Source organism: Euprymna scolopes, chromosome 1 (genome assembly GCF_053919585.1).
Source record: "Euprymna scolopes isolate OS-2025 chromosome 1, ASM5391958v1, whole genome shotgun sequence".
Classification (NCBI taxonomy): domain Eukaryota; kingdom Metazoa; phylum Mollusca; class Cephalopoda; order Sepiida; family Sepiolidae; genus Euprymna; species Euprymna scolopes.
In genome coordinates, this window is record NC_136482.1 from 32,502,593 (window position 1) to 32,633,279 (window position 130,687).

At 35.5% G+C, this 130,687-nt stretch overlaps 2 protein-coding genes across 3 annotated transcripts in view; both read left to right on the forward strand.

The window, feature by feature from the left end:
• LOC145292241 (putative aminopeptidase PLBD2) overlaps nt 1-7,034 on the forward strand; it is a 351,318-nt gene extending 344,284 nt beyond the window's left edge. The window contains exon 11 of the mRNA XM_080138585.1: nt 6,730-7,034. Coding sequence (XP_079994711.1) covers nt 6,730-6,915 — 186 coding nt within the window. The 3' untranslated portion in view covers nt 6,916-7,034. The remainder of the gene's footprint in view (nt 1-6,729) is intronic.
• A 45,847-nt stretch (nt 7,035-52,881) lies between these two features.
• Nucleotides 52,882-113,496, forward strand: LOC145291178 (uncharacterized). Of its 2 annotated transcripts, none has more exons than XM_080136778.1 (15): nt 52,882-53,065; nt 56,904-57,307; nt 64,882-64,987; nt 68,475-68,597; nt 71,811-72,004; nt 74,001-74,246; nt 77,800-77,950; nt 82,209-82,345; nt 82,922-83,034; nt 92,622-92,679; nt 95,935-96,216; nt 106,334-106,421; nt 107,501-107,612; nt 112,029-112,337; nt 113,240-113,496. In XM_080136778.1, exons 2-15 carry the CDS (start codon nt 56,930-56,932, stop codon nt 113,412-113,414), a joined length of 2,472 nt encoding a protein of 823 aa, XP_079992904.1. In that variant the 5' UTR covers nt 52,882-53,065; nt 56,904-56,929; the 3' UTR covers nt 113,415-113,496. The 2 variants fall into 2 exon arrangements, with proteins under 2 accessions (XP_079992904.1, XP_079992980.1); XM_080136854.1 differs by having other exon boundaries at nt 107,504-107,612.
• Nucleotides 113,497-130,687: the final 17,191 nt, after the last annotated feature.

Below are 130,687 nucleotides of genomic sequence, written 5' to 3' on the forward strand. Positions count from 1 at the left end.
TAAAGTTATACTTATAATCAAGTACAAGAATCCTGTTATGCTTAACAATGTTTGCTTGAATATATATGTGTGTGTGTGTGTGCGTGTGTATAAAAATCTTTTAATATATGTGTTTGTTGTGTACCTAAAAAGTTAAGTTTTTTCTCGCTCTGACATTGATATTAAAAACCCACTATTTAAAAATTAATATTACTAGCAAAAGTATCCGTCGTTGACTGGGTTCAAAAACAGCCTACAGAAAATGAACTCTGATTTATTAAAGTATTAGCGAGGAATACCCGGCGTTGCCCAGGTGTTTGTAGGTGTGTGTGAAAAAAGACAGGTGCTTGTGAAAAAAAAAAACGACGCGCAGTTGGAAAATAGTAAAGTGTGAAAAAAAAAAACAGGTGCGCGTACGGCGATAGCTATTCAGCAGTTACGATTTTGTGCGGGACAGTTTTTAAATAAATAAATAAATAAATCGGTTTGTTTGTTTTTAACTAAGTTCGGGGAAAACCAGCTCCCTGTTTATTAGGGGGAGTGTCTCATCCCGAAATGAAAGCTACCATCTGATATGACGAAGTCGACATTGAACAAACGTTACTTAGCTCTCTAGAGACCACTGGCTCTGGGCCGGTGTTTATTTATTTGCTTCCCCACTGAGCAAATTAGGCAGGAGGCCGTTTTTTAATGTGGAGATAGGGGGAAGGGGGAGGGAAAGGGGGATCCAGCTCCCGAGAGGAGGGAAGTGGGAGCTGGATTAGAAACTGTTGGTATGAAGGGTTGCCCCTTCAGTGACCAAGGTCAGATATGTGGGGTTACCCCCACATATGGTCTTTGCTAGTCATAGCTGGTCTGTGCTAGTCATAGCTTTGCAGCATCTGTTCTTGTCGCCTGGACCCCCGAGGGGGTTTGGGGCTGGGCCGGTGTTTATTTATTTGCTTCCCCACTGAGCAAATTAGGCAGGAGGCCGTTTTTTGATGTGGAGATAGGGGGAAGGGGGAGGGAAAGGGGGATCCAGCTCCCGAGAGGAGGAAAGTGGGAGCTGGATTAGAAACTGTTGGTATGAAGGGTTGCCCCTTCAGTGACCAAGGTCAGATATGTGGGGTTACCCCCACATATGGTCTTTGCTAGTCATAGCTGGTCTGTGCTAGTCATAGCTTTGCAGCATCTGTCGGAACAGATACTACACTTTGATCTTGTCGCCCGGACCCCCGAGGGGGTTTGGAGCTGGGCCGGTGATTAGAGTCGAGTTTCGCTTTTTGTTTATACTGAAAACCGAATGTAACGCGTGCCGATGCGGGAAATGTGGAATAATTAACGTTTGAAAGTCAATAAAATTAAATAGACAGGCGAGCTCCGTGGTTAAGTGTGAGATATTACAATTTATAGGTGATATAAAAAGTTTTAAGAAGTTGCGAGCGAGCGCTTCTCTGAAAGAAGCCTTTTGTGGACATCGAGGAGAAGCATACATAGATACATTTTCACTTTTATATATAGAGATGATAGGTTATGAAAAGGAAGGGTTGTAAAGAGATAGCTTCGAATTTGGGGGTATCAAAACCAAAGCAAAATATGATGAAAGTAAAAATAAAATAGATAAACCCCATAATTTATTATACCATACCTGTTCACGCTGAAACACTTATCACAATATTCTGTGGATCTATATTAAAAAACCTTGTTAAACTTTGTGACATATTTCCATTCTATGAAGGTCAGGCACGAACGAACACCCAATAATTTTATTATACCATATTTCTTCAAACTGAAACGTAATTGTCAAAGTATACTTACGCAGATAGATATGAAAAGTCTTTATTAAAGTTTGTGCCTATTTCCATTCTATGGAGGCCAGGGGCGAACGCAGACCCCACAATTTTATTATACCATCCCTATTTAAGTTAAAACATACTTATCAAAATATTATTATGTACATCTATATCAAAAACAGTTGTAAACGTTTTTTTTTAATTTTTTTATTTCCATACTTTGTGGACCAGGCGAGAATGCAGACCCCACAATTTTAATAAACCACCATTCTGCCAGATCAAACATACCCATTCCTGTGTCCTGATACATCTATCATTATATGCAATCACTTTTTTTAAAATAGTCAACCATATAGGAGCCTATTCGTGACCAGGCACACACACACACAGCTTTATATTATAGATTAAAAGCCCACTATTTAAAATTATTAAAACAAACTTTAATATACTCAGTTATGGATATGTAAACGACTACATGAAAGTTAACTAAATTGCATATTTCTTTGAAAATCGAACTTTAATTAATTATTTATTCATTTTTTTATGGTTTCTTATTAGATGATTGGTTTCATTTCACTATTACATTGAATTCTATTTATGCATAGTTTCTACATTTTGCATAATTGTGTAGAATTTAAGGTGAAAATGTTCTCGCACATGGATATATTCTTACATATATATAGTGTTCTTGTCGGTGTGTGTCTGAAAAGTCTCTACAAAACTCCTATCTGAATATTTAGTCTACAAAGTTAAAATTTGATATTTGGGTATTTGGACCTGTAGCACACTTTCAGTTTGGATTTTAGCCGGCAAAAATTGCTGCTAAGGGGTTAAAATTGAAAACAAAATAGTTTAGCATGGTAAGGTAAGTCGAATAAAACATACCTGCTATTTCTTTTGTACATGCTCAAAATTAAACATTAATAGCTCAAAGTCACTTGATTTTTACCTTTCATAGCAATCTGCCCGTAGCTCAGATAATAACAATGCTGGAGAGATTAATGATGACTAAGCCTGGAGCTTAATTTATTTATTGCGGACTATTATCTTCATCTTTATTAGTTGGTAGTAAAGGTCAGTAGTACTTTGGTGAACAGTAGTCTGAGATGTCAGAAATTTTTCTGTCTCTATGTCTGTCCTTGTGGCCATGTCACTAGTAAGGGTGCTGGAGGTAAACGTTTTGTCTGGGCTGACATTATCCGCCTGATAGTCAGGGACCCGAACCTTGGATTAACCACTAAGGAGGCTGTCCTATCAGCAGGCGCAAAGTATTGCCATTTGGTGAGTGGATCTGGACCATGCAGTAGTCTCTGGTGCGGCCTCTCGATGCCATACTAGTGGGTAATTGTTACGGCTTTACCTTTTCGTGTGCTACAAAAAAGATGGCTTCCCGTGTGGCAGGGATATCTCTAGAGAAGATCCTAACTTACCCTATATGTGTTTCCGGGTTGCACTTGCTAACACCACTGCATTTATATTTGCCCTCTATCGGCCCCACAACAGCAGAGTTACTATCTTTAAGAGCATAGCTGAGAAAATAGACCACATCTTGTCTTGTCTGCACATCCCTCGGCTAATATCCACATCTGTGGTGACTTCAACATCCATAACGTGGAATGGCTGACCCATTCAAATAAGACAGACGATGAGGGGAGGTTTTGTCATGATTTTGCCATTGCTTATGACCTCACTCAGATTGTTTGCAAACCCACCCATGTGCCCGATACACCCGGTCAATATGCAAGCCTTCTAGACCTTTATCTCTCAACTTCCCATGAGCTATGTTCATGTTGCATTCATTCTCCTCTAGGATCCTCTGACCACTCCGTCGTATCAGTTAAGATAAAAACGAAATGTAATAAGTCCCCCAGACGTACCCCTTCACCATACTGTATACCGATACTCTATGGCTGACTGGGATAGCTTCCGTACATTCATATCTGATCTACCTCTGCACTCCATGTTTAAAAAGGAAGTGTCCTCTATAGTATCAGATCTGACCAAATGGTTAATTGTAGGCATAGACCAATTCATACCATCTAAAAAATTCCAACAAAAACCTAACAGCCAGCCATGGTTCTCCCCAGAATGTGCTGCTGCTATCGTGCACAGAAATCACTTTTTTCCATAGCTACCAACGTAATAGATGCACTGAGACTAAAGCTGCTTTCAGGACTGCCAGCAACCACTGTAAAAGAGTAATAAAAAATGCAAGAGAGCTATATGCCCAATCTGTTAAATCCAAGGTAGCTGATCAGCGGCTTGGTTCCCACCAATTTTGGCAAATAGCAAATAGGATCCTGAACAGAAGTGTGCGTTCTATCCCAACCATTATTAATGGACCAGAGGTCATCTCGTCAGCATCAGACAAGACCAAACTATTTGCAAAGAACTTTGCAGCTAATTCTACCCTATGCGACGAAGTCCATCAACTCCCCATATTTCCTCTTATAACACAGAACACGCTAGGTAACATACAAATATACGTGCATGAGGTCGCCAAGCTGATAAGAACCTTGATTCCAGTAAAGCAACTGGCCCTGACGGCATCCCAATTATAGTGTTAAAAAAGCTTCAACCAGAACTTGCTCCCATACTTACGAAACTGTTTAAGCGCTGCCTTAAGGAGAAGTGCTTTCCGGCTCCCTGGGAGACCTCATCAGTTTGCCCTGTATTTAAGAATTCAGGTGATAAGCCATCTCCCTCTCAGTACAGACCAATAAGTCTCCTGTGTGTTATGAGTAAGTTACTGGAATCAATATTAAATAGAGAAATAGTCAACCACCTCAGCAGAAACAACTTTCTTAGTGACACACAATATGGTTTCCGCTCTGCAAGATCTACCGCAGATGTGCTGACGGTTATATCTCACAGGATTAGTGAATCTCTTGACAAAGGCTTCCTTTCTAGGGCAATTGCTCTTGACATATCAAAGACCTTCGACAAGGTATGGCATAAGGGTCTACTTCACAAGATTTCCAGCTACGGTATAACTGGAAATGTTTTCTCAATCATTAAATCATTTCTCTCCGATAGGCTCATAAGAGTAGTTGTCGATGGACAAAAATCAGAGGCCTGCAGTATTAATGCTGGAGTCCCTCAAGGGTCAATCCTGGGCCCAACTCTCTTCCTGATCTACATCAATGACCTCCCTAAACACATACTTAAATCATTCGTTGACATCTATGCTGATGACACGACCATCTACGGCAACACATCAAAGGCTGTAAATGACAAAGTTCTCTCTGATTTTCTCTCCTCTGATCTCGAGCGTGTGGTTCAGTGGGGGAAGATGTGGCTGGTTACTTTTAATGCATCTAAAACCAAACTTCTATCCTTACATCATCAACGCTCTGATCCCCATCTGGCATCAATTGGGATGGATAGCTCTCATCTGGAGTGTTTTGACACGCTTCTGGGTTTGACTTTTACTCATGATCTGAAATGGAACGCGTACATCAAGTCTGTTGCCAAGGTCGCTGGAAAGATGGTGGGATCCTTCTACCGCTCCAGAAGATATCTCACTACTGATGCAATTCTCTATTTATATAAAAGCCAAGTACGTCCAAGGATGGAATACTGCTGCCATATCTGGGCAGGAGCTGCTAAAAACAGCCTATCCTGCCTTGACAGAGTACAAAATAGACTTCGTGGCTTAGTGGGGGATGCCCTTTTCTCTACCCTGCAACCTCTCTCCCACAGAAGAGACGTTGCGAACCTATCCTTGTTTTATCGTTATTTCCATGGCAGGTGCTCGTCTGACCTCCAATCTCTGGTCCCCCCTCACCAATCTTTTGCGAAAAACACCAGTCTAGCCGAATTCACTGTGAAAAATTTCCCCCACTCTTTATCTGTGCCTAAATCAAAACGTGGATTCTATGAACAAAGCTTCTTTCTTAGAACTGCATGCCTATGGAACTCTGCTCCGTCTGCCTGCTTCCCACCTGACTACAACTTGGATGTGTTCAAGTCCAACGTTAACAAATTCCTAATGAACCGCCCCCCCCCTTAAGTAAACACTTCATCAAATCTCCACACTAACGTAATGTACTTGCAATAACCCTTATCCCCGAGTGGCTTCCGGGCCTTGATAAGTTGTGACCACTGTGTAAAAAAAAAAAAAAAAAAAAAAAAAGTTGTTGTTTCACAACGTTTCAACTATTCCTTTGGCCTTCGTCAGGTGGTAACTGTGACGGGATAGGAACTCTGAATCTCCTAACTGCATTCTCAGCAATTACTGCCACCCATAGTTGTTGTCATCTCATCACGATTTAGCCAAGTAAACCTCTGGCCAGCTTTGGGTAGAATTGAAACCGCTATCTTCAGACAATTCTCACCTGGACCCGTAGAGATTCAACCTCTCTATCCACCGCATCACGGGCCCCAAACGGCAATCAAGGTTGAATTTTTTGATCTTATAAATCCACGTTTATTTATTATCTGATCTTCCATGGTCGGGTCTGTACCGAATGGGATATATATTATTTTAATTGGAATTCATTCTTGAGATGAGTATTATTTATTAATTTATTTATTACGGACTATTATCCTCATCTTTCTTAGTTGTTGTTTCACAACGTTTCGGGGCCCGTGGCACAGTGGATAGAGACGTTGAATCTCTGTGGTTCCAGGTGAGAATTGTCTGAAGACATGCGCAGTCCGGAAACATTTGACACAGATAAAAATCCGCTGACCCCCCCCCCCCATCCCGAAGTACCAATTTTTCAATTTTGACTCAGAATAGCCCTTTTTTTCTGGATGAAAACTAATTAAAAAGTTTTCCACATGTCTGAATAGCCTATACACCAAACTTCAAGTTTGTAGATTAAAAATTTGTTGAGTATATAGGTTGAGAGGTGTTGTCACGCAGAGTCTCACTTTATATATATATAGATATATATTATCAATCCATTGATTTGAAGTTATTTCCTTTTTAAACAAATTTTAATTTAAATTTTTTTCTTTTCTTTTATTTCAGTTGACCAACAGTTCTCTTGCGCGTGATCTACAATTTGTCGCGATTGCAGGTCCGACTTACGACCAAGTGACACCCTTCCAGTGGAGCAAATCAGACTTCAAGAACACAGTCTCACACATTGGCCACCCGGATATCTTCAAGTTTGAGCCGTATATTTTTGGCGATGATGTCATGAAATTTGAATGAGTGAAAGAAAGAGAAAGAAAAAAAAGAATAAAGTAAGAAAAAGCGAGAGAGAAAATTTGTTAAAGACGTTGTATATTGTTTTTTATTATAAAAAGAAAAAAAGGAAAAAAATTATTTCATCATATCTTCATTGTTTTTTTTTTTAATGAACTTGACGTTTTGTGATCCAACATTTCTCAACATGTGAAAAACATTTAAAAAAAAAAAAAAAAGATTTCATATTTATGATAATGAAGGTGTACCATATTTGGTTGTTTGTGTTAATTTAGTAAAATGTATGTATTAAACCGAAAAGTGCTCAATACTCTGAAAAATAATATTTTGGTTCTTGACCAGAATTATCCTCATATTAAAAATAACAAAATCAAAACAAGTTTGTATGATGTGTGTAGCCTTGACAAAACGATGCCATACTCCAAAAATCACATAAATTGAACATGTAGTTCATTTTTAAATAAGAAAATCAAATTTTATGAAAAACAGAAGAGTAACTGTCATGTCTGCCATTTTGGAAACAATCTAAAAATATACAAAGAGAGAAAAATCAATAATTCAAATTCGTGAGATTTTTGTAATGCCCACGAATTCCCATTAATCACTTAAAAATGATTTTCTGTATAAAAATAAAACTACTTGATCAATTTATTTAAAATATGATATTTTCGTTTTGTCATGGGAGATACAGATTTTGCTACATTTTTGTTTTTTAATATCAGAGGAATTCTGGACTAGGACTAATACTTTACATATCTTATATTGACACTGCCAAGTTTTCAACCTAATGTTCCTCAATCTTAACTCTCTATATATAGAGTTAGGTGCGTGTATATGTTTATATATTTGTATGCAGCAGTTCAAATAAGGGTGGTCATCTGAATCAATTGAAATATCTTGGTTGTGCTTTAGAGACGTGTTTGTGTTCTTATTTTTACTACTCTGTTTAAATGCTTATCTACTATGCATGCACTAATATTACACATATGAAATAATTGTTAATACTTCTAAACTAACTGACCGATCATTATAAATTTGGAATCACAACTTTTATGCATATGAAATCATGATATGGTTTTAGTTTTAATTTATATTTTAAAAGTCAGTAAAAAGGAATGGAAGCCCTTCATAAGTTTTGATAACTCCGAGTTTAATGAAATTGTAACCATAGGTATTAGACATCAATTAATAAATATTTCTCAAATTTCACTTTATTTGGTGTATTTTAAAGATGTTTCAGGTGGCATAATATTGACACCATCTCTCATTTGAAACATTTGAATTTTCAAACGAGAGGAATTGCCCATTTGATATTCCACTTTTAACTCTTATTGCATAAAACTAAATCTAGTTAAATTAAATATAGCCCACATTACTACCCCTTATGTATAGCATATCTATATATATAAAAGCGAAAATGTATGTTCGTTTTTTGTGTATGTCCAAGAAAGGGTTTTTTCAGAGAAGCGGTCGGTCGCCTAACAACTTTTTAAAACTTTTTATATCACATATAAATCGTAATATCTCAGAGTTAACAACGGAGCTCGCCTGTCTATTTAATTTTCTTGACTTCGGGAAGATAAATATTTAACAATTTTCGCTCGCTGCATGTGGGTTAGGCCTTTTTCTATAATAAAAGCGACACTGATTGTCTAGGTATTTTTCTGGTCTCGATCGCCGGAAATGTCCAAAAGCAATGAGCTTTACTCAATGTGGAAATATTATCTCCTTAATTTGGACAAGTGGAGCTGTTTCCCCTACCCCCAACATCTTGGAAAAAAAAAAAGCGTTCCGCACTAAATGATACCCCGCAGTCAAAAGTTGACCTCATTAAGTCATTAAAACGTGCACCTGCTAATTTAAGTAATTAAATAAATTCAAACATGTTTCCGTTAGCATATCGCGGTGGCCCAATGGTTAATGTGGCACTCTTTTTTTTTTCACACTTTAATTTCCAACTTTGCCTCAAGGGTTTGGGTTCGATCCTCATACTTACCTACCAAAATATGTTGTTTTTTTATTTTAACCCCCCCCCCCTCCAAAGTTTTGATTTACCCAAAACCACACACACCTCCAAACACCCGGGCAACGCCGGGTACCCCTCGCTAGTATGTTATAAAATTCATCATAATTGGTTAATCAGTATAGGAATAAGTTGTGTACATACAAATATATGAACATATAAACATATACACATACCTAGCTTACATTAGTCATCCATAGTTTTGCTGCATGACAGCTAATCAGTGCTGCTAGACCAGCAACTGCTTTAAGCTGGATTGAAACTCAACCACAAGACAATTGATGTACTGAGTTGAAGTTTTTAATTACAGGTTCAATCTGAATTAAAAATTCGACTTATTATCAAACTAAATGGAGTTTTTATATACTGCTTAATTCACGTTGACACACTGGTTCCCGTTAGATCACCCAAGTTAAGCAACGTTGAACCATGGTCTTTTAATGCCCGCAATTTCACACAGTTCTCGCGTGGTCACCATTTAGGAATTCCAAGTGCTGTACGTGCTCTCCGCTTATCTCTGCATTGTTTCCAGTCATCTAGCATTTGCCATTGTATTCAAGCAGTGCTGATTGAAGACAGATGTGGCGGGGGATAGCACAAACCTTGCCTCCCAATTACATGCATAACTATCCTTACAGGGGGTATCCATTGTCTCTTGAGATCAAACCGTGGCATCAGCATGGAGCTTTTAATACATAAAGAATAACAAAAAAACTTCACACATACCAGACAATAACTTACTGTAACTTTAGCGAGCATCTTTCATGCCTAAAAATCAATTTATTTCGATTTTAACAAGACACTTTCTGAAAAAAAAATTAAAAAAAACAATAATAGTTGAAATATGTTATTGTCTGTCTGTCTGTTCACAAGTCTCCTAAGGTTTTTGGAAATAGACTTCTACAACCAAATATTTTCAGAAATTATGTTATCAAGAGGATCTGGATTGGATAAGTAGATTTGTAACCAATAGTTCTTGTTGTGAAATTATGACTGGTGGTTACAAGAAAGTCCTAGTGGTTATGACGCATCTTCAACTGTACGGTTACACACACAAAAACAGTTACCTGATCGGACTCCATATCGTTTGGTTAGGAAAAGTAGAAGACGCTCCTGTGCCAAGTAACATCGTTGTCAAAATAAAATTTGTTGTCAATCACAGCAAGAGAAAGAGGAAGAAAACAAAGCAACAGAAGTCTCACTCACTGTTATAGCAATGAAAGCAAATAAATGACACACACCGCCGTGTTGACAGTTCAATGGATATATTTCAAGACAATTTTAGTCAATAATCCAAATAAGAGTATAATTCAAACAAAGAAAATGTGAAAGTAAGAAAAAATAGTAGACAAAAAAAAAAAAAATGTGTACCAACGTTATCGTCAACAAACTTCCATGACAGACGCCCTCGTTTTTTTTTCTTTTTCTATCTAGAACACTCTTTCTTGATTTCGTTTATCATTAATCAAAATGACATTTAACAATAATTTTTTTTTAATTCTTTCATTCTAATCTCAAAGCAACTAACCTCATGGCTTAATATCTCATCACTGTGGTCAAATGTTCAACTCATTTCGAGTTGACATTTCTTTTTGCTCTCAATTGAAATGACACCCCCCCCCTTTTTGCACATAGACAAATCTTTAATGATAATTTAAAAAATGATATCCAACCAAAATAACCGATTATCAAAGGCATGCTATTACTCAGCAGCCAAATCATAAACGAACTGGCCTTCAACTCTTTTTTGCGCAGAATTAAATCTTTAAACCAAACAAAATATTTATTTCTCATTTCCGACTGTCGTTTAGTTCAATTCCATTATGTAAACCCCAAATTACACATCAATCGAATTCCCAAAGCGAATCAACACCTCCTTTCCCTGACCGGAAATATCTTTAAGCAACAATTAGTTTTTTTTAATTTTCACATGGATATTACATAATTTTAACATCCGACCAAACACACACTGGCCCATATAATTACTAGTTGATGTACTTAGTAATGTTAATCAGGGCTCATAGGTATTATGGCAATTAGCTTTGCCTGGGGGTTGAATTTCTTGTGACTAGCCACATTGAGGGGGCAATGCTTGTCCATTTTCGTCTTTTTACCTCATAAAAATACACCCTTCGACCTTCCCTTTAACATTATTACACACACACACAAAAAATGATTGTTTACTTCCCTCATTTCTATTTTACTATAATTACAAGCAAACTATGGTTTAACAGCAGCTGAAAAATGAAAAAAATGAACTTGCAAAGAATATAAAAAAAAATTTTGGTTTGTTTTTGTGTTTCAGAATAGTCTTTCTTGTATTAGACGGTTTCTAATCTCCGCTGTTAATTCTCCTCTAGATCTTTGAATGATCTAGTGATATTGTCACTACTACCTCAGAAATACTGAGTGCATTCCTGTTCATCTGTTGGGCCTCTATCACGTTGCCCCTTCCAGTCAATAAGACCACAACCTGCTATACTGGTCACCAGAATGACATGGATTATTAGATCATCAATGATTATATCACCTTCAACTGATTTAAGACAAAGTTAGACTCTTATCCGAGAGACATTTCTCTTTCCATCTCAACAGATTAGTCTATTGACTAAATTTTTATCCTTTCCTGTAGTGACAGCCTTGTTTATGGTCCAAACTCAGTTTCCCTTGAACGTCAACTGACAACTCCAATTTCAGCCATCTCCAATCCTCAGTGCATCGATAAAGCAGTTTCCAGTAAAGGTTCTCCTCATCATTCATGAGGGAACAAAGTAGAAACCTCTTCTACTTAACTGCCACGCAGATGTTTGAAATAAGATAACTGGATGCAGGATAAAGGTATTCTGGTGATTGCAATGATTTCTGCTACAGATGGCGTTATCAAGGCACAGTTCACACTTCCCATCGCAAACTGATCCGGTTATATACAACCCAAATTCCCTTTCAATAGCATTGTTCACAAGTTACAACAAGCTAGCATATCATCGTTAATGGCTACAACAGAGTACTCTCTCATGAGGATATCCGTATGTGAACTTGCAATATCCAACATTCCGTTATAGATTCTGCCTCATCATTTACACCAATCACTGAGGTACGTGGGTAATATCTAGACACACATACTGGCCGTTATAATAACTAATTAGCATATTTGGTAATGTTGGTTGGTTGTTTTTGTTTTACGGCATATCAACCCTTTTCGGGTTATTTAATGCCGAATCCAAAGATTTTGAAAAAAATTTTTTAATAGAATATATTTGTTGTTTTCAAGTTGGTTTCTATTTAACCCATAGTTGGGACCCTAACAGGTAATACCACTCCAGGTTAGAGTGGACATGGGAGCAATGGTAATTAAAGGGTGGTTCCACACTCCCGAAAGCCCGCAAGCTGGGGCCTCACCACTGGATATAGTTTAAGGTCATATCCAGGACCTTGGTAATGTTAATCAGGGCGCATAGATATTATGGTCATTAGCTTGATATTGTGTGGTCTGTGTTTGTGACAGACATCTATAGAAGGATAGCAGAATTTGTTAATTTATTTTATATTTATAACTTTGAAATTATAGAAATCAAAACATAAGAATAGAAATGGTATTAGAGCAAAGAGTATATGCTGTGCCTCAAGAATGATTTAAATAAAATGTTACAAAAGTTATGAGGGGATGTAGTCTGTTAAGAAAACTTTTGCCATTACTAACACTGTCAACCAAGGTTAGAGTCTATCAGGCATGTGTACACATGTGGAAAATTATTTCCACTATTTTATTTTGTCCTTCTTTTCCCTTTTTTCTTCTTCTTCCTGCCTCCTCTTTATGTTTCGTTCTCCCCCCCCCCTTCTACATCATGTGGGTCCATTCTGCTTACTGGTTGGGCTAGCCTCTCTTTACACATCAAAATCTTAGTCGGGGGGGGCATTATTTAAAAGAAAATATCAGTTGCTGACATGTCGTCTTGGCGTTAACATCAATTAAATATCTCCAAGTTACCGGACATATTTTTTTGAGGTCTCTGGCAAGGAAAGGAGACCAAAAAGGCTCATGAACAGTTTCTCTATCTTAACTAGACATTAAAATAGTTGGAATATGCAGTAAATTCAAACGCATTAATTATCCCAGGATGAAAAGGAAAACATAGGATTCGTCACAGTACTTTCTGGTAACCTGAAACCTTGTTTCAGACTTCAACTCTGAAATGTGAACTTTATATTGTCTTTCCTCTATGAGGGGAAGATTACAAAAGATAACTCGTCTTATGGTCGGCATTACTTGGCCAGGATGATTTGGAAATGTTGTGGTCGCATGCATGAAAATGCTACTTACAAAAAAATTGACTAAAGAAGCTAACGCAGTATAATGGAAGAATGGACATCACTTAAAACAAGGAGATGGCGATGATTGTTTCTAGAAAGGACTGAATAAAAAAAAAAGGAACTAATGTACTTTCTAAAAAGGATTTTTACAAAATTTGAATTGCCTTCAGTAAGTGAACCCCAACCTCTCTCTCTCTCTTTCCTTCTCAAAAATGTTACAATACAAGGATTTCGCTTGTAAGCCAAATGGTTAACTCTTGGCAGCCAACAGATTACAGACTTTTTCCTATCAGGACTTTCACTTTTATAAAAATCATTTCTTTCAACTTTTTTTTTTCAGGTTCTTTTCTCCTTTGAATGTTTCTTTCTCTTTATCTCCGTTGAAGACATCAAGCTAAGAATTACTTTCTTTACACAGTGTGATGGATCTATTGAATGAAACTTGGCCAATGAGAGTTGAGGACCTGCTTTGCATGGATAGACATGATATGATGGATGTATAACAGTCTTGAAGACAAACTTAAGTCTGATGTCTTCAAAAGAAGATTAAATCTGGATATGATGCATGTGAAACAGGAGACTTTGATGGTATGACCATGTTGAAAGAATAAGAGTTCTTGGGTTAGATGTGCAGCAGTTCAGATAGCAGATTCAGTTCAGAGAAAACCACAAAAAGCATGGGAGGAATTGATAAGAATGAACTTGAGAGAAATAGGGATAATAAATACCTGGCCAGAGATAGGTTATTTTGGAAGTCAATTTCTTAGAGCTATCCAAGAAATGCCAGCATGTAAAATCGATGTTAAACATTATGATGTCATTGTACATAAACCCCTTTAACCTAGTTTAATACTAAACATATTCTTGAGCACTACAACGTAAAAATTGAATTTTTAAAATGTAAAATATAAGAATCAAATTAATATTGCGGTATGGGTTGGTAGCAAAATGACATTTTTTCTATCAATCCTGAGTAATGTCGGATTATTCTACTAGTGTGTGTAATATATAATGTATGCATATATTAGCAGGCTGTCCGGCATTACCCAGTCATAAAAAAACACATGGTTTCTCATTTAATCTTGAGTAATGCCAGATTTTTCTGCTAGTGTGTGTGTGTGTATATATATATATATATATATATTTTATGATATAGACAAATTTACATGGTCGCAACACTGGACATGCTAATATTTCGGACAAATGGTCAGTTAAGATCACAAGTCATCATCAGGTGACGTAATAAAGTTATATATATATATATATATATATATATATATATATATATATATATATATATCGTTCTCCCTTTAGTCAGGACTATAGCCTAATCGATCGTCTCTGATAGTATAGACACAGCACTCTCCTTAGATAGTAATGCCTAAATAAATGTGTTTGGTGACTTTAATGTTCATCAGTAAAATAGGTTTGGTTTCTCTGGTTGTACAGATGCAGCTGGACACTCTACTTATAGCTTCTCTATAGCCCATTTCTTCACACAGACAATCAAGTTCCCAACCCACCTTCCAGATTGTGAACACCAGCAGGCTTCACTTCTAGACCTATTTCTCATCACAGTACCCGAGTATTGTGTGACTAATGCCCACAGTCCACTTGAAAATGCAGACCACCTAGTGGTATTAGTGGACATCACACTTAAATCCCAACCCCAAGGTGAGGAGCCATTGATCAAATCAACAAGGTACTCCAAAAGGGCTGACTGGAAAGTCATCAGAAAATACATCAAAGATTCCCCATGAACCAATATCTCTCTTCCTGCTAAACAGTGTGCTAATGTGACAACTGAATGGTGCAAAGCGGGCATCGAAGCATGTTTCCACATGGAAGTATTATAGCAAACCCCATTCACCCTTGTGGTTGACTACAGATTGTGCAGCTGCCATTGCACAAAGACAGTATGTATTGCACATACGCCATGCATTATAAGTCAAATACAAATAGGCAAAAGTCCGTAGATGCTAGAAATCATTTAAAGAGAGAAATAGCCACAGCCAAAAGAAAGCATGCTGAATTAACCAGGGACTGCATAGAAGTGTAAACAATAGGAACTTGTGATTTCTGGAAAATCTATAATAGTGTAGTAAATAAAGGGAAATTAGTAATTCCTCCACTATCCAACAACCAGAAGGTCGCATGTACGGCAACTGAGAAGGCAAAACTGCTTGCCTAGCAATTCGCCTACAACTCCACCGTAGAGCTAACAAACAACTCCCTCCTAAATTTCCCGATGTGGACTGAAGGCACACTAGATGATATGAAAATCACTCCACAATATAAAAAAACTCCAAAGCATATAAGCCTGCTATACTAATTAAGAAGAGCTCAGCTGAGCTAGCCCCCATACTTTCCAAGGTCTCCGAAGTAGCTCCAGTTCTCTCCAAACTCTACAACAAATGCCTTAATGAATCTTGCTTTCCGGGCTGTTGGAAAACTGCTTCTGTGGTACCAGTATTCAAGAATTCTGGCGAAAGAACTGACCGATTAAATTATCGCCCTATTAGCCTCCTCCCACTTTTTGCCAAAATATTTGAGACCTTAATTAAGCATGCTCTAGTCCAGCACCTTACAGATGCTAAACTTCTAACCGACCAACAATATGGATTTAGACAAGCCCGTTCCACGGCAGACATCCTCACTGTAATCTCTGAACGCATATACCATTCACTGGACAAAGCGGGAGAGTGCAGAGCGGTAGCTCTAGATATATCTAAGGCTTTTGACAGGGTATGGCATGAGGGTCTCCTCAGGAAGATTAGATCATATGGTATCACTGGTAGAATACTTAACATAATTAAATCCTTCTTAGATAAGAGAAAAATCCAGGTTGTCCTCGACGGTCGTACATCTAAACAATATGATATAAATGCGGAAGTGCCCCAGGGATCTATCCTTGGACCTCTGCTGTTCCTGATATTCATAAATGACCTCCCCGACAAAATTGCCTCTGAGATGGGTATATATGCTGATGACACCACACTCTATAGCAGGCACGACAGGAAAACAAATGAACATATATCTAAAGTAATGGCAGAAACACTAGAGGATGACCTCCAATCAGTAGTGGAATGGGGACAGAAATGGATGGTCACGTTCAATGCCGCCAAGACAAAACTGGTTTCATTCAATAATTACAAGAAACCTTCTCTACCACCTATAGCAATGGCCAACGACTCTTTATCTGAGAGTACGTCTCTCAAGCTCCTTGGCCTAACGTTCACAGGAAACATGAGTTGGAACAATTATATCGAGGGCATTGCCAGGGCCGCTGCGAGGAAGGTGGGCTCTCTCTACCGTGCTAGAAAACTTCTAACACCCGAAGGTATCCTGTACCTCTATAAGGCCACTATTCGCCCATGTATGGAGTATTGCTGTCATATTTGGGCTGGTGCATCGGCTACTAGTCTCTCGTGCCTTGACAGGGTTCAAAAGAGAGTCGCAGATCTGATAGGCCCTAAACTGGCATCTAAGCTTCAGCCTCTGTCCCATCATCGAAACGTTGCATCCCTCTGCCTGTTCTACAAGTATTATAATGGTGAATGCTCTGATGAACTGCAAGCACTTGTGCCCCCACGACGTGAACATCCTCGACAGACCCGACAAGCTGCAAAATCCCACCCCCACACTGTAGAGATCCCTAGATGTAAAAGATCTTTCTACTCCAGTAGTTTCTTCCCCAGAACTGCTAGACTTTGGAATTCCATTCCAGGTCACTGCTTCCCCAACTGTACTGACATGCATAAGTTCAAGTGCAACGTGAACCAACATCTCACTGCCCTAATCCCTACATAGTACCCCAATAGATGTTTCCCCTGATAGTAGCCCCCTACACGAAAGTGGCAATGTGCCTTGTTTGGGGTGAAAATATAATAAAAAAAAAATAAAATAAAAAAATTTTAAAAAATGATAAATTCTTTGCTGAATCTTACTTTCCTAATAGCTGGAAAATTGCTTCTGTGGTACCAGTCTACAAGAATTCTGGTGAAAGGATTGACCCTCTCAGTTATCATCCTATCAGCCTCCTTCTCGTCTTCACTAAAGTCTTTGAGAACTTAATCAAGCACTAGTCCACCTCCTCGCAAACGCTAATCTTTTCTCTGAGAAACAGTATGGATTAAGGAAATGTCGTTCTACTACAGATATTTTAACAGTCATCTCTGAACGCATATACCATGCATTGGATATAATAAATGTAATTAGATCCTTTTTAAACAATAGGGCCATCCTGGTTGTCATTGAACGTACATCCTAGCAGCATAAAATTAATGTGGGAGTGGCTTAAGGGTTGATCTCTGGACCACTTATATTCTTGTCGGTGCCTGGTCATAAGATATGCTTAAATATGGTATTTTACTTTATGCAGATTTCGTATTTATTATTATAGAGCCAATACTCTATTAATTATACCCAATATATTGTGACCCCCCCCACCCTGGCATGGCCTGGTCATAAAATATGCTTATGATATTTTACTTCATGCAGATTTTCTATTTATTATTGTAACACTGAAGAGAGGTCACATCAGACCTGTAGGGTTGATGTGACGTTTCTTTTGGTTAAAAGTAGTTTTTTGTTCCCGGACGATGATCGGGTTTTGAAGGAATAAAAATTATTATTAATTTTTTTTTGTCAATAAATTCTGAGCTAAGTCTGTTGTTGAGATGGCGGCGGCAAAAGTGCCGTTGTAGCGAAAAGTTAAATCACATTCTAAACTTCAAAAGCGAAAAAGAATGCATAAAATATTTTAGCCAAAATACACAGGCGTTTGATCTGAAATAGCCGAAATCATAATTGTACAATAACACCCGCAATTGGCAAAACTATGAGCCAAGTTTGATCTGTGAGTTTGACAGTTGAAAAAGTCGGGTTGTTTTTGATCTGAGAGAAACACACGCAGTGACTCGGCATTGCGTTTTAGAACAAAGAATAGGAAAAAATGAATTGTCTGAAATTTCAAAACAATAATACATATTTTTATGACGTATCAAGAATTGTCATTTGGTGAATCAGGTCGAATGAAAATTGAAGTTATGAAATATTTTTGCTCGGATGGGAAAATGTGTTGTCCGATAAGTTCAAAGCGACAAATGCATTCTTGGTCTTTTGACGTAATCAAAATGTCTGATATAATGGAATGGCGGACAACTAGAACTTAATTCAAAGATAAACTAAAATTCCTTTGAATTATCAAAGCGAAAAATGAGATCAATAGATAATTTTAAAACAAATAAAATCGCGTGATTTACTTTAAGTCAAAGGAAAAATAATTTTCCTGGATATGGAAAAATTCCATTAGTAAGCCAGGGAGGAGTTAAATAACGTGTAAGTTGGGCGTTAATTAAAGGAGGAGTCAATCCAATTTTGGAAATGGACCAATGAAAAAGGGCCCTGTCGAAGTATAATCAACCAATGAGAAAAGGCCTCGTCGAATTATAATCAAGCAATTTGATTGGTCGATGACGAACATGGGTGTCGTCATCATTCCATAATTGTATTATAAAAGAAATGAAAAATCAGAGATTAAGTCAGAGAGTCCGGGTCTGAGATTGGGAATCAGAGTCAAAGAGAGCTAAGTCGAGTTGTTCCGTCTCGGCAGAATCACCTCTCCTCTCTCTCCCCCTCGCTTGTTGCCTGATAACTCAACGCTTATAACGTGTCGATCACTTAACGAGAATTACGCAAAGTCCGCGATACCGACCAGGTATTTCAACAACAGAAGCTCAGTTGTAGAACTAACTGCTTGCTTGAATTAATTGTCAACTATATGTATATGCTGTAAATTCTTCTTTTATGAATTTCCGAAATATATATTATATTAACCAACCTCCGGAGTTTTGTTGCTGATGTGCGTTGATCCCTATATGTGTATATTTCTTTATTTGCCATTTGTGACACCGTATCTGTCAATGAACACCCAGAATAACTAGACGATCCACGGAGAACAGGCCTTGAGGACCGAGCATCTGAGAAGAATCCCCAACGCCTTAACGAAGAACTCACTGGGTGACGCGACGTACTAACGGTTGGCAGACCTGGTTGCCCAGTCGACATATCATAACTGTACCGACCAGGGTGCAGATCATAACTGGGCCGCGATCAGAGGTTCAAGGTCGTGTAAGACCACGTACAAGGTCACATTATTATAGAGCCAATACTCTATTGGTTATTATATTCTACCCAATATGTAGTAGTGATTTCAAATGTTTTTACAAAAATATGACATGGGTAACATCAGCTAGAATTAAACCAATATTGCTCTGCAGCCCTATTCATTACCATTTGACTTAAATTCATATGCACACAAAAACTTTGAAAAAGTAATGTTGTTAAAGATATAAATGTATATTTGTGTATGTGTAGAAATAACACATTTACTTAACTTATGCCTGCCAAGTTTCTGTTTTTCTTTTTTTCAATTTTGACCTCTTAGCCACTAGTTTTACTGGAATTGTTCCATACATTCAAATCCCCTTTATATCAAGTTTCAAGCCAAAAAATGACAGAGCAGTTTGGTAGAGACCATTGCTCACACAGCCAGAGAAGGTAATATATATATATATATATATATATATATATATGCTATTCTTATGAGTCGTAGACGATGAAACACATGTCAGTGGATAATTATATTTTAAAAATAATACATTAATGCATATAAATTTAATCATCCATTCAATAAGGAAATTACCTCATACGGGATAAGGGATATTAATGCTCTTTCTCTTAAATTTATATGCAATAGTATATATATATTTTTGTATTGTTGATTTTTTTTCTTTTTCTCCTTTTATATCTAAGCTCCACTTTATATGTTGAGCTTTTTATTATCCTAATTAATAAGTCTATATTTAAACAAGTCTTCCAATTTTTCTTGATTCCTCCCCCCCATATATATATATATATATATACTGTGGCCCTAGGATACTTTTTTCAAGTTACGATGTAGAATACAATGTTTATTCGGCCTCTGCTTACGGTATTTGCCCCGCCTTACAGTGTTATTTATAATATTATTTATATACATGTGTATTAAATGCTGTACTGTATTTTGCTACTAATTTTTAATGCCATATCCCGGGGTTTTACTGTATATAATTTGTTCTTCGGTCCTCGTTTAGAATGAGTGATCTTTCTGACAAAGGGAGAAGAAAAAGCTGTAGTCTAGGTCGGCAGTATTTTTGCGTGAATAGTCGCCTGAGATGTTGGAAATTTTCTATTTCTATTCTTGTAGCCATGTCACTAATAAGGGTGCTGGAAGTAAACGTTTTATTGGGCTAATGTTATCTTCCTGATAGTCAGGGACCCAAACCTTGGATTAACCATTAAGGAGGCTGTCCTATCAGCAGGTGCAAAGTATTCGGGCTGCTGTATTGCCATTTGGTGAATGGATTCTGGACCACGCAGTAGCTTCTGGTGGGGCTTCTCGATGCCATATTAGTGGGTAACTATTACGGCTTTACCTTATCATGGTCTATAAAAAATATTTCTTCGCTTCTTTTTCTCCCTTACTTTCCCTCTTTGCCCTGCTATAACCATGTCTGTCAACCTCTTTCACAAATCCCAAAACTCCATCATGAAAAGTCTCCAGAAAGAATACAAGATTAAACCTAGGATTTCAACTTCCAATGTAGACCCTAACTACCATGTCCCTTCTCCAAAATCAGGAATCTACATTCCAACCTTCCAAAGGTTGAAACCTAATTACAAGGGACCAAAGCAGACCTATTATTTCTAAGCAAAACTGGCATTGGACCAATTATTTCTTTACATGAGTTTGTGATTAAAGGATATTCTAGCATCAAAATCTGACTCCCAAGATCGCCATAGGCATGGAATATGTGCCTACATTAGACATGGTTTTCCATGTAGTAGGAACATTCCCAGAGAAGACCCTAACTTGCCCCTATATGTGCTTCTGGGTGTACTTGCTCACACCACTGCGTTTAGATTTGCCCTCTATCGCCTCCACAACAGTGGACTTACTTTCTTTAAGAGCATATCTGAGAAAATTGACCACATCCTGTCTGCCCATCTTTCAGCTAACATTCATATCTTTGGAGACTTCAATGTTCACAATGTGGAAAGGTTAATCCACTCAAACAATACAGATGATAAGTGATGGTTCTGCCATGATTTCTTCATTGCTTATGACCTCAGATTGTTCACGAACTCACCCGTGTGCCTGACATGGTGGTCAGTATTTCTCACAACTTGCTATGTTTCTTCCTTTCTGTCTCCACTGGGATCTTCCGACCACTCATTAAGATAAAAACAAAATCTAATAAGTTCTCTGACGTACCATTTCATCATACTGTAGATCGATACTCAATAGCTGACTGGGATAGCTTCTGTACATTTATGTCAGATCTACCTCTGCATTTCATGTTTAAAAAGACATGTCCTCCATAGTATCAGACCAAATGGGATGGTTAATTGTAGGTATAGACCGTTTCATAACCTCCAAAACATTCCAGCAAAGACCTAACAGCCAGCCATGGTTCTCTCCAGAATATGCTGCTGCCAGTGTACACAGAAATCACCTTTTCAATTGCTTCCAACGTAATAGATGTACTGAGACTAAAGCTGCCCTCAGTCTCAGGACTTCCAGCAACCACGGTAAAAGAGTAATAAAGAACATGAGAGAGTTGTATGCTCAGTCTGTCAAGTTCTAAATAGCTGAGCAGCGGTTTGATTTCCACCAGTTTTGGCAAATAAAAAACAAGGTCCTGAATAGAAGTGTGTGCTCTATCCCAACCATCGTCAAGGGACTTGAGGTAATCTCGTCAGCATCGAACAGAGACAAACTCTTTGCCAAGAATTTTGCAGCTAATTCTATCCTATGCAATCAGGGCTGCTTACCTTATTTCCTCTTGTGTCTGAAAACATACTATGCGACATACAAATATCTGTGCAGGATGTTGCCAAGCTAATCAAAAATCTTGATTCCCATAAAGCAGCTGGCCCTAACGGCATTCCAATTATAGTGCTGAAAAAGCACAACCAGAACTTGCAAAGCTGTTTAAGTGTTGTCTTAAGGAGAATTGCTTCCCAACACCCTGGAAAACCTTATCAGTATGCCTTGTATTTAAGAATTCAGGTGATCAGTCATCTTCCTCTCAGTACAGACCAATTGGTCTCTTGTGCGTCATGAGTAAGTTGCTGGAATCTGTGTTAAATAAAGAAGTAGTCAACCACCTCAGCAAAAATAATATCCTAAGTGACGTGCAATATAGTTTCCATTCAACTAGATCTACAGTAGATGTGCTAACGGTTATATCTCATAGGATTAGCAAATCTCTCGACGGAGGTTATCTTTCTAGGGTAATTGCTCTGAACATATCAAAAGCCTTTGATAGGGTATGGCATAAAGGTTTACTCAACAAAATCTTCAACTACAGTATAGCTGGAAATGTTTTTTCAATTATTAAATCATTTCTCTCTGATAGGTTCATAAGAGTGGAGGTTGATGGGCAGAATTCAGAAGCTCACAGTATTAATGCTGGAGCCCCTCAATGGGCCATCTTGGGCCCAACTCTCTTCCTGATCTACATCAATGATCTCCCAAATCACATTCTAAGATCATTCATAGACATTTATGTTGACAACATTACCATTTATGAAAACACTTGAAAGGCCATAAATGACCAAGATCTCTGATTCTCTCTCCTCTGATCTTGAGCATGTGGTGCAATGGAGAAAGAGGTGGCTGGTTTATTTTAATGCATCTTAAACCAAGCTTCTATCTTTACATCATCAACACTCTGATCCCCGTCTGCCATCAATTGAAATGAATAGCTCTCGTCTGGGGGAGGCTTTATGTTTTTACAAGCTTCTAAGTTTGACCTTTATTCCTGATCTGGAATGGAAACATCAAATTCATTGACAAGTCTGCTGAAAAAATGGTGGCATCCTTCTACTGCTCCAGTAGATATCTCACTGCTGATGCAATTCTCTACCTGTATAGGAGTCAAGTATATCGAACGATGGAGTACTGTTGCCAGATCTGAGCAGGAGCTGCTAGATGCCCAATATCCTTCCTTGACAGAGTTCAAAATAGACTTTGTAGCCTAGTGGAGGGTGCCCTTTTCTCTTCCCTGCAACTTCTTTCCCTCGAAAGAGATGTTGCGAGCCTGTCTCTGCTTTATCATTGTTTTCATGGCAAGTGCTCATCTGAGCTCAAATCTATGCCCCCCCCTCGCCTTGCCTAACTTTCACAAAAAACACTCGTCTAGCTGAAATCACTATCAAAAACATATTTATATATATAAAAAAGTTTACAAGGTCGCGACATTTAATAAAAATATTTCTTGCTCCTCTTTTATCAAGCACTCTTAATAACCTCATTAAATTAATTAGTTATCACTTTCGAATACCTATACCCTGGTATATATATATATATATATATATATATATATATATATATATATACATACTAGTAAGCCGCTCAGTGTTGTCCGATCGTTAAATATGCATAAATAATAAATAATGCAGAATTCTGATTTACTTTAAACAGAAATACCGTAGGCACTAAATTCAATGTTAAATTCCTTTATATATATATATAGATAAAGGAGGGGTTGAATACAGGCTGCAGAATCAAGGAGTGGGTTCAAATCCTTCGACCAGCAGTGATCATCATTTCCTACACTGATTGCATAAGCATGAAACAGTGTCTCTAGGTAAAATTATTTAATACTAGCATGGGTGCCCGGCATTGCCCGGATGTTTGGAGGTGTGTGTTGAGCAAAAAAAAAAAAAAAAAAGTAGTAGTAGTAGGAAGGCAGGCTCAAACCCGTACCGTGAAGGAGGAAAAGAATGTGAAAAAAACGCGACATCTTTGCTGTTGCGTCCATCACCGAACCGAAAGTGACGTAAGTTTAAATTAAGGCTTGACAATCAAAAAGAGGGGATGACTTTCGAAAATATCGGCAAAAAAGCGACCTATCTCTGTAGAAAAGTGCTCAGTTGAGGGTGAAGAAATTACTGTTTTTAGAAAATTTTTCAGTATTTATCGTCTGAAGGGTTGAGATTCTAAATGATACTGATCTTGTGAAAATCCGTCACCTCTGTCGAAATTTTTAGGCAGACATGCAAACATACATACATAGATTTATATATTTACTAGTGGGGGGCTACCCGGCGTTGCCCGAGTGTTTGGAGGTGTGTGTGCTCGGGTGCGGGTAGGGGAGTGGGGGGGGGGGGTGTTAATCAAAACATAAGAATAAGCGAAGTAAAAAAAAACAAAAAAGAAAAGAGAAAAACGAACGTTAAAACTTCTTTAAAAAATCTGAAAAATAAAGCGGGGGATACCCGGGCGGTGAGGGGGGAGGGGTAATCAAAACATAAGAATAAGCCAAGTAAATATTTTTAAATATTAAATAAAAATTAAAAAATCGAAAAAAAAAAACACAAAAAAAACTAACGTAAGGCAAGTGAACGATGGTAAATGTAAAAATCGGAAAAACAAAAACAAAAAAGAAAACAGAAAAACGAACGTTAAAACTTCTTTTAAAAAATCTGAAAAATAACCCTAAACCCTCCCCAAAAAAACACGTGAAAAATGGCTTAAATAAGCCTGTTTCAATATTAAAATTTAAAAAATCGGTGGGTACCCAGCGTTGCCCGGGTGTTTTTGGGTGTGTGTGGTCGGGTGGGGGTGTTAATGAAAACCTCAGTAAAAAAAACGTTAAAAAATCTGAAAACATGTGAAAAATGGCTTAAATAACCCTGCTTCAGTATTAAAATTTAAAAAATCGAAAAAACAAAAAACCAAAAAAAAAGAAATCTTATATCACGATTCGAACCCAAAACGTTTAGATAATGACCCAATGCTCTAACCAACTGAGCTAAGATGACGTACACGAAATTGTGACAGTTCTTCAAATATTCAAACTAAATCAGGTTACGACGTCGTCTGATGCATGTGTAGAACCGATCTCGTCATGAGAGGACGGTTTTTGCTGACCCCCCCCCCCCGTAGAAAAGTGCTGATTTCAGGTTGAAAAAAATCAATGTTTTTGGCCAATTTTTCGATATTTGTCGGGGGAAGGATGGGGCTTTCATAGGAGACCAAATTTGTGAATTTTTATTCTGTTTGTTGAAAGTTTTTAGCAGACACACAAACATACATACTTACATACATTTTTGCTTTTATATATATACTAGCGAGGGGTACCCGGCGTTGCCTGGGTGTTGGTGAAGGGTGGGTAGATTAAGATAACCCTGTTAAAAAAAAAAAAAAAATATTGTTTGGGGATGTAAAAGAAAAAAAATAGTTTTAGTAGAAAGGTAGGCTTGAACCCCAAACCTTTGATGCGGAAGTGAAAAGGAAATGGAAAAAAAAACCTGCGACCTAACCATCTCGACCACAGGAACAGATGAATTGGTAAGCGTGTTAAGTTGACGTTTATAAACCGAAATTAGCAGGTGCGACAACGTCAAGTTGCATGATGTTTGACCTAGTTTTGCGCTGGAAGCCAGTTTCTGTTTTCCCTGCTACGCGGCGATCAAAAAATATCTCGAAAATAGCTTGTAAAAGTCGGGTAAATTAAAGCAAAGTAAAAAAAAAACACAAAAAAAACTAACGTAAGGCAAACGAATGATGTTAAATGTAAAAATCGAAAAAACAAACAAGAAAACAGAAAAACGAACGTTAAAACTAAAAACAAAAAAAAAACATGTGAAAAATGGCTTAAATAAGCCTGTTTCGATATTAAAATTTAAAAAATCGGTGGGTACATGATGTTTTTGGGTGTGTGTTTTATACGGTTGGGGTGGGGGTGTTAATGAAAACCTAAGAATACGCCAAGTAAAAAAAAAAAAACAGAAAAACGAACGTTACATGAAAAATGGCTTCAATAACACTGGTTCAATATTTAAATTTAAAAATATCGAAAAAAAAAAAGACATCTCACACCACGATTCGAACCCAAAACGTTTAGATAATTATCCAACGCGCTAACCAACTGAGCTAACACGACATACATAAAATTTAGTCAGTTCTTCAACTATTTAAACTAAATCAGGTCATGATGTCATCTGACGCATGCGTAGAACCGGTCGTTGTCACGAGAGGACGGTTTTTGTTGACCCCCCCCCCCGTCGAAAATTGTTGATTTTGAGGTAAAAAAATTAACGTTTTTGGCCAATTTTTCGATATTTTTCGGGCGAAGGATGGAGCTTCAATATGATACCAAGTTTGTGAATTTTTGTTCTGTCTGTCGAAAGTTTTTAGCGGACACACATACATACAGACAAACATTCACACATTTTTGCTTTTATATATATACAGTTGTGCGCAAAAATATTCAACCCGTCTAAATTTTCTTGTTTTGTTGAATCTATACTTCAAAAATCTTCATAACGCCTTTTAACGGCTAATTATGAATAAATTGTATATTTTTCAACAATAAATGAGGAAAAGTAATTCGAGATTAATAATATATATCAATTTATTTACAAAAAATATAAATATGGATGTTGCAAAAATATTCGACCCCTTTAATTTAAAGTTTAAATAAAAGCGTCATTAAGTTTATTATTTTAGTCTGACCTTGTATTTATTTCCTATAAATAATATTTATGACTCTACTGAATCTAAAATCAGTTCAAATTGAACTTCAATGCCATATTGAATGATTGAATAATTGTTTCAAGTAAAAAAAAAAATTTTTTTCAACGTCAACAAATCTGCAACTATGACAAAGAACAAAGAGTACTCTGAAGACATTAAAAAGAAAGTAATCGATGCCTACCAGTCTGGAGAAGGTTATAAAAAAAAATCCAAACGTTTTTCTATACCACGGTCGACTATTATGTCCATTATCAAAAAATGGAAAGTAAAAGGGATTGTACCAAGTCTTCCAAGATCAGGTCGTCCAAGAAAAATTACGACACGTGGGGCTAGGAAAATTGTTAAACAAGTTTCAATAGACTCTAAATCTAACCTAAAGGACGTGCAGAACGATTTGAAGAATGCTGGCTCAGATGTACACTTGTCAACTATTCGTAGGGCATTAAATTGTGCCGGGTTGCATGGACGTATTGCCAGAAGGAAGCCCTTACTTTCCAAAGCTCATCAAAAGGCTCGATTAAATTTTGCAAAAAAGTTCCTAGAAATGCCTATTGATTACTGGAATAATATAATTTGGTCAGACGAAACGAAAGTGGAACTATTTGGACGCAACCAGCAACGCTATGTTTGGTGAAAAGAAAATACTGCTTATAATGTGAAGAATACCGTTCCAACCGTTAAACATGGAGGTGGATCAATCATGGTGTGGGGCTGTTTCAGTATAAATGGAACTGGAAGATTAACCATAATCGATGGAAGAATGGATTCAGTAAAATATCAGTCCATACTGAAAGAAAATCTTGTTCCGTCTGCGAACCAGTTGGGGCATGGAAGGAGGTATACCTTTCAACAGGACAACGATCCTAAACACACTTCAAAGAGCACTATGGCATGGTTAAAGAATAATAAGGTGAAAGTTCTAGAATGGCCTTCCCAGTCTCCAGACCTAAATCCGATTGAGCACTTATGGCATGATTTTAAAATTGCGGTACATAAAAGAAAACCATCTAATTTGATTGAATTGAAACAGTACTGTCAAGAAGAGTGGCTTAAAATTCCAGTGGACAGATGTAGAAGTCCCGTTAGATGTTATAGGAAACGTTTACTTGCAGTAATCAAGGTCAAAGGAGCTTCAACCAAGTATTAATGAAAAGGGGTCGAATACTTTTGCAACATCCATATTTTTATTTTTGTAAATAAATTTATTTATATTATCAAGCACTAATTACTTTTTATTATTTTTTGTTGAAAACTATACAGTTTATTCGAACTTAGTCGTTAAAGAAGGTTTTAAAGATTATTGAAGTATCCATTCAAAGAAATAAGACAATTTTGGTAGGGGTCGAATACTTTTGTGCACAACTGTAGATAGATAACTCAAATTTACGACTCAAACTGATTAAAAAGCTTGCCCTATCTCTGAATACACTTTATGTAAAATTTCAAATGTTTAAACCAGAAATTGTATGAGTAATTTGGTAGAGACCGCAGAGGTCAAATTTTTTTTTAACTTTGACTCCTATTATGACCCCTTAACATTTATTGTTTTGGGCTCAAATCAAGTTATTATGTCCAAGGAACCTATATCTAAAATTTCAAGGGTTTAGACCCAAAATTGTCGAAGGAGTTTGGTAGAGTTCTCAAAGGTCAAATCGTTGAACTTTGACCCCTTAACAGCCAAATTTTTGGCCGAAAACGGATTACAAAGATTTTCCCAAATCTCAATACCTTTGTATATCAAATTTCGAATACAATGTCTTTTGGGGGTAGTTTCGTATAATTTTATTTTTGTAAATGTTCACTTGGAAAAAAATCACCCCCCCCCTCCTCAAAATTAACAGTCTTTCATTTGAGGCTGAAATTAAGACGATTGGAATCATCGCTTATATTTTGTTTGAAAAAATTTGCCTACCAAACTTCTAGAGTTTTTGGTCTGCAGACATGAAACTTCATATATAAGATATTTGAACCCATGCAAAACTTTATACTTGATACAAAAATTTGTACAAAAGTATAAAAATAAATTTAAAAGTTTTCCATGTGAAGATTGAACGTCGGCATTGCGAATACGCATGCATAACGTAGCTATTCATTCATGTTTTAATTTTTAGCAGAAGCAAAAATAAATCGTAAGCAAAAGGTTTTGGTTTTGATTCTCGGTGGTGGCGCACAAGTCATTTTTTTTTTACTTTCTAAATCGTTACTATATATTGGGTCCAATATAATATAACAACACGAAATCTGCATTAATCAAAATATCATATTTAAGCATATTTTAAGACCGGGCAACGCTGGACACCCTACTAGTATATCTATAAAAGTGAAATGTCTGTGTGTGCGTGTGTGTGTGTGTGCATCTGTCTGTCTGTGTACATTTGCCTACCAAATAACTGTCAATTTTCGGTCTACAGACTCGAAATTTGACATACGGGGGTATTGAGATTGTGGAAAATCTTTTTAATATGGTTTCGGACAAAAATTTTGCTGTTAAGGGGTCAAAGTTCAACGATTTGACCTTTGAAAACTCTACCAAACTCAAACAATTTTGTGTCTAAACACTTGAAATTTTAGACCCTTATGCTATACCTTGTCGAAAGCCTTTGATATGTCAAGAGCAATTGCCCTAGAAAGGAAGCCTTTGTCAAGAGATTCACTAATCCTGTGGGATATAACCGTCAGCACATCTGCGGTAGATCTTGGAGAGCGGAAACCATATTGTGTGTCACTAAGAAGGTTATTCCTGCTGAGGTGATTGACTATTTCTCTACTACTCTACTGCAAGATCTACCGCAGATGTGCTGACGGTTATATTCCACAGGATTAGTGAATCTCTTGACAAAGGCTTCCTTTCTAGGACAATTGCTCTTGACATATCAAAGGCCTTCGACAAGGTATGGCATAAGGGTCTACTTCACAAGATTTCCAGCTACGGTATAACTGGAAATGTTTTCTCAATAATTAAATCATTTCTCTCCAATAGGCTCATAAGAGTAGTGGTAGATGGACAAAAATCGGAGGCCTGCAATATAAATGCTGGAGTCCCTCAGGGGTCAATCCTGGGCCCAACTCTCTTCCTGATCTACATCAATGACCTCCCTAAACACATACTCAAATCATTCGTTGACATCTATGCTGATGACACGACCATCTACGGCAACACATCAAAGGCTGTAAATGACAAAGTTCTCTCTGATTCTCTCTCCTCTGATCTCGAGCGCGTGGTTCAATGGGGGAAGACGTGGCTGCTTACCTTTAATGCATCCAAAACCAAACTCCTATCCTTACATCATCAACACTCTGATCCCCATCTGGCATCAATTGTGATTGATGGCTCTCGTCTGGGTGAGGCCCCGTGTTTTGACAAGCTTCTGGGTTTGACCTTTACTCCTGATCTGAAATGGAACACGTACATCAAGTCTGTTGCCAAGGTCGCTGGAAAGATGGTGGGATCCTTCTACTGCTCCAGAAGATATCTCACTACTGATGCAATTCTCTATCTATATAAAAGCCAAGTACGTCAAAGGATGGAATACTGTTGCCATATCTGGGCAGGAGCTGCTAAAAACAGCCTATCCTGCCTTGACAGAGTACAAAATAGACTTCGTGGCTTAATGGGGGATGCCCTTTTCTCTACCCTGCAACCTCTCTCCCACAGAAGAGATGTTGCGAGCCTATCCTTGTTTTATCGTTATTTCCATGGCAGGTGCTCGTCTGAACTCCAATCTCTGGTCCCCCCTTGTCAATCTTTCACGAAAAACACCCGTCTAGCTGAATCCACTGTGAAAAATTTCCCCCACTCTATATCTGTGCCTAAATCAAAACGCGGATTCCATGAACAAAGCTTCTTTCTTAGAACTGCACGCCTGTGGAACTCTGTTCCGTCTGCCTGCTTCCCTCCGGGCTACAACTTGGATGTCTTCAAGTCCAATGTTAAAAAATTCCTAATGAACCGCCCCCTTAATAAAACACTTCATCAAATCTCCACACTAACGTAATGTACTTGCAATAACCCTTATCCCTGAGTGGCTTCCGAGCCTTGATAAGTGGTGATCACTGTGTAAAAAAAAAAGATATAGGTTCCTTGGATATGGATCTTACTTTATAATTTGATCTGAGCACAAAACAATGAATAGTAAAGGGTCATAATCGGAGTCAAAGTTTAAAAAAATTTACCTCTGCAGTCTATACCAAATTACTCAGCCAATTTTGTATCGTTTTTTTGGCCGAAAGGTTGGCTGCCAAGGGGTCAAAGTTAAAAAAATGTTACCTATGCGGCCTCTAGCAAACTATTCAGCCAAATTTGGGTCTAAACATTTGAAATTTTACATAAAGGGTATTCAGACATACAGCAAGCTTTTTAATCAGTTTTTGGACGAAAATCTGGCTGCCAAGAGGTCAAAGTTGAAAAAGTTGACCTTTGCAGACTCTACCAAACTCCTCCACCAATTTTGGGTCTAAACACTTGAAATTTTAGATGTTGGCTACCTGGACACAAGTCAAACTTTTTAATATATATATATATATATATATATATATATATATATATTACACATATATGCACATAAAGTAATGAACAGTATATGCGCCCGAGCAAAGCCGGGCTGAACTGCTAGTATATAATGTTAAATATCAACTTACAATAAAGAAATAAGACCAAAGAGATCAGAATTATTTTCTTTTAAGAAGAGCAGAGTCTGTCATGACAGTTTGAGAGGTAAACAAGAATATGTCTTATATCACAGTCATCACGCTTCCAGTCGCTTCCATTTAACTTGTAAGTTAATACATAACTGATAAAGGTTATACTTCATCCATTGATCAGCTTTGAGTGGTTATTATCATCAGACATAGCACACGTACACACACACACACACACACACACATGCATATATTTTTATTACATTTCCACCCCAAATAAAGTACATTGCCACTTTGATGTAGGGGGCTACTATCAGGGACATAATTTGCAGGGATACTATGTAGGAAGTTGAGCAGCAAAATGTCTATTCACATTACACTTGAACTTCTGCATGTCAGTACAGTTAAGGAAGCATGAACCTGGAAGGGAATTCCAAGGTCTAGCAGTTCTTGGGAAGAAACTATTAGAATAGAAGGTGTTCTTACACCTCAGGATCTCTACTGTGTAGGGGTGGGACTTTGCTGCTTGTTGGGTTTGTTGAGGGTATTTACGTCAAGGGGGGAACAAGGGCTTGTAGTTCGTTGGAGCATTCACCATTGGTGGTTTGGAAAGTTTCTTGTAATTATTAAAGGAAAACAAGCTTAGTCTTGGCAGTGTTGAACGTTACCAAGTTGAAGACTGTAGGAAGAGGCAGAGGAATCTAAGCATGACTTTGATTGGTTATCAAAAGCCATATGATAGTGTGCCTCACACATGGATAATGCAATACTAAGATCCATCCCATAATCAAGAAAACCATGACTATACGCATAAAAATGTCTCAAACAACCATGACAGTTAAACCACAGTAATGGAGGAATAATAATTCCTGACATGAAAATCCGGAGAGGAATTTTCCAAGGGGATAGTTTATCTCTTTTGCTTGGCGATAGATCCACTAAGTAAACTACTTGATAAAAGTTGATGTGCCTACAACCTGAGCCAGGGCTGCCAACAAAACCCAAACAAAAAAAGTCAACCAGCTGCTTTTAATGACCTCAAGCTGTATGCTAGTTCGAAAATTGACTTAAGTTGATTCTTACAGATTGTGTATAACTTATAAAAAATATATTAGAATGCAGTTTTGTCTGGACAAATGTGCCGAGTGGTCCATCAGAGCTGGGAAAAAGGTCAAAATGGAAAACATACAGATTGATGAGTGTACAGACTAGTGTTGGGACGATTCCTGATTTTTATACCGTTCCGATTCCAGGAAAATATTGATTAACGATTCCGATACGAAGTACGATTCCGAGGGAATTATTGTTTTGAAATATACCAGGTAGTTTTATACTTATGGTCGGGTAGTTCCCAAATATGTTCCCTGACTTTGGAAGAGATATTTTATCTCTACACCATCGTGTTTTGGTTTAAATAAAATTATTATATAGTACACTAAATGGAAAAATCAGCAAAATTTATTTTAGAGAAAATTTATTTTACTTAATTGGAATACAGAAAAAAAAAACAAAGAAAATAGAATTTATCCTTCAGAGCAAAAACAAATAAAATAGAATTTATATAACAGAACAAAAACAAGAAAATTAGAGAATAAATTAACACGATTCATTATTTTGGTCCTCATAATTAACAGATTTAATGAATTAAATAAAAAAAATATAGCGGAAGAGAAAGAAAATATATACTAATTAAATATAAAAAAGATAAATATTTAATTTAATAATTTATAAATGAACGTGCGTAATGAAAAAAAAAACAATATACCACGTGACATGGCGCTGTAGATACAAAATAACCCTTCCAAAGTTAACGACCATATTTGAGAAATACCATTAATCGAAAGTTTTTGTGTTTTATACCAAAAGGTAGGTATAGCGAAAAGTTACAATTAAAGGAATTTCAAAAACGATTTTTTGTTTGGCTATTGATAGTTGTATTTGTGACGGCAGTCACCTGGGGCTGACCGCCCCCCCCCTAGCTACGCTAGTGGGTATGAGCCCCTGAACCCTCAGACTATTTTCGGCCATTTTACAGCTTTCGTTAAGGTACGCTCGAGTGCACACTAAGGCTATTCGTGTGCCATATGTGCACCCACACTCGTATTAAAGTGACATAAGCGTAGTAATCTTTCGCGGACAATTTAAAATTAGATGGAAATTAATTTTTAAAAATTGCGGATAATTTTGGAAAGGCAATTGTTTTTTTTTTTTGTAAATGTCGATAATACACTACCACAGCACTTGTCTTTAAAATCTTAATTTTCATACAATTTCGGGTGTGTTATAAACAAATATTGCATTCAAAATTGGGGCCGGCAAATAGTTTTTAAAATATGGAAGGAAGCAGCTAACACGTGTTTTTGTTTGTTTATAAAGTTCATGGTGTTTCTTTTTGGAGTGGGGGGGGGGGGGTAAAAAAAACATAGGCCCCATGTCTTTTTTAGAATAAGTTTTTTTATTTTTTCGGGATAAAAAGAAAATTCGAAATAGGTATTTTATAAAGAGTTACTCGAGAATGGGGTGGCGTTTTCAGCACACCTAAATCTACTTTAAAAAATATATTTTTCTATACGAACGTGAGACGAGCCCTAAAGTAAAATAATACCAAAAATGTTATCTAATCTAAATTAAAACCAATATTTTATTTTATTTTTTCTTGGGGGGAGGGGGGATCTGCAAAGAAGTTCCAAAAAATATATCTAATTGCTTCATGAGCTGAATATTTTAATAGAATGTAAATTTTAAAAAAAAAAATATTTGAAAATTGACTTACCCAGTAGTAGCTTAAATTAAATTTAAAGCTGTATTTAAGAGATAGCAAAATAATTGTTTTTGTTTTTTCATTTTCTGAAGACCTTAACCGCAAACCACCACTTAGCATGTGTAGTTCTAATGTTATTCCAATGATATTCTTTTTGAAACTTCAAAAGAAGCCGACTACTGTCAAAATTTTGCGAAATAATACGTGATCAATTTCATTTTAGAGATATTTCTTTCAAAAGCCTTCTTTTAAAAAAAGAAAAAAAAAGTGTATTGTTCTATTAAACATTTTACTGTTTAATAATTTGACTTTGCTTGTTTTATTTTAAGAAAATATAAGTTGAAAAAGCATTTTCATTCACTATTAGAAGATTTGTCAGTAAAAAAAACAGTCACCAAAAAGATAAGCGTTTTTTTTAAATTTTTACTCGCACTGTAGATCCCTGCATACTTCTTTTCAAGTTAACTCTTTTGTAGTTTTGATTACAATAGATCTGAATGAATGAACCTTGTAAGGGAGGGGGCACTAAGCATTGCCCTGTTAATAATGAATTTCTTTGGTTTCTTTTTATAACATGCTACATTTCTCTCTTGCGGTTAGAAATATCAGGAATCTTTTTCTTTTTTTCAACATCAGACTAAAAGAATCGTAATGGAGGAATCGGAAAATTAAGATATTTTTTAACGATGCGATTCTGATACCTCCCAAAATACACGATTCTTACGATTAACGATTCCGATTAATCGTCCCACCACTAGTACAGACATCAAAGACCTAGAACAGAAACAATATTAATACCTTGGTATAGAAGAATTGACGCAATCCAATATGGCAGTATGAGAGACAAAAATAAGGCAGAGAATATACCATGTAAGAAAAATTTGCAAAACAGCTAAAAAAAAAAAATAGTAAGTGCTATTAACCAGCTTGTCATTCCAGTTGTCGCATGCACTTTGGCATTATTGACTGGCAAAGACACTAAAACAAAAACAAAAATGCTAACACTACACAGAGTAATGTACAGAAATTAATGTCTATCAAGGCTGTGTCTGCCTAGAGGAGCAAATGGTATGGATCTCTCAAAAATTGACCAACACCAACGAGCCATGATTGTGAGAACTTGTAATATCTGATGAATTCCCAAAATTCAAACCTTAAGATGGTGTATGAACACCAAAAGACAAGAGCAAGTAGAACAACCTCCATCACAAAACTGGTGAAACATTTTGGACAAGACTGTCTTACAAATGAGACAAACACAGAAAACAAGCCTGCAACAGACATAGCTAAGAAGAATTGGCAAAAATATGCTAACACCTTCCATTGCAGAAAACTGGAAGAATGGGCCAACATGCCAAGTATTTCCTGGATGAATTATCACAATAATATATTGACAAGGAAGGCTCTGTAGATGGCTGAAAAGAGGATCGCTTCACTATGAACAGGAGAGAATGGTAATGGCTGTCCAAAATAAAGGTTTAATGACCAATGCTTTTAAAAAGATGAGCGGTTTCAGCAAAACAAGTGCAGGTTCACCTCACAGAATTAGAGAGTGTGAGCCACCTAACATCTAGTTGTAAAGTTATGTTTGAAGGTGGCTATTATGCAGCACAACACAATGGAAATCTGTAAAAAACTTAAATATCCAGTGAAGCAGCAAGTCTTGGGTACATATACCAAAACGATCAGTTGGAAATAAGTCGTAGATTTTGTAATATATGTTATTAAGGCCCGTGAGCTGAGGTCATAGCAAGCAAGATCTGTTGAACAGTCAGATTGTTGATAATGAATCAAATATTTTTACAAAAAAGCATAAGAAAACCTTAAAATTGCATTAAAAAAGAGAAAAATAAGGAACATGATGATTTGCACTGAAACTCATTCAATATTAACAATAAAAAAGAAAAGAATTCAACACGGAAAAGTTTTGTGTTTATGCGTTAAAAGTAATTAAACATTTTGTTTGTTTCATGGATTAAAAGACATTCAATTTTCAATTCAGGATATTATTGCTATACATCTTATGAGGTAACTGACCAATTTTTATACTTTCAGGTTCAAGTGAACAACTATAGCAGAAATTGGAATACACCCTACTAAAGCCTGATTGTCACAGCTGGTGAATTTAAAAAATGCAATCTGGACGTGAGGATACTTTAGAAAAAAAATTCTAATTTAAACATATGGAATGCTTTAAACCGCTTTTGGACCACCTTGCATGAATCTAGCATCAGTTTTTTGTGGTATAAAAGATTAAAGAAAAGCAGCAAGTCTGTGAGGGATGATGAGATGGCTGAAAGGAGTAAGAAAGTCAGGACGCCAAAGTTGATTGATCAAATAAAGAATTTCATGGATAAGGACCGTCGTGTGTCTATAGAGACAGTAAGTGCACAGTCTGATGTCAGTGTGGAAACTGAAGATGCGTAAGATTTGCATGTAGTTTGTCCCAAGGGTGCTCAGTGAAGATCAGAAAGACATTGTCATGACAGCAAGGAGATGGACGAGTTGATCAAGACAGATCCCGCAGTTCTTGATGCTCTAGTGACCTACGTTGTAAGCTGGAGCTATTGCTATGACCCAGAGAGAGTTCCCAATGGAAACATACTGGCTCTTCGAAACCCAAGAAGGCCAGACAAAACAAATCCACCCAGAAACTTATAATGATCCTTTTTGGTTTTTTTTTTTCTGATAGCACTTGCATGATCGACATGCATTGGGTTCCGACTGGACAAACAGTCAACAAGGAATTGTTGAGGTTTTAAGTAATTTCAGGAAGAGATTCCGCCAGAAGAGGCCTGCACTCTTCAAATTGGGTCAGTGGCATTTCCACCAGGACAATACACCAGTCCACAACTCTATCATTATCACAGACTATTTGACCAAGATGGACATCAAAACAGTTATTCATTAATTACCATAATTAATTAATTAAAAGTAAGGTAAATAACAGAATGTTGTATTAAGCATTTAACGATAACTGATGACATTTAGAATTTAAAGTCTGAACATATAAAAATATCAAATTAGATTACGATAATAGTAACTATAATAAAGAAGGACGCTACAGAAACAAAAGATAATAAGAATAGTATTAATGGGTACTTGTACAGTTTAATCAAGAGATTAAAAAATAAAAATATTGAAAAAAGTTATATTGTATGTACCCGTTATGGAATGAAGTTCTCCAGAAAAAAAACATTCACTTAATTTGATCACATAGTTTGTTTTTTTTCCAGAAGAAAATCAAATTTTATTGAGATCAATCGTATCCCGGCCATCTTGTTTATTTCATGCACAAGGAGAGTGTGCGCCAAGGGAGATAATTCCATCACCGCCTAAAGTTTGTCAAAATTTGACAAAATTAATTTGAAACATGGTAGAAAAATACCTTAAAAAATATTTTAGTTTTTTTTCGCTTATTTTACAAAGTTTCTGCGACCTTTTAAATCCCTTTTTAAGTTTGTCCTTAGTTAATCACTTTTTCGTTTAAAGGCACACCCTCCTCGTCCACGAAATAGGCAAGATGACCGCGATGAGATCGATCTCATTAAAAACAACTACTTCATCAAATTAAGTGAAATTTTTTTTTTTTGAGAACTTCAATCCCTAACAGATACGTACAATATAACTTTTTTCAATATTTTCATTTTTAATGTCTTGATTGAACCGTATAAGTACCTAATAATGGATATTTAAAAAAATAGGTGGATTCTGTTAGATACTATTCCCCCTCGCCCATCATCAAACGTATTGCACACATGCAATATTCATGAAAAATGTTAGTCATCTTTGTAACTATTTTTTTGTTTTGCTTTTACTAATTATTACTAATAAAGGGAGACAACTAGAAAACATTCCGGCGCTTATCGCAAGATATTTGGATCTAAGGGAGATAATCAGTATAGACATAGCAAAAATAAGCATTTGGGACGCTTATTATTTAACGTACACAAAACAAAAACCTGTTACCATAAAATGATGGTAATTAATCAAAAACAAAAATGAAATAAACTTGTTAATTAATGTAAATAAACTATTTAAAACTAAGAAATTTGTTTTTTCTTAATTTTAGTTAATCAGTCAACGTTAGGATGATTAAATCTTTTTTGAAGGAGATTTGAAAATATTTAAACTGTCAATTTCTGGCAATGATTAAAGTTTATTTATTTATTTACTATTCTATAGTTTTTCACCTAGCAATTTAATAAACAAAATATACCGTAAAAATTGAATTTAGTATTATAAAAACTGGCACCGTCCGGAGTACCTGTATTGTCAAAATTCTTATCCAAAAATAAATAAATAATAAAAATTGTCCATAAAACCTTAAAATATACGGTACTCCTTGGGCGTTGAGTTCCATGGCGAACAGTATAAAAAACACGCGTCGCTCCCTTCCTGACGCAAGCGCACGTAACATTTTTTGGGGGTTTGTATTAGACTGTACACATAGATTCGAAAAAGTTGTCAAAAAACAAATATATAACAAATAAATGTTATCAAAGGCAAGATAAGTTACTTTTCTACCTAACTGGATATATTTTTCGTGTTTTTATTCAATGTAACATGCTTATTCAGCTCGAAAAGCATACAGTGTTTACCGATGTATTGGAAAATTCAAAATGGCGCCCGACACTGTCTTAAACACGGTAAGTTCAGGAAAAGATGTTATAATAATAAACTAGACAAAATACTGTTAGAAATTCGCTCATTATATGTTACCGTGACATAAGTTGATATATATTCGGTGTTTTTTTAATAGTATTTTGTCTAGTTTATTATTTATAAGACCTTTTCCCAAACTTACCATGTTAAAGAGAGTGTCGGGCGCCATTTTGAATTTTCTAATACATCGGTAAACACTGCATGTTTTTCGAGCTGAATAAACATGTTACATTGAATAAAAACAAAAAAAAATACATCCTGTTTGGTAGAAAAGTAACTTATCTTGCCTTTGATAATATTTATTTGTTATATATCTGTTTTTTGACAACTTTTTCGAATCTATGTGTACAGTAATACAAACCTTTTTTTATTTACTGGCGTTGTCGTAGTAACTAAACGATTATTTATCACATTTATTTTGAAAAAAAGTTGGTACAAGTCTATAAATGGTCCACAAGTAATCTTTTTTACTATAAAAATCTGAAAAAAAAATCTTTATAATGTACGTACTTGTCACTGCATGAAAATGTCATATTCCAAAAATCACGTAAATCGATCAAGTAGTTTTTTTTATTTAAAAAAATCAAATATTATGAGACATTTTATCGAAGAAAGACTTCACGCCACCTTGTTTTGATACACTGCTAGCAACACCAATTGGGAATGTTGGGAATATAAGACCAGAAAGGGGCAAACAATCGACTTTCCACACTATAGAAAAAAAAAACTTGGAAAATTAAGACATTTATAAGTTTTTGAGGATGTTGAAAACGAAAATAACGTTTAAAATTCCAGTAAACGAGTAGTTTACAAGATATGAAGAAATGTTAGTTTAAAGAAAGTGGGTATCAGTTTTCTATAATAATTTAACGTATAATGATCACCCACTTTATGGCCACCACTAGTGTAAAACTTGAATTTACGCCGCTGAAATACGCATTTGCCGAATTTTTGTTGGAGGGGCGTCAACGCGTGGGTGCTCAATTTACGTAAAATTCTTCCTTCCCTTAATAAAACAGTATATTCTGCCGGGGACCACGGTCGATCAGACTGTTGGAAGGCATACAAGAAAGTTGGGCCGTTGGGCCTGGGTTATTGCCATTTTACGGTGAACAACCACAGCCTTCATTTTGCAGATCCCGAAACAAAGTCTACGACGAATCATGTGGAGCGAATGTGGAAGGAAGCGAAACAACGCAACAAAGTTGAATGCAGAACCAACCGGGAACTTTTGGACACATATCCCCTAGAGTTTATGTGGAGGCAAAGATTTGGTAATGCTCCGTTTGTCTCCATATTAGCTCAAATCGCCGAAAGTTACCCGGTTGATGACAAGCTGAGCTGCTCCCTTGCACATCCTCTGCGTCCACTTTGTCATCATGTGATGCCGTCCAACAGTCTGAGGAAACAAAAAAATACCCACCCTAAAAAAGAACAAATGTTTCACTTTTCACGTTTTTCTATATATAAAAAAACAAAAACAAACAAAAAAAAACAGTTTTGTTTCTATTTTTCTTGTAACAAAAAAAGAAAAAAAAATCTTTGAAAGTATTGTTTTGGACTTACCAGTGAACTTTTTATTGAACTAACAAATGTTTAAAATTATTTTTTCATAAATTACCATTTTCCTTTATCGCTAATAAAACTTTAAAGTTCCAAGATAAGTTTTCCTTTTCTTTTTCTTGTAATGCTATGCGATGCGACGCTCGGCTTAATTTCCTCGGTGACGTTTGGCTTACTCTGGCTGTTGACGTCAGTGTTCCGGTGACAGCCGAGCAGTCGCTGAGTTACGTCCGGATCACTCTCTGCAATAGTACCTTTTTTTTTTTTTTTTTTTTTTTTTTTAAACGAAAATAAAACATTAAAAAATAAGAAATTTTTTTATTTTTATTTTAGGTAATCAGTCAGTGTCAGGATTATTAAAACTTTTTTGAAGGAGATTTTAAAGTATTTAAACCGTCAATTTCTGCCTATGATTAAAGTTTAATTTATTATTTTTTTTATTTTTCTTACTATTATTTTTTTAATTTTTTTTTACTATTCTGTAGTTTCATTTTGCAAGGTATAATTTGGGGCGCATAATAATTAACGTACACAAAACAACGAAAATAGAAAACTTTTTTTTCATTTAACATTCTTTGATTGTTCTACTGATTATTTCAACGTACCGACTTATTGCAAAATATGTTTCTTTTTGCTATGTCTATACTGGTTATCTCCCATAGATTTAATGATCCATTGACATAAGCGCCAATAATGGCACAATAATTATACGAGGGAATCTTTCTTCCTTTTCCCTTTTCAGCCAAAGAAACTCCATGAGATGAAGATGGAACATGTCCGTTCTCATCCCCACCAATTTTTGAGACCAGAAACCCTTAGTTAAAAATAAGAAATTTGTTTGTTTTTTATTTTAGTAAATCGTAAAAACTAATGAAAAGTGTAATGTGCATCCAGGAGACAAGCGCCCGCGTGTTTGTGTGTTGTGTGGGTGCGTAAGAGAGACGGACGAAAAGGAAAGACTTACCTCGGGACCGGCTCGGCGTCGCCGACCGAAAATAGATAAAGAAAGATCAAGATGGCGGCCGCCGTCTTTTGTAAAGGATGATATCTCGCAAAGTCACACGAATTCTCGCAATATGCAAATTTAGCCGGCCTACAACGGCGATAAAAGCAGGGGATTGAAAGACGTTGGGGGAGCGATGATTGACTTGGTCGGGAATCGTGTTGCTATTGCTTCTCGTGCCATGTGAGGATATCTTACCGTTGTTGGGTCCGGTCTGAGTAACCGTTCGCGTCCGTCTAGGCACCTTGCTAGTTGGATTCCGTGCAGAACCGGTGTTTACTGGTTATTTAATTGCTTTACGTTACTGCAACATTATACATCTACAGAGGGCGCAGTACTTTTAAGTGACTTTCCTCACACATTTTTATATTTAAAAGCTATTTTGGCTATTTGGCCTCTAGGACTATGACCGAGTCGAAATTCGACTTAAAGCTCATACCCGAGTTTGACGGGTCCACGTCCATTGTCGACTAGGTTGAAAGGGTCGAGCTGACGTGCGACCTTTGTGAGGTAAAAAGGGTACACACTGTGATTCCCCTGAGATTGACTGGGAGTGCCTTGAGCGTATATCAGCAACTCAGTGCTGCCGAAAAGGGAGATGTCACCGCAATTAAAGCTGCGCTGTACAAGGCATTCGCCATGGATCCTTGTACGGCCTATGAAAAATTTGCTTCCCGAAAACTTCTACCGGAGGAAAGCGTGGACGTTTTCTTCGCGGAGTTAAAGAAACTCGCAGTCCTATTCGGTGGAGCGGTGTCGGAGCGGACGCTCGCGTACGCGTTTGTGTCGGGCCTTCCCACTCGGGTGAAGCAGCTGCTGAGAGCCTCAACCAGCGTTTCAACAACGACCATGGAACACTTGATGGAACATGCTCGAGCCATCATCAAAGATGAGGAGGACCTGGGGGAACCAGTTGTGATGGCGACACAGACAGGCCAGATTGGCGCTCGGGAGATTCTGAATCAGAACCCTACAAGCAATGGGGAATGTTTTCGCTGCGGCCGACGTGGACATTTTGCAAGGATTTGCACCAACAGGGGGCGTGTGCGCTGTTTTAATTGTGGCGGTTTGGGGCATCTAGCCCAAAACTGTGCGGGAAATGTATCAGGGGAGAGGACGTCAGCGCCGCCCTGCTCCCCGAGCAAAATTTGAACAAGGCGCAACCAGTGATGACCGTCTACGTAAACAGGATACCCTGCTCAGCACTTCTCGACTCAGGCTGTTCGCATACTATAGTGAGCGCCAGGCTGTGTCCAAGTTGGACTAAGAGAAAGATCAAAGTCACCACGATAGGAGGCGAGACCCAGACATGCTGTGGAGCTGGAACTGTCGAGATCTACACGGACACCGGTGCAGCCACTAAGATCAATGTGCTCATGACCCAAGGAAATCTCCTGGGGTTTGAACTGTTGCTCGGATACGATGCCATCAAGGCGTTGGGGGGAGTCGCAATTCATCGGGATGGAAAAGTGCACTTCTTGGAGGCCCCAGTGTGTGCAGCGCTCCACATCGATCGGCCGGACTTTACAGTGGACTACGACTCTCGCAAGAGGGCCTGGATTGTATCTTGGAAGTGGACCGAGGGAATGGCACTGACTAAACTCAAGAATGGGGTTGCAGAGTACCCAGTGAGGCCCGAGCAGAATACGAAAGGGAACTAAAGGCGTGGATCCAAGATGGCTCGTTAATCCCCTACCCTGAGGACAAGCTTGGGCCTCCCAAGGGTCTAATACCCTTGATGGCAGTAGTCCAGCATAACAAGTCGAAAGTACGGCTGGTGCTGGACTATAGGGAGCTTAACAAGCATATTGAAGCCTACACTGCCGATGCTGACGTATGCGCCAGCAAGTTGAGGGAATGGCGTCACAAAGGCACTAATGTCTCGATATTGGATTTGCGAAAAGCCTATTTACAGGTGCGAGTTGATGAGACGTTGTGGCCGTTCCAGACAGTTTGGTTCCAGGGGCAGAGGTACTGCCTTACACACCTCGGCTTTGGCCTAAATGTGGCACCACAGATCATGAAGACTATTGTCAACACAGTATTGTCCCAAGAAAAGCCCATGAGGGACTCAACGTCAGCTTACATTGATGACGTATACGTCAATGAAGATGTACAGTCTGCGTCGTATGTCAAAGAAAAGTTGGCTCAGTTTGGTCTGGAATGCAAGAATCCCGAACGTTTGCGGGAAGGAGCACGTGTATTGGGATTGGATGTTTATGAAGAAGATGGCACCCTACAATGGAGGCGTGGCAGTGAAATTCCAAGCATCCCCAACATCGTTACAAGGCGGACCGTTTTTTCTTGGTGTGGAAAACTTGTTGGTCACTTACCGGTCTGTGGCTGGCTCCGCGCAGCTGTTGGTGTAATTAAACACAGAGCAAATTTAACAACCACGGGTTGGGATGACATATCCGATGATGTCCTACTAACTCTGATGATTAAAGAGACACTGGAGAGAGTGAACAAGAAGGACCCTGCCTGTGGGCGGTGGTGTGTTGACGGAGACAATGTAGGTGTGTGGGTTGATGCCAGTTCTTTGGCGTTGGGAGTATCGTTGGAGCAAGGAGGAAACGTGTTCGAGGATGCATGTTGGCTGCGGCCCGTAACAGATTCTCAGCATATCAACCTGGCAGAGCTGGACGCTGTTGTAAAGGGGATAAATCTGGCCCTGCAGTGGCAGTCTAAGAAGTTGACCTTGTACACAGATTCTCTCTGTGTCTACCACTGGGTGTCTGACACACTTTCAGGATGGACACGAATCCGTACCAAGGCAGCAAGCGAAATGTTAATACGGAGAAGGCTAGACACGCTAAAAAACCTGGTATCTGAGTATGGGCTATCACTGAGCATCACTCTGGTGCCATCACATTGTAATCGTGCTGACCAACTGACCCGAGTACCTCACAAATGGTATGAAGCCACGAAGATGGGAATGGAGATTACTACTCGATCTTGTGCAGTTGCAATCGACCCATGTCAAATACAAAAAATCCATGCACAGAGCGGACATCCGGGTATTAAGAGGACCCTTTATTTTGTGAGGCATGTATACCCAGCAGTGACCAAGATGGATGTCAGACAGATCATCAGATATTGTGAGGCTTGCCAGTCTATTGATCCTGCACCAGAGCGATGGCAGAAGGGTCGATTGGAAGTTGAGAGTGTGTGGCAGCGGCTGGCCATGAATATTACCCATTACAGTGGCAACCCCTTTCTAGCTCTCATTGATTGCGGGCCTACGAGATTTGTGGTGTGGTGGCAGATGACCAGACAGGATTCAGCAAATGTTGTTCGCCACCTATCATCCATTTTTTCTGAGCGAGGTGCGCCGGAAGAGCTCCTGACTGACAATGATGCAGCGTTTTGTAGCCAGCAAGTCCGGCAGTTGTTAGATGAGTGGGGCATCCAACTACGGTTGCGATGTGCGCATGTGCCGTCAGGAAATGGCATTGCTGAAAGAAGCCATCGCAGCATCAAGAGAATTGCTGCCAGGAAGCGATGTACTATTATGGAAGCCACATATTGGTACAACATTACGCCAAAGGACGGGACGTCTTCTTCAACCGCACCTGCGAATGCTATTTACACGTACCGAGTCGGAGTGAAGGGAATCAACACTACGCAGCCAGCCGACAAGGGAACATGTAACAGATATGAAGTGGGAGATCCAGTGTGGGTGCGGCCCCCAGAAAATCGGTGCACCGACAAGTTCCAGCGAGGACAAATATCTGGAGTGATTAGCCAGCAGTCTGTTTTGGTCGATGGAACCCCACGACATGTGCGAGATCTTCGCCCAGCTACCGAGGTGCGTCACACAACTACAGAAGAAAGCAGTGAAGCGTCTAGTGATGAGCTGCCGATGCACGGATTCAGTGAGCCCCCTCCAGAGACTGATAGCGATACTTCATCTGATGAGGCGGAACCAGATCCAGAGCCCGAATCTGAAACAGTGAATGTACCTCTTCGCAGAAGCACACGCACTAAAAGGCCACCCCCACAGTGCTCTCTATGTGATCATCAGATCAGGGGGGAGTGTAATGTGCATCCAGGAGACAAGCGCCCGTGTGTTTGTGTGTTGTGTGGGTGCGTAAGAGAGACGGACGAAAAGGAAAGACTTACCTCGGGACTGGCTCGGGGTCGCCGACCGAAAATAGATAAAGAAAGATCAAGATGGCGGCGGCCGTTTTTTGTAAAGGATGATATCTCGCAAAGTCACATGAATTCTCGCAATATGCAAATTTAGCCGGCCTACAACGGCGATAAAAGCGGGGGATTGAAAGACATTGGGGGAGCGATGATTGACTTGGTCGGGAATCGTGTTGCTATTGCTTCTCGTGCCGTGTGAGGATATCTTACCGTTGTTGGGTCCGGTCTGAGTAACCGTTCGCGTCCGTCTAGGCACCTAGTTGGATTCCGTGCAGAACCGGTGTTTACTGGTTATTGAATTGCTTTACGTTGGTGCAACATTATACATCTACAGAGGGCGCAGTACTTTTAAGGGACTTTCCTCACACATTTTTTTTATTTACAAAAAGCGTATAAATTTCAATGCTAATTATTTTTAACGTATCTTCTTTAATAATTAAAAGCAGAAATTTAAATATTAATTTTCAATGAAAAGTCAATGCTCTCTTATCAAGAAAAGCACAGTATTCTATATTCCAAACAATAATTTCCATTGATTATAATAACCAACAACGGGGATTGGGGGAAGGAGACATAGCTAAGTTGTAAGTATCTTTAATTTAGTTTTCTTCTTAATATCTCAATTATCGACACTTTGTCCTCTCCACTCCCACATCTGCTTTTTTTTTTCTACTTCAAACCATAAATTTACTAAAAAGTACTCAGTTATCATGCATTATACTTAGCAGCCGAGAAATCGAAAACAGACAAAATGCACACCAAAAAACTTTTACAAAGTTGTTAGAGAATGGATCGAGAGAGAGAGAGAGAGAGAGAGAGAGAGAGGGAGGTGTGTAAATTATATAATAGACACGTTGACCGGATGTGCGTGTGAGTCACGTGATCGTTAGCTGGATCGAGGAGATTTGGTTAGGACTTGGAAGGCGCCGGACGGCTTAACAGTCGTCTCCTCCCCTTCACTGGGGGGGGGGGGTGACGCTGACGTGTGTAAAAATGAGACCAAGAGTAAACCACGCAAGCCACAGATTCACTTTTCATCCTTCTGCGAGACATCTGGAAAAGTGAATAAAAACTATAAAACCAATTCCTTATCTTGAAGTGAAATGAATCTTCGTCCAAAACAGGTATCTGTCTCCCCTCCAAGACACGAGATGATTCCATATAAACCAACATCCACGACGCAGAAGGTTATGTCCAAAAAAAATACATGGACCACACACACACACACACACAACAGCATATGAACATATCATTTAATAGAAAGAACAACTAGACGATCACACACGATCCCCTTTATGATTCAACAATACAACAAATTTATTTTCTACCGACTTGTATTATTTTAATGCTGTGAAACTGTTTTTAGAGTTTTTTTTTTAATTTCAATATATTTTGGTTATAGTAAATTCGATACTTGTACAGATTAATCAAGACATTAAAAAATGAAAATATAAAAAAGGTTATATTGCGCGTATCCATTATGGAACAAAGTTCTCTGAAAAAAAAATCACTTAATTTCATCAAGTATTTTTTTTTTACAGTGAAAAAACAATTTATGATACCGAGCAAAAAATTGTGATTTTGCTGTGAAGGTTGGTTAGTATAAAAGAGTTCAAGGTTTAAAGCTGACGTATATCAAACTCTATAGTTGAGGTTGACGATAGCACCTGAAATAGATCATTTGGGTTTGTGTGAAAGAGAATGTGGAATGAAAGAAAGAGGGAGAGCATGAGAGAAAGAGAAGAAGATATCTTTTCTCTCACATGCAAGCCGTCTGGTTTCCAATTCTGGTTGGTACACGCACGTCAAGATCATGTGTCAGAAAAAGAAACACAAAAAAGCTTGAGTCAACAATGCAAGAGGTCCCCCAGTTCACTTGTAGACAGAATAAAGTGATCTATGCAAGAAAATCAGCATCGTGCTTTTGTCTTAGATGCTCTTTACAGCTCATCAATCAGTGATGAGAAGAATCGATTGCAGAAGACCAAGATAACAGAAAAAAAGGTGAACTTTATCGCGTATGTATATGTGCACACACTAGATGTATCACAATTACATACAAAGAGATAAAGAGACACACGTAATGAGATATACAAGCAACAGACGAAATCCTCCTCCCTCGACATTACATATATACATCTGTATAAATCAACACGTATATATTATCAGGTTTGGATTTTTTTAAATATGAGGAATTTTAGTGTATATTTGCAAATATGTTAAGAAATGGACTTTGGAGAGAGGTCAAAAATACTTCAGTTGGGGAAATGCATTAAATACAGAATCAGGGCAGTTAATAAGAGTATATTTTTAATTTATGGATTATTTTTTTGTTAAACATTTAAATTGAATTATGGAAATTAATTTGTGTAAATATCTGACTATTATATAGCTATTGAAGGTTTAATTTGATTTGAACACTATTTTAGGACCAATTCTGATTCAACATAGAGTGATTTTTAAAAATAGCTGTTAGGGGTGATTAGCAGTTTAGAAATTTTAGTTATGCCTAGAAAGGAGTAAGCAGATTTTGTGCAAAATAGTATGCTTTAGAAAATTATTATACACAAATTAAAGAAAGGTCAGATAAAAGCAAAGTATTAGGAGTATGTAAGTATGTTTTAAGAAAGTATAAATTCTATAAAACTGGGTAGTATTATATTGCGTCAATAAGTAAAAAGGCAGGAGTTTGGCAAAATTCGATAATTGGAATTATTTAGTGAATGTTAAAGGGGAATGCATGCGAATACAAAGTAAAAGTCAAATCAAACATCCTTTAACACTTGTTCTTGTTAGTTTGTCTCCGTGCACACTAGGTGACGTCATTACTTTGGAATGTCATCCATTAAAACAGAGATGAGGATAACTGTGAATAGTGGATGCCTGCACAAATTATGACTGTCCCTTAAATCAAAGAGAGCGAGTAGGAGGGATCTTTTATGACATTTTATGTAAGTGTGTTGCGGTCGTTTATGAGACAAAACGCTTAAACGTTTTAGGGTTTATTATTTAACTAAAATTCTGTAGATCTTGTCATTTTGTTAACTATTTATCTTATTATGTCGCTCTCTTGTCATCAAGCACACTTCATGATTATTAGCAAGAAAGAAATGTATGATGCTGGTGCATTTGATCAATACCAAATTCCTGCACTGTAAAACTTGAAACCATGTGATATTATTTTAGACAAAGACAAGCCAAAATGTACCCTCATCTGAAATTATTATAAACATATAAGTTGAGTTACTTACTGTGCACTTCACTGCAGCATCTTAACCTAGGGCAATTGCTCTTGACATATCAAGGCCTTCGATAAGGTTTGGCATAAGAGCCTACTTCACAAGATTTCCAGCTACGGTATAACTGGAATCTCAATAATTAAATCATTTCTCTCTAATAGGCTCATAAGAGTAGTGGTTGATGGGCAGAAATCAGAGGCCCACAGTATTACTGCTGGAGTCCCTCAGGGGTCCATCCTGGGCCCAACTCTTTTCCTGATCTACATCAATGATCTCCCAAAACACATACTAAAATCATTCATTGACATCTATGCTGATGACATGACCATCTACGGCAACACATCAAAGGCTGTAAATGACAAAGCTCTCTCTGATTCTCTCTCCTCTGATCTTGAGCGCGTGGTTCGATGGGGGAAGACGTGGCTGGTTACCTTTAATGCATCCAAAACCAAACTCCTATCCTTACATCATCACAACACTCTGATCCCCATCTGGCATCAATTGTGATTGATGGCTCTTGTCTGGGTGAGGCCCCATGTTTTGACAAGTTTCTGGGTTTGACCTTTACTCCTGATTTGAAATGGAACACATATATAAAGTCTGTTGCCCGGGCCGCTGGGAAAATGGTGGGATCCTTCTACAGCTCCAGAAGATATCTCACTGCTGATGCAATTCTCTATCTCTATAAAAGCCAAGTACTACAACTTGGATGTCTTCAAGTCCAACATAAACAAATTCCTGATTAATCGCCCCCTTAAGTAAGATGCTTTATCAAATCTCCAATACCAACTATTACTACGATATTATCCGATTGATTATTGTACACAAAATAACCCTTATCCCCGAGTGGCTTCCTGGCCTTGATAAGCGGTGATCCCCATGTAAAAAAAAAAAATTTGTTGACTGTGAGTTGAGGCCATTTTAGCCGCTCTGCAAATGTCTACACCCTTCTATAGAGTAAGGTTCTATATTTTTAGCAGATCTTGCTTAGTTAACTGGTCATGGAGATTTTTTACAATTTAGTCCTACAGAAGTGAATCACTGCATCGAGCGCAGAAATTGCACATTTTCGACAGTACTCTTAGATCATTGTAGAACTTGTCACCCTCTTTACTCTGATGGAACGCAAATCTCGCATAACTTTTGTTGAGAATTTCGATTGAATACTCCTCCAGTGCTTGTAGTATGTCCTCCACAGTGTGCTCAGTCTCTGGGGTGTCAAACTGCATGCCCTGGTATATTTTCATGGCATCATTGCCCAGGCAGTTCTGAAATATAGAAACCTGAATTTCTCATGGTTTATGGTTCAAACCTGTCAATAACGAGCTGTTGGACGATCGTTTATGAAATATTTTCCAGGAGTCTGTTTTATTCTCACTAAATATGAATAATTCTGGGGCCTTGATTTATAAGCCGGACAGACATATCACCAGTTAAGGAGATGATATTAGTTGCAGTAGTCATATCCTCTTTAGTGGACATCACCGTGATACAGACGGGTTCTTTTTTTGGAAATTAATCATTAATTAGAGACTAAAAAATGTTTAGGCAAGAATCCCTTGTGGCAGGAACTCAATAACAACAACAACAACAACGACGATGATGATGATGATGATGATGATGATAATAATAATAATAATAACAACAACAACAACAACAACAACAGACTGTAGAGATCAGCAGGAACCATAAGGTGATGGCACACCATTAATATATCGATGTGGGAGTAACCGAACGATAAAAGAAAACATAACAGTAGTTAAAACCTAAAGGAATATTGCTTACTCGTTATTTGACGAGCTGTCATTCATCTTGGATTGTAAGAATTCTGTTAATGTGCTGTCACCATGTTAAATTCATGGGTTAGTATCAGAATGAAGACGACACAGAACTAAGTGTAATCGCAGCTTTATTGAGCAGCCACCTTAACATGAGAAGTCTTCTTAATTTTATAAGAGAGTTATGTAGAAAGGGCAGTGGTGGTGGGTTGGTTATACGTAACAATAAGTATTTTTTTTTTCAAGCCAAGGTATTCAGTAATCATGGGCCAAGTTTTCAGGATATTTATTTATAATTGTCTTAAAAAAGTCGAATCTATTTGGATGGGGAAATAGCATAGTCTTTATGTAGAAATGTACTTATTTTTTAAAGCTAGTTTATATAATAGAATAACTTTTTTTATCAATAAAACCATCCTCTTCTCAGAAAAGAAGGCAATGCATGGAGGAGGTAGTGTTGTGTACTTAGAACTAGTTTTTGGTTGCATCCTGTTTTTACTTTAAAAGAAATATTTTATATTTAAAACAATATAATTAAAAAAAAATTTAATTTATATACTAGAATCATTCTATCCTAAAAAAGAAAGAGGTATTGCTTGCAAGAGTGGTTTCTTTAGATTACGTCATTTGTTAATGTGTATGTATTCGAAATATTGATTTAAATAATGATCATTTCTGGAATTTCTGGCAAGACTGGAGTTTAGGTGGAAAAATAATCTCGAACCATTTATCACATAAAAGGAACTAATTTCCCTAATCACCGGTGGCGGTACGTTACTATGTCAATAATATAGGTATTTCAGAAGTTGTTGTTGAAAACAACTGAAAGAAGCCCAACTTCTTACTTATTTATTTTAAAACGTTTCACGATCTTTTTTTTCACGATATCTTTCTTCTCTCATTTTTTTACTTCTTTATTTTAAACAACATTTTTTTTAATTTTAAACAGAACGTTTATCTTAACGATATCTTTATCGTTTATCTTAACGATATCTTAATCACCTTTTGTTTAGCACGGTAACAAAAATACATAAGTACCGAAGGTTTTATAATTAATAAATTTGAATTTGAAATAGAGAAATAATAAATTGCAAGAGATTACGCGTGTTTAATATTAATTTGTATCGTTTATAACTACTCACGTAATTTAATAATAATCACGCGATTCAATTTTTAATTAAAAAAATATTGTTTAAACTTAAACTTTAAAAAGTCTGATAATTTATTATTTCTATTTATGCATTGTTTATCATTAAGGTACTAGTGCATAGCGATCCGGACGTAAATAATAACGTTATATTTAAAAAGCCATTCTTAATATGGGGAGGGGAGAGTGTTTTGTACATGTTTTATCGTTATTTCCATGGCAGATGCTCGTCTGAACTCCAATCTCTGGTCCCCCCCCTCGCCAATCTTTCACGAAAAACACCCGTCTAGCTGAATCCACTGTGAAAAATTTCCCCCACTCTATATCTGTGCCTAAATCAAAACGCGGATTCCATGAACAAAACTTCATTCTTAGAACTGCACGCCTGTGGAACTGTTCCGTCTGCCTGCTTCCCACCGGACTACAACTTGGATGTCTTCAAGTCCAATGTTAACAAATTCCTAATGAACCGCCCCCTTAAGTAAACACGTCAGCAAATCTCCTCACTAACGTAATGTACTTGCAATAACCCTTATCCCTGAGTGGCTTCCGGGCCTTGATAAGTTGTGATCACTGTGTAAAAAAAAAAAAAAAATTCTATACTTCAACCTTACAATTGAATAAAAAACATATCATAAAACTTTAATTAAACTTGGAAATACGATTTAAAAAATAGCGCGGATCAGCGGATCACTCTCTGCACTAGCACCTTCATTAAAAAAGGTATTCATTGTGTAAAAAAAAAAAACAAAAAAAAAACACGGAACATATAAGACATTTAAATATGAATAGAACTTTTCATAATTGTAACCTACGAAAACCTTTTTTATTTTAATTAAAAGCAATATAAAAAGAAGGTTTTTTTTTTTTTTAAGTTGTTTTCAAAAACAACTTCTGAAATACCAATATTGTTTATATATTATTGACATAGTAACGTACCGGTGATTAGGGAAATTAGTTCCTTTTATGTGATAAAGGGTTCGAGATTATTTTTCCACCTAAACTCCAGTCTTGCCGAATTTCTTAGATGTGTCTAAACCTGTTTAAAACAAACAAACAAAAAATCGTAAAACTTGACAAAAAAAGATAAAAACAAGTTTTGTTAACGACTTGAAAGTCTCATTCATATTAGTTTCCTTGGCAACTAGAGTTATTCCCCTTTGTCTCATTGACGCTAGGGGGCAGTGTCTCCCTAACGATAGCAATAACAACATGGCGGACTTCCCCAATTTTATACATAGCCGAGAGGTAAAAAGATCGATATAGCCACATTTTTTTAAAAATTTCCGTAAGTATTATTATTAAATCATTGGCAATAACAGTATAGCTTTCACTTCTTCTATGCATTGTAAAATTTAATTTATGTCATTACAAATTTATTTTATCTCCAAGTAAAATCGTGTTTAGACGTGTGGAGACTGGAGATTTTTATTTCCCGTTCATTTCTTTTTAAAGATTGTTTTTCAAGTTGGGCAACAATTCTCTTTAATGGCTCCAATTCCAATAACATTTTACGAAGAAAAAGAAAATATTTTGAATGATATAATTAAACTTTTTTTTTTTAACGAAAACGAACGCAGATACACATAATAGATAAATTCCTATTTCGATCACGTAAATTATTTAGAGACGAATAGATTTTCTACGTGATTAGGTTATTACGTTAACCATGTTTTAGAAAATATATTTGTCGATTTAGTAGAGAAGCCAACAAACGAGTACGCGTAATATATATATATATATATATATATATATATATATATATATATATATATATATATATATATTACTACCTCGCTCATTTTGGTGTTTTTAAATAGGTTTTAATGCTCATAGCCTCATTGCTCATCTGATCTTAAAAAAATCAGTTTTTACGAATGGATTTGGATCAAGATGACGACAGGTTCTGTTGGGAAGGAAGCTTCGGTTTTTAAATTCGCGGTTTTCATATTCCATGATTTTTTTTTTTCCGTTCAGAAACTTGTACACTTAAACATTCTAAACAAATCTTGTGTTTATCACCCCCCCCCAACAAACCCGGAAAAAGTAAACAAGACTTAAGAGAGTTAATATTTGCGATAAAATAAATATCATTTAAAATTACTTAAAAACACCAAAAAATGATGCCGGTAAGTTGCAAAGTAACCTTTATTGGCTATGCTAACATTCATTTGTTGTATATTTGGTTTTTGACTACTTTTTCGAATTTTGTAAAACAAACCCACAGAATCTTTCATCGTTTATTCGTAGATAAACATAGTTTTGGTAATTCTGATACACAATTATTTGTCTTTTAAATATAAACATAAAGAAAGGAAAAAAGAAAATTTTCTTTTTGACATACAATTTAGAAATAGATCGGGGTACTTGCACAGTTTAATCAAGACATTACAAAATGAAAATATCGGAAAATGGTTATATTGTACATATCCGTTATAGAATGAAGTTCTTCGCAAAAAATTTCAGTTAATTTGATCAAGTATTTTTAAATTTTAAATTTTTTTTAGCGAAAAAACAATTTGTTATGATACCGAGCAAAAGGTAGCAATGTTTCGATTTTTAGGAAGAAAAGCTAGTACTAAAGATGTGGAGGTAGTGTCGGCGCTTTAAACTGAGTTATCTCCCAGTGGCGTGTTAAAAAAATTCAAAGATGGCTACCTTCATTGCTTCTCATAAAAACGTTTTTCCACTGTAACCCCCCACCCCAAAAAAAACCTAAAGGTGCTAGTGCACTTACTGATCCGCGCTATTTTTTAAATCGCATTTCCAAGTTTAATTAAAGTTTTATGATATGTTTTTTATTCAATTGTAAAAACACCCTCACCTCCCCATGTTAAGAATGGCTTTTAAAATAATAACGTTATTATTTCAGCACGGATCAATAAGGGCACTAGTAGTAACCTCAAAAAACTACTCAATCAAACTAAGTGAACTTTTTTTTTTTTTCTTTTTTCGGAGATCTTCAGTCCAAAACGGATACGTACAATATAACATTTTTTTTCTTTTTTTTCTTCTTTTTAATGTCTTGATTAAACTGTACAAGTACCTAGATTGGAACTTCTTCAAAATCGGTTCCTCTAAAAAATGGAACATTTGAACAGAAGCACTAAATATTTGTCTAAGAAATAACAATATTGCAAAACAAAACTCTGTATATAAAAATCCCAACTATCATTAAATTAAAAAAAAAACTATAACAAAAAACAGTTTATTAATAAAATATGCAAATTAGTTAACCTTGTGATTGATGTACATAAAATATGCAAATTAGTTAACCTTGTGATTGATGTACATAAAATATGCAAATTAGTTAACCTTGTGATTGATGTACATAAAATATGCAAATTAGTTAACCTTGTGATTGATGTACATAAAATATGCAAATTAGTTAACCTTGTGATTGATGTACATAAAATATGCAAATTAGTTAACCTTGTGATTGATGTACATAAAATATGCAAATTAGTTAACCTTGTGATTGATGTACATAAAGTTGAATCTTCTCAAAATGTTACTTGTAGACTTTTTATTAATATGAGAAATCGGCCATACTGCAGTTATTCATTTAGATACATGCTGCGAGTTACAACGTATCCTGAGTTTAGATTGTTAGTTGAATGATGAAGAATATTATGAGACGATTGTAAAAATTCTGCAATGTGTAAATTTCTTCTCATTACTTTGTTTACACTATTTGACTGCTGACTTGTAAAACCGTAATGCTGAGTGACACAATAAATCTGTTTACAAACTGTTATTACGATATAATCAGCCACTTAACGAATCCAAATATCAATTACTGCTTTTTATTGATGGTGAGTGGTTTGAAAATATTAATTCAAGCTGATCATACCGTGCGTAGGTGTGTGTGTGTGTGTGTGGAGGGTAGTGGGGGTGAAGAATAATAAAAAGTCATAAAACAACTTATAAAGTAGTTTTTCTTTACCGTTCTTAATAGATCTCAACAGTTTATAATCAATAATGATCTTTTGGTGCTGATGCACTTACTGATCCTCGCTATTTTTTAAATTGTATTTCCAAGTTTAATTAAAGTTTTGTGATATGTTTTTTTATTCAGTTATAAGGTTAAAGTACAGAATAGGTACAAAACACCCTCCCCTCCCCATGTTAAGAATGGCTTTTTAAATAATAACGTTATTATTTCAGCATGGATCAATAAGTGCATAAGTACCGATCTTTTTCCTGCTTCCTTTGTTCCAGCTCATTTAACTCCTTAGTCTAGTTGTCTTCCTCAATTCACTGTTTTGATACCTCATTGTAATACATTTATTCCAGTAGCTTCTATCCAAAAACTGCAGCCTTGTGGAACTCTCTTCTTGCTTTTCTTCCAAACTGTAGTCTTGGTCTTTTTAAGAACCAATAGGTGTATTCTGTCTTTGTATATATGGCATAATCACATTGACACACGGGTTCTCATTAGATCACCAAAGTTAAGCAATGTTGATCTTGGTAAGTACCAGATGGGTGACCAGTTTTGGAATACAAGGTGCTGTATGTATAGGGACAACACCTCCCTGCAAAAGTTGCAGAAACCCAACGTTGTCTCTCCTAATGGGGATGTATTAGGTTGGTGCAAAAATAATGTCATTTTTTTTATATTTAGTTGAACGTCAAAAACGACATTATTTTTGCACCAACCAAATACATGCGGCTGGGGACCTTTCATACTCCTATGAAACTTCCTCTTTTGGAGGAAGTTGGTTAAACCCGTTTTAGGGTTAGTGCTGCAGTTTCATTTATTTTCATTTCCTGTCTTTGTGATAATCTTCTTTTGTTCTTGTTTGCTCTTTACACCAAGTGGTTTCATGCTTTGTCTCCAGTGATTTCCATTAAAGAATAGGTAGAGTAAGTGCTCCTCAAACCTGGAAGGCAGTCCATCTTGGAGAAAGTAAACTCTGATTTACAACCACGAACTACCCACTGATAATTAAGGCTTCAGCAAACCCTATTTTCAGTGAAGAATACATGTTTATTCAGTTAAACTTACATTTTTTTTTTGTTTTTGTATATATTCTTTTTTTTTTGTGTGTGTGTAGGGGAGGAGGAAGCATTCTTCTTTTTTTTTATATTTCTTCCATCGTATTTTTTTTCTGTTTTTCTTACAGGTAATGTGTTTTCTGTGATAACCAGGATGAAAAATGAAAATTCGTTTTTGTCCAAAATGGGAGTCCGAATCTCTGATGCCAAAATGCTACACAAGGTGTCATCAAATCCACAGCCTATTGTTGTTGAAAAACTAACTGGGAAACATGTTCCCCACAACAAGTGGCTTCAAGGAGGAAACACTTGTGTAGTACAGCAGGAGCAGTTGGGGGCTTGTGGTGGTAGTATTAGGAATGCATTATCCTCCACAGACATGATGAACCAAGCTCTAATTCTTGCACAACTGGATCTGAAGAAAAAGAAACGTTGCCCAGAAATTCCCTTGCCCATTTTTAATCGAGAAGAGAACAAAGAAATTGAAAAAGTTGCCAAACCAACAAAAACAAAGCTCAAACCAAAAGTCAAGGTAAGTAAAGTATGAAAAGATATTGCCAAGGCTGCTGCAAAGAAGGTGGGCTCCATCTACTGAGCTAGAAAACTTCATGCATCTACCAGTATCTCAAATCACCATTGATCATGTACAGTGTATCGTGGTCACCTCTGGACTGCTGCATGAACCACATGGCTCTCTCTTTTAGACAGGGTAAAAAAAAACGCTCTCTAATATGCCCCACACTGTCTATTTAGCTCCAATTCCTGTCCCATCACCAGTGTTGCATCCCTATACTTGTTTAACAAGTAGTTTAAAGGAATATGCTTTAATGAACTTGCTCTGGTATACTCATCCCTTGACCAACCAATTAGTTCAGCAAAATTCTACCCCTTCTCTGTAGAGGTCTCAGATACTGGAGAGCTTTCTACTCTAAAAGCTTCTTCCCTTAAACTGCTTGTTCTGTTTCCTTGACTCTTCCAGCATACAGAAGTTTAAATGTAATTTGAACAAACATTTTGCTGCTCAACTCCCCACTTAAGAATGATTCTAATTCACAGTAGCCCTTTACATCTCAATGACATTATGTCTTGTTTGGTTTGAACGAAAGTAATGATAATTTGTTCGATTTACAAATTATCTAATAGTTTTCACTTTGTGAAGTACCTACTTGTATTGATGCAAATATTTTTGTGCTGTGTTAAAATAATAATTAAAAAAGATCATGATTTCTGTTTATAAGTTAAAAGAATCTTTTTTTGAACTTGATCACATGATCAGTGTTGAACTTTCTTGCAAGCAACTTGATCAAGTCTACAACAAAATACCCATCTTGTTGATTGAAAACATGATTTGCTTCAGCAAGACAATATAAAGTTGGAGATTATACATTAGATCCATTGCTTTTTCTGCTTTACATAAAGTCGGTTCTATCTCTTGATCCTATCATTTTCTTACACCGGAGGTTATTTGCTATCTTTAAAACTCTACTATCAAACCTTGTATGAAATACTGTTGTCATATTTAGGCTGGTGAGTCTTTTGATAAGGCACAGAAACATATCTACTATTTAATTGACCCCATGCTATCTTTTTCTTTGTAACTTCTTTCTCACAGGCATGATGTTGCTACTCTTAGTCTTTTCTACAAATACTATTATGGCGCGTGTTCTTAAAAATTGTTTGATTTATTCCCTGCTTCCTTTGTTCCAGCTTGTTTGACTCATTGATCTAGTGGTCCTAACCAATTTGCTGTTTTGATACCTCATTGTAATACAGCTTCCTATTCAAATAGCTTCTTTCGAAGAATTGAAAGGTTGTGAAACTGTCTTCCTTCTGACTGTTTAGCTCCACCTAAAGTTTTGGCCTTTTCAACGCGAAGGCCAATAGGCATCTCCTGTCTTTTTGATGCATTTTTTGTTCTTTTTAATTCCTTACATCAAGTGGCTTCATGCTTTGTTCCACGTACTACCAGATCAGGCTGTCTGAAGATAATGACTTCCTGATTACATGGCCCTGTCGGTGGGGCATTAGAATACACCGACTGCCCCCCTGCAGAGGGTAAAAGTCCCTCCATGGGGTTCCTGGATATGACCTTAAACTATATCCAGTGGTGAGGCCCCAGCTTGTGGGCTTTGGGGAGTGTGGAGCCACCCTTTAATTGCCATTGCTCCCAGGTCCACTCTGACCCGGAGTGGTAGTACCTGTTAGGGTCCCAACTATGGGTTAAATAAAAAACCGACTTGAAAAAAAAAACCCAAATATCTTCTATTAAAAAACTTTTCTTTAAAATAACTGGATTTGGCATTAAATAACCTGAAAAGGGTTGATATGCCATAAAACAACCAGCCAACAACCAACATCAAAAGGAGAAGGCAAAGCCTGGGAGGGTGGACCTCCTACAACTGTGTAGGACTAGTAATATACCTCGGTCAAAAGGGAAAAAGCTGTTTCAAAAATTGTCTAGACTATGTTGACTTTGATTTAAAGCTGAAGGATTGGTACTTTGCTAAAATCCAAAAGTTTGCAGGTTGTTGGCAGCTGTTCCTATTTATTTTCCTCCCCAAGAGGGTCAAATTAGACACATGGTCGGTTTTTAATGAGTAAAATCCATCTCCCCCTACAAAGAGACACTCTGAATTAGAGCTTTTCTTTTTAATTTGTTCAAATTTACATTTTATGTAAAAAGAAAATATTTTTAAAGATTTGACTAAACTTTTTTAATTGAAATATATACAATAATCAATGTTTTTTTATACTGCTTTAGCCAAATTTGACGTCTGACATCAGAATTCTTGACTATCACACCAGATTTAGGATGAGTTTAGGGTTTAATAAAGCGTGTTCTTTAAAAATTTGTTTAGAGTAAATGTTTTCATCCTGGTTGAGGTCAGTGTTTTCATCTATGTTATGGTTAGGGCTTGAAGGGTTTGTTGCTTGTCCTTTGTTCTTCAGAAAGACTTCGTGGTTGTTTGATATCATCTCATTGGTCTTTCACAGGTTTAAGCACCTCACCCCCAACTATGTTAACTGATGGACTCTTCTGTCAATTTTGCTGTATGAGGTTCCGCCACAACACATAAGTTGTTCGGAAATCCACACAGATGATTTGTTTATTGTGGTGAAGACTTTGTGTAGAACTAACCACACTTTTTTGGTACAACTTCTAATCTTTATCGGTGCAATGGCTGCCACAAGACAGAGTATACAGTAAACCTCAGATTTTACATCAGTTTTCCTTCTCCTAGATGCATGCGTTTTATATATATATATATATATATATATTATCAATCACTATTTGACTAGATTTCTGTATACATCCACTTGCCTCAATATTATATATAGAACTTAATTCTCTTTTTTTTCTTGTGATAATTCTTACCAAACTACAAAATCAAAGGTGATTTTGCAACTGGGTTTGAATCCTTCAACTTGCTGTAATTATTACTTCCTATACTAATGATTACATAAGCATGAACCGCTAGTGTTTGTAGGTATGATCAACTTGACAATCAGTTTGTTTGTTTTTGTCCCTAATGGAAGTGTTCATCTTTTGATTTAGAAATTGAGTTTTTATTTTTGCATAATAATAAAATCCTCCAAAAAGGCTGATTAGCCACATAATGATTTCATAATGAACAAGAAAAAATGTGATTTAATGTCGGCAAAAGAACTGAGAATTACACAAAAATGTTTTTATATTCCTTTAATATAGGAGCTTCAGATTTCAAATGTCAGGCACGGCTAAAAAATGGGAGGAAAACTAAGTTGTTGTTTTATTTTTTTATAACAAATTAAAATCCATTATTCTTGAGCAACTATTTTTTTCTAGAAAGATAAAAGCCTGAATTTTATCAAATGAAAAGCAGAATAATATAAAACTTTTTTTGACTATTTTTAATAGAATTTAAAATTAAAAAATTTTCTAAAAAAAACACTATTCACTTCCATTTTTGTGTTAATTGATAAAACATTTGAATATTTTTTTAAAAGGTTTTTGAACCAATTATTATTATTTTTTTGATCCCCCGATTTATCGGAGAGGGACCTATGTTTTCAGTGGTGCCCGTGCATCCGAATGATTGTCAGATAACCGTCCATTAGTTTTTCCTGGTATTTTGCCACAAATTATATTTCATTAAATAAATGTGCATAGTAAGAAAATTTTTTTTTTTTGTGAAAATTCCCGTTGTGTCCCTAAGGGCTCAAGAGATCAAAAATGACCAAAAAATGACATGTTTTGCCCTATAACTTTTGATTCATCCATTAGATTTTTCTGAAACTTGCCCAAAATGTGGAATCTATTGTTCTCAATATAAATCCAGTATGAGTGACCCTGGCAAAATTCTGGTTCGCGACCGTGGCAACTTTTAGTGCTAAAAACACCCTTCTGTGGCTCTCTTTTCATATTTCTCAACAAAAACTTGATATGTCTGACTATATAGTGGTTTTTCACATTGGTCAACTCAAATATACATGTGTTAAGGTTTGAAACTGCACTCATCCATTTACACTGGAATTCAGTGTCCCCAGGGGCTTAAAAAGTGTCAAAAATGGCCCAAAATGACACTTTTTGCCTCATAGCGTTTGATCCATCCATTAGATTTTGCTGAAACTTGGCCAAAATGTGAAGGCCATTGTTCTTAATATAAATTCAATATAGGTGACCATGACAAAATTCTGGTTCACATTCCTCTGGGACTTTTAGGGCTAAAAAACATGCCTTTTTGGAGCTCTTTTTTCATATTACTCAAAAACTTGATATGTATGTCTATATAGTGGTTTTCCCTGGTGCTGAATTCAAATATACATGTCTTAAGGCGTGAAACTGCACTGTTTGTTCATTTTCACTGGGATTCAGCATTTCCAGGAGCTCAAAAGGAGTTACAAATGCCCCCAAATTGCAAAAAAAATGACAATTTTTAACCCCATAACTTTTGCCCCATCCATTAGATTTTTCTGAAACTTTGCAAAAATGTGAAGACAACGTTGGCCCTTCACACTTCTCACATTCATCATTTCACTATTTTTTGTGGTGTCATCTCATATGCAGCACCAGAGGGGGACCACGCACACCCGGCTTGTTTTTGTCTAAATAATATTTAGGATAATTTGCTATAAGAATGTGCCAAAATATAAAATAAGTACCTGAATTTCAAATAATTCCATATTTTATCTCACTCTATAGGTTTTGTGTGGCGAAATTAAAAAAATTCAAAATTTAATGATAGTTTTGAAGAAACTATGATAGTCTTTACAAGACAAAATAAGTTCATTTAGTCATGTAAATTTCGATCATAAGGGATATATTGCCTACATAATCCCTGAAGTTAAGCAATGATAAGGCTCGTCAGTACTAGATGGGTGACCATTTTGGGAATGCTAGATGCTGTATGTGTTGGAGACAACTCCTGCATCGAGTATCATGCTTGGTGGTTTTGACATCAGGATCAAGTGTTTCTGGACGAGAGTGTGGTAGAGGCAAGTCCCCCACACTTTTAACTAAGTCAAGCGCAAGTCACAGGGAAAAGGGGAGATCACAACTGTTTGTAAATATGAACAACTCTGTGAGGCAATATTGCATAAAGACAAATTGCCGAAAGAAATTATCATATTTTTAGCAAAATGCGCAGTTATTTATTGATGTTTTTTTTCTTTTTTGGTATCGATTCTTCAAAGCATTTCCTAATTAATGATATATTAGCAATATTTGGCTCATTAAAAGAAAATTATTAATTTATTTTTCAAAGATTTAAAAGTAGTATTTTTCGTAAAAATTACCTCTATATATATATATATATATATATATATATATATATATATATATATATATATATATATTTTTTTTTTTGCTAATCTGAAAGATAATAATTAATATTAACATATTCAATGAATTTCATTCTTCAAAGCACGAAAGATGAAAAAGTAAACTCATTCAAAATTTGGATTTTCAACCTTAAAATCTGATACGTGCACAGCTGATTTCTTTTTGTTTGTTTTACTTACAATCCTCACCCTGCCTACAATATATGTTTTGTTCAATTTCTGCTGATTATTTTGAGCATATTTGTAACTACAAATAAAAAAGGGGGAGGGTTGTAGGCAAATATATATATATATATATATATATATATATATATATATATATATGAATATCGATTATGAAAAAAAAGTACACTGTTATAAAGTTCATTCTTCACTTAATAATCGGTGAAAATCTCGTATTGATTGGATAATTACTTGATTTTTGGTAGATTTTAAAGAGAGACTCCATCAAAAACTACTTACTCCTGTTTTGGCCGTGCTTACATATAGCTATAAAATTACCGTTGACTTTACTCCATTTATTGTGTCATCTTAAAGGATTAATAAGCAATAAAAAATAAGTGTTTATGTGCATATATATATATATATATATATATATATATATACGAGAACAAAATGTTATCCATTGAGGTCAACTTGTCTCTTTGAGGTCACCCATTGAGCTTAGGTGAAAACCTTTTGAATAAAAAAGCAAGTTTGCAGACAGTTTAATATGAAAAACAAGATACAAAATTCAAAATTAGCCTCTTTCTGATTGCTATATAATCCACTCTTGCTTTCTCTTAGTTCGTATCCAAGTGTTGGTGTCCCCTTTTCTTTGTAATGGACTATTCCAATCTTTTACTATTCTCTTTATTACTTTCAACTATTAATAATTGGAGAGGGAAATATGGAAGCAAAAATAATCAAAGAGTTATTGACTGCACGTGGGGGTGACAAACAATATAGAGAGGTTGAAAATTATAGATCGAAAGTTAATAAGAAATGAGTCTCTTGATTAGTTATTTGCAAATTATGGCTAATTAGAAAAATTAAAATGGAAGTTGTTTTCAAGCATAACTGAATCCCGAAAGCAAGGAATATTTTAGGCTTATTGTTTGTGATTAAATTAAATAAATAAGAAACCTTAGGGAAACAAATGTTGATTAAATCAGTTTTAGTTTAGATTAACACTACTTTTTTATTTTTACAACAAAACTTTATTTGCATTTTGATGAAGTTTGGAAAATAATGAAATATTTTGAAAAAGTTCTCCTTTTGCCCCTTGTTTTGCTTCCCATATAAAGATGCAATATTCTAAGAAATAAATAAAAACATAGTTTGCTTTGGTTGTTTTATTTTACAGTATATCAACCTCTTTCGGATTATTTAATGCTGAATCTGGTCATTTTGGTAAAAGTTTTTATGCTTCGAGTTTTTTTTTATGTCTTTAAATATTTATTCATGTTATTTGGTTTGGTTGTTTTGTTTTATGCCATATCAGTCATGTTTGGGTTATTTAATGCTAAAGCCATTAATTTTGGAAGTTTTTATATTTCAAGGTTTTATATCATCAAATATTTAATCATGATTTTTGGTTCGGTTGTTTTGTAAAGGAAAATCATTGTTTTTTGTTTTTAGCTTTGCAGAACATGATTGCGATTTGCAAAGGAAAAGAAAAAAAAAACAATAACATAAATCTTAGGTGTATTTTAGGTCAGAAAACCGATATCTTCAGACTGCATGATTTGGTAGCAAGAGGTAAAAAACATTGATTCACTTATATTGGCTTTTTACATTGTTATTTACTTTTTCTTGAAATATGAGGGCAGCATGGACAAAATGAACTGTTCCTCACTTCATCCAGACTACATTTGTCCAACATAGAGGTTAGCTTTAGGACATATATCAACTATGCTGGTATCATCATATATAGCATTCATCCTTCTGGACAAACTGCTGTAGAAGCATAGATGCCTTTAGTCGCAGGAAGCTTGACTGACCAAAGAAAATTTGGAAGCAAGTGATTGGACAAGATTGCACCATTTGGAATTTGGAGACAGTTGATTTGCTGAACTGTGAGAATGAGTGAGTGGGCTTGCCCAATATCAGGGAATGTCTGAACGTTGAACAAGGAAAAAATAATGTTAAATGAGTCAAAGAATAAAAAAAAATTTCATTTTGTATCCATTCATACATTCTTAATTGTTAATTAACATTTTTAATTGTTAATTAACATTTTTAATTGTTAATTAACATTTTGCTTCAATCGAATGACCACAACTTGTGTTTTTTTTCGATTTACAGGTCCATGAAGTTAGCAATCGACCTCTGAGGAATGCAAGTGTTCAGTTTTCTTCTATCTCTAACCAAAGAAATTCACCTGAACCTACTCCACTATCCCAACTCCCACGTGAGTAGCTATGTCCCCCCCCCCCAGCTTTCTTTGCAGACCTCCAATTCCAAACACATTTTTATTTTTTATGAAGTATAGTCAAATTTTGATATTTTAGTTTCTAAAGCATCAAAGCTGTTCACAAAACACCCAAACATCAAATTAGTGAATTTTTTTTTTTTTTACACCGTGGTCACCACTTATCAAGGCCCGGAAGCCACTCAAGGATAAGGGTTATTGCAAGTACAGTACGTTAGTGTGGAGATTTGATGAAGTGTTTACTTAAGGGGGCGGTTCATTAGGAATTTGTTAATGTTGAACTTGAAGACATCCAAGTTGTAGTCAGGTGGGAAGCAGGCAGACAGAACAGAGTTCCACAGGCGTGCAGTTCTAAGAAAGAAGCTTGGTTCATGGAATCCACTTTTTGATTTAGGCACAGATAAAGAGTGGGAAAAATTTTCACAGTGGATTCAGGTAGACGGGTGTTTTTCGTGAAAGATTGGTGAGGGGGGACCAGAGATTGGAGTTCAGACAAGCACCTGCCATGGAAATAACGATAAAACAAGGATAGGCTCGCAACGTCTCCTGTGGGAGAGAGGTTGCAGGGTAGAGAAAAGGGCATCCCCCACTAAGCCACGAAGTCTATTTTGTACTCTGTCAAGGCAGGATAGGCTTTTTTAGCAGCTCCTGCCCAGATATGGCAACAGTATTCCATCCTTTGATGTACTTGGCTTTTATATAGATAGAGAATTGCATCAGTAGTGAGATATCTTCTGGAGCGGTAGAAGGATCCCACCATCTTTCCAGCGACCTTGGCAACAGACTTGATGCACGTGTTCCATTTTAGATCAGGAGTAAAGGACAAACCCAGAAGCTTGTCAAAACATGGGGCTTCTCCCAGACGAGAGCCATCAATTTCAATTGATGCCAGATAGGGAGCAGTGCATTGATGATGTAAAGATAGGAGTTTGGTTTTAGATGCATTAAAGGTAACCAGCCACGACTTCCCCCACTGAACCACGCGCTCTAGATCAGAGGAGAGAGAATCAGAGAGAACTTTGTCATTTACAGCCTTTGATGTGTTGCCGTAGATGGTTGTGTCATCAGCATAGATGTCAACGAATGATTTAAGTATGTGTTTAGGGAGATCATTGATGTAGATCAGGAAGAGAGTTGGGCCCAGGATTGAACCTTTGAGGGACTCCAGCATTAATACTGCAGGCCTCTGATTTTTGTCCATCGACCACTACTGTTATGAGGCTATCGGAGAGAAATGATTTAATGATTGAGAAAACATTTCCAGTTATACCGTAGCTGGAAATCTTGTGAAGTAGGCCCTTATGCCATACCTTGTCGAAGGCCTTTGATATGTCAAGAGCAATTGCCCTAGAAAGGAAGCCTTTGTCAAGAGATTCACTAATCCTATGAGATATAACCGTTAGCACATCTACGGTAGATCTTGCAGAGCGGAAACCATATTGTGTCACTAAGAAGATTGTTTCTGCTGAGGTGGTTTACTATTTCTCTATTTAATATGGATTCCAGCAACTTACTCATAACACACAGGAGGCTTATTGGTCTGTACTGAGAGAGAGATGACTTATCACCTGAATTTTTAAATACAGGGCATACTGATGAGGTTTTCCAAGGAGTCGGAAAGCACTTCTCCTTAAGGCAACACTTAAACAGTTTTGTAAGTATGGGAGCAAGTTCTGGTTGAAGCTTTTTTAACACTATAATTGGGATGCCGTCAGCGCCAGTTGCTTTACTGGAATCAAGGTTCTTGATTAGCTTGGCGACCTCATGCACAGATATTTGTATGTTACCTAGTGTGTTCTGTGTTATAGGAGGAAATATGGGGAGTTGATGGCCTTCGTCGCATAGGGTAGAATTAGCTGCAAAGTTCTTTGCAAATAGTTTGGCCTTGTCTGATGCTGACGAGATGACGTCTGGTCCACTGATAATGGTTGGGATAGAACGCACACTTCTGTTCAGGATCCTATTTGTTATTTGCCAAAACTGGTGGGAACCAAGCCTCTGATCAGCTACTTTGGATTTAACAGACTGTGCTTCTATAGTCATATACAGAGGCAGGAAAAATTGCAACATGTGTAAAAAACTATTTTCACAGTGTTTAGGACAATAAAACCTCTAGCCTTCTTTAGGTGCATCTGTTGAGTATTGTCACTACTATGCGGCAGCAGATGGCCCAAGGGAGCGAGTGGAGCAGGGATGAATGGTAATATGTTCAATGTTGTTGAGGTTTGAAATGTTTTGATAATGGAATAATGTTGGAAGGTAAATAGTTAAAACAATAAAATAATTATAATAAAAGATTTGGAATTTTAGTTTAGCAAAGCAATATTTACCAAAACAGATGAGCTGGTTACATCACATAGTAACTAACAAAGAATCAAGGTTATTATATATTCACAAAACATAAACCAGTCATGTTTTTTAGTTGGTTAATGGATAGGGTTCAGTCAAGCCACTGAAGTTGTTGGCTCAGAAGAGATTGTGTCTTTGTGGTCCATGGAAGCATCCAGTGGACACAACTAGAAAAGATGTAGAAATTAAGAGAAAACTCTGAGGGAAGTGGGAATAAAGTTATATATAAATTATAACCTGTATCTGGTGTTTCTTTTGGAGAAAGATGTCTTCATTTACAGCGTGACAACCACATGAAAAGTAAGTGAAATAAGGTATGTCTATCTGTGGTGTGCCATGCTGACAAGGAATATTATTATTATCATTATAGAACTGTCTCTTGTATGTTTATTGTCCTGTTTGGTGAACTGTGGTTAAATGTATTAAGCATGCACACGCATGCATTGATTAATGACAACACTGGAGTTCAGAAGATTGTCATGTAGAACTTATTAGCAACTAATACTATTAGATGATGTGTCAATAAATGAGAAAAAGATGAATTAACTTTTTTTATATAGTAATGGCTGATGGAATGAGAACAATCTACTAGTGTTGGGTCGATTAATCAAAATTGGAAAAAGTCAGAAGTTTTTGAGGTAGCTAAATATTTGGAAATTTTAAAAGAACCAGAATCGTGAATTTACAACAGAATCAGTAATTTTATCAGAATTAGATAAGAATATTGGAATCGTCCCATCACTACAATCTACTCTCATGAGTGAAGATTTCCAAATTCTAACCTGATAAAAATAGTGTGAATAATGCAAATTTTTATTCCTTTCTATCATCTTAATTTTAATCAAATTATGATATGTCTTAAATTTAATCTTGTCATTTCACATGCTTATGCTAGGAAAAGAGTGATATCTCTCCCATAATGAGCTTATTCACTAAGGCTAGACCAACTGATTATTATTGTCTTTGTTTTTACACTCATTCGAATATATCTAATTATGTCTTAAATTTATCCATTAGTTTTTAATTTTTTTCCATAATTATTTTATTATTTTGAAATAATCTAAATAATATTATTAAGAGAAATTTGAGTAAAAGTAATTCAAAGTCTATTTCTCAGGGACAACCAATTCACCTCCAACTCATGACAAAGAATCCAACAATCAACAAATGCAACATCTTCAGAAAGAGATCTGTAAGCAACTCACGGACATGAAAGATCTTCTCGACAATCTCATTAAAGGTAAAAAAATATTCAATACTATGACATCAATAATAATAATAATCATTTCATTGATAATGTACACACCATAGATGTATATATGATGGAAATGATGTCAGGGAAAATCTTAAAGATTTTTCCCACTCCAAATTAAAAGTTATCATTTGTTTTATTCCTTTTTCATTCTGCATATATATTCTCCCTCTTACACTAGAGCTGGTGCTACCAGATCAGGCTGTCAGAAGATACCGGCTTATTGACTAAAAATGCACCAAACATGAATGTTTTTTTTTTTTCTTTGCAAAACTCAATCATGTTCTGAAAAGTCAAAAACAATTCTCTACAAAAAAAAAAAAAATCAGACGCTATAAATAAATAATTAAAGATATTGTGGTTAAAAGTAAAGAACCTTACCTCATGCATCGTGCGGCTCGTGTTAGGAAAAAAAAAAAAAAGAGAAAATAAAAATGGCCGCCCTCTGGTATTTATGGACTGATGATCATGTGATGTGACGAGAGGGGGGAGGGGTATGCAAATGAGATGTGGTTGGGTCTCTCTATAAAAGAGCCGTCTTCTTTATTTTGGGTGTCAGTGTGGAAAGTGCAGAGAGAAGAGAACAGTTGGATTTGAGTTTGAGACTTTTGATCTGAGGTTGAGTTCAAATTTACGTCAGATATGAAGAACTTGAAGCATAAAATCTTTTACCAAAATGACTGATTTTGGTATTAAATGACCTAAAAAGAGTTGATATGCTGTAAAAAAAAAAAAAAAAAAAAAAACCCCCAACCAAACAACCGTCATATATTGGAGATCGATCTACTACACCTCAGTACAAACCAAGCAGTCTCATGTGTGTCATGATCAACTTGTTTGAATCTGTGATCAATCTTTTCAGTACTTGTGCAGAATTTGCACCAGACATAACTGTCCACTTGACTTTGCTCGGAGTATGACCTTATGTACTCGGGTTTGGCTATAATCTGATGTAAGATGTTGATCAATCAATCAATGCACGACAAAGGAGCAGACGATCTTTGGGGAAAATATTGAAAGAAAACAAAAAATCAATTAATTAAGTAAACAACACATTCTCAAATGCCCGTTCCTAACAGCTTTATACAAGATGAATATCTCCACCTTGGATCAAGTGTTGCAGACGCTGAAAGATGTCATTTCATATTGTCAAACAAAACGATTAATTGCTGCAAAGAAAAATTGTATGTCTTGTGGCGAGAGGTGCTTCATCGCCAAAAGATGATTTGTTTAGGATGGATGTGGCTGGAGATGTACCAGGACGAAATGCTGGCAATGGACGTAATGTGGGACTAGCCAGGAGCTTCTCAATGGTTATCTCTTTGACTTTGTAGGAGAAAGAAGTTTGGTAATGATCCTTTTGTTTCCATCTTATATCGGTAAAGAATCTGTATGTATGGTGAAGCATCTGGTGTAATTGTTACTTGTAAAACCTAGCTTTATTTCTTCTTTCACCACCAACACTCAGAGCCTTGTTTTCCCTCAGTGATGCAGCTGTAAAAAAATCTTTCTAATCTTAAGGGAATATCCCGACTCTTAATTTAATTTAAAAAAAAAAAAAAAAAAAAAAAAAAACTGTTGCCCAACTCCACCCTACAGGAAAAAATTGTTCATGAAAAGAAAAAAATAACAAAAAAAATTACTTTACATTAATTACAAAAATAAAGAAAAAATGCAAAAGGAAATATTACAGGAAAAAATAATGCTTTTAAAAAAAAAAAAAAACTTTTGCTTAAAAAACAAATATGAAAAACACAAACAAAAAATGGTTATCTTAATTTTGTTCAATTTTGTTTGACAAAAAAATCGTTGAAAAAATACAACTTTCTTTTTTCACACATAAACAAATTTGTTTCAAGAATAAAACAGAAATTGTTATAGTAAGCCGTTGTTTCTTTTTATTTTCGTTATTTTTTTTCTGATGATTTTATTATATTTAAATGTTTTCTTCAGTATTTTCCTTGAGTAACGTTGTTATGCTTTGATAATCTGCGATGCTCCGTGAAAGTCAGCAGTTGATGTCATGTTCTGAGCAAAACTGAGTGGTCAGTTAGTTATGTTTCGTTCAAATTCTGTACAAGTACCATTTTTTTTAATCTCTATAGCAAAACAATGTACTTAGTGACAAACAATATGGATTTTATCCTACAATATCAACAACTGATGTTCTGTTATATGTTAATATCACACAGGATTACTGAATCAATTGAAGTAGGCTTCGTTTCAAGAGTGATAGCTCTTGACATATCAAAGGCCTTTGATAGAGTTTTACACAAGCTTGTTAGCTATGGAATATCTAGTAATGTTTTCTCGCCCATATTTTCTCAAATAAGTCTACTAAAGTAGTTGTTGATAGGTTAAAAATCTGAAGCACATCAAATCAATGCTGGCATACCTGAAGGATCCATTCTAAGATCAACACTCTTCCTGATCTTAATCAATGATCTTCCAAATCATATTCTAAAATTATTTGTTTATATCTATGCTGATAATATAACTGTCTCTGGCAGCACTTTGAACAACACTGATGATCAATATTTTAAAATTTTTTATCTGACTTGAAACATCTGATTGAATTGTTACTTGGAAAACCAAGCTTTTCTTTTTTCACCACCAACACTTGGAGCCTTGCGTTACCTCAGTTAAAATGAACAGTTCTCTCTTCGAGGAATCCTTGTTTGATAAGTTCTTAGAACTGACTTTCATTCAAGATCTGAAATGGAAAAATGATTGGATCATTCTACTGCTCCAGAAAGTTTTTGACTTCTGATGTAGTCCTCTACCTACATAAGAGTATGATATGTCCTAAGATAGAATACTGTCTACATCTAGGAAACTGCCACCCACCAAAAAGAATTTTTCTTTCTTCTAGTGCCTGACATACAAATGAAATTTCCATTTTTTTTTTTTTTCCAAAACTTTCCATCTCTGAATATCTTGCCACAAAATTGCTTCTCTGAGAGTTGCCACATGGTCATCTTCAAATCTAATGTCTGTAAATACTTGTCATAAACCGTCCTCATAAGTCATCATTTCATTCATTATTTCTAATCCAATCATAATATTCATCATCATTAAGCTTATAATCGATCTCGTTAACCTTTATCCTTGAATGGATTTTAGCCTTAATAAAAAATGAAATGGTTCTCTGCTTTGTTTTATTATTTAAAATTTTTCTAATTTTTTTGCTTGTCATAATAGAATGTTACGATCCTAAACCAGTCCTTCCAGTAGAAGAAGAGGAGGAGGAGTGTACAAACATTAGCAACGAACAAGGTGCTTTGAGAGCTCTCACTAGACAAGTGTACATTGTACAACAGCAAATTGCAGATGTTGAGCGCAAATTAAACACGCTGCACAATTACAAGAGCACCACACAGCTACATTCAAACAAGGTACATTCTTTTATTTTCTATTTATTATCAGGTTTCTCCTACTTTCTAATCAGTTAATTTTATTTACCTTTTTATTTGAAAGATTTTTTTAAAATGCCAAGTGATGTTGTCTAGTGGGCTTTGCTTTGCATAAATAAGAAGCAATTGATTGATGGAGGTTGCTCAAACAATGTATAGAACTGCCCAAAGTCATGTTAGAATTAACAGCACATTTAGTTACAAATTTAATGTTAAAGTGAGAATATATCAGGGCTCTGTGCTGAGTGTGTTATTTTTCGTTTGTATCTTAGAAGTATTGTCCAGGTATGTCATAATTTTATGAAAACTAAAGGAATGTGAGTAAATGTTAAGACCTAAATGATAATCAGTGGTTGTGGTGTTGAAAATTCCTCTGCTCCAGTTGTGGATAGGTTTTTTGTAGGACATGTCAGCACTGAGTATATAAGAAGTTCAGTGGAATTCTAGGTAGGTTAAAAAATTATATCCGGTTTATATGCTAGATTTTGGTTGATTGATTTTTTAATGGCGTATCAATCCGGTTAGGTCATTTAATGTCATCAAAGATTATTTATCCTAGATTTTTAAGTGAACGTGTGTGTGTTTGTCTGTGTACATTTCCCTACACAATAACTCTATCAATTTTTAGTCTACAGACTCGAAATTTAATATACAGGGTACTGAGATTTGGGGAAATCGATGTGATCGGTTTTCGGACAGAAATTTGGCTGTTAAGGGGTCAAAGGTCAACGATTTGACCTTTGAGAACTCTACCAAACTCCTCCGACAGTTTTGAGTCTAGACACTTGAAATTTTAGATATAGGTTCCTTGGACATGGATCTAACGTAATAACTTGAGTTGAGCCCAAAACAATAAATGTTAAGGGGTCATAATAGGGGTCAAAGCTAAAAAAATTGACCTTTTTTTTTTTTTTTGCTCAGCATACACCTTCATACACCCGGCCAATGCCGGTATATATATATGTTTTTTTTATTTTAAACATATTAGTAGGAATATTTGGGAGATGGGTAACAAGATTTTTGTGTTTTTTAAATGTTCTTGTAAAGTCTTGTAACTTTCAAAAAATAAAATATATTATCTACATGAACTTTGTTAAACAGATCATTCATATTGTTTATTTGGTTGTCTTTTTGGTCTGTTGGAGGTTTTTACAAGCAATGAGTATGTATTCAACAATGAAGGGTAACTGGCATGGTATGCATGTTGGAGGTGATATGAATGAGTTAAATGAGGATGACCAATTTATATGTATTATGTGCAAGAAGTGTAAGACAAGGAGATGGATGAGAACTCAAATGTGTGAAGTATATTTCAATTGTGAGGCTATTCAACTTATTCAGAGGTTTTGTTAGCTTAGTTATACCTTAGGAGTGCAAGGAGGAACTGGTGTGTAAGAATGGATGGAGTAAGTTCAGGGAACTACTGTCATTACTAACCAACAGAGTGTTACCATTGTTGACCAAGAGAAGAGTTTATAAAACATGTGTATGCAGTGTGCTGGTATATGAAAGTGAAAGCTGGCCAGTCAAGTTGGAGAACATACATTGCATCAAGAGAACTGAAATGAGAATGTTATGATAGATGCGTAATGTGACAAAGGCAGGCTTATTTCTGATGGCCACTGAATCTGGACAGTATAGAGAAATATGTATAGAACCGGAGACTTCATTAGTTTAATTACATTGAAAGTATGGATGAGTGTTTGAGTTAATAGATGTAGAACAGTTGAAGAAGTGGGGTCAGTTCGCAGAGAAAGACCAAGGACAACATGGGATGAAGCGATAAGGATGAATTTCAGAGAAAGAGTGATAAAGCCCTGGCCAGTGATAGGTTTGTTTAAAAGTCAATTTCTAAAAGCCATCTAACACATGCCAACATGTAAAACAGACATTTAACTGAATATGATAATATTTGACACATATTTTTTCTTTATTAATTTTTATTGCAATTAAAAAATTTTAATCTATTTTCTTCCAGCTGGATTGGACGAAATCTCGACTGGTCGCTGCCTATCGTAGTGCATACAAATCCCTGCAAGGAATGACAACTCACCTCCGGCGATGTGTAGACCCTGTCATCCAACTTCGACTTATTGATCTTCTTTCTCAACTACTTCAGTCTGTACGCAAACTGTTTGACCTCTATCTGCAACTGAGCAGTCTCTTCTCTAAAAACGTTAATTCAACTTACCCGGAACTACTTGATCTGGTTGACCACACTGATGTAAGTACATAAGTGTTTGCATGTGTTAGAAAAGCGAATACAAGTTGAAGCCCTCAAAATGCCACCTTTTGAATCTATTATATAAAAGACAGTTGTCTGGGTGTATGTGTGTGCAAATTTCGCCAGAAGGTGGGGTGAGTTGGTGTGCCAGCTATTTTATGTACTAAAGGAAAGTAACTTTGAATTATCACTTCACATGGTACTTCTCTTATACCAACTTATTCCTCGAGAAATAGAAATAGATGAGAATTGTATGTATGTAAACATGTGTATGCCTAGAGAGAGGAATGGGTTGGATTGAGGAGAAAGAGAGGATTCTAAAGGAAAGAGAGATATAGAGACAGATGGAGAGGGCAAAGAGATAAGTTTTAATAGAAATATGTTACAGTTTTGTTCTGGGCAATGCCAAGTAGCTCTGTTAGTCATTATCTGTCGCTATCTTATTTCTCCAGTAGTTATCAGCAAGCTGCAGCTTTCTTTCTCTTAGCAAAATTGAAATAAGAGGGCGCTGTCGATGTGAGTATTTCTTAGTGGGTGTTTTCTGATGTTCAATGTTACTAATGTCTTTCTGTATATTCTGTCAAGTATTACATTTGGCTGTATTATCAATGTCTGAACCGTAGAGCAAGATAAATTTGATCATGGCTGTAAAAAAGAATATCCCTTTTAAGATTATCAGGAAGAACAGATTTCTAAATGGTTCAGTCAGTCAAGGACACTGCAGGCCTAGCCTTTGTGATATGAACATTATTTTAGAATAAACTCCCTTCTCCCCTGTATGTCTTTGTATTCCATATTTGTTTTTGTCAAGATATAGTCTGTGTATTTATGAACAAAATAAGCACACCTAAATATTATTCAATCTTACAGGCGTGGACAGCTCTGTAAAATTGATATCTCTGGCCATGTATTTATTTATTTCTCTTTCTACCAAGTCCATCTTCATCACTTCCTCTTTGTTTTCTTTGGCTTTTCCTCTCTGAACTGGACCTGCTACTTTTTTTTTTTTTTTTTTTTTTATACACCAGAAACACAACTTCAACTATTAGCTGTTCAGTATTGAATCGTGTACATACAAATATATAAACATATATGCATACATAACTTTATATAGATGGTGATATCTTTGAGAAATATGGCTGAGTTTTTATTACAAACAACAAATCTCCATTATATTAAGATAAATTGTTTACGTTTTATTTTACAATATTTTTTACAAATCTGACAATCAAACTTTGGTGTAAAATACAAATCCATAGCTTTCACATGACGTGGAAGTTGAAATAATTATTTGGAATAATGATTAGTAAAGCTAATGAAGTTGTTGCGAAGTTTTGTTACTTTGGTAATACCATTGAAGCGCAGGTTAGAGCAATTGCGAGAGTTAGGAGTGGATGGGTGGCATAAATTCAAGGAACTTCTGTTATTACTATCCAATAGAGTGTTACTAATGTCGGTCAAGAAAAGAATCTATTAAGCATGTGTGTACAGTGAGATGATGTATAGAAGTGAAACCTGGTCAGTAAGGGTTGAGGACATGTGTTGCATGAAGTGAAATGATATAAAAAATGATACAATAGATGTGTAATGAGTCTTAAAGTCAGACTTAGGTTAAAGGAAGATTAAATCTGGGCAGTACTGGGAGAACCAAAGACTCTGATTGTGTGGCCATGTTAAAATAATGAATTAGAGTTCTTGCGTTATTATATGTTGGACATTACAAGAGAAGAGCAAGGAGAAGCATGGGAAGATTTGATAAAAATAAACTTGAGAGAAAGAAGGATAAATAAAGACCTGGACAGAGAAAGATTAATTTGGAAATCAATTTCTTAAAGTCGTCCAACACATGCCAGCATGTAAAATTTCTCTCTGATATGCTCATAAGAGTAGTGGTTGATGGGCAGAAATCAGAGGCCCACAGTATTAATGCCAGAGTCCCTCAGGGGTCCATACTGGGCCCAACTCTCTTCCTGATCTACATCAATGATCTCCCAAAACACATACTAAAATCCTTCGTTGACATCTATGCTGATGACTCGGCCATCTATGGCAACACATCAAAGGCCGTAAATGATGATGTTCTCTCTGATTCTCTTTCCTCTGATCTTGAGCGCGTGGTTCAGTGGGGAAAGAGGTGGCTGGTTACCTTTAATGCATCTAAGACCAAGCTCCTATCTCTACATCATAAACGCTATGATCCCCATCTGGCATCAATCGAAATGGATGGCTCTCGTCTAGGGGAGGCCCCATGTTTTGATAAGCTTCTGGGTTTGACCGTTACTCCTGATCTTAAATGGAACACATACATCAAGTCTGTGGCCAAAGTCGCTGGAAAAATGGTAGGATCCTTCTACCGCTCCAGAAGATATCTCACTAATGATGCAATTCTCTATCTATATAAGAGCCAAGTACGTCCAAAGATTGAGTACTGCTGCCACATCTGGGCAGGAGCTGCTAAAAACAGCCTATCCTGCCTTGACAGAGTACAAAATAGACTTTAGTGGCTTGGTGGGTGATGCCCTTTTCTCTACCCTGCAGCCTCTCACCCACAGAAGAGACGTAGCGAGCCTGTCTTTCTTCTATCGTTATTTCCATGGCAAGTGCTCGTCTGAGCTCCATTCTCTAGTCCCCCCCTCGCCAATATTTTTCAAAAACCACCCGACTAGCTGAAACCACCGTCAATAATTTTCCCCACTCCTTATCTGTGCCTAAATCAAAACGTAGATTCCACGAACAAAGCTTCTTTCTTAGAACTGCACGCCTGTGGAACTCTGTTCCGCTTGCCTGTTTCCCTCCCGACTTCAACCTGGATGTCTTCAAGTCCAACACAAACAAATTCCTGATGAACCCTCCCCCCCAAGTAATGACACCTTATCAATTCTCCAATATTATTGCTACACTATCCCATTGAGTACTGCACACACAATAACCCTTATCCCCGAGTGGCCATTGGGCCTTGATAAGTGGTGAACTCCATGTAAAAAAAAAAAAAATGAACACTAAACCAAATATGATGATTGATATACATCACAATATTTAAAAAAAGATGCAACACCAATTATTTTCTCTTAACATTGCTGAATTAACCATTTTTGCCAAACCATCTAATTTTATTTTAATACTAATTTATCAACACGCCTCCTAAACCCACTAATTATACACCTAACATATCTCAAAATCACCAGGGATTTTTAGAAACCTAAACAGCAGTGAAATTTTTTTGTTTATGAAAATAGATTGGTGTTTATGTTTAACATAACTGTGACTTGAATTTACCTGTGAAGTCATAACTAGGTTTAAAGTTAAACAGAATAAGATATAATCTTAAAATAACAAGAGACTACCAGCAGCAGGTGCAGTGTAAATAAACAAGTTGATAAGTCACTACACAGTAAACAAGTCAAACTGTCAGTTACCTGAAAATCAGTCTTGCATCTATATTAACAAAAAAAAAAAATCAGTCTTGCATCTGTATGAACAAAAAAAAATTGGTCTAGGCAGACTACCACCAGCAGGTACAGTGTAAATAATGAAATTATTTTTCTATTGATAGGCACTTCAGTCTGAATGGCAGGAACTACTTGAATGCAAGTTGAAGCGAATACTGTCGAATGGTTCGCAGGGTTCAGTATTGTCAGATTCATCAAGAAAAAAGTCCAGCAGTAAACGCTGCCAGAACATTCGGCAACCATTTTTATTAAAAGGCAAGTAATCTCTGAAAATTTTTCATTAATGTTACGCTTTTACTTGTGTACAACTACTATCAAAAATGATAAAATGAGGAAAAAAAAACTATGCTTCACCAATGTTAGCACTAATATTCATATGAAATCTTAGAATTACATTAATTTTTCAAATAGGATTATCATTTCTGATGACCTAAAGAAAAAATACCTACTGGTGACCTTTTTTATTTAGATGGTGAAATTGTTTATTTATTTATTTATTTTTTGACTGTTGGATCACCATTTATCAAGGCCTGGGGACCACTTGAGAATAAGAGTTAAACAATGTGAATAATATTAAAATGAATTATTCAAGAGGATGGCTTGACAAGTATTTTAGACATGCTGTAATTAGTTGGGAAGTAGACTCATGGTATCTTGTTGCACAAAAGAGATATGTTTGTGGAAGGTCTATTTGTTTTAGTTAAAAAGAGAGTAAGAGAGAAGATAAAGTTATTTACTGTGGTTGTAGCTAGATGCCTTCTTACTATTGTGGTGAGCAGGGATTGAAGCTCAGTCGAGCACTGAGCATGAACCTAATGATACAGTATAGAGAAATTAGTAACATCTCTTCTGTGTAAAAGAAGCTGTATGAATGCGAAGTGGTCTTCTCTTACTAGATTGCGAAATCGATTTTGTACTGTCAAGACAAGAAAGTAGCATCTTCTAAGATCTGATAGCAGTACTCCATCTTATACAAATTGCATCAAGAGTGAGTTATCTAACTTATTAGCTGTCCAATGTAAGTCTTTCTAAAACTTTTTTATTTCGATAAGATAGGACTGTACTATTGCGAGTTGAAAAAAAATTATTTTGATGTAAAGAAAAAAATACAAAATTTGACTTTTTGAAAAAATTTTTTTCTTCATTTAATTATTGAGCGGCTATATAATAAAACTTCTTGATCAATTTATGTGATTTTTCGCAGATAGTTTCGTTTTGTTATGGGTATGTACTAGTGTTGGGATACTTAATTGGAATCAGAAAAATAAGAACTTTTGGGGTATCGGAATCGGAAAATTTTGCGCCTATTTTCCGATGGCAAAAATTATTCTTTTACTTATCTTTTTTATATAATTTTGTTTAAAACAAAGTTTTCCACTACTAATAATAAAATAAATATTTATTGATTTTTAACTATCAATAAAACTAAAATCTATAGATCACACCCCACAAGTGTGCTCTTATGCGTTTGAGAGAATATATGCACAGTTAACATGTGTTTTTACGGTAATTGGACAAAATAACATCTTTATTGTAAACTTAGAGATTTATAAAAAATTGGAATCCGTAATTTAGTAAAGAATCAGTAATTGTATCAGAATCAGGAAAAATATTGGAATCTTTCCATCACTAGTATGTACATTATTAAGATCTTAATTTTGTTTCTTAATATGAGAGGAATTCTGGACAAGAACTGAAGTAAACCAGGACTTATTAAGATAGACTTTTATTTCTAATAAATGTTGCTTTTGGTAAAAAAAACAAAACAAAAAAGCAAACTAAACCACAAAAAAAAAAAAAAAATTCCCTGATCATTGTTTCTGAAGTGCATAAATCCTGATAGGATGTTAAAACATTTTTTTTTCTATCAAAGTTAAGATAAAGTTATTGTGTTGTTCTGTATCAGTTGGGGATATATCCTTGACAGTCAATACAACGGCTTTGTTACTGTTGAGCTGAGGCAATGTTCTGTTCAGCCTTATAAAGTTCACCCTCGCAGGCATTACCCTTTTTTTGAGAAGGAGTTTAATTATTGTTAATTGCCTTAGGTGTCTTTATGGGGAACACCAAAATGGCTAATCAAGAAGTTTTTACTGGCCAGAGTGTGCTTCCTTTTCAAAACCTCATCTGACCTTGTGTTTAACTTCATGGAGATAAACAAATTCTTTAATAGATAGCTTAATATTGATGAAACTATTGCATATATATATATATATATATATATATATATATATATATATATATATATATATAGATTAACATCTGTATGTGTGTGTGTGTCTGGTCACGAATAGGCTCCTATATGGTTGACTATTTAAAAAAAAAAATGATTACATATAATGATAGATGTATCGAGGATCAGGAATGGATATGTTTGATCTGGCAGAACGTTGGTTCATAAAAATTGTGGGGTCTGCGTTCACGCCTGGCCCCCAAAGTATGGAAATGAAAAATGAAAAAAAAAACGTTTACAAGGGTTTTTGATATAGATGTACATAAGAATACTTTGATGTATGTTTCAACTTTATTAGGGAGGGTATAATAAAATTGTGGGGTCTGCGTTCGCACCTGTATTCCATGGAAATATGGCACAAACTTTAACAAAGACTTTTCATATCTATTTGCGTAAGTATACTTTGATGATTATGTTTCAGTTTGAAGAAATATGGTATAATAAAATTATTGGGTGTTCGTTCGTGCCTGACCTCGATAGAATGGAAATATGTCACAAAGTTTAACAAGGTTTTTTTAATATAGATCCACAGAATATTATTATAAGTGTTTCAGTGTGAACAGGTATCGTATAATAAATTATGGGGTTTATCTATTTTATTTTTACTTTCATCATATTTTGCTTTGGTTTTGATACCCCCAAATTCGAAGCTATCTCTTTACAACCCTTCCTTTTCATAACCTATCATACTTTCATAAATCAGAGTCCATTTTTTGTAGGCTGTTTTTTAACCCAGTCAATGACGGGTACTTTTGCTAGTATATATATGTATATATTTATATATACTTGTTTATTGTTATATAAACATGCTCACATCCCGCTGCTACAAACAGCCACTTGTTTCAATCAAACAACAGATCTCATCAGGCAGCGACTTGACTATTCAAATGTTCAATGAATAATCTTTGTTATATAAACATGCTCACATCCCGCTGCTACAAACAGCCACTTGTTTCAATCAAACAACAGATATCATCAGGCAGCGACTTGACTATTCAAAAGTTGCTGCCTGATGATATCTGTTGTTTGATTCAAACAAGTGGCTATTTGTAACAGCGGGATGTGAGCAGGTTTATATAACAATAAGCAAGTATTATCAGCTCTTTTTATTGAGCACTATCTAACAACCTCGTTGAATTCACTAGTCCATTACTTTTGAATAAAAAAACCCTGAGTATATATATATATATATATATATATATATATATGAAAATAGGGCAATAAAATATATATATATATATAGGGCAATAAAATATATATATATATGAAAATAGGGCAATAAAATCATAATGAATAACACTAAATATTATGATCTGTTTTAAAAATCGTTATGCAAATTAGGCATGTAATGCAGTTTTTGTATCTTTGCAAATATTACTATTACAGAGGATGTAGATATACTCGGTGTTGCCCAGTAGCTTTTTTACTTTTAATTTTAGTGTGCTTTTTTTTCTTTTAAACTATGTATTTTTTTGTTTTTTTAAATATAATTTTGAAAGCTAAATTTAATTACAGTATTGTTTGGTTATAAAATTATTAAATGAACCACATTCTTATAAAACTAAGTTAATGCTGTTTTAATCTGTTCTTGTAAAAATACTGGATTTCAATTTTTAAAGATTTAAAAAGTTTTCTGAGAATCTTTTAAAAATTTTAAAACTTGGTAAAGATTAATTTCTATTCAACAATTTAAATGCTTGTATTATATGGATTCATCAGATTACTGTTCTCATCTTGAGTGTCATTTTCACAAAGTTTTGGTCAATGTAACCTCTGACATTCTTCAACTCAGGAATGTTTGTCGAACTTGGAAATTTGGACAGAATTTTGAACGGAACCCTTTATTTACTTCACTGGGGTAGCATGCTCTTGTTCCGTCAATTGTACAATTGCAAATTACTTAGGACCTCTGTCCAGTCATGGTTGATGGAACAAGAGCACACTACCCTTGTAAAGTAAATAAAAGATTCTGCTGGAAATTCCGTCCAAATTCCCAAGATCAACAGAAACATTCCCGAGTTCGACAAGATACACCTGAAGAAGGTTGGAGGGTATATCGACCGAAATTTTGTGAAAATCACACTCAAGATGAGAACAGTAGTCTGATGAATCCAAATAATACGAATAACCAATCCTCATCTCAAAAATTCAGAAACGTTAAGTTTAAATGTTGCTGAATTGTTGTAAATTTTCAAAGGGTTACAAACAAATTATTTTTGTTTCTCAAAGGAAATATTTTTTTCTATTCTAATTTTTGTATTTGTTTGTTCATGTACTTAGATGCACCTGAAAGGAAATCCATACTGCAGAAATCCTCAGAACCATCCAACCCCAGCAAGAATGTTCATAAAACAACCAAAAAGTTTCCTACAATGAAAAAACAAGCAAAAAGTGTCATATTCCCTCATCATATACAGGTATGCTCTCTCACTCTGCCTTTCTTCTCTCTCTACTTTTTCTCTCTCTTTTTCCTATTCTCTCTCTTAGCCTTTCCTCTCTCTCTTTCCCTTTATTCCTTTTATTTTCTCTATTCTTTTCTCTCTCTCTCTCTTCCCCTCTTTTTCCTCCATTTTTCTCTTTCTTCAATTCTCTCTCTATCTCTCTCCATCCTCACCCAACCAATTTCCATAATTTTATTAGTTTTCAAGACAACATTGGTCAAATGGTCCACATTAAAACCTTCAGTGAAAATTGTGATTGTTAATTTTTCATCCTCCTTCACTCAATCTCTCTTTTTTTCATTGTCTGATTCGAATTTTTTGAACTTTTACCAAATCTTCACTGGGATCATGCAATGACCGTGCTTGCATTCCAAACTTTTTTGATGTGGTAGAGCATATGATAAATATGAATATGATTTTCTATTTCTGAAAAAAAAAAGAAATTTTATTAAACAAATTTTTTATTGTTTTTATTGAAAAAAAAATGAAATGAATCCAATTGCTACATTGTAAAATGTTGCATATTTCCATTATTTGCTCCTTTAATTTCAGATTCATCGTAAACCTAATGAAGTTTTCACACATCAACATGCTTATACCCAATCAACTTTGTCATCTAGTTCAAAATCTGAAGCAAAAGGAAAATGCGACTCTCCAGAATTAAGGTTAGTTTTTTGTTTTCCTTGAATGATAAATTCTTTCTCATTCTCATTGCATATTAAATCTCTCTTGCTTGAGTTATTCTCCTTGAACTATTCTTCTATTCTTGTTTGTCTATGACTAAAACTCTATCAATTTATTTATCCTACATTTAATTTATTATAACTCTAGAGAACTTAATCCCTCCTATTGAGCTGATCTTATATCTGCAGTATTCAGAACAGCTTGTGTAAAATTCATACCTTCCATCCTTCTTTAACAGTGGTATCCTATATGTTCATTTATCGTTTGTAGTTCTTTGGCTCTGAATTCACGTGATCATTTCTTTACTAGATGAACTGAAAGATCTGATATACTATTAAATCTAATAAATCTCACACTGTCTGCCAAACTCTAGTTGCATTCCTGTGATTTATTTTACAAATACTTTAATGGAATATGCTCTGATGAACTTGCTGTATTTGTATCTCTTTAGCATAATTACATCTGATCATTCCGTTGGCCTTTCTTTTGGTGAATGAAGGGTTTATTAAGTATAATTAAGATATTTTGATGAATGATGGTTATGGATGACTAGTTAAGTAAAATTAGTCAGTAAAAGTATTTCTTAGCCCATTTTTTGGCCTTGTGCCACATTTTCTATGTATATATATTTTAAATATTTAGAAATAAAGATGTAGTTGCTGTATATATAATCTGTGTGTGTATATATATATATATATATATATATATATATAGCAACTTTATATATAGGAGAGGGTTGTGGTTGGGGCTATCGCAATGTAGTTATAGTAACAATCTATGTAGTAAAATAAATAACAATGACAATATTGAAGGAACTTCAATAATTTCTGAACGTAGTGTGTTCCAAATATTTTCGAGAAACCTTAACACCTACAGCACAACAGATACACATTTAGCCTCAATGTTGTCTCCCTATACACATCCATACCAGCATGCCCAACTGTGGACCTAATTATGGACTGCCTCTTGGATAACAACCTCTACTGCTTCGGCTTCAATGCCACCAACATACATCATCTACTATGCATAATCATTGAAAATACACACTTCAAATAACAAGCATACATCAGGTTTGCCTTTGGGATCCAACCTCTGCAGGATACTAGCCATTACATAAATGAACAGGCTAGAACAACGTGCCTTACAAAGCTGTCACTCCTATTCTTCACAAGATATGTAGATAGCATCCTTATCCTCACATTATCTCAAAAAGCCAACAAAATTCATGTGACCTTTGAAAACATTGACCCACACATGAAGTTTCCCATCGGACACTTTGACACAGCCAGATCTCTTTCATTTCTAAACTTCATCCTTAGCATAATTAATCAGGACACATACACGCTTCTTTAGAAAGAGCACCTGCAGGGACATCTTCATAAATTACAAATCATTTCTCCCCACCCAAGTCAAAATAGGTTATGTCATGAATGAGGCTAACCACATCCGCAACAATTGCACTAGTGACACAGATAAAGCCACCGCCATTAGATGTTTTCAACAAACACTCAAATAGAATGGGTACCTTGCACATACTATACACCATCCTTAAGCACCTAGAAAATGACAACTACGCATTCTAAAACACCTGTTTCTTAAAACTGTCACACTTCAATGATAGAATAATATCAGCCATCCGCAAAGAAAAACTAGACGTCCGACTAACACACTCTGGATCGACACTAAGACAGCACTTATCCAGAACTAGGAAATCTATCTACAATAACCCTTGCACTCTATCGAACTTCCCCATCAATAATATAGAATTATGCAGTCACACATATTCAGTGTACAAAATACAATGTGCAGTATGCAGTGAATTCTAAATAGTCGGCACTATATATATATATATATATATATATGCATTAACGAATAAACCACAACTAAGACGTCCTCATTCTGTAAACATCAAACCAACAATCACAATCCTACCAAAAACATAAAAGAAGAAAAATACTAGCCACAGAAAGAGACCAAGGCAATCTAAGACTCAAAGAATCACTGTTAATAAGGAAACCCAAACCCTAAATAAACAATATAGCAGAGCTAAATTTCCGTTTCCTTCTATAATTACATGAACAACACTCTTAGCACATATTCTATACTTATAATAACTACAATATTTATAACATGCTACGAATAATTGATACACATGAACACTATAACACTTGCAGACACCCATAGCTATATCTGAAATTCGCCCACCAATAATACTGGCCACACATGACATTAATAGATATACCTGGTATGTGTACGTCTTAATACAACAGTACAACCCTGAACATAGAATATAATTGACTGCCATCACAACCCTAAATTATGTGTGTGTATGGACATGTATGCATGTATGTGTAAGTGTATTTAAAAAAATACTGTATCTTGAGTGCACTAGCGTGGGTGTGTTTATTATTATTGATATATGCATGCATGTATCTATGTGTGCACATGTGCTTACATACGTGCTGACTTATGCACCTTCTCTCTACACATAAAAAGAATAAAGGGCAGTAACTCAGCACCCCACTACACCAGTTGCTTCCCTTTAACCACTTCCAGACTTACACGCATATGCACTTAAAAAAACTTGTGAACGAGAGACTAAATGAAACAAGCTGCAATTAAATTAAAAAAAAAATTGGGAGAATGAAATAAAAATAAATAAATAAAATTTATATCAATTTTAGGCAACACCTGTAACTTATTTCATTCAGAACCTTATTCCAGAAATTGACACGACAATTATGCGAGCCAATTCGACTGCGAGACTAACACGTAATATACAACATCCGGAACCGACACAAACACAAAATGTAACAACATTCGATAACTGTCTCTGCTCCCCTCTCCTTGGAAATATTTTTCAAAAATATTTGGGAAACTCATACATCTACTATCTTGTGCAACATGTTCAGAAATAAATATGCATAATTGAAAATTATGAAGTCCCTTTAATATTGTTATTTATTTTGTAAGAAAAAAAATGTAAGGAAAAATTAAAGATGGCGCCCGACTCTCTCTTTAACACGGTAAGATATCCTCAACACGGCACAAGAAGCAACAGCCACACGATTCCCCAGCCAACTCAATCGTCACTGCCCCACGTCTTTCCCCTCACCCGCTTTTATCGTCGTTCTGGGCCGGCTAAATTTGCATATTCCGAGAATTCGTGTGACTTTGCGAGACATCATACTTTACAAAAGACGGCGGTCGCCATCTTGGTCCCTCTTTTCTATTTTTGGTCGGTAACGCTGAGCTGGTCTCGAGGTAAGTCTTTTTCCCCTCATCCGTCTCTCCCACGTACCCACACAACACGCAAACACGCGGGCGCTTATCTCCTGGATGCACGTTACACTCCCCCCTGATCTGATGATCACATAGAGAGCACTGGGGGGGTGGCCTTTTAGTGCGTGTGCTTCTGCGAAGAGGTACATTCACTGTTTCAGATTCGGGCTCTGGATCTGGTTCCGCCTCATCAGATGAAGTATCGCTATCAGTCTCTGGAAGGGGCTCACTGAATCCGTGCATCGGCAGCTCATCGCTAGACGCTTCACTGCTTTCTTCTGTAGTTGTATGACGCACCTCGGTAGCTGGGCGAAGATCTCGCACATGTCGTGGGGTTCCATCGACCAAAACAGACTGCTGGCTAATCACTCCAGATATGTGTCCTCGCTTAAACTTGTCGGTGCACCGATTTCCTGGAGGCCGCACCCACACTGGATCTCCCACTTCATATCTGTTATATGTTCCCTTGTCGGTTGGCTGCGTAGTGTTGATTCCCTTCACTCTGACTCGGTACGTGTAAATAGCATTCGCAGGTGCGGTTGAAGGGGACGTCCCGTCCTTTGGCGTAATGTTGTACCAATATGTTGCTTCCGCAATAGTACATCGCTTCCTGGCAGCAATTCTCTTGATGCTGCGATGGCTTCATTCAGCAATGCCATTTCCTGATGGCACATGCGCACATCGCAACCGTAGACGGACGCCCCACTCATCTAACAACTGCCGGACTTGCTGGCTACAAAACGCTGCATCATTGTCAGTCAGGAGCTCTTCCGGCGCACCTCGCTCAAAAAAAATGGATGATAGGTGGTGAACAACATTTGCTGAATCCTGTCTGGTCATCTGCCGCCACACCGCAAATCTCGTAGGCCCGCAATCAATGAGAGTTAGAAAGGGCTTGCCACTGTAATGGGTAATATCCATGGCCAGCCGCTGCCACACACTCTCAACTTCCAAGCGACCCTTCTGCCATCGCTCTGGTGCAGGATCAATAGACTGGCAAGCCTCACAATTTCTGACGATCTGTCTGACATCCATCTTGGTCACTGCTGGGTATGCACGCCTCACAAAATAAAGGGTCCTCTTGATACCCGGATGTCCGCTCTGTGCATGAATTTTTTGTATTTGACATGGGTCGATTGCAACTGCACAAGATCGAGCAGTAATCTCCATTCCCATCTTCGCGGCTTCATACCATTTGTGAGGTACACGGGTCAGTTGGTCAGCACGATTACAATGTGATGGCACCAGAGTGACGCTCAGTGATAGCCCATACTCAGATACCAGGTTTTTTAGCGTGTCTAGCCTTCTCCGTATTAACATTTCGCTTGCTGCCTTGGTACGGACTCGTGTCCGTCCTGAAAGTGTGTCAGACACCCAGTGGTAGACACAGAGAGAATCTGTGTACAAGGTCAACTTCTTAGACTGCCACTGCAGGGCCAGATTTACCCCCTTTACAACAGCGTCCAGCTCTGCCAGGTTGATATGCTGAGAATCTGTTACGGGCCGCAGCCAACACGCATCCTCGAACACGTTTCCTCCTTGCTCCAACGATACTCCCAACGCCAAAGAACTGGCATCAACCCACACACCTACGTTGTCTCCGTTAACACACCACCGCCCACAGGCAGGGTCCTTCTTGTTCACTCTCTCCAGTGTCTCTTTAATCATCAGAGTTAGTAGGACATCATCGGATATGTCATCCCAACCCGTGGTTGTTAAATTTGCTCTGCGTTTAATCACACCAACAGCTGCGCGGAGCCAGCCACAGACCGGTAAGTGACCAACAAGTTTTCCACACCAAGAAAAAACGGTCCGCCTTGTAACGAGGTTGGGGATGCTTGGAATTTCACTGCTACGCCTCCATTGTAGGGTGCCATCCTCTTCATAAACATCCAATCCCAATACACGTGCTCCTTCCCTTAAACGTTCGGGATTCTTGCATTCCAGACCAAACTGAGCCAACTTTTCTTTGACACACGACGCAGACTGTACATCTTCATTGACGTATACGTCATCAATGTAAGCTGACGTTGAGTCCCTCATGGGCTTTTCTTGGGACAATACTGTGTTGACAATAGTCTTCATGATCTGTGGTGCCACATTTAGGCCGAAGCCAAGGCGTGTAAGGCAGTACCTCTGCCCCTGGAACCAAACTGTCTGGAACGGCCACAACGTCTCATCAACTCGCACCTGTAAATAGGCTTTTCGTAAATCCAATATTGAGACATTAGTGCCTTTCTGACGCCATTCCCTCAACTTACTGGCGCATACGTCAGCATCGGCAGTGTAGGCTTCAATATGCTTGTTAAGCTCCCTATAGTCCAGCACGGGCCGTTCTTTCGACTTGTTATGCTGGACTACTGCCATCAAGGGTATTAGACCCTTCGGAGGCCCAAGCTTGTCCTCAGGGTAGGGGATTAACCAGCCATCTTGGATCCACGCCTTTAGTTCCCTTTCGTATTCTGCTCGGGCCTCACTGGGTATAGGGTACTCTGCAACCCCATTCTTGAGTTTAGTCGGTGCCATTCCCTCGGTCCACTTCCAAGATGCAATCCAGGCCCTCTTGCGCGAGTCGTAGTCCACTGTAAAATCCGGCCGATCGATATGGAGCGCTGCACACACTGGGGCCTCTAAGAATCGCACCTTTCCATCTCGATGAATTGCGACTCCCCCCAGCGCCTTGATGGCATCGTATCCGAGCAACAGGTCAAACCCCAGGAGATTTCCTTGGGTCACGAGCACATTGATCTTAGTGGCTGCACCGGTGTCCGTGTAGATCTTGACAGTTCCAGCTCCACAGCATGTCTGGGTCTCGCCTCCTATCGTGGTGACTTTGATCTTCCTCTTAGTCCAACTTGGACACAGCCTGGTGCTCACTATAGTATGCGAACAGCCTGAGTCGAGAAGTGCTGAGCAGGGTATCCTGTTTACGTAGACGGTTATTACTGGTTGCGCCTTGTTCAAATTTTGCTCGGGGAGCAGGGCGGCGCTGACGTCCTCTCCCCTGATACGTTTCCCGCACAGTTTTGGGCTAGATGCCCCAAACCGCCACACTTAAAACAGCGCACACGCCCCCTGTTGGTGCAATTCCTTGCAAAATGTCCGCGTCGGCCGCAGCGAAAACATTTCCCATTGCTTGCAGGGTTCTGATTCGGAATCTCCCGAGCGCCAATCTGGCCTGTCTGTGTCGCCATCACAACTGGTTCCCCCAGGTCCTCCTCATCTTTGATGATGGCTCGAGCACGTTCCATCAAGTGTTCCATGGTCGTTGTTGAAACGCTGGTTGAGGCTCTCAGTAGCTGCTTCACCCGAGTGGGAAGGCCCGCCACAAACGCGTACGCGAGTGTCCGCTCCGACACCCCTCCACCGAACAGAACTGCGAGTTTCTTTAACTCAGCGAAGAAAACGTCCACGCTTTCCTCTGGTAGAAGTTTTCAGGAAGCAAATTTTTCATAGGCCGTACAAGGATCCATGGCAAATGCCTTGTACAGCGCAGCTTTAATTGCGGTGACATCTCCCTTTTCGGCAGCACTGAGTTGCTGATATACACTCAAGGCACCCCCAGCCAATCTCAGGGGAATTACAGTGTGTACCCTTTTCACCTCACAAAGGTCGCACGTCAGCTCGACCCTTTCAACCCAGTCGACGATGGACGTGGACCCGTCAAACTCGGGTATGAGCTTTAAGTCAAATTTCGACTCGGTCATAGTCCTAGAGGCCAAATGGCCGAAATAGCTTGTAAGAAAAAAAATGTAAGGAAAAATTAAAGATGGCGCCCGACTCTCTCTTTAACACGGTAAGATATCCTCAACACGGCACAAGAAGCAACAGCCACACGATTCCCCAGCCAACTCAATCGTCACTGCCCCACGTCTTTCCCCTCACCCGCTTTTATCGTCGTTCTGGGCCGGCTAAATTTGCATATTCCGAGAATTCGTGTGACTTTGCGAGACATCATACTTTACAAAAGACGGCGGTCGCCATCTTGGTCCCTCTTTTCTATTTTTGGTCGGTAACGCTGAGCTGGTCTCGAGGTAAGTCTTTTTCCCCTCATCCGTCTCTCCCACGTACCCACACAACACGCAAACACGCGGGCGCTTATCTCCTGGATGCACGTTACATATTTTGCCACCTGGACTGTTTCCATAACTACATTGTGATAGCTCCCAACACAATTCTTCCACATTTTCCACATTGCTTCAAGCAAACATTAAAATCATTCTTATGTGTGTGTTTTATTTTTTATTACCGTTTTATCTAAATAATAATAAAAAAAAAATAATTAAAGAAAAATAAAACACATATTTGCTCTGCAATAGTATTGAGCACTCTTTTCAGGTTTTTACTAATTACCAGTTTTACCAAATATATATATATATATTAGACGAACCATTTAGATTCAGAAAGTTTATCATCATCATTCATTCAGTTTTGATATTTAATGTTTTGTAAATGTTCTGGACTCCAGGATCGGTAATATCAGAGATTGTCTTACGCCTGCTCTCTCTCTCTCTCTCTGTCGTCTGATCCAAACTGTTGATATCAGATATATTGCAAGCAGTTAAGTCACTTCATATACACTCAAACCAAATTTTTCTTTGGATCCTACTCATTTTTTACCTGATGTATCCATGCACATTTGGAATTGATGCAGAAGTTGGCATATTGTTATCTGAGATGCTGAGTGCTTAGGGCATCCTAAAAGCCATCAATACCAAGTGTCTGATAAAGTATAGGCAGGTTTGTACAATCATGGTGTACTGACTTCTGTACCATCATCATGTCACATGTGTGGAAACATGAGAAAAAAAAAGGATTATTGACTAAATGTGTAAAAAATTTTTAGCATTAAAACTTAAGACCTAAGGGCAATAAAATTCGAGAAGGGGTCAACAGCTAGTTATGGCTGAGCCTTCAGATTGTGTTGGCCAAAGGTCCTACTAAGACCGTTTAGAAGTTAACTGAACTAGATAGAAGAGACAGCTATCAGAAGAAACCATTTAAATTTTTTTTTTTTTTTTTTTTACATAGGTATCACCACTTATCAAGGCCTAGAAACCACTTCAAGATAAGGGTCAAGAGTGTACAGTAGTCAATTGGACAATAATGTAATCGTTAGTAATAGAAATTCGATAAATTTGTTAACTTAAGTGGAATGGCTCATCAAGAACTTGTTTACGTTGGACTTGAAGACAATCAGAATGTAGTCAGCTGGAAAGCAGGAAAATGGAAGACAGTTCCACAGGCATGCACTTCTAAGAAAAAAGCTTTGTTCATGGAATCTACGTTTGGGTTTAGGCACAGATAAAGAGTGGGGGGAATTATTGATAGTGTTTTCAGCTAGACGAATGTTTCTTGTGAAAGTTTGGCGAGGGGGGACCATAGATTGAAGATCAGTCGAGCACTTGCCATGAAAATAACGAAAAAGCAGAGACAAATTCGCAACATCTCTTCTGTGAGATAGAGGTTGTAGGGAAGAGAAAAGGTCATCTCCTACAAGGCTACAAAGTCTATTTTGAACTCTATCAAGGCAGGACAAGTCCTTTCTAGCAGCTCCTGCCCAAATGTGGCAACAGTGCTCCATCCTTGGACGTACCTGGCTCTTATATAGATAGAGAATTGCATCAGCAGGGAGATATCTACTGGATCGATAGAAGGATCCCACCATTTTTCCAGCGGCCTTGGCAACAGATTTGATGTACGTGTTCCATTTAAGATCAGGAGTAAAGGTCAAGCCTAGAAGCTTGTCAAAACATGAGGCCTCCTGAAGACGAGAGCCATTCATTTCAATTGATGCCAGATGGGGATCAGAGCATTGATGATGTAAAGATAAAAGCTTGGTTTTAGATGCATTAAAAGTAACCATTGTACCACGTGCTCAAGATCAGAGGAGAGAAAATCGAAGAGAACTTGGTCATTTACAGTCTTAGATGTGCTACCATAGATGGTAGTGTCATCAGCATAAATGTCTATGAATTATGTAAGGATGTGATTTGGAAGATTATTAATGTAGATCAGGAAGAGAGTTGGGTCCAGGATGGTGCAATGCTAGCACACATATCTGTTCAAAAATCTAATAAGTGTCATTTTATATGATTACTTGTGTTTACGTTTCATTTCGTAATTCTGCAAATGTTCATATACAAAAATATTTTTATTCTAATAATCCAATCTTTTTTTTTATTATTTCATATTGCTAATTCACTTTATAAATTTTTTTGCTCTGAAAAGAAACTTTGTGATGCAAATCTTTAGTTTCAAAATGATTATTGGTGTTCTCTTATAGGCAATCAGTTCTAACCCCAGCTGAAAATAAGAGAAACAATGAACAAAGACCAGATTTGGTAGGTTAAGCTTCACTTGATTTTGTAGATTATTGTGATAAGTGTGTATTTTTTTTTTTTAAAATGTTTTATGGGGATTGCTGTATATTATCACAGATAGAATAGAATATAAGATTTCAGTTCCAGATTTACAGTTTCTATAGCATGTATTGCTCGACTTCTTATAATCTTTTATCTTTATACCTATCAGTCTGTGTGTATATAAATACCACGAAGGTTCATAAATAAATGAGACTAAGATGCAAAACTGTCTGCTGATCACACCTGAATTGTTGGTCACAAAATATCTGTGATGTTATCTTAGTACTCCATCACTCATGCTGTGTTTATTTTGATTTGAAGATAAATACATGATACTCTGGACTGCCTACTCCCCAAGCCAACACACTGGAGAATGTGAAGAAATAATTCACCAATCAGAAGTAGGATGAGTGGACAGCCGAAACTCGCTGAGAAACAGAAAGATGAAATTAGTCATTTCAACTGGTCAGATCGTTGTAAATGAGACATGATTTTTGGTTGAAAAATAGTCAAAACTTGACAGATTAGATGGGAGCAGATCAAAGCAGACAATATGCGAATGCTCAGGGTGAGATGTAGCAGATGATTTGACTTCAACTAAATGCTAACGATAGCCTCAGTTAGGTAAAGATATACAGGAACTAATCTGCACACATGCATCCATAGCAAAACTGATTTCAACACAATCTATGTTTGTGTTTTCTCTCGCTAGTCTGCATTGTTTGCTTTGGTACACTTGTAAATATGTGCTTGCACTCTCACCAGTTGCCAAGATGAGATGGTCAGATCCAGAGATGAAGACTGGCTGAAAACTTTACTTGTACTTGTAATGGAATTCACCCGAGATGAGTTAAGCTCGTTCCAATGGTGTTAGCGGCAGAGTCAATGGCATGATCTATCCATTCATGGTTCTAACGATGGACACCAAAAATGCGAGGGCCGGACATGATTGCTTTGACTATCATGAGCCAAGTCTTAAGTTGACCACCTTGGCGTTTCTTCCAACGAGTGAGCGCATTGGGCACCACCAATTGACGGACGAATTCATCCTCTGGCCGGGCAGCACGTGATTGAACTACCAGACTCTGTTTTTCACCAGAGTTTCCTCCAGGCCAAGAATGTTACATCTAGTGCGTATGGTCCAGCTGGGGATCCAGTCAGAGACAAGAACACGCAGGATACGGTGGAGGCAGTAGTGATCAAAGACTTCAAGTTTATGAAAATCCTCTCTGCACAATAGTCAGGTCTCACATCCATAGAGCAGAATCGTTCTGACCATGGCTATGTAGATCCACAACTTTGTGGCACATTTTTTCTCCTGGTGAGACCACAGTTGTTTTTGAAGATGAACGAAGGCTGCTCTAGCCAGGTTGATGCAAGTGATGATTTCACGGGCAGAAAACCATGGTACATGATCTTAAATTCTGAAAAGAAGATGCAATTAGTCAAAAGCTGGAATTAAAATTTACTAGAGACAACTTGACTCCAATATGGTATCATAAAGTTTTTGTTATATAAAAATCAACCGTTTGTCAATTGTAATTCGATACAACAATCCTGTTCATATTTGAATTCTTTAGACTACTGTTCTCGTCTTAAGTGTTATTTTCATGTTTCGGTCAATGTAATGTTTCAACGTTTCGGTCAATGTAATGTTTCAACGTTTTGGTTTCAGTCCTTCAAATGTATCTTTTTGAACTCTGGGAAATCTTTCTGTTGAACTCTGAATCTGCACAGAATTTTAAACGGAATGCTTTATTTAATCCATGAGGGTAGCATGTTCTTGTTCCATCAGCCATGACTTAGTAGAAATCCTAAGTAATTTACAATTATATTTTAAGTACTATCTGCACTGAAGATTAAATTTTCAACCTCCATAAGAGTGGAACTTTACAACTGAATTTTAGCCATGATGTAGTGGATGAAATACTGAAACATTATGAAAATAACACTTAAGATGAGAACAATAGTTTGAAGATTTCAAATAATTGAGTGTATGGGTGTGATCAGTAGGGCTATGACAACAGCATATTCTTTTCATTGTTTTGACTCTCGAGTATATATCCGACACAGTTAGACATAGTTAATCAACCAAGAACCACATCACTTTATATAAAAGCATATAAGATATCAACAGATACACACTCGAGAGTCAAAACAATGAAAAGAATATGCTGTTGTCCTAGCCCTAGTGATCAGCTAATTACTTCCATAAATGTTAATAAAATGATGTTCTTCTCACAATCTGTTTTCACTCCAGGCATTTTTTTTTTTTTTACCATATGTCACTTACGTCTTATTGGTAGACAGTCTCAACACCAGGTGTTTAGCACTATCTGACAACTAGAACATTAACTCATTGCGTAAAACGATCAATGAAAAATATATGATAAGCTTAATTTAAATCAATTAAAATTTAAATAGTTTTACTTATATAGGATCATTCAAACTGACAGGGCAGCATTCTATCTAGGTGGGTTAAACAAACTTCCTTCGAAGGAGGGAGTTTCTAGTGAAGTGGTCATCAATTCCATGTATACCCAGGTCAACTGAGATGATGATGTTAGTTTTTTTAGTTCTTGCAGACAGGTGTCCATATCCTTCTATATACAGGTATTCCCAAATGGTCACTCATCTGGTACTGACCAAACTCAACATTGCTTAACTTTCATGATCTAATGAGAACTCATGTGTCAATGTAATTATACTGTTTCTATGGAGTCAATTATAATCCATTGAACCTTTGTATATCATTATATCCCAATTGATCCCTTACAATTGATTGAACCTTCGCATATAATATCTCAGTTGATCTCTCATAATCAAATGAACATTTGCATATCATTATATTTCGGTTGACTCCTCCATAATCCATTGAATCTTTGCATCTCATTATAACTCAGTTGATCCCTCATAATCCATTGAGCCTTTGCATATAATATCTCAGTTGATCCCTCATAATCAATTGAACATTTGCATATAATTATATCTCGGTTGACTCTCCCAGAATCCGTTGAATCTTTGCATATCATTATATCTCGGTTGATCCCTCATAATGCACTGTGTCACATTTAACTCCATGTATTTTGGCTAATTTCTTGAAACATTTTATATAATACCTCCCTCCATATTTTATGTTAATATCTGCAATTGCTACCTGTTTTTCAATTTGTTACAAATCTTATATGGATATGTCTTCTCTCTTCTAGCTTTATATACGTTTCTCTCATTTAGCCAGGTTTTGGTGGTCAACCACTTGCTTCCCATTCAGTTAACAAGATGAAGCAGATTGGTGAATCGATAATCGAGGAACTGCTGGCTCTTGATTCTGAACGACAACGTGAAAGACAGGAAGCAAAGCACATACCTTTGGTCACAAACGATGTACAGGAGAAGAGTGATGTACAGAAGGTAGAGTCGATAGCAGATCTCCACTTCACGGACGAGGAGGCACGGTTGGTTGATTTGAATCTGCCTCCATTAGAAGTTTTACTTCACAGAATACAAGAAATGGAGGTCAGTTGCAAGGACTTTTACATCTTCAAAAAACAGTTTTGAATAACATTCTGATGTTCATTATGAATACCTAACATATGAAGGTCGTTCCAAAAGTAAGGCCTCATATTTTGTTTATTCAAAAAATTAATGAGTAGGAATGATACCATTAAAAGAAGCAATCTTTTGTGTTTCAGAATTTATTTTTCTACAAAAATTAATGAGTAGGAATGATGCCATTAAAAGAAGCAATCTTTTGTGTTTCAGAATTTATTTTTCTACAAAAATTAATGAGTAGGAATGATGCCATTAAAAGAAGCAATCTTTTGTGTTTCAGAATGTATTTTTCTACAAAAATTAATGAGTAGGAATGATGCCATTAAAAGAAGCAATCTTTTGTGTTTCAGAATGTATTTTTCTACAAAAATTAATGAGTAGGAATGATGCCATTAAAAGAAGCAATCTTTTGTGTTTCAGAATTTATTTTTCTACAAAAATTAATGAGTAGGAATGATGCCATTAAAAGAAGCAATCTTTTGTGTTTCAGAATGTATTTTTCTACAAAAATTAATGAGTAGGAATGATGCCATTAAAAGAAGCAATCTTTTGTGTTTCAGAATGTATTTTTCTACAAAAATTAATGAGTAGGAATGATGCCATTAAAAGAAGCAATCTTTTGTGTTTCAGAATTTATTTTTCTACAAAAATTAATGAGTAGGAATGATGCCATTAAAAGAAGCAATCTTTTGTGTTTCAGAATTTATTTTTCTACAAAAATTAATGAGTAGGAATGATGCCATTAAAAGAAGCAATCTTTTGTGTTTCAGAATGTATTTTTCTACAAAAATTAATGAGTAGGAATGATGCCATTAAAAGAAGCAATCTTTTGTGTTTCAGAATGTATTTTTCTACAAAAATTAATGAGTAGGAATGATGCCATTAAAAGAAGCAATCTTTTGTGTTTCAGAATGTATTTTTCTACAAAAATTAATGAGTAGGAATGATGCCATTAAAAGAAGCAATCTTTTGTGTTTCAGAATGTATTTTTCTACAAAAATTAATGAGTAGGAATGATGCCATTAAAAGAAGCAATCTTTTGTGTTTCAGAATGTATTTTTCTACAAAAATTAATGAGTAGGAATGATGCCATTAAAAGAAGCAATCTTTTGTGTTTCAGAATGTATTTTTCTACAAAAATTAATGAGTAGGAATGATGCCATTAAGAGAAGCAATCTTTTGTGTTTCAGAATTTATTTTTCTACAAAAATTACCAATCCTTTTTTGCCAGGAATTCAATGATCTATCTCTGCTTCTTATGCATATTCATGACAGAGGTTGCTTACTTAGTCTTCCACTGTCAATATCTGCAACAGAGATGAAGCTTTCAAGTCATGAATGCATAAGTTCAGTCATCATAACAATGTAATTTGTAATCCCCCTTTGATCCATTTGAGTAGAATAAAATAATAGGAGCCATTACTTTTGGAATGCCCTCCATATAATATTATCTGGACGGATTTTAGAATTTAGGCCCAAATAGCCTTGCATCTATAATAGCAATATTTAACTTTGTCTAAGCAATCTTTTTTTTTTTTATGTTTACAATACCAAAGTATCTTTGGCTTCAGTTTGTTTGAAAACAAGATATTCCGATTAGGAAAATCAGTATGGTGATACTCTTGATAAATAAATCGAATAATGTAAGGAACATATATCTTTGTACCTTTAAAATATGACTTTCTGTATTTAATTCATTATTGGGTATTTTTCTGTTTTGTTGCTCTTCTATATGAATAACATCTTTTGGCTTGAACTTTTAATCTGACTACCTTTTTTTTTTTTTTGTTTTGTTTACTTGCCTCCCCACGAGGGCAAAGTTAAACACAAGGTCGGCTTTTAATGTGGGGAGAAACCATTTCCTCAAAAAGGGACACTTTGGTTAGTAACAAAAATAAAAAATATATCAGTCATGAAGGATTTCTTCTCCATTAACTTGGACCAAAAAATGAAGTGCAGCATCAGAACAGATACTATACTTTGATCTTGGCCTGAACGCCAAGAAAGAAAAAAGGCAACCCTTGTATTCTGGTTTGGAAAATTGTTATGATCGTGAACAAAAAATGAATGATCAATCTTTGCAGCTTAAATACAAATTATCGCCCCTAGATTATTTAACGCATTTTTTCTGTTTCGTTGCTTTTCTATATAAGAACTTGAAACCACATTTTGTGTTTCTGTACATGTGTGTTTCTTGCCTTTTCATCATTTACACTTTTCTTCTTCGATTCGTTTAATATAACTAAAAATGATTGTTGAGTCAAGTTGAGTTACAAAAGTTCATCACAATTTTGAATATAAGGGGAAACGGCCTATCGCTGCAGTGTTTGCATTACTGTGCTTGCTTTACAAGTACCTTCACGGAATATGCTATCATGGGCTTACTATATGACACCTTTAATTAAGCTGGTGCTACCAGATCAGGCTGCCCTGTGGCTCTCCTGAGACGAAATGCACCTACATTGACGTTTTTTTGTTTTTTGATCTTTTTTGTAAAACTTAATTATGTTCTGCAAAACCAAAAACAAAAACAACAGCCTATTTCCCCCCCCTTTTTTTATTTATTTTTTCCTACCTTACTCCCGGTCCTGGATATGACCTTAAACTACATCCAATGGTGAGGTCCGGCTTACGGGCTTGGGGAGTGTGGAGCCACCTCTTAATTGCCATTGCTCCCAGGTCCACCCTGACCCGGAGTGGTAGTACCTGTTAGGGTCCCAACTATGGGTTAAATAGAAACAGATTTTAAAAAGGAAAAGAAACAACAAAAAAAGAAAGAAAAAGAAAACAAATATATTCTATTAAATTATCTATTTATTTATTTATTTATTTATTTTTTTGCCCTGTCGGTAGGGCATGAGAACAAACCGACTGCCCCCCTGCAGAGGGTAAAAATCCGTCAATGGGGCAACCAGTTAGCCGTGGGTTGCTACCCGTAAAGTCTTAGGACGTGATCCTGGTGATTGAGCGAACCTAAACCAGGATACATAGAAGTTTAGGCACCGCAACACATTACTTTGGCCCTTACTTCGATTAGACGGGCGGTCGGAGAGGCCCGATCCAACCAATCGGCCAGTCACGCCAAGCCCCACCATATATTGCCCATTCCAAAAACTCACTACTAATACAACACATCCCCCCTCTCCCACAAATAACCCTACTCCCTAATATATGATGGAAAGCGGTGGCTGAGGGTCAATCGATTAGGTGTGAATATCGATGACGAGGCTGTAAACCCCTCAGGATTGCTACAGATCCCATAGCAATATCAAGAGAGAACAGATAATCATTATGATACCACCAAAGTCGGTTATATCATCATTGTATCCCTGTAGAGGCTGGGCGAATGGGTTTCCCCCAAGGTTCTTCCCAAATAGGACTCCGAGGTGGGTGGGGAACAAAGATGATGAAAAAAGAAAACAAAATATATGGCTTATTCCTCCCAAAAACCACCCAACCACCCAAAGAGAACCCACTCTGATGTCTCTGACATCAGTAGCTCTGACGAAGAGACGATAAAACCAAGGAACTCAACATTCGTAGTAATAGAATCAATGGAGGAAACTCCTTTGAGCAAACTATCACCTTTTAAAATTGAAAAAAATCTTAAAACTCTAAAACCAAAGTCTATTAAAAAACAATTTAACGGCAGCCTACTAATAGAAACCCATAACGAAGAACAAACTAAAGAAATATTGAAACTAAAATTATTTGAAAACATCAAAGTCAAATGCTACAGACATCCAACCCTAAATACCTGCAAAGGAGTAGTGAAAAGCCACGAACTTGCACTTTGTCCCTTGGAGGAAATCAGGACAAACTTACAGAAACAGAATGTGTTAGATGTTCGCAGAGTTCAAATTAAAAAAAAACAGTGAGAAAATCAATACCAATACATATATACTAACTTTCGATTCCCTCACCATACCCAAAGAAGTGAAAGTCGGATATATGAAAATAAATGTAGAAATTTATATTCCAAACCCCCTCCAATGCTTCAAATGCCAGAAGTTTGGACACCATCAAGATCGGTGCACACGATTACCAGTGTGTGGAAGATGTGGAGAAAGTGGCCCACACATTGACTGCAGAAAAGATTTCAAGTGTGCCAACTGCCTGGGAAACCATGGCGCTGGCTCTAGATATTGCGAAATATGGAAAAGAGAAAAAGAAGTGACCAAACTAAAACATATAAAGAATATATCCTACCCAGAGGCCAGGAAAATCATCGAAACTAAAACATATGCAGATGCAACAAAAAAAACTAATCCAATCAACAATCAAAATGGTCATATACATGTAACGGATACAACTGACAAGAAAATTGATGTCCTAAGCAAACTAATAAAGGAAATGAAAGAACTATTAGAAGAAATGAGGAAAATGAATAGTGCAATGTCTGCAATTAATCCAAGGATAATATTAAGTAAAGACACTACTGAACCACAAAAAGAAACAAAACCACAAACCATTTCTACAAAAACAACCGAACCACCATCAAACACATCACAAGCCAGAAAAGAATCAAAAATCCCCCCAGACAAAAAAAAAAAACAAACAAAAACAGGAAAAGAAAGATCCCGATCTATATCTCGAACAGGGACTCCGACAGAAAATAGATTTGAGGGATTGGAGACGATGGAAGTTGAACACAATTCCAAATGAACAAAATATTACAATGGAATATCAGAGGGATAAAAGCAAACCAAAATGAACTCACATTATTAATAACAAATATGAGCCCAGCACTTGTCTGTCTACAGGAGACCTTTCTGAAAGAAAATAATACCATCAACATAAAACACTACACATCTTACAACTACATAAATAAAGATACGGACAGAGCTTCTGGAGGCACATCAATACTTGTGAAGAATGAAGTCCCTCAAAGACAAATAAATATAAACACAAACTTGCAAGCAATTGCAGTTTCAGTGACTCTACATAGAACTATAACACTTTGCTCAATATACATCCCTCCAAAAGATACAATCAACGAAACTGAGATAACTCAATTAATAAAACAACTCCCTAAACCCTTTTTTCTACTAGGAGATCTCAACAGTCACAATGTAATATGGAGAAGTAAAGAAACAAATAAAAAAGGAAAAGAAATAGAAAACATAATAAATAAAAATAATCTATGCCTCCTTAATAATCAAAACTACACCTATATGTACCCAGCAACAGGTACTTTCACCGCCATTGACCTTACCTTATGTGATCCTTCCATATATATGGACTATGACTGGAAAGTACACAATGACACCTGTGGGAGTGATCATTTCTCAATCATCCTGGAAAGTCTAAGTACTAGCACTGAACAAAAAACACCCAAATGGAACCTACATAAAGCGGATTGGGAAGACTTCCAGGAACAGTGCAAAAACCAATTAATTATCGAAAAGAATGATGAAGATGACCATTTGAACTACTTCATTAAAACACTCACAAACATAGCAAATAATACCATACCGAAAACAACCAAAACCAAAAATCACAACAAACCTTGGTTCACAAAAGAATGCAGAAAAGCCATCAGAGCTCGACGAGCTGCCTTGAGAAAATTCGAAAAGTATCCAACAAGCGAAAATCTGGATTTCTTCAAAAACAACAGAGCAAAAGCCAGATGAATCATAAAGGAATCCAAAAGAACAACTTGGAGAAATTATATATCCAAAATTAATGTGAATACCAAGGCGAAAACAGTTTGGAACATGATGAGGAAAATAGAAGGAAAGTGTAGTAGTACACCAATATCCCACATCTCTAAAGGCAACAAAATATACACCGATCAAAAAGACATTTCCAATAACCTGGCAGATAATTTATCAAAAATTTCATCATGTGACAGACAGAGAAATTCAAAAAGATTAGAGAAAAGGAAGAGAAAAATAAAATTCTATTTAAATCACAAAATACTGAAAAATACAACCAACCTCTTACCTTGCCTGAATTAAAAGAATCACTAACCAAATCCCATGACACAGCTACAGGGCCCGATGAAATTCCATATGAAATCCTCAAAAAACTTCCAGAAACCTCAATGAAATACCTACTTGAAATTTTCAATATTATATGGTCCAGTGGAAACGTACCCGAGACCTGGAAAGAGGCCACAATAATACCAATCCCCAAATCTGAAAACTCAAACATCCAATCCCAATCAAGTAACGTCTCAGATCCATTGAATTTCAGGCCAATAGCTCTAACAAGCTGCATTTGTAAGACCATGGAAAGGATTATAAACAAAAGACTAATCTGGTTCCTGGAAACAGAGAATCTTATTACAGAATTTCAAACAGGATTCAGGAAAAACCGAAGTTCAATAGACCACATAGTCAGACTTGAAACCTTCATCAGAGAAGCCTTTGTAAGGAAGGAACATTTAACAGCAGTGTTTTTTGACATGGAAAAAGCCTACGATACTGTGTGGAAGTACGGTGTTACAAGGGATCTGAAGGCGCTTGGACTAAAAGGCAGAATGCCAATTTTTATTGAAAATTTTTTAAAAAATAGACGGTTCAGAATAAAGGTTGACACAGCTCTCTCGGACTTGAAAGAACAAGAGAATGGAGTACCTCAAGGGAGTATACTGTCAGTGACCCTGTTCAGTATCCGAATTAACAACATTGTAAAAAACCTTAACCCTGGGGTAGATTGCTCCCTATATGTGGATGACTTCCTAATATGCTGTAGATCTAGATATATATCTATAATAGAAAGGAAGCTTCAATTGTGCTTAAACAAAGTAATGAGATGGACGGAAGAGAATGGATTTAGATTCTCCAAAAGAAAAACGAAATGCATGCATTTCTGCAAACTAAAGAACATGCATAATGATCCTGTCCTAACCATGGAAGGAATGCCCATACCCGTTACTGACCAGTACAAATTCTTAGGGATTTTATTTGACAAAAAGTTAACATTCATCCCACACATAAACTATCTGAAAAAAAAATGTAACAAAGCTGTAAATCTTTTGAGAGTGGTAGCACATACCGATTGGGGTGCAGACAGGGAAACACTCCTTAAACTTTACAGAGCACTAGTCCGCTCAAAGCTAGACTACGGTTGTTTCATATATGGATCAACCCGAACATCATATATAAAAAGCCTAGACCCTATTCACCATACTGGCCTAAGATTGGCCCTAGGAGCATACAGAACTTCCCCCGTGAACAGTCTATACACGGAAGCACACGAACCCCCACTAGATCTAAGGCGAGAAAAGTTAGCCCTTCAATATTTACTGAAACTGAAGTCTTGCCCAAACAACCCTGCATACCAATGTACCTTCTATCCTAAATATGAAGAACTCTTTAACATGAGAAGAAAAACTATCAAAATGTTCGGGCTCCGAATGAAGGAAAGCATTGAAGAATCAAAAATTCCAATCTCCAGCATTCACAACTTCATACTGCCTAAAACACCCCCATGGACCATGAAACAAGTTGAAATAAAACTCAACCTAAACAAAAAGTCCAAATCTACCACAAACCCTATTGAATACCACGACGAACTTCAACATTTAAAATTACAATATTCAGACTACACCTTTATCTACACAGACGGGTCTAAAAGCAACAATCACACTGGATGTGCAGCAACGTACCATAAAATCACAATGAAGAGAAATCTTCAAAATGAAGCATCTATATTCACTGCAGAGACTATAGCTATCGATCTAGCACTTAACATAATTTCAGAGGAAACCACCAGAAACTTCATCATTCTCACAGATTCTCTATCAGTCCTATTATCTATACAAAATCAAAAACAAGAAAATCCACTAACAACAAAATTAATAGAAAAAATCAATATCCTTTCAACTACTAAAAACATTATTCTTGTCTGGATCCCCAGCCATGTGGGGATCAAAGGCAATGACAGGGCAGATATAGCTGCAAAAAGATCTTCTCACCTTCCAACTGACAATTTTAAGATTCCACATACTGATCTTAGACCCCAGATAAAAGCATACATACAGGAAAAATGGCAACTGCGGTGGAGTCAGCAAGAGGGCAACAAATTATACTCAATCAAACCTGAACTTAAGGAACGATGTCCGGACATCAAGAGATCACGCAGAGAAGATGTGATACTGACTCGGCTGCGCATAGGGCACACCAACTTTACTCATTCTTATATACTAAATGGAGAATCGGCGCCAGAGTGCATCCCATGCCAGGAGACACTCACAGTAAAACATATCCTAGTTGGGTGTGATGACCTTGCCCCAACTAGAAAATTATATTATACAGAAAGCAATATGGAAGACCTTTTTGAAAAGGTCAACTCAGCAAATATTCTAGCATACCTAAGGAAAGTAAATTTATATAAGAAAATTTAAGGAAATTTAAAGTCACCCAAATAAACACATCCATGTATAAATACAACAGTCAATTTCTTAGTTCAATTTTATAAAAAAAAGGGAGGAAAGGCTGAAAAAGTCATTCCCCACCTCCCAATGAAAAAAGTTAAAAAAAAAAAAGGACTCCGGCATTAAATGACCGCATAGGTTGATATGCCGTAAAACCAATCAATCAATCAACCTTTAATTAAGTGTCAAAAAGTAGACTGGCAAATTGAATTAAATAATAATTACTTAAATTATGATAATAATTGTTTTATTGAACAGTATAAAATTTGTTTGGGTAGCCAACACTTTTTAAGAACCAAGTGTAATAAACTATCATTGAGTGCAAAGAGATGATGACCTGAGAAAGAACAGGATTGACTTATAAAACTGTCTATAAAACAAAAACCATCTGCAGGTGTATGGACCTTTCAAAATTATAAACAAATTATTAAAATAAATTCGTTTTGGAAATCCAACATTTTATGTGCAAAGAGATTGTGACTCGAGCTATAAAACTAAAACAAAATAAATTGCAGATGTTTGCAACTGCTGGAAATCATAAATTTCAAAATTATAAACAATAAATATATTTCTAAGTTGGCAAACATTTTGGGTTGTCATAACTTAGAATTGAGCACAAGTTTAGCACAAGGACTGGGCGGCTATACATCATTCATAAACTAATCACAGAATTGCTCCATATAGCCCCTCCCAATGACTGCAACTAATTTGCCGATTATCTAAAACCAATCCGAGGCTAACCAGGGTGATTGTTACGACGATAGCCATTAGTCGGCAATCTCTATTGGTTGACCAATCAGACACTGATTGTTCAAGGATTCAGGCCAATAAATAGATGATACCCAAAGTGAAAAATCAAATTGGTTCATTTTCTGTCGCCATTTAAAGAACCAAATCTGTTGCCACTCCGTTCTACATCATTAATGCTGATTAATTGCAGTTAAGATTTTTGAAGAAAACTTTCTTGCGCCAGTCAACCACAATCACTCACATTCCGTGGTGTTTTTGAAGATTGTGTTAATAAACGTTGTTATTGTTTATAACAAGCGCTTTCCGACATTTTTTTTGTTTGCTTGGCAACTTTTCTTCCCTCCAGCAACAACTTCAACCTTCGTCGACTGGACAGCACTCATCTCTTCTTTCTACGGATAAAGCAACGTAGGCGTGGAAGGAAACAGAGAAAGACCAGTCGAAATATGTGGTGATCACGAAACCATCGCCCAACTCGGGTTCATGAAGATACCGTACCACAACTGTACTTGTATGCCCTCAACAAAAATACTCTAAACCCACCTGATCAGTAGCAATATCCCACCCCTTCATTGTAGAGATCTCTAGATGCTGGAAGATTTCTACTCTTATAACTTCTTTCTTTGAACCACTTGTTTGTGAGATTCCTTCTTATTTCCACGACTATACCAACATGGAGAAATTTTAATCTAATATGAACAAACACTTTGCTGCTCAAATCCCCACTCAGATTGACATCCATCAATCTTGTCTGTATTACAGTAACCATTTACAATTATGTGCTGATATGTCTTTTAGACAAACAAAAATAAAATAAAAACATTGACTTTGTAGACAGAAAGTTATTAATCCCAAATGTTTAAGAAAATGACTAACTTTACTCTATATCTTTAATGACTATTTCTTGAAATAATAGATTGAGAAGTTTTTGTTTTTTTTCTATTCCAGAATGAACAACTTCAAATTCGGTCTCGTTTGCCTTCACTCAAATATCATGACACAGAAACAGCAGCTCAGGAATGTAGCAGAGCCAAAGGTCAGTCTGTCTGAATTGAAATACAATGACCTTTGTTAGTGGTAAGACAAATATATGAAGAAATAAATTGGATGAAAATGTTTCAGTATAGATCAACAAATATAAGTATTTATTATGTAATCACAACTTAAAAAAAAATTACTTTATTAGACAATATTTATATTTTAATTAGGCAAATGATCCACAGTGTTAGTTAAATTATAATAAAATATATTTTTAAAGACAGAAATTTAGTTAATTTTGTATTTGAACATTTATCCATACTCGTTTCATAACAACCCAAATCAGGCACAGCGTCACAAAAAAGTGGTACACATAGATCAAGAAAATGCTTCCTTTGACAAAGGCAGAAAGAAATTGCAGACAGACTGATTACCATATTCTCTGAGTTATGCAGACCTTTCAAAAAAGTAGTTTGTAAGTGGTAAGACACAAATATGAAGAAATAAATTGGATGAAAACGATTCTGTATAAATCAGCAAATATAATTATTTATTATATAATTATAACTCAAAAAATTATTTATAGAAATTTTTATAAAACTTACTGCTCACTTTTTGCAGAGTTTGGTGTTTTGGATTAGAATATATTTATTTTATGAGATAAAGTAAGTTTTTCTCTTTATGATAAAAAAATATAAATATTTTGATTTTATTTATTGGTCTTGTGATTTTCATACCTCCAAATTATTAAGAATACTGAAGAAATGGGTGAAACTGTAAATGACATTTACTATTGAATGACATTTTTGTCCTTCTGTAGAAATGGCCTTGTCTTATATCCTAACTATCTCTATTTACTTTCCTCCTCAAAGGGCAAAACTAGATAGGAGGTTATGCCTTTATATGTGAAATATCCAGCTCCCTGAAAACTGTAATTTTGGATGAGACCAAAATAAAAAAGAATTTTTCCTTTTCTTACCAAGGATAGAACAGATACTACACTTTGATTCTATCCCAAAAGACAAGAGTTACATTCTACCTGTCTATTTTGTATATTTGTTTTTTTATTGCTTTCAAAGACTGAAATTAATGTTATTCTCTTGCTCTCACTCTATTTCTCTCTTATCGTTGCAAAAGCAGGGTCTGTTCCTTCAGGCAATCACCACCCCAGCTCTCCCAGTCCAATATTCCTTTCTAAAATGGCAAGTTCAGAAAAATCCTTTGAGATTGTCCAGGAAGAGCAATCACAGTAAGTCTTTTTGGTTCATTTTGTCAGACTAGCTAAAAAGCCACCCAATAGGTGCATTTTAGTCTTGCTTCCACAAAGAACTATTGAGGTTCTATTTTAGTATCATAACTAACATTCTTAAGTAGAACATATCCAACATCAAACTATCTTTACCTGCCCTGCATGGATGGATGTATTGCCACATATAGATGAGGACCTAACAAAAAGTAATTCAAAGTCAAGATTTCAATTTATTTGACACTTTATCAATTAAGATCCAACCTTTGTCCCATTGCTGCAATGTTTCATCTCTGTGCCTGTTTTACAAATATTTTCATGGAATGTTCTCTGATGAACTCGTTTCACTTGTGCCCCCTCGTCGTACATATCCCCGACAAACCAGCTTAACTACAAAATCTCACCCCTTTACTGTTGAGGTTCCTAAATGCCAAAAAGCTGTCTATTCTAATAGTTTCTTCCCTTGAACAGCTAGACTTTGGAGTTCCTTTCCTGCTACCTGCTTCCCTGGCTGTACTGATATGCAGAAGTTTAAATGTAGCGTAAACCAACATCTTATTAATCTTTCCTAGACATCATTAAATCATTTCTCTCTCCCCACTCTTTATCTGTGCCTAAATCCAAATGTAGATTCCATGAACAAAGCTTCTTTCTTAGAACTGCACGCCTGTGGAACTCTGTTTCGTCTGCCGGCTTCCCACCTGACTACAACCTGGATGTCTTCAAGTCCAACGTAAACAAATTCCGAATAAACCTCCCCCTTAAGTAAACACTTCAATAAATCTCCACACTAACGTACTGTACTTGCAATAACCCTTATCCCTGAGTGGCTTCTCGGCCTTGATAAGTGGTGACCACCGTGTAAAAAAAAAAAAAAAAAAAAAAAAAAAAAAGAAGAAAAGAAACATGGTCCCAAATAGTTGCCCCAATATGCCTTGTTAAGGGTGAACGTGTGTAAAAAAAAAAAAAAAAAATGAAAAAATAGATCAATTTAGTTTTAAGAAAATTAATTTTATATGTATTTATTAAAGTTGAGCGTGAGTGAGAAACATGAACACAAACACGCAACATTGTAGTTTTGTTAATACAGAAATGAGTTAATGTACTTAAAAAAAAAATAACTGGAAATGTCATAATCAAGAGAAGTAACTTTAGAGAGCTTTAATGATGTTTAGGTCTGATATTTTAAACCTAGAATTATCATAAATAAATTTTATGTAGTGGCTTTTTATTATTTTACCTATTGCATTATTCATTTAAATAAATATCTAAATAATAGTATTAAATAATAGTATTAAAAATAATCATCTACCAGTCAACTTTAATTTATAGACAAGGTGTTCTAATCTACATTTTGAAGGCTTCAAATTTACAGAATTGTCCACTTCAGATTTAGTTTAAAACAACACTTTAAATAATTTGTATAATTGCTAAAGTATTTACCTACTAGAATGATAATTAAGTAATGTTAAGAAACGAATAGGCTAATATTTATGTAATTAAACATATAATTGTTTATCTGATAATGAAAATTGTTAGAAAAAGGAATTACTAAAGAATATGCCCATTTGAAAAAGTTTCTAAAGTTGAATAATTAGTTCCGTAAAGAAAGCAAAACAAAGTACTTTTTTAGGTCAAATAGCATATAACAACAAAAATCAAAGATTGTCAGAAGCAAATATTGATCCATCAGCTTAAATGCTATTCAGGTCCAACTTTTAAAACCTCACATGATAACCCTATGTATTAGATTTATTGTACTTCTAAACAATAGATTTGAATTCATGGTTATTGATATTATTGTTAGTAGTAATAGTAGTTGAAGTGCTACAATGATTTTCTTCTACCTCAAGTAGATCAGTCAAATTTCAAGCCAAATTTCAGATTGTATAACTGAAAAAAAAAATTTTTTTAAACAAATGCAAATGTATCATGTCATCTTGTGATAAATGGGAAAAAAAATAATCATAATGGACACAATAGTTCTTAGATCAAGCCAGGGCAAAAATCAACCTTGGGCAAAATTTCATTATCTCTCAAAACCACAAGAATGACATAGTAGCACAAATTTGTTTATATAATTCTTTTCAACAGCTAACACACTAAATCTTCATGTGATTCATACCTGAGATCACGCTACATTTTTCTGTTGACAGCGAATCAAATTAAAACAAATTCTAGTTTCAACCATATGAAAACAGACAAAATCATAATTTAATAAGACAAAAATTTCATTCGTTAAAGTTTGAAAACCCAGTTGACTTTATATGAAGTCTGTTATATATTACTAGTGGGGGTACCCGGCGTTGCCCGGGTGTTTGGAGGTGTAAAAGAAAAAAAAAAGTGTTAGTAGGCAGGCAGGCTTGAACCCATGATGAACCCGTGATGCGAAGGCGGAGAAGAAAGTGAAAGAAACCATGACATCTTACTGCTACACTACGAACCCATAGGAAGTGAAAAGCGTTCAAATTTAGCAATGTCAATCAAAAGATTGACTTGCTAAGTGAATGAGTTCACGCAGGTCCAGAAATGAACGTTGGCTGAAGGCCAGTTCAGCTTTCCGTCGTTTCATTTATTTGTTTCCCCACGATGTTGGGAAAACCAAGCTCCCCTGAAAAAGGAGGAACTCTGAAATGAATAGCAGTTATCTGATATGAAGTGTTTTCCCCCACATTGATCAAAGCTAATTGCTTTCTAGATGTCCCGGCATGAAAGGCTGCTGATGGCTTTCTTTCAGGGAGTTTTGCTTTATTTATATGAAAAAGACCAACAAACGTGTAAAAGGATGGAATAGCATGATTTTTTTAAAAGTTGATGTAAATAAATGTAAAAATCGTAGATATTATGGTCTAGGGAGCATATAAAAAGTTGTAAAAATACAGTAACCCTCTTGAGACCCCCCCCCTCGAAAAAAAGCCTTTCTTGGACATACAAAAACATGCGTGGACGTTTTGCCTTTTATATCTATATATATAAAAGCGAAAATGTGTGAGTGTATGTATGTATGTGTGTCCGTTTTTTCTGTATGTCTACAAAAGGCTTTTTTCAGAGAAGTGGTCGGTCGGTTCACAACTTTTAAAAACTTTTTATATCACATATAAATTGTAATATCTCAAAGTTAACAATGAAGCTCGCTTGTCTATTTAATTTGCTCAATTTCGGGAAGATAAATATTCAACATTTGTCGCTCACCGCATGTGGGTAAGTCTTTTTCCTATAACATCTTGGGAAGCGTTCCCGCAGTAAATGAAATAATATGCCGCAGTCAAAATTGACCTCATTAACTCATTAAAACGGGCACCTGCCAAATCCAAGTAATTAAATAAATTCAAACGTGTTTCCGTTAGCATCTCGCGGTGGGGCAATGGTTAACATCGCACGTTTTTTTTTTTCACACTTTAATTTACAACTTTGCTGCAAGGGTTCGGGTTCGATCCTCATACTTGCTTTTTTTTTTTAACCCCCACCCCCAACCCCGGAGTTTCCACACACACCTCCAAACACCCGAGCAATGCCGGGTACCCCTCGCTAGTCTATATATATAAAAGCGAAAATGTGTGTGTGTGTGTGTGTGTGTGTAAAAGCGAAAATGTGTGTGTGTGTGTGTGTGTATGTCCGAGAAAGACTTTTTTCCGAGAAGCGATCGGTCGACTCACTTCTTCTTAAAGCTTTTTATATCATGTCTAAATGATAATATCTACGAGTTAACAATGGGGGTCACCTGTCTATTTAATTTGCTCGACTTTGAAAAGATAAATATTCAACATTTTTCAATCGCCGCATGTGCATTAAGCTTTTTCAAATAATAAAAGCGAAACTAATTCTGGCGGCATTTTTCCGGACGCGATCGCCGGAAACGTCCGAAAGCAATCAGCTTTGATCAATATGAAGTTTCTCCTTATATCAGACAATTGCTATTCAATTTGGACAATCCCCTTTTTATGGGGAGCTGATTTTCCCCACAACATTTTGGGGAAACAAAAAAAAAAAAAAAAATCCTGCCCTGCAGTAAATAAAATACTGCCCCGCAGTCAAAGTTGACCTCATTAAGTATGGGCACCTGCCAAGTTTTAATACTTAAATAAATTCAAACATGTTTCAGTTACTGTTTCGTGGTGGCCCAGTGGTTAACGTCGCACGTTTTTTTTCACACTTTAATTTCCAACTTCAACTCAAGGGTTCGGGTTTGATCCTTTAACTTACCTACCAAAACTTTTTTATTTACCCCCCCCCCCCCTGACACAAACACCCGGGTGTTTTGATTTACCTAAAACCACACACACCACCAAACACCCGGGCAATGCCGGGTAGCCCCCGCTAGTATATATATAAAAGGCAAAACGTCCGTGCGCGAAAATGATCTTTTTTCTTTTAAGTTTCTATTTGTTGAAATTTATCTTTCTCTACTTTAAAAATTAGGAAATGTTTGTCTGGGGAATTTCCAGGTGCCATCTGGTTCACAAAAACCAAAAGCAAAACCAATCAGCAACGAGTACAAAGTGAAGAATATAATGAAATTAAAAACAGAACAATCCAATTGGACGGTCAACAAGAGCAGGAGAAGGCCAACATCACCCTGGATTCTCTAGGTAGAAAACCCAAGCGGCTTTTCCTATCCAATAAAATCTTGAAAAATGTGACAGAGAATCGACAAAGGTTTACAAACTATCTCCTCAATTCTGCCTATCACCAAGTGGAAACCTTTGATCCTTGGCGCCTGACTGAAGAGTAAGTTAATTTGGAAAATGTTAGCTTTTTAAAATGTTAATTCTTTGTATTTTCTATTCATTTATTTTTATGGCTGGTGCTTTTGCAATCCTTTTTCCGCCATTTCTTATGAAGATAATATTTATAATAATAGCTCGCATTTATATTAAAAAATTAGAAATGTCTAAAATAAAGCAGCGTATGTTCTATTTATTGATTTTGAAGTAAGTAATGCCTTCTTCATCTTCGTTTAAACATGTGTTTTGCATGATGAGATGATTTTAGGGGATTACACCCCTACAGTTCTCTTAGGGGTACATGTAGAGATTGACTACACTTCCATTGTCTTCCTGGTAAATTTTACATGAGCATATACTTTGAGATTTGATGTTGATTTTCTAACTTTTCTTTTTATAAGAAGCATGCAACCATCACATGCACATAAACATTAAATAATTATTGAAAACCCCAGAAAATTATTTCTCTTTTCTTGACCTTTGTTTTTCCAATTTTCATTTATAGTGTAATTTTATCCTAAAAAAATTTTTTAACTTAAATAATTTCCAAATTTAATCAAGCAAATTATTTTATGCTTTCAATATTTTTATATTGTTTTAATGAATAAAACTGCTCTTATCTCCTCTCTCTCTCTCTCTCTCTCTCTCTCTCTCTCTCCCACTCTCCTTTACATTTGAAATGGTTTTTATTTGTTTTACATCATTTGGTGACCATGTCTACTTTTTGTCCACTTACAAGTAAATCACATGATATTCCATAAGTCTTATAGTCACTATAAAACTTGGCTGCATGAAGATGCTGGTTTCCTCACTTGAAATGCATCAAATCATCATTTTTCCTTTCCCTTTGCAAACTCAATCATGTCACTATCAAATTTGTAAACACAATTCTCCATTTCTATTCAGGTTGGCCGATTCAATACTGGAAGACTGTATCCAAGAAATTAGTGAAGAAATGCAAGATTTAAGTCACGACTCTGTGAATCGCCTTTTCAACAATGAATTTGCCCAGATTCCTCCACTGCCAACATCACAAAATACGACAGACCGCTCTCTTTTCTTTTCTTCCATCCAATCTTGAACATCTACCATTCTTTCTCTTCACACGAGCACGGTTTTAACTTCAGTTTTTTATAAGGAAAATAAAAACAAAAACAAACTACTGTCTTGTGTTTGATTTTCTCTTTTTTAAACCTTATCACATGACTCGTATACCAACATATGATTGGTTTAGAGTTACTCCTTATTGTTTTCAGGTATTAAATTATTTTGGTAATAAAATATAGGTACAATTACTAGATATAGAAACTTTTTAAAAAATATTTAAATTTTTTAAATTTAAAATTTACTAACTTGAAAGTTGTAATTTATTTCTTTATTTTCTTTTGTTTATACTTGATAATATAGAAATATTGAAAATATTTTGTTCAGGATTAATTTAATATGTTATGTTTCTGAATTTTTTTTTAAATGATGATTATTTCATATTTTGATTCTTCAAACTATTATTATCTTCAATGTTATTTTCCAAACGTTTTTGAAGATGTAACCTCTGACCTTCTTCAGGTGTATCTTGTCGAAAACAGGAATCTTTCTATCTAAGTTGGGAATCTGTACAGATTTCAATTGCAACCCATTTATATAATCCTTGACAGAACAAGAGCACGCTACTCCCACAGATTAAATATCGGGTTCTGTTCAAAATTCTATGCAAATTTTCAACTTTGACTGAAAGATTACCACCTGAAGGAGGTCGGAGGTTGCATTGGCTAAAATGTTGTGCAAATTACACTAAAGATGGAATAATTGTCAGAATAATCCAAATAATATGAAATAATTATGTTTAAAAAATAACATTTTTTTTAATTTTTATTTTTCTATTTTTAAAAAATTTTTTTTTTTAAGTTTATACCGGTTGTGGGAGGGATTTATGATTTACAGCGCACAACTCCTTAGTAGCAAAACTAAAAGTTCATCCTTGTAATCAACTTGACCTTATGGTATGTTTAATTTATGATGTGTTTCATACTAAGTCAGAGATACGTCCCCATCAATAAGTCTGACAAAGTCTTAACCATCTGAACTAGGTGACCTCTTTTTACTGCTGGGTTAAAGGTCCACAAATCAACATATTTATTTCTTGAAATAAAAACGATCTTTTTTATTTTACACACGTCTCTTTCCTTTTTGTTATTATGTTTTGTCTCTCGTTTTATGTGACTTGCAATACACTAGACAATCTTGTCTTTTTTTTTTTACATGGATGTCACCACTTATCAAGGCCCAGAAGCCACCCGGGGATAAGGGTTATTGTGTGTACAGTAATCAATGGGATAGTGTTGTAGTATTCGTTAGTATTGGAGATTTGATAAAGTGTCATTACTTAAGGGGGCGGTTCATCAGGAATTTGTTTATGTTGGACTTGAAGACATCCAAGTTCAGGAGAAAAACAGGCAAGCGGTAGAGAGTTCCACAGGCGTGCAATTCTAAGAAAGAAGCTTTGTTCATGGAATCTACGTTTTGATTTAGGCACAGATAAAGAGTGGGGAAAGTTATTGACAGTGGTTTCAGCTAGACGGGTGTTTTTCGTGAAAGATTGGCGAGGGGGGGGGGACCAGAGTGGCGCTCAGCTGAGCACTTGCCATGAAAATAACGATAAAACAAAGATAGGCTCACAAAGATAGACTCTTCTGTGGGAGAGAGGTTGCAAGGGAGAGAAAAGGATAATCCAACTAAGCCACGAAGTCTATTTTGTACTCTGTCAAGGCAGGATAGGTGTTTTTAGCAGCTCCTGCCCAGATGTGGCAGCAGTATTCCATCCTTTGATGTACTTGGCTTTTATATAGATAGAGAATTGCATCAGTAGTGAGATATCTTCTGGAGCGGTAGAAGGATCCCACTATTTTCCCTACTCATGATACTGAGAGGAAGATGACTTCTTAAATACAGGGCATACTGATGAGGTTTTCCAGAATGTGTGAAAGCACTTTTCCTTAAGGCAACGTTTAAACAGTTTTGTAAGTATTGGTGCAAGTTCTAGTTGAAGCTTTTTTAACACTATAATTGGAATGCCGTCAGAGCCAGTTGCTTTACTGGAATCAAGGTTCTTGATTAGATTGGCGACCTCACGCACAGATATTTGTATGTTACCTAGCGTGTTGTGTGTTATAGGAGGAAATATGGGGAGTTGATGGCTTTCGTGGCATAGGGTAGAATTAGCTGCAAAGTTCTTGGCAAATAGTTTGGCCTTGTCTGATACTGACGAGATGACCTCTGGTCCATTGATAATGGTTGGGATAGACTGCACACTTCTGTTCAGGATCCTATTTGCTATTTGCTAAAACTGGTGGGAACCAAGCCGCTGCTCAGCTACTTTCGATTTAACGGACTGAGCATATAGCTCTCTTGCATTTTTTATTACTCTTTTACAGTGGTTGCTGGCGGTCCTGAAAGCAGCTTTAGTCTCAGTATATCTATTACGTTGGTAGCTATGGAAAAAGTGATTTCTGTGCACAATGGCAGCGGAACATTCTGGGGAGAACCATGGCTGGCTGTTAGGTTTTTGTTGGAATTTTTTGGATGGTATGAAGTGGTCTATGCCTACAATTACCATACTATAGAGGACACATCCTTTTTAAACATGGAATGCCAAGGTAGATCAGATATGAATGTACGGAAGCTATCCCAGTCAGCCATATTTTCTGTTATATGTGGAATAAGCTAGCTTAATCTCATATTTCTAATTAAACTTTATTTCATAGATTTGAACAATAAAGTGTCCTAGGCACCACTAGCCACAACTTTTGTACTTGTTACTTAGTGTGGCATTCATCTGATGCAGGTTGAGCTGGCTTCTTCAAACCGAGGAAGTTTCTAGGGAATATTGAAGTTGTAGCTTAATACATTTATTCTATATTTTTACTTGTACAAATTTCCTGGTATTTTTCACTTTTAACAATTTTTATGTTATTTTATTTTTAAGTCTGCAGTGTGTACTTTTGTGTCACATGAAACTGCAATTAAAACAATTTTTTCAATTTGGACAATTTTTGCAATTTTTTTCATTTTATATGTACAATTTTCGCAATGTTTTCATTTTATATGGACAATTTTTGCAATTTTTTCATTTTATATGGACAATTTTTGCAATTTTTTCATTTTATATGGACAATTTTTGCAATTTTTTCATTTTATACGGACAATTTTTGCAATTTTTTTCATTTTATATGGACAATTTTTGCAATTTTTTCATTTTATATGGACAATTTTTGCAATTTTTTCATTTTATATGGACAATTTTTGCAATTTTTTCATTTTATATGGACAATTTTTGCAATTTTTTCATTTTATATGGACAATTTTTGTATTTTTTTCATTTTATATGGACAATTTTTGTAATTTTTTCATTTTATACGGACAATTTTTGCAATTTTTTCATTTTATATGGACAATTTTTGTAATTTTTTCATTTTATATGGACAATTTTTGCAATTTTTTCATTTTATATGGACAATTTTTGCAATTCTTTCATTTTATATGGACAATTTTTGCAATTTTTTCATTTTATATGGACAATTTTTGCACCAATGCAATTATATGCCACTAAAACTCATTTTAAGAGGAAAATAATTTTCCTTTTATTGATCAAACTTGGTTAAATAATTTTTTTGTTACAGACTTTTCTAATATATGACACTCGGCTTTGGTGAACATCGCTAATACATTGTCAATCTTTGCAGAAATGTTGAAGGGTTAAACCAGATTTATTTTCTAGTTTATTAAAAACCCATATTCTGATTTTAGCATCCCTATTTAATACTAAAACTCATGTGAAGTGTAGACATTTCAAAATTATTAGTGTTCAACTCCAACAATTTGAAATTGTTGCAATATTTTTAATTACATTAGCAAAAGTAGTGTAGACTGACTTCTTTCCCAGTGAAATCCATATATTTTCACCTTTTGTGAAAAGGTGACATTTTAAGACTAAACAATTTAGTTAATAATTGGACCACCTCAACAAATGATGGTTTCTTTTTGTGGCAATATATAATTGACGAATTTGGTGCGTGCAACTGGTCTCAACTTTCTTAATAGCAAACAAATCTCTTAAAATCAGTTGAATTCATACAATCAGTCTTATAAAGATATTTGTATTATCTAAAATTCAAAGTAAACGTTATTTGATTTTCAGAATTGTAATTAAAGAGGTTGATAATGCACCAAATAACATTTGGTGAAAATGCATTTTCATCCTAAAATAATTTGTATGATTTTTTTCTGTTCTTGTTTGGTATGAATTAATTATTTCTCTAGTCTTTTACATTTGCTTTGTCTTTTTTAAAATTTGCCTTCCATACAAAGCTTTTCTATTTTCATGTTCTTTTGGTCTATTTGCTTAACTCAGAATTTCTTTAACAGTTAAAGCTGTTGTTGTTGGTGTTTAGTAATTTCCAACACATAACTGTCAATAGCTGATATTTTTGTGCATATTTACAAAAACGGTCTAAACTTTTCTCACTAGAAGATAAATTCTGAACTTCTTAGCAGGAAACTTATTCAAACTTATATGTTCCTGATCAAACAATGAAACCATAAATAATATTGCAAAACCTTTTGTTAGCTTTTTTTCCGTGGTTGAATGATCTAGATTTAAAAACCTCGACTTGAAATCTTTTTCGTCATACTCAAGAAAAAAAAATCTTCTTTTCAACCCTATTTTCTAATGTTGGAGAATTTCTTCTGTAAATTTGGCGTACATTGTGTGTAAAACATCCAGCACAGCTTTTTAACTCTTCAGTTTGTTGAGCACACCAAGTAATTTTCTGAAAATCAAACATTGACATTTATAGTAATGATTAATGAGTCGAAATTTTTATTGCCATTTTAACTGTATAACATACATCCGGGTTATTTTGTGCTACTTATGCTGTCAAAAATAAATTATGTTGTATTATATGATCGATACATCACACATGTAGCTCTTATATTGGGTTGGCAACTGAGTTCTTGTTTTTTAGATATAATCTGCTTTGAAAATTTATTTATAATATTTTATTTTTCGAGTCCAAATCAAATGATTTCTACCAAAAAGATATTGAAAATCTTGTTGAACGTTGGGAAAATGTTGTGGATATTAACAGAGAAGGCATCATTGATTAAATAGTTGTTGGTACCCCGACAAACCCGACAAAAGGAGAGTGGACCTGTAAATTCACCCTTGTCTGTTCGTTCGTCTGTCTGCACTTTTCTCAATAACTATGCCTTGGAATTTTTTGAAATGTTGCACAAACATTAAACATGCTATGAGTAAAAAACTAACAAACGGATGTTCCGGGAAAATTTCGGTTGCTTATTTTTGTGCTTATTAAAAAAAAAAATTGATGCCTTAAATTTTTATGAAACTTTCTGAAAAGTTGTAACTAACTGATTTCTATATAATTTTGTTTGTCTATACTTCACGATAACTCTTGGGTGTGCCCCAGGGGCTCTTTTAGGGCTAATAAAAACACTCCATTTTTTTTGACTATTTTACCATATTTGTCCCAAATTTTCTGTGTATGTTTAGTTAGCAGTTTTGCATGGTGCTGAACTCAAATTTAAATATGTTAAGGCCTTGGGGACTTTTGGGGCTAATTGGGGGGGGGGGGCAAATGATGGACTTAGTCATTTCTTTTTTTGCATGATGTAGAACTCAAATTTACATATGTTAAGGCCCAAAACTACACCATTTGTTCATTTTCACCAGGATTTGACGTTCCCTGGGGAATTTTGGGGTTAAATGAGAGGAAGGGGCAAATGCTGAACTTAGTCATTTTTTATGCCTCGTTCACTGTGCACTCACGGGGGACCATGCATGCTTCACTTGTTAGTTGTATTACTTTTAAAAAATGTAGATTTAAAAAATGGCAAGAACTTAGCTGCCAACCTAATGTATCTTTATGTTAAACTTGCATCAAATCCGCGGGGAAAAAAGTTAGATCATTCTACTGCTCCAGAAGATACCTGATTGCTGATACAATCCTCTACCTGTTTAAGAATCAGATTCAACCCTAGATGGAGTACTGCTGCCGTATTTAGGGAAGTAGTGCTTGGAGCTCTCTTTTTTGCTTTGAGAGAGAACAAAATTGACTTTGCAATCTAGTGAGAGATTATTTTTTCGTTTTCCTGGAGCTCCTTTTTTACAGAGACGTTGCTTTCCTTACTATATTCAGTATTTCCATTGTAGATGCTCGACTTCGTAAGACCTTAGACAGAACTCGTCTTTCTGAAACTACCGTAAAGAATTCTCTTCATCTGTGTTAAATCAAACAGAAATTCCATACAGTTTCTTTCGAAAAATTTTCCACTTCTGCAAAACATTACTATGGGAATATTTCCCTACAGACTGCAACGTGGTTGTTTTCAAGTTCTATGTCAACAAATATGTCAATTCATTAATCATAGTTATCAAGCATTTCATAGTACTATTTCATCATTCAACCTAAAATCACATTAACCATTATCCTTGAGCGGCTTTTAATCTTGATAAATTGTAATCCATTTATATAGAGTTCAAAATTCTATGCATACTGCTTTTACCCATTCTGGGACAGGTATTCTTTGTGTTAAGTGTAAGAATAAAACGGATAGAAAAAAAGTAAATAAAAAGAATTTCAGAACAATGTCAACAATTATTGGTTGTAGTGAAATATGTTAAAATAACTGTTAAATTTTTCAGTATGTACAAACATAATACTGCGGGGTTGCTTCACAGTTTACTACAACATAGCCGTTTTCAAGTCCAGTGTAAAAAATTCTTATTGAGCCGTCCTTTTGAATACTAAAATGCTATCCAATCTTAACCATCGTTAACACTCATTATGATATCGTCTAAAAAACTTATTAACCTTTGCACTCGAGTGGTATTTGGGACTTAATAAGTGGTTACACTTTAGTAAAAAAAAACAAAAAACCTGCACACGGATTGTGCGTGTATTTTTTCTGATATGTATTTTTTTTTTACAAATCAACTTTTATGTATATATATATATGTGTATATGTATTTTTTTTACAAATCAACTTTTATGTATATATATATATATGTGTATATGTATTTTTTTTACAAATCAACGTTTATGTATATATATATATGTGTATATGTATTTTTTTTACAAATCAACTTTTATGTATATATATATATATGTGTATATGTATTTTTTTTACAAATCAACTTTTATGTATATATATATATATGTGTATATGTATTTTTTTTACAAATCAACTTTTATGTATATATATATATATGTGTATATGTATTTTTTTTACAAATCAACTTTTATGTATATATATATATGTGTATATGTATTTTTTTTACAAATCAACTTTTATGTATATATATATATGTGTATATGTATTTTTTTTACAAATCAACTTTTATGTATATATATATGTGTATATGTATTTTTTTTACAAATCAACTTTTATGTATATATATATATGTGTATATGTATTTTTTTTACAAATCAACTTTTATGTATATATATATATGTGTATATGTATTTTTTTTACAAATCAACTTTTATGTATATATATATATGTGTATATGTATTTTTTTTACAAATCAACTTTTATGTATATATATATATATGTGTATATGTATTTTTTTTACAAATCAACTTTTATGTATATATATATATGTGTATATGTATTTTTTTTACAAATCAACTTTTATGTATATATATATATGTGTATGCTACATATCAAATGTTCAAATGTTGATTCTCACTTTTTTTACACGCTTTTCACGTGCATAACTGTAAGACAAACTTTTCTTCTCGGTTGACTGGCACTGCGTACCTTCGTCTAGTAGTTGGTGCATCATTTGCTTCGTCTTCCTCTTTTGCTTGACATTGATCCATCGAGTGTCTCTTCAGTATAGTTAGATTCAACAATCATTTCTTCACACACAAATAGAAACAAAGACGTCCGTTTAAAGGTTTAGTTCAAGTTTATTTAAAGAGACATCTTCTACGAGAGCGAGAGACTAAATTTCTCTTAACTAATTTGATGCTACTTTCTTAAGCACAGATACGGCATAATCACGTTGACATACCGGTTCTTGTCATATCATCAAAGTTAAGCAACATTAAGCCTGGTTAGTACCAGATGGGTGACTATTTGGGAATTCTAGGCGCTGTATGTGCTCTCCGCTTATCTTGGCATTTGTTACCAGTTGTCCTGTACATACACTTCACTTGCTACTGTGGTTGGAGATGACACACCTCCTGCCATAAAAAATTCATGCACAGGCACCCCTTTGTGGGTATCCATAGTTTGTCAAAGACATAAGAATCCCTGTGCCCTGAAGTACAGACGAGTGGATAATGACAGACCCTGGGGTAGATGGGGATGGAAGCGACTTTAGTTTACTAGGATATTTAGGGAACTTACAATGCTTATACTTTATTAAACATTAGTGGGTAGGTAATGTGTGTGTGTGTGTGTGTTTGTGTGTGTGTGTGAGAGAGAGAAAGAGGTTCCAGGGAAGCGAAAAGGGCATCCCCACTAGGCTATGGGGTCTATTTTGAACTCTGCCAAGGCAGGATAAGATCTTTCTAGCAGCTCCTGCCCAAATGTGGCAACAGTACTCCATCCTTGGACGTACTTGGCTCTTAAGTTTAAGAGTTTATTGGGGAAATATTTTTATACAAACGACAATGCACACATCTAGTGTTTTATTTATAAAGATTTCTGTATTTTCGGTTTGTTTAACATTAATGTTATAAACTTTTTAAAAACGTCGTCGCATTTTTCTTTAATACCATTTAGAATTCCTGTGTAACTATCGCCGCATTTTCATTCTTTTCGATAAAAAGTACGATTTCTCTAATTTGTATTGATTGTAGTATCACACATTCTTTTCTAGGAAGAAAAGAAGATAAACAGAAATTAAGAAAATAAACAGAAAAAAGAAGATAAACAGGAAAAAAAAAAAGAAAAAAAGAAAGTAAATGTCTTAGTTAATGGGAGTTATTTCCCTTGCATCCGTTACATGAGCTCATTTGAAAAAAGGGGGATAATTAACGTTGCTTCTGATATTACACATTTTCAAACATGTTTTTCTTTTTGCCAGTTTCATCTTAAAAAGGTATACAGTAAAGAATATAACTAAATAGTTTAAATATCACACGTGAAATATTTTTCTAATTTAAGATGATCAATGAGGTTTTTAACATCGTACGTTTGACAAGTTTTTTTCAAATCTGTTTTATAAAGCTCTAAATAAAAAAGAGGTATAACTAGGCCGTCCTTATTACAACATGTTGCCAAACATTTTCTAATATTGTATTATAAAGATGTAGTAAGGGGAGACAACCAAAGAGGATTTTAGTACAACACGTGAATTTGTTTTGTTTTTCTTTTTATAGTTTTATCAATCTACAGAGATATGAAAAAAAAAAAAATCAAATATATAACAAATAAATGTTACCAAAGGCAAGATAAGTTACTTTTCTGCCTAAGTGGGCAGGATTTTAGTGTTTCTATTAAAATGTAAAATGTTTAATCTGTTCGGAAAACAAGCCAGTTCAAAGGGTATGCGACCACAATGTATTTGTTACGCGACTATTTTTTTCTTGTAGTCACGTACCTTTTGAAAACGTTTGTTTTTTTAGCCGAATAAACAGCTTACATTAAGTAAAAACACTAAAAATTTTCCCATTTAGGTTGGAGGGTAATTTATCTTACATTTCGTAACATTTATTTATTATATATTTGACTTTTTCTTTTGACCATTTTCGAATCTCTGTGGATTGTAAAACAAACCCGTTTTATCTAATAAAATAAAAGCAGCATTTTATAGAGGCCGTAAAACATTTGTAAACTTTTTGCCTTAGAAACTATACACAAAGTAGATCATGAGAACATTTTCATAATTTCTCTTATTCTCTTTTCTCTTCTAACGATACACAGTAAACATGCATTGCATTACTTGCATTATCTGGACTACTGTTCTCACCTTAAGTTATTTTCACTAAATTTATGGAACCTTTGATTTTTTTTTTCAGTTGTCTCTTGTCGAACTTGAGGATGGACGTTGGAATCTATGCATTAATGATTCGTGTAATAAATCACATCTGATTCAAATTCGTGCATTGTTTGCAATCATGTTGACCACTTGCTCTTCATCTCCAACAGAGTTATGGGAGAAATATAAATCACACACGGCTAAAGATATTTTTCACCTAAAACGCTAATAATGATTGAACATTTGTGCTTAGAAATCACAAAGTCCTCAATCAACTGGGAATGACATCATCAAATCGATGTACCGCTACTTTATTTGATGTAGAATTGCGTCGTGAATATTTGTATGTGCAATCGAATATGCATAAGCTAACCCTTGAGTCAAAAAAGAAATTTACGACCAAATAATGCAAACTGCCAATAATGGAGTTGTATAGTTTTTTTTTAATGTACCAAGAGGAACTCGTAAAACCTTCATAATTAAATTAATTTTAGTCGTCATTTGATAACAAAATGACATAGCTTTAGTTTTTGCATCATCTGGAATAGCTGCGACATTACTACCAGGTGGAAGAACTGCTCATTATGCTTTGAAATTACCATTAAACATGCAATTTATTGAAACATTTATATGCAAACATCTAGCATGGAAAATTATTGCAGAAATGCAAATTTATTGCTTGAAATGAATACACACTGGCGCACAAAATAATCACTCAAGGCTCTTGATCGATCATTGAAAAATTTGATTGAAAATGTCAGACCATTTGGGAATGCAGTAACATTGCTTGCAGGCGATTTCAGGTAAACATTACCTGCAATTCCTTGATTAACACCAGCATATGAAATAAATGCTTACCTAAAATACTCCACTTTTTGGCGAATGCATTAAATTTAACTACAAATATACGTGTCCAGTTGCAAAATGATCGATATCAACAGATATATTTTCACGCAAATTGTTGGAAATTTGGAACGGAAAATGCCGGCTGACCTGACTTCAGGATAAATTTCATTTCCTCAGAATTTCTGTAATTAAGTGACATCAAAAGAATAGTTAGTTAAAAAGTATTTCTAGATATTCATACTAATTATAAGAATTCCAGTTCGCTAATTGAACGAGCTATTTTTGCAACCAAAAACAAAGTCGTCCAGGAACTTAACAATATTATTCAGTTTAACATCCAATGTGAGGTAGTCACATACAAGTTCGTCGACACTTGTGAAAGCAGACCAAGCCGTTGATTATTTAGCAGAATGTTTTAATTCTCTGTATTTGCCAGGGATTTCGCCGCACGTATTGCAGTTGAAAATTGGCGTGGCAATTATCATATTGCGAAATATCAATCAATCCAAGCTTTGCAATAGCACGTGGCTTGCAATAAAAGTTGATAGTTGATGAAAAACATCATAGAAGCAACAATCTTGACAGGGCCTTCCGAAGGTGAAGATCTCCTCATTCGACACATTTCTGTGATTTCAACGGATATGCCATTGCAATTTAAGACATTGCAATTTCTAATTCGATGAGCGCTTGCAACCATCATCAACAAAGTTCATGGGCAATGTTTACAATTGTGTGACTTACATCTACACACGCATTGCTTCTCACCTGGAAAATTATATGTTGCGTTTTCTAGAGTTGGTAAGCCAGGAAATAACTATATCTGCAAAGAAAATGGTATGACCAAAAATATTCTGTATTCACAAGTATTGGGAAATTAAGCAGGATTATGAGGAAATATGCATTTTGATTTTTTGATTGAGCTGGGTACAACTGATATATATGTGTGTGTGTATGTATGTATATGTATGTGTATTTATGTGTATGTATATGCATATAAATGTATTTATTTGTATATATATGTACATATATATGTGTGTATGTGTATGTATATCTATATACATGTATTTATACGTATATATGTGTATATATATGCATATATGTGTGCATGTATATATATATATATATATATATATATTTATATATATATACACCTGAAATAAATACCAAACAATACAAAGCAAAGAAAATTAAAAATGAAACCAGACAAGAGTTTACTTCCACCAAATTTATTGTTTGAATATCCGAACAACAATAGAAATACAATTACTTTTATTACACAAGAATGTAAATAGTTTTTTTTTCGAGTAAGATGGCAGAGATACAGTTTGGCTAGTAAAAGGGAATTCTGGGAACTGCTTATACAGCATAAGTTGTATTTTGAAATATCGTAGTTTTTTTAAATTGATTTTCAGGATCCAGTGGGTGCTTGGAACACAGATTATTTTCCCACCATGGAGTAATTATTTCAGTAAAAACGTGAAACCAGTAGATAAATATCAACAGTGATTGCATTTATTAATACTTATACAATAATAATAATAATAATAATAATAATAATAATAATAATATTTACAGTAGAAATGTTAGACTTAATTGTGTGAACACATTTTATTCACCTGTCTTTTACTTAGTGCTATTTTAGACGTTTTATAATATTTGGGAATTGCCAATCCCACAAACCTTTTTTGGGGTGTGTGGGAAGGGGTATAAGGCATATAAATTATGCTTTTGTATTAATAAATATTCACAACACAATTGAAAGACGATTGTCTAGACATAAAATATAATAATAACAATGGAGGCCAAGCTCAGCGTTTAGCGTGGAAGGGAATCATTTACTTTATAACGATAGGAAAGGATCGGATGACGTCAAATTAGTGTTAAAATACATCTACAATTTTCTAGCTCGTTCTAAAATCATTTCTCTTTGGGGGGGGAGGGTCTGTAACGTTGGATACTTGCTTTGTAAAGACAGAAAAGAGATGAAAAACGTCTGAGTATTTAAAAAATATATGAATTAATTTTAGGCCTCGTTCTAAAATCGTTTCCTTTGTTTATTCAGTAACACTTTTGTAAAGTTAAAAAATAAATTGATGATGCAGATTAGTGTTAAAGTATTTCTACAAATTTTGTGTCTCGTTCTAAAATAGTGTCTTATGTTTGGATTGGGTATTTTAGTTTGTAAAGATAGGAAAGAGATGGATGATGTCAAATTAATGTTAAAATGTCTACTGATTTTGTGCCTCTTTGTAAAGACTTTTCGTTTCCTCCGTTTGTAGCATTATATTGTGTTTTTTTTATGTTTTTATAGGAAAGATATGGATTACGCTAGATTGGTGCTAAAATATATCTGAAAATGTTCTAAAATATTTCATTTTGCTCAGATTGTAAATTGGATGTTTAGTTTGTAAAGATAGGAAAGGAATAGATGACATCAGATTAGTATGAAAATCTATTAATTTTGTGCCTCGTTCTAAAATAGTTTCCTTTTCTTGGTCTGTGATATTAGATATTTACTTTGTAAAGATAGAAAATTGATGGATGACGTCAGATTAGTCTTACAATATATATATATATATATATATATATATATATATATATATATATATATATATACTTTGCGTTACATTTTTCACCGAAAAGAAATGTGTGAAAAAAAAGGAGGAAAGACGTTTTTATTTCCCTCTTCTTTCTTGACGAGCATGTATTTATTTAGTGTTGATTTCTAGATTAAAGAATAACATCAAATATTAATCTGGTTAGAAAAGGACTGATCCTAATTAAAACTTACTTCTTGCTGTTACATTCCTTTAGTGAATGTGATTGCTTATTTAAGTAGTTATACAATGAGATTTGAATCCAAGGAGAGATAACTCCATTTTCTTTCATTTTTTTTCACAAGACCTAACAGAAAATCAATTTCAATTTTTCGTTTTCATCAAACCTAAAACATTAGCTGATATATATGTGTGTGTGTATGTATGTATAGAATACACATTTTTACATTTTCAAATTTTATTATAATTTAGCAAACCGATTTTAATTTTAGTTAAACCACGAAACGATTTTAATTTTAGTTAAACCATGAAATGATTTCAAATTTGACATTTAGCAAAATGATTAACGAATTCACCAAAATATTTAACTCAAACAACTAATCAATGTTGTTGTTTTTCTAATGTAAAGTACAATAGAATATGGAACAGTTTTTTTAACTAATGAATATAGAAGTTGTAATTTTTCCTAATTTAATTTAAAAGAAAATTTCCCAAATTAACTTTAAAAATACGTTATTTAAAGGTTCGTTTTGATGCTTATCCAAATTGGCATCTATGACGGCAATTAAAAGTAAAGAAAATACAGAAAAGTCTGTATGATGTACGTACTCGTTAAAGAACGAAGATGTCATATTCCAAAAATCACATAATTTGATAAAGTAGTTTTTTTTATTCAAGAAAATCAAACTTTACGATTAAGCGAGTCGTAGAGTTTTTGTCGTTCATGATTAAATCCGATGAAATAAATGAGTGGAGAAAATACAAATCGAAGTTGATAAGTAAAAAATTAGCCTTATGTTTAATACAGTTCTAAAAGTCGTACATTTTGAAGTTCTTTGTTAAAAAAAAAAACTACTTGATCGATTTACGTAATTTTTCGAATATGGCATGGTTCTGTAACGAGAACGTACATCATTCAGGCTTTTCTGTAATTTCTTTACTTATAATTGCCGCTATAAGTGCCAATTTGACTAAGCACCATTTTAAAAAAAATAATATTTCTTCAGTTTTAGCGATAAGTAAAATTGAAATTACGTTTGTGAAAATATAAAATGAAGTTATCTACCCGATATTTGTTGAATTTTTCTATCGCTGGTGTTTATAAAAAAACAAACAAACAAAAAAGCAAATAACATACAGTGACGTGTCTACAAAAATTAAACGAAAATTTGAATTAAAATCATCATACTAAGAATCTTTTATACTAGATTTTCCATATTGACAACATCGATTTTAGGAAAACTCGTCCCGGAAAAACTCGTCTCGGGAAAACTCGTCTCGGGAAAACTCGTCTCCGGAAAACTCGTCTCGGGAAAACTCGTCCCCTTTCGCTAGGTAGGAAAACTGGTCCCGTATTGAATAAATATCGATTGAAAACACATTTTATGATCGTTCTTGAAGGAGATATTGCTTTTTAAAATAGACTATAGCCCCCCCCCCATAATATTTTTAAAAAATATTTTTATTTGTTTAATGTTTTTTTTTGTTTTTTTTTCTACCTAACTGGCTAAGTTCTTAGTGGTTTCACTTATTTTAAAGCGTTTATTATGTTCATACAAAGTTAATTTAAAACTTTTTGGTTCTTATTTTAACGATGTTTTTTGGAGTCATAAAAACAATAATAAAAAAACAAAACAAAAAAATTAAAAACTGGGAGCGTTACTTTTTTGTTTTGGTTTTTTAATTATGATAGTTTTTTGTTTTATGTTTTCGTTTTCTCTCATACCAAATGCAATGCACTCATGCGTTATTTAAAATTATAATTCTATCAATTATCAACATTTATTGTCGTCCTGTCAAATTTTGCAAAAATTAACTAATAAATCAAAAGCGAAATATTTTTTTGGCGCGAGAGAGGCCATGTGCTAACAATCTCTCGTTAACTCATTTTTAATTTTTTAAATTTTTACTTAAAAATTCTGAAATCAATCATTCAGAGAAAAAGTAATCACTAAATAAATTTATTAATCAATTTTATTAAAAAATCCGCTATCGTTTATCAAGATTCTTTTTAATTTCATTTTTTGTTGGTTGTTTTTCCGAGGGAGATATACCCCCCTCTCTAAATTATATTTCAAAAAATATTAAAATTTTGGTTTGTATTACTGTACACATAGATTCGAAAAATAATAAACTAGACAAAATACTGTTAGAAATTCGCTCAATATATATTACCGTGACATAGGTTGACATATATTCGGTGTTTTTTTTAATAGTATTTTGTCTAGTTTATTATTTATTCCCGAACTTACTGTGTTTAAGAGAGAGTCGGCCGCTATTTTGAATTGTCCAATACATCGGTAAACACTGTATGTTTTTCGAGCTGAATAAACATGTTACATTGAATAAAAACACGAAAAATATATCCAGTTTGGTAGGAAAGTAACTTATCTTGCCTTTGATAACATTTATTTGTTAGATATTTGTTTTTTGACAATTTTTTCGAATCTATGTGTACAGTAATACAAACCCAAATCGATTTTACCCTTTTATAACAACAGTAAATAAGTAAATTCTTTTTATATTAATATAAAAAAATATGCGGTCTCGTTTATGAACATAATAAACGCTTTAAAATAAGTGAAACCACGAAGAACTTAACCAGTTAGGTAGAAAACGGACACTTAGAAAATCGATTTTATTTAAAAAAAAAAAAAAAAACATCAAACAAGTAAAAAAATTTTTTTTTAATATTATGGGGGGGGGGCTATAGTCTATTTAAAAAAACAATTTCTCCTTCAAGAACGATCATAAAATGTGTTTTCAATCGATATTTATTCAATAAGGGACCAGTTTTCCTACCTAGCGAAAGGGGACGAGTTTTCCCGAGACGAGTTTTCCGGAGACGAGTTTTCCCGAGACGAGTTTTCCCGAGACGAGTTTTCCCGAGACGAGTTTTCCGGGCACCGACAACATCATCGTGGTGTAATACAATTTTTAGTAACAAAACAGGATGTTGTTGAACGGACGAATAACATTTATTTCGTTAAACTGAAATTTATATGTTGCATGTTTATACTTGATTTCTATTTAAACATGTCATTTCAACATTAAATCAGCATTAAATCGACATTAAATCGACATTAAATCGACATGCGATGAAAAAGAAAAAGAAAAAAAAAAAGAAGAAAAATCCTTTTTCCAAGGCCACCCGGGAGTTTGTTAGTTTATCGGTTTGTACAGAAATATTAACTATTGAGAATACAGTAAAATGCTGTGAAAATAATATTTTAAACGAGACCAACTTGTATGCGGCCATTATCGGCCAGTAATCTTTATACTAACGTTGATATTACAATCATAAGACATTACGAAAATAACAATCAGACGAACTCTAATGACACAACCTCAAAGACGACAGCAGAAAGTAACAGAGATATGAGCTCACGAACACAAAGGAAATGACGATGTATCAACCAATGTTTTATTTTATGTTAATGCATATTTTTCTTTTTATCTAATAACTTAGTGTTCCATATTCTAATTCCATTGAAGAATAATGGCGTTACAACCATCTCATGATGCCATTAATCTTGTTGATTAAAAAATACATCTAGACAGAGAATTTTATAAATAGACAAACTGCAACTTAAATGGTAAGTTATACATATATATATATATATATATATATATATATATATATATATATATGTATGTGTGTGTGTGTGTGTGTGATTAGTTTTTTTTAAAGAAATCCAGCAGAGTGCTCAATTAAAAGGAAAA

Coding starts and splice junctions, on each gene's coding strand:
- LOC145291178 (XM_080136778.1), top strand. CDS start 56,930: ATGAAAAATGAAAATTCGTTTTTGTCCAAAATGGGAGTCCGAATCTCT. Junction 64,988..68,474: donor TCCACTATCCCAACTCCCAC/GTGAGTAGCTAT, acceptor TCTATTTCTCAG/GGACAACCAATTCACCTCCA. Junction 77,951..82,208: donor GCAACCATTTTTATTAAAAG/GCAAGTAATCTC, acceptor TCATGTACTTAG/ATGCACCTGAAAGGAAATCC.